This window comes from Squalius cephalus, assembly GCF_949319135.1.
Source record: "Squalius cephalus genome assembly, chromosome: 1".
NCBI lineage: Eukaryota > Metazoa > Chordata > Actinopteri > Cypriniformes > Leuciscidae > Squalius > Squalius cephalus.
The window spans coordinates 11,992,455-12,136,633 of record NC_137122.1 but is presented as its reverse complement, the minus strand read 5'-3'; the positions used below and the strand labels follow the sequence as shown (position 1 = coordinate 12,136,633).

General features: G+C 38.7%; 3 protein-coding genes across 4 annotated transcripts; 2 read left to right on the top strand and 1 right to left on the bottom strand.

The window, feature by feature from the left end:
* Window positions 1-47,700: 47,700 nt before the first annotated feature.
* On the top strand, window positions 47,701-93,426 carry LOC307165936 (uncharacterized protein; the record flags this gene model as incomplete). The annotated part of the gene is made up of 9 exons (XM_079884023.1): window positions 47,701-48,055; window positions 53,825-53,887; window positions 55,858-55,920; window positions 80,904-80,963; window positions 81,745-81,801; window positions 82,237-82,323; window positions 82,555-82,583; window positions 91,673-91,741; window positions 91,916-93,426. The coding sequence occupies 9 exons, from the start codon at window positions 47,701-47,703 to the stop codon at window positions 92,027-92,029; spliced, it is 897 nt and encodes a 298-aa protein (XP_079740149.1). The 3' UTR covers window positions 92,030-93,426.
* Window positions 93,427-103,956: 10,530 nt separating this feature from the next.
* LOC307163524 (uncharacterized protein) lies at window positions 103,957-106,141 on the top strand. The gene is made up of 2 exons (XM_079879579.1): window positions 103,957-104,092; window positions 104,133-106,141. The coding sequence occupies exon 2, from the start codon at window positions 104,213-104,215 to the stop codon at window positions 105,290-105,292; it is 1,080 nt and encodes a 359-aa protein (XP_079735705.1). The 5' UTR covers window positions 103,957-104,092; window positions 104,133-104,212; the 3' UTR covers window positions 105,293-106,141.
* A 3,513-nt stretch (window positions 106,142-109,654) lies between these two features.
* Window positions 109,655-136,530, bottom strand: LOC307162145 (uncharacterized protein). 2 transcript variants are annotated; one of them, XM_079877248.1, is made up of 5 exons: window positions 136,260-136,530; window positions 117,586-118,657; window positions 112,515-113,618; window positions 111,212-111,306; window positions 109,655-110,830 (listed from the first exon to the last, which is right to left on the bottom strand). In XM_079877248.1, the coding sequence occupies exons 2-4, from the start codon at window positions 118,650-118,652 to the stop codon at window positions 111,258-111,260; spliced, it is 2,220 nt and encodes a 739-aa protein (XP_079733374.1). In that variant the 5' UTR covers window positions 118,653-118,657; window positions 136,260-136,530; the 3' UTR covers window positions 109,655-110,830; window positions 111,212-111,257. The 2 variants fall into 2 exon arrangements, with proteins under 2 accessions (XP_079733374.1, XP_079733373.1); XM_079877247.1 differs by having other exon boundaries at window positions 111,212-111,309; window positions 136,260-136,498.
* Window positions 136,531-144,179: the final 7,649 nt, after the last annotated feature.

The window sequence follows — 144,179 nt, the reverse complement described above, 5'->3', positions numbered from 1 at the left end:
AACTGCAGTAAAATGCATTTTATCATAATTTGGTATCCATATCTTTCCTACGGGTATATGGAGGTTTAATTCAAGACCAAATTTGGTATGTTTAAAAGCTACGGCCTAGAAGTACCTTCTTACTCTGTAAGATAAGTATTAAAAGTTCGATTAACAAACTGGGAATAAGACTAACCTAAAATGTGATGTGCATTTACAAGTGGGAATGAAAATTAGACTTTTTAAAAAGATCCACATGGCATATCTATGATTGCAACGGTGCACATCTGAAACATTATTCCTTTAAGGTTTACAAGAATACAACAACCCATCACAGAGAAGAACAATCGTGGAAAAGAGAAATTACATTCAGGTTTACATATTTCTTCAATGGTTATACATATAGAAAATGTAGGATTTAAGTAGGGTTAAAGATTAACACTGCTCTACTCCTAAAATCTTTGTTGCTGGACATTCCTTTAGGCAATAAAACAGCAAAGTGGGGGGGGAAGGCAATTGCCAGAGAATATTGTTGAACATTCTCTAACTAAAACACTTCAAGATTAAAGAATACATTTCAAAACCACACCTCTATTATAAAGCCAAACTAAATCACACATGCCTAATGTAATTGTACATAAATTAAAGTATATTCTATCCTAATTTAAACACAAAGGGATGTTTGTGTGTGTGTGTGTGTGTGTGTGTGTGTGTGTGTAGAAAGTTTCAAGTTTCGTTATCTCTCTGTGGTCCAGAGAGGGGAAAGGGGGGGTTTGGAATGTAGAACTTTGCAAAGTGAAGAGAATGTATGGACTTTTATTATTCTCCAAGGTGCAATTTAGATCGTAAAAGTCAAGTTGTTCCAGTCTTTATGGAGCCTGGCGTATGATTTGTAATTTCGAAGTCAGGAGGTTACAAGCTCTGATAAGCTTAGCAAAGAACGTTTTGGGCAGGAATGTGCTTAGAAAACACAGAGAGTCCGAATTTGTTAATTCAAACCAACGACGAATGATTCGATAGCCAATGTTGTTACAGGTTTATGCTTCTCAGTTTTTCAAACAACTTCCTCAGTCTGTAGTCATGTGAGTTTTTGTCTTCTCCCCACACCAGAATGTCATCCATTACGTTAACTACTCCTTCCATTCCTTCCAGATGCTGAGACAAACACCTTTGGAACACCTCTGGAGCGGATGAAATCCCAAAAGGAAGTCTTGTAAAACTGTACCTCCCCAAGGGTGTGTTAAATGTACAGAGTTTAGAACTGTCGTCATCCAGACGGATCTGCCAAAATCCCTGATTTGCATCAACCACAGAGAATACTTTGGCTCTGGGCATTTCTGCGACGACTTCCTCAATTGTTTTAAGAGGATAATGTTCCCTTCGTATTGCTCTGTTTAGGTCTTGGGGGTCAATACAGATCCTAATCTTGTTTGGTTTTACTATTGTCACCATACTATTTACCCATTCTGTGGGCTCAGTCTGTTTTTTGATGACACCCATCTCTTCCATGCGTTTCAGTTCTCTTTCAATGTCCTTTTTCAATGCCACTGGAACTTTCCTGGGTGCATGAATCACTGGCCGGACCTCAGGGTTTGTCTGAATCTGGTAGACCCCTGGAACACAACCCAGCCCCGTAAACAAATCTTCATATTCACTCAGAATATCTTTTGATGTGTCTTTTGTTATTTCGTACATCCTTTTTATCACTCCTAAAGCACTGCATGATTCTCTTCCCAGAATTGCACAGGCATTTTGCTCTATGACTTGAAATTCAAGAGTGTACAGCTTGTCTTTGTACTGACATTCAAGGCATTGCTGACCCAAGGGCGACATCTTGTGGCCTGAATATGTCACTAGACTACATCCTGATTTTCTTATGTCATTTCTGTCAATCTTTAATGCATCCAGGTCTCGCACTGATATGACATTACAGTCTGCACCTGTATCTAACTTTACAATCAGCTTCTGGTTGTTTACCTTGAGTGTTTCAGTCCACTGTTGTACTCCAGTTTGCAGCTCTTTCTTTTTCACTTCATCACTGATTTGATACAGTTCAGTCTCCATCTCAATGGTTCCAAGAAACATTTCCTCGTCTTGATTGATTCCATGAACTCTTCTTTGTTTCTCTGTTTGTACACGAGTCATGCACTTCTTTGCATAATGATTCTTTTTGTTGCAGGCTTTGCATGTCTGTCCATATGCAGGGCATTTTTTTGGTTCGTGTTTGTATCCACATCTTGTGCATTCTCCTGATGACTTCTTGGGCTGAATAAACTCTTTTTCCTTTTTCACATTTTTCTGCTTGTGAATTTTGTGCACTGGGATTTCTATTTCTTCTTGCAGTGACTTTAATTGGTTTTGACTCACTTCACTGGCACGGCAAATATCCACTGACCTACGTAGGGTTAAATCGGGTTCCCGTAGCAACCTGCCTCTGATCTGGTCATTTGTAATACCGCAAACAATTCTGTCCCTTATCAGTGACTCAGTAAGTTCTCCAAATTCACAATCCTTCGCTTTATTCTTTAAATCTGTCACATAAGCATCAATCGACTCCGTTTGGCCTTGTGCTCTAATAAAGAACAAATGTCTCAGGTATGTCAGGTTTTTTCGTGGTTCGCAGTATTTGGCAAACAGCTCTTTTAATACCTCGAAGTCGTCAACATCATCATCAAATGTAAACGTGTTGAATACCTTGATTGCATCGTCTCCTGCGACGTGCAGAAAAGTGGCACACTTTATCTTTTCCGACTTCTCTGAGATTCCACTCGCGATTAGATACAGTTCAAATCGCTGGATCCAACCTCTCCAGTTTTCGGCTAGGTTTCCTTCCAAGCACAAAGCTCCCGGGGGCTTCAGCTGATCCATAATTTATAACTTTTAACCACTTCTGACACCATGTAATGTATTGAAGACAGGAGACCGCATGTGGTTGAACTGAACTCGCTTTACTCGTGTGTTGTTGTTCTAGACAGCTGGTGAAGCAATGGCACCTCACAGTGTTCACACAATTACACTACAACATGTACACATACATGACAAACTATATAATTTTTTAATTCCCCTCCAAAGTGTATTTTAAATGTGTACTTTAATTGTACACATTAAAGTTCTTTTGTAAAGTTGTTACATGGTATTTTAACATGCTCTCTAAATTCATGACTTTTATCAAACACAAAAAGAAATCTTAAATTTCTCTAAACTGTAGAATTATTGAAAATGAATTTTTCAGTAATTCAATGACCCATTACCAATGATTCCTCTAGTATACTATGCAGTGGCATTCAGCTACACTGTACTATTTATTTTCCCATGCAGGAAAGTTGAGATGTGCATTCCCTGATGTGGACTCGCAACAAACTCTCAAATGACCGAAAACCTAGCAGTCTTGACATGTACACATTTGTTACTAATTTAAACTAATAAAGTATTGTCTGCTTATATATAAATATAGTTGCCATTTCATTCTTTGTGTTATTGTGCTTTTACCATAGTTTGTAGGGTACAGAGATGTTTGTGAACAGTCATGGTATGTGTTGTGAATAAATGTTAAAATGTAATACAATAAGTGTATTTGATGTCACATAACATGACTGACTGTAGCAATTTATCTTGTATATCAACATGTCACCACTAAAGCCTTGTCTTGCATGTGTACTATATCTTCAGATTATGACTAGTATGCAAGTAATATCACAGGTTTATCATGGACAAACTAATTTTCTAGCAGGAATACTATTGAATGTTGGGGTTTCAGCCAGAACTGCAGGGGGCGCAATGCAGCAGACCCAGCAGAAGGACTGTTGATGTCGAGGCCATGAGGCCTAGCATCCTTTGAAGGTTCTGATAGGGAAACGGGCCCCTACTCTGAACCAAGTCAAAAGCAGTTGGATGGTCTGAGCGCGCTTGGGTGTCAGCCAAACCTTCATTCGGCTGAGTCTATTACTGCATCCAGGAAGAGATTCTCTGACTGGGGATCAGTGAGATCTTGGTTACGTTGATTCTGAGTCCTAGGCATTCCAAATGGCTGAGGAGCACAGATCTGAGAGAGTTTAATTCCGCCTCTGACTGGGCCAGAATGAGCCAGTCATCAAGGTAGTTGAGGATGTGCATTCCTTTCTGTCTCAGGAGAAAAACACCGCACCCATGCACTTCTTAAACATGTGTGGTGCCAGAGACAGTCCAATGGTAGGACTGTATACTGGTATGCAACCCCTTCGATTGCAAACCTCAAGAATGGTTAAGGGGAGCAATCTGGATATGAAAGTATGCATCTTTCAGATCCACTGAGAAAAAGCAAGCCTCTGGGCATACTAGCATGAGGATTCGTTTCAAAGTTAGTATCTTGAACAGCCATTTCATGAGGGCGTAGTTTAGATGTCTGAGGCCTGTGATGGCCCTGATGCCGCCATCCTTCTTGGGAACGAGGAAGTAACAGCCATAGAAGCCTGACAGCATTTTTGCCAGTAAGCTCAGTACTTCAGTGCGGAGGACGTGAGCCACGTGCTTCATGCCTGAAGCATTGACTATGTCCGTGAAGCGCGGTGGTCTCTGAGGGAATTGGAGCGAGTAACCTCATGTCATCATGTCCAGAACCCATTTTGACACACCGGGGATAGCTTTCCAAGCCTCAGCCTGGGTGGCTAAGGGCTGAATTCGTTCAGACGGCAGCTCGCCACGCTGGGTCGGGGACTGGTGTTCATAGAAGTAGCGTTTGGCCTGGCGGAGGTGCGGCTTACGGCGTTGCTTCGGGGCTGAGCTGCAGTAACAGCACGAGCGCAGAGAGGCGAGACTTTCGCTTTGCCATGAGTGTTCATCCTTGATGAATGGGCTTGCGTGGGCACAGCCCTGGCAAGTGACTTGGCACGGGGCTGTATAACAACCACTGGCTAAAGATGCTCTTTAGAGAGTAATATGCTCAATAATTGTCCCTGATAGCCACAGGGGAGAGACATCTTTTTCAGTTGCAGACCCTTAAGCACTGTGCTTGCTCCAGCAGGAGAGTGAGACATGCAGATGTGGCTTGCGTGGGCATAGCCCTAACAAGTGACACACTCAGGGGTGCTACAGAGATAGAGACTATAAATTAGTTCAGTCATTCAGGTCAAATAATGATTATGTCGAAACATAACCAACACCACCTGATCACATTTTATCTTGTCTGGTTGTTACAACCCAGTTATGCTTAAACGGGGAAGTCTTTTCTTTGAGTTTCCCGGGTACAGACGACACCGTTGTCAAAACGACCCCCATTCACCCGGATCCGCGAAAACGGCTAAAAACACTGTATTCTGCTGCCAGGCCATCAGATGGCGATGAAACACTATAGACTGAACACATAATACGCATGTGCATGACCTCATCGTCTACAGAGATTTATATTTTGATTGTTTACAAGGAGACTGTTTTCCAAAACTTGCACTTTGAAACCCGTTTTCAAACATTTGCGTTATTAGGTAACAGTGAAGCAGTGTTAAAGTTATATTTAAGATATAGTTATATTGAAGAGACCAATTATTGAAGACACCTGATGTTAACAAGTAGAATCACTGAAGGATAAAATAACACCGTTATGGTGATCAGTGTTTGCTTTAGTTGGGCCCTTGACTTTTCAATGTACCCTTATTTTAACACTTTTGAGTGTGATCTGAAATAAATTCCCAGGAGAGTTAATTTAACACTGGAGTTTTTGCTGTGTATAAATAGATGAAGTATGATCTTGACGCATCTGTCAGTGCAACACTTCTGGAGGTTGTGAATTTGTGGTTTCACAAGCACAAACTTAGTAGCCTAATAAAAGCTTCATGGTACACACCCATATAGCAACACAGTGATGTGATAAAAAAAGTGTAAATGAAAAAAAATGAACAATTATTAAAAAACATAAAAATCTAAGGACACTGTATTGGGTCACTTAAAAATAACTATATTTCATTATGTTGAAATAGTTTTCTCTGACAAATAATCAGTAGCTACAATAGCTGGGTTTCCATCCAAACGTAAAATTTATACATTTAGCGTTTCCATCACTCGTTTCTGATGCAATCCTTCAAAATATGCATAAAAACAGGGTGATGGAAACATAGCTAATGAGAGAATAAATATATGTTTGTATTGATTTGTGTGGAACTGTTCATTCAAAGCACTTTGTTCAGTGTCAAACATAACACTTCTTTATGGACTTGGTTGGTTTCTGGACGCCACTGTACAGTTCAGCTCACTTTCTGATCCAGAGCTTTTCAAAGTCAACACAGTTTTACACCAGAGATCTTTCTGATCGCTTCTTCAGCTGTGTCATAGAGTCAGGACTAAACACTCAGATGAAGAGATCAGAGGAAGTTACCAACCAGAGGAGGAGCTGATGATGTTTAAAGGAAGAGCTGTAACTATATATAATGAAGAGAAAGACTGACAGAAACACAAAATGGCTGATAAGTGTGATCTGTGTCTGCTGGGACTGATCATTCTCTCTTCACTTCTCACAGGTAAAGAAATCTGTATTTTCTCTAAAGACATTTAGTGGAATTAGTCTGGAAAGAGTTCATTTGAACATGCTCAGTTTATTCTTGCACACATTCACGTTGTGATCTCAGAGTTGTGTATTGATACACACAGATCATACTGTATTATTCCTGATACTGGACATAGTGTCACTCAAACATCTGATGATGAAGAATTATCTTCATATTAAGAGTGTGTCAGTGATTTGAACAGCTCTCTGATAAAGACTAATAGTTTGATACTAATGATAACTGAAAGCATGAACTAATCATGAACCACTGAAGAGTTATCCTGAACTACGAATGGAGTCATTATGGATTCACGCATGAATAGCGGCAGCCTTAGCTACATGTTAGTACATGTTTGATAGTTAATGCATTCATTAACATTTATGGATAAACCAAATCAAAGTGCCTCTAAGAAGGAATAAGAAGTACCCTGACTGCACCTCCGTTCTCTGACTTCTGGAAAAGTCACACAACAACTGAACTGGGCTGAATACTTGTTGCATCTCAAACATATTGAGATTAACAGAGGTTTAGATGATGATGATTTATTGAAATTAATAGTTTGGTTTGATGTCACCATTATTATGATCAGTGTTTGCTTTAGTTGGTCAGTTTGAGTCTTGATGTTTTAATGTTAGTTTTTCTCTGGCTGCTGGAACTGTGTGTTATGGCAAGAACAGTAAGAGGAAATGTGATCAGATGATGTCATCTACTTGATGATGACGATAATGATATAATCATCATGTTGGGTTCTGATCAGCTGATCTCTTCTAAACTGTCATGTGTGTAATTAATTTCATATAATTGATTATAGTAATGTTTCTATAGGATGACATCCAAAAAAATGTAATAAAAAATGTGTATAAAAACACTAAATATTTTGAAATACTGATTCACTTAGACACACTCAAACCTGAAGAATCAGCGAATGTGTGAATCTCAATAACGGTGACGTGCTTCATGCAGCAATGCATTCTGGGAGCCACTGATTAGTTTGTATGATGCACCCAGAATGCATTGCTGCACGAAGCACGTCACCGTTATTGAGATTCACACATTGATTCTTGAGGTTTGTGTTTGTCTCGTTGAAGACGTTTTTAATCTTATTGTGCACAGTTTTTGTTTTTATAATAAATACTCCATATTTTCTGATTAAAACACTGGTGGTAGTGATGGGCAAATGAAGCTTTGGTGAAGCACTGAACCACAGTAACAGCGACCTCGCCTGGTGAAGTGCCAAGGCTGCATCTAAATGATCCCGGCTAGATAGTGGACAGGAGGCTTTAAGACAGCCTTTAAGATTTAGTCCCTGGGTGAAATCAGACCGTCACATTATGATCAACAAGTAGCCAGCATACTTGATCACATTTTCTCTTGCTATAATAAACAATTATAGCAGCCAGAGAAAAACTAACATCAAATAGTCAAGGCCAAAGAGCCCAACCAAAGCAAACACTGATCACCATAATGGTGACCAAACAAACTATTACTTTCAAACAATCTTCAACATCTAAACCTCTTTTAAGAGGTTCAGTCCTGTGTCTGCTGGGAAACTTCCCGCTAAAACTTTTTAGGAATGTTAGGGGATAATGTTCTATCAATGTTAGGACTAAACATGTTTAAAATGTTTTAGAGAGTGTTATCCTTCCTTTAGGAGAACATTCTGGTAACAAAAATAAAATGATCTACAGAAACCATTACAAGAACATAACAGCACTGATAGAACAACAACATTTCTATCTGGGATGAGCTCATATTGTGGCCACAGAGAGTGCACTGTGAGTTACACTTTTAGGGGCCGTTTACACCTGGCCACTTCATGCGTTTTCTCAGATGGGATAGCTATCCGATCGTGAAAAGTCCAGGTGTAAATGCCCTCATAAACGCATTCGAGACGGATTTGAATCAGATCGCACTCAAACCACTTCAGGAGGAGCTCTGCGCCGCATTCCAGATGAAACTGGACAAGTGTAAATGCATCTGGTTGTTGAAACCACATATGTAAATTGTACTCCTCCCAAAAATGCTAAAAAATAAACGTGTGAGAGCGTGTTATAGGCTATATGTAATGTTATAGCCAGATATGACGCCACTAATGGGACACGCATCGCCGCAGATGAGAAGCTCAGCATCTCTTCATTAAGCCAAACGCGCAAACAATCGCAAATCAAAGTGAAAGTAAGTCGCAGACGCTTAACACACAATCATCATCATTAAAAGTAGAGAAACCAATGATCTTACCAGGGCTGTTGCCGCTCTCTCTTATTGCGGTCTTTGATTTTGAAATTTTAGCTGATGATCTATAAAATGCAGCTCATATCGGTTGCTTTCGGTGACGTGCACTCCATTAAATCTGCATATAGCGCGGGAATTGAAGATCGGATTCAAATCCGTTTCGCAAAAACACATTTATGTGACCAGGTGTAAATGGATTCGTTTTGATAAATCAGATCAGCTATCCGATCTGAGAAAACGCATGAAGTGGCCTGGTGTAAACAGCCCATTAGAGTTACACTTTTAGCTCACTGTGACTCACATTGATGACGTTGTGACCACATGTTGAGATCACTGTGAGATTAAAGTGTTGACTGGGCAAGTAAAGGCATGACGAAATAATGCATTAACAAATAATTTAATAAAATATGATTAAACATGTACTAGGAGAATATTTGTATTCCTTTACACCACCAGTAAAAAAAAAAAAAAAAACTTATTTATTTACATCATTAAACATATAGGGCCCTATTTTGCACCCGTGCAAAGCGTGCTTTTCCCTCCACAGAAGCACGTCGCTAAACTGAATGAACTTGCGCTCCCTGGGCGGTTCAGCGCAAAAAAGGAGGCGTGTTCCAGCGCAAACGTTCCTTCATGCTATTTTGCAGGTTTAGAAAACAATTGCGCAACTAACCAGGAAAAAATAGTTTAAAGTCAGTGGCGCGTTGCGCATGTTATTCATATGCTATTTTAAGGGCGCATGCTTGGCCATAATCAATGTAGCGTGTGCACAACGCGCATACACTTTGATTCTCTCATCTACACAGAAGCAGCAGTTTTCATTTTTGCAAATCATACATTATTATGATAGATAGATAGATGGCAAATCCGCCGTTATAATAGGAATCCGCTTTAGAACAAACGCGCCTGCTCTTAAAGGGAATGTGAGATGACGCTCTGATTGGTTTATTTCACGTTACGCCCAAACCACACCTATGAGTAATGAAGCAACTTCAGACCAACCCATTTTAGATTTGCGCCTGGCGCAAGAGTCATTTATCCCGCCGGGAAAATAGCAACAGCGCCAAGACCCGCCCACAAAGTTACTTTCACTTTGCGCTTTGACACTTGCGTTTCAGATCGTTAAAATAGGGCCCGAGGACTCAAACTAAAGCCCAAACATACCTGTAAAGACACACACGAGGCACATTTACAATCAAATATGCCACGTACACAAGTTAATTGAAGCATATACAATTATTAAAAAGCATATATAATTAAAAAACTAAACAATACAGTTAATTACTGTACATAACTTCCTGGAAAATTCCCAATTTAAAACTCATGCAAACATGACTATAATTATCAATTCGGTTCTCTCGTATTTGCGTAAGCTAGCTTACGCTACGGGAAAAGTCATCTTTTTCTCGAGATACTGAAGCCAAAAATTATCCTTAATTTTCATTTTTTGTCAACGCAGTGCAGCAGGCAGCTTAGCAGAGCTAGAGGGGATATACTGCGCTGCGCGCTCATTGGCTGCCGCGCGGCAACTGCTTAAACCTACAAGTGAGCCCGGCGTGACGTCACGCCCAATGAGGGCGCGCGCGCCCTGACGCGTCACAGCTCGCCAGAGTGGGCGGCGTCAGAGCGTATATATAGAGGGCTCGGAGGCTAAAACTCTGATTTCTGTCTCTTCAGTGAAGCTCTCCGCATCGCTGTTCTCCGAGAGAAGCCGCCGCCGTCGAGAAAGCATCAAGCCAGCGTAGGACAGCGCCTGAGGACGAATTCTCGCCGCCTTCAGCCTGCCGTGCCAGCTCAGCTATCCGGCGACATATATCCTTTTCTCTGCTTGTGTTTGCGTGCGTGTGTTCGCTCACGCGACACTACTAAAAGAGCAGAGGCGTTTGTTTCAAAATGCCTCGTAATTCCTGCGGCTCGTGCCGCTCTCACCTCAGCGACAGAGACCGCCATGTGATCTGCGCTCTCTGCCTGGGACGTGACCACGCAGCCGTTGCCATGTCTACGGGCGGCTGCGAACACTGCGAAGAACTGCCGATGTCGACCCTGCGGGCTCGACTCGCCTTGTTCAACACAGAACCCGCTCCAGTCTCTGGGCCGCGCAAGAAGAAGCGCCGCTCACAGAGACCACCGGAGCCCGAGACACGAGTCAGGCCTTCGCCGGAGCCCCTCCCGCGAGCCTCGCTCTCTCCCTCTCCTCCCCCGCTTCCCGACGCGCAGCCGCCAGCTCTCGCCCGCGATGCCGTCGTCTCAGGGGATGAAGCAGAGGACGACGCTTTACTGGACAGCTGCTCTCTACTGGCGTCAGACAGAGAAGGGTGGTCCGGCTCTCACCGCTCCGCCTCTTCCTCTACACGCGAGTCTGGTAGGACCCATGCCAGTGTGGACGCCGAGCTTCTCCGCCTCCTCACTATGGCCGTCGACAACCTGGGCCTCGAATGGTCCCCGCCTGTGGTGCCCGCACCGAACAGGCTCGACGGGTTCTTCCTCCCCAGCCGCCGCCACTCGCCAGCGTCCAGACCAGCGCCTTTCCTGCCCGAGCTCCACGCCGAGCTTTCTAAGTCGTGGGACGCTCCGGTTTCAGCCAGACTCCGCTCTCCAGCCTCGTCGACCCTCTCGCACGTGGACGGAGCCGCGGAGAAGGGATATAACCACATCCCTCCGGTTGAACAGGCGGTCGCAGCGCACCTTTGCCCCCCATCCGCGAGATGGCGCTCAAAGTCTGCCCTCCCGTCTAAAGCCTGCAGGGCCACTTCAGCCTTTGTCAGCCGCGCTTTCTCCGCCACTGGTCAAGCCGCTTCAGCCCTGCACACGATGGCGGTTCTTCAGATCCTCCAAGCCGATCTCCTCCGTCAGCTGGACGAGAAGGGCCCGGATCAGACCGCCCTGACGGACCTGCGCAGCGCGACGGACCTCTCCCTTCACGCTACAAAGGTTGCAGCACAGGCTATCGGGCGTTCCATGGCCTTGCTCACCGTCACAGAGCGCCACCTCTGGCTAACGCTCGCCGACATGGGAGAAGCTGAGCGGTCCGTTTTCCTCAACGCCCCGCTCTCCCCCACCGGCCTCTTCGGCCCTGCAGTGAGCAGCCTTGTGGATCGTTTTTCGGAGGTGCAGAAAGCTTCGCAGGCCATGAATCTCTTCCTGCCTCGCCGCTCGAGTTCCGCTGCAGGCCGCTCTCAAACACAGCCTCCTGCACGCAGCTCTACTCAGCGCTCGTCTCACCCTCCGCCTTCGCAGCAGCATCAGCGTGGCCGCCCCAGGTCGCGTTCAACCAGCCAGCACAAGCCGCATCCCCCGCGGGGTCCCCAGCCTAGGATTTCGCTGAAACCTGAGCCTGCGAAGTCCTCCTAGCACACGCTGGGAGGAAAAGACGGCTGAGTCCCGCCGCGGCCGGACCACCGTCCAAGCTCATTTGCCTTCCTCTGCCAGTCCCCTTAGTAAATGCTACTGCAGTAGTGTTTTCCGCAGCCAACGAGCCAGTTCCACAACTCGCTCGCCTGCACCCAAACGCCGTTTTTACGGCGACCCAGATAAATCGCAAAAAGAGCATAATGTCTGGTCATTCGGCTCACGCTGACAGTGTTATGAGTGTAGTAAATATGCCCACGCCCCAGTGTTCATGTCTACACACAAGCACGCTCTAGCTCTGCTAAGCTGCCTGCTGCACTGCGTTGACAATAAATGAAAATTAAGGATAATTTTTGGCTTCAGTATCTCGAGAAAAAGATGACTTTTCCCGTAGCGTAAGCTAGCTTGCGCAAAATACTCGTTCCCTCTTCTAGAGAGAACCGAGGTTACGTGAGTAACCAAGGATCGTTTTCTGGTGAGACACTTATAGCTAAAAAGAAAAAAAAACTATTTTCAGTGTTTACAGAACACTAGACGCACACTATATATACCAAATAAATTAATAATTTGACACAAAATATTGATTTAAAAAGGAGTTTATTGATTTAAAAACGATTGTATTGCTTCCGCTAAAGAAAATAGTCCGTTCTGACTCTACGGTTATAATCCTGCGTCCATAGCAACGCTCTGTTTTTCATGGCAACGGTGTGTTATACTTCGCAGCGGTCTGAAATAACAGACATTCTACTTTGGAATTCAACCAAGCCATGTAATTATATATATATATATATATATATATTATTTATTTATTTATTTAGTTAGTTAGTTGGTTAGTTAGTTTTACCAGAGCTTGTTCAGTGATTTGTTTAGTCAATCTGTTACTAATAATTTTCAATAATATATATTTTGCGCCTCCTGCTGGAAAACATTATCATCACACATCAGGACTGAGAAACTTCACATGACAGTGCCAGAAACTGACAAACAGATCAAATGCAGCTACGGTTATTGTTTTAATTTAATTTAATTTAATTTAATTAGTTGTTATATGCCATTTTTTAGTTTTACTTGTAGATTTTCTGATATTCATTGTGTAGCATAAAATTACAAATATAACAAATTATATATAGCTAAATATAATTAGAAAGAATTGTAATTAAATATAACTAAAGGTTTTGAGGATAAAAGTCAAATAATATAAGATAAGTACAATATAAGAACAAGTGAGCAAAAAAAAAGCATTTGTAAAATTCACAAATATATTGCATAGACAATTCTCATTATTACATTTCTGTACTAAGTGTTAATGTTTATAACATAAGTAAAGAACAAAAGTAAAACAGCATTTATTTACAGTATATCCTTAACATCTTGTATAAGATATTGGTAAACATGAGATAGTTTAAATCTGCTTAAATGCTACAAGAACAACATACACATATCAGAGGATCACAGTGTGTTCAACTGTTATCTATTACATTCATTAGAGCATCAAAGGAAACTAAAGAAAAAAACGATACAGTGGAAAATTAATACAAAATTCTAAAAAGGATTCAAAAATTATATACATCCGTTCACTTTTGTGTGTGTGTGTGTGTGTGTGTGTGTGTGTGTGTGTGTTTTATATTAAAATAAAGTTTACCTGACCTATTTTGTTGTCAGTGCCTCCCTTAAGTTTTCATAACTATCGTTTTACAGGTCTTTCAGCCTCTAGCGTTCTGAAGTACGAGCTCTTCTCTGTAATACTGTGTGTGAGACGATCTGACACACACCACTGTTGGCTCTTCGAGTCTGAGCTATTGTTTATTATTGGTCCATTTCTGTTTGTGGTATTTTACATAATTATTAAGTTAATCTCCACATTTTGCTCAAAACTCTTATTTTTATTCAACAAAATTATATCTTTACCAGACAGTCGAATATTTGATTTTGTGAATTGAAATATTAGATATTCAATATCAATCCAAAACAATATACATTCATAAAATAAATGTTTTATGGATTCTTCTTCTAAATTATAAAAGATGCATGTAGTCTCCATGTCTCTAAAAATATTGAGCTCTTCTCACTGGATAAATCAAATGAATGGCCTTATATGTAACTTCTTTAACTTTATTTGAAATTGATTTTTTTCTATATACAGTAGGATAATGTTGAGATGTGCTGTGGATTAAATGTAGCCTTTATTCCCAAACGAACACATTTAAAACCAGTAAGCTTTCGTGTAGGCCTGATTGAGCTCATGGTTAATGAGAGATCATTAAAAGGAAGAATATTATTATCCAAAACTGAAAGGTTGTGACGCTTAATGTATACAGCTCTTGCATTCGATGTCCCACAATCTGTCAAAAATAAAAGAGGTGGATACTATTTAGTTCAACTTAAAATATCTTCACTATAGGTGCTCTCGGCGTGTTAGTTGTGTTGCTACGGTAATGCTGGCATTTTACTCTAATATACTGTATGTTGACTGATGAGTCTGTGTTTAATGATGTCAATAGATATTAAAAGAACTACAAATAACCTTTATCTTTTGTTTGTTTGTTTTGTTGTACTGGTGGTGTAAAGGAATACAAATATAAACACCGGAAAAAGTCTGTATGATTTGAATCTTCTGCTTTTTATGCTGGTGTGGTTTATTATTTTCATTTATTAATATCATAATGATCACTGAGATATACTGTGTTTCAGGTATCAGTGGAGTGGAGGATCATGTGTTCATCAGTTCTGGTGAAAATGCTCGTCTGTCCTGTAATAATGCTCTTTCTGACTGCAAATCTAAAACTACATGGTTATATAGCAGATTCAGACATTCAGCAGCAGTTGGATTGATTGAATTAGGGATAAAGAAAAAAGACACAGAGAGACATGAGAGATTGAGTCTGAAGTCTGACTGCTCTCTGAACATCAAGAACGTCACAGAAGAAGATTATGGATTATACATCTGCCAACAATATGTGAACGGACAGAAACCAGAATCTGAAGCACGTGTTTTTCTGCATGTTATTCATGGTAAGTTTATGATTATGTGGTCAATTTTAAAAGGTCAGATTCTCCCTTTAAACTCAGATGATGATTGAAGAGTCTGTGATTTGTGTCTTGTGTTCAGTTTCAGTGTCATCATCATCATCATCATCATCATCATCATCTTCATCATCATCTTCATCCTCACAGACTGAGATCAGTCCAGGCCGCTCTGTGACTCTCTCCTGTCAGTTGTATTCAAATGCTGGATTCTCCTGTGATCAATGGGTCAGTTCTGAGGGAGTTGAGCTGTTGTGGGTGAATCAGGCTGGTGTTGATCTGAAGACAGACTCCAGATATCAGATATTATCATCATCATCATCATCATCAGATCAATATCGCTGTATCATCATCACTCTGACTACAACACTCCTGAATGAAGATAACAACAGAGAGTGGAGATGTCGGGTTACTCACAGAAATCAACTCCAGACCTCAGTCAGATACACTGTCAAGTATTCAGGTGAGAAAACACTCTTTTCTGACAGATTTGTGGAAACTTTCACACACTGGCTCTACTCTTTCTGATGGCTTCATACGTTTGGCAATTGTAAAATATTAGTGGTCAAAGTCATAAACTGCATAATAATCCTTATAATCCCCAATATTAACCTCCTATGGGTCATACTAGGCTAAAATAGACTCTTCTGATTTATGCAATATTTCATGTATGACCCATGAGGGAGGTCAATATTGGGAATTATAAGGATTTGTTTGCAGTTTTAGGAATTCTAAGGCTTAATAATGTCACTGATTCAGGAAAGCTGAAGGTTTATGGGAAGCAGCTCACTGTGTTTCACTCTCATATAAACCAGGAATAAATGATACAGTAACATCTCTCTTCTCAACTACTGCCACTGTAAGCTGTGATGATTGAACACAAACTGCATGTCATGATCAATATGAAAATATGATGTTAATGTCCTGATGCGTCTGAACATTCATCTTCTGCAGCTCCAGTCGCTTCAACAACACTGACTCCAGTCAGAAGCTCAAACTCTGAGAAGACATCAAGCCGAACTACAGCAGCAGCTTCTACACAAGGTTCATGATCACATGATCACTGTCACACATCATCAGTCTCTCGCTTCAGTGGTTTGCACTGGCTCTCACAGACTGCTTTATCATCACACATATTAGCATCAAAAAAAGCGCTTTAGTCAGATTTGTCAGTGAGTTTTGATACATATGACCGGTCTTGTACAGTCTGTTGTCTGATGCAAAATAATCATAATATACAGCTAGTGTAACTCACGCCACTTACATGATAAATTAATTAAATCATAGTGAGGATTTATTAAACACAACTCATAACATGTTAGTATGTCATCCCAGCACCAGAACTGAGCGTCACACTGATACAGAGCTGCTCTAGACTACAGCAGTGTGTAAAAGAAATGCCATGATATTATGTTCATGCATTAAAATATGAAAAATATTTATATTTCCATTTTGTTTTTAATAGTTGTAACGTCAACTACAGCAACAACACTGACTCCACATACCACAGCAAACTCTCCGAATCCAGGTGTGTATGAACATCATCTTCATTTGACTGACTCATGGAGTTTTCTAGAATCAGTATCTGAACACACACACACACACACACACACACACACACACACACACACACACACACACCAATAAGGTCAAGCATGAACACACAGCACTCCGTGACAGAATCCCACCACCGCACACGAGGGCCTATGAGCGGCCGGCCCTGAAGCCTCGGCTCCTTTAACGAGAAACAAAATTAACAAAATGGTCTCCAAATAAACAAAACAAATAACAACAACAACTGAAACTTAAATAAAGTTACAGAAGAAAAACATTTAATTAATAAAGCAGAGAATCATGCATCAAATCACGCTGAGGTTAAGAATTGGCCACCAAAACTGGGTGGATATTCACTCCACTTTCATACTTCACCAGCAACCCAGCGATCACATAAACAATATATGCTGGAAAGCAGGAGTCACAAACACATGAACCGAGCGAGTTCTTCACAGGAGAAACCAGGATCGACGAAGCAGCAGCATCAATAGTGTTGCCCCGCAGGACTCACTGAACACACGGTCTCCGAGAACAGATTATTCCTGTCAGAATTTAAACAGAAAATTACTCCCAACATAACTATGAATGAACGTTGCGCAGTAGCGGTAGTTACACGTACCTTCATTTCATAGCGGGTCGCAAGTCCAAGTCACGCACACAGAAGACTATCGTCATGCCAACAGAAGCACGGGAATGCAGGAGAGGTCAGATGAACAGCCGCCGCCAACAACCCCCAGCAACAAACCATCCGCCATAACGCTATAAACCAAATGACTGTTACATAAAGTCACAAATCTATGTGCTAACTATGTAATGTGGTTAAGTTTTGAGGTTTGGAGAGTGTCACGTAAGTCTGATGTGCATTAATACTGTACGTGATGACCCTTAACTCATGGAGTTAGAAGAGTTGTTTAGGTACAGAATGGGGTAGAATTGGGAATTAAAGTGATTGATTTTTACAAGCGTAAACACTTTCATGTCGTACAACACCACCAGTAGTTTGAATTAAGAACGTACTTTTGAAGTTACTTGAAAGCTTTCTGAGCATTCCTGACGGTTTGCTAGATGGGAATGGAGAAATATGATATGCAAAACTAAACTGAAAGGGATAGTTCACCTAGTAGCGCAATAAAGTCACAAATCTGTGTGCTAACTAGTTAGCCAAACACATTCCTCAAGCGGAAGGGATTAAACAAACCAGAATGGGCGGCAATGACGCACAGGCGTTGACCACACACACACACACAAACGGTGCATTCGAATCCCTTTTATATGCTCCCTCATGGAATATAATTGGACACTACATTACCCACGAGCATTAAATTAATTAAAAACTAAACTCGGTACGTCCCACCTCATGTGGTTAAAGGGACAATCTACGGGACAAGCCGGATTCACCATATCTTTATGTACACAATAATAATCTTTTACATTGTAGTCTTTTTTTTTTTTACATTTTTGGCATTGACTGCTGCACGTCCCTGTGCGTGTAATAAGCAGAGTGTGTGTAATAAGTGTACACGCGTGTTGTGGACCCTCTTTAGATAAAAAAAATAAATATTGCACCATTGACTTTAGAGCAGGGTTCAGTTGGTCAATGGCTCAGTCTAATTCAGTTCCTCAAAATAGCAACACACCGATAATGCGCCTGAACACACACCTCGTGCTCGTTCTGTTAGACCAGCAGCCCATGGGCGCACCGATGGGTACAAATGCATTTGCTATTTAAACAACGTGTCGCAGGACGTGAAAATATAAAAATGTCAGGCTGAAACTAGCAAAACACACTTGCGTCTCGCCTGGCGCTGTATTGCGTGGGGTGTATAATAGGGCCCATTGTGAGGATTTATTAAACATACAGCAGTTTGTAAAAAAAAATGCCTTGACATTGTGTTCATGGATTAAAATATGACCTATTTCTGTTTCCATTTTGTTTTTAATAGTTGTAACATCAACTATAGAAACAACTCCAGATATCACAGCAAACTCTTCGAATCCAGGTGTGTATGAACATCATCCTCATTTGACCGACTCATGGAGTTTTCTAGAATCATGAATCTTCTCTGGAGTTTTCTAGAATCAGTATCTGAACACACACACACACACACACACACACACACACACACACACACACACACACACACACACACACACACACACACACACACACACCAATAAGGTCTCGTGGAGTTTTCTAGAATCATGAACCTTCTCTGGAGTTGTTCGATTAGCTGATCACAGATTTTGACTCAAGTCATGTTTAATTTGTAATCTACATCACTTTCTAATTCCTTTCTCTTGTACATCACCAACAATCATAAACATGAAAACTAATACCGTAATGTAAAAAGTAACTGTCATTAAATGTCAGACACATCATTCTCATCCAGACAATCCTAAACAATCATGTCACATTCATTTAGTGAACATATGAGGTACAGTCTGTTAGTGTACAGATGGCTTTAATACATATCAATTTCTATAAAATCATCATCACAAGCATCAATTTACATGATAAATAAGGATAATTATGCTATTAAATGTGCCGTTTTTATGTATTTGGTTAAACACAGTAATATAGTCCTGCTGAATGTGTCTCTCTCTAGGCCTACTCTCTCTCTCTGTGATTGTGATTGTTGTTGTTGCCGCTTCATTCGCTCTTCTCCTTCTGGCTCTTATTCTCTGGGTGATTCGTAAAACAAGAGCGGGTGAGTTTTTCATATTTTGTAACAACAGACAAAAACATCTAAATAAAATAAATATGTAATTTAGACAAATTTCTTTCTCTAAAAGTGAAGAGAAATCGATGAGTTAATATAAATAATGTTCATATTCTACAGCACTAGATTCTTCTAGACTCTTTTAAAAACTGATTGTCATCTGCATTAGAGACTGTGTGTGTGTTTGATCATAAACTTTCCCGTGACATTATGTTTCAGGCAACAGAAGAGAGACTGGTGACTCTGTGGTAAGTATTGCAGGTTGATCCATGTAAGGGTTAATGCCCGACGAGGTGTCCATTATCAGGTATTAATGGACGACGGCGAGGCGTGAACCGTCCGACGCGCAGCGGAGGCCTCCGCCGAAGTCCATTAATACCTGACAATGGACACCTCGAAGGGCATTAACCCGCTTATACCATGGTCACTTACGAAAGAAAGAAATATTTAATCAATTAATAATACTTTAATGTGTTTTAGAGTAAAAATCGTGAGGGTTTTTATTTAGTAAGTCGAGCGCACTATTTAATATCTCCCGTACAAAACAGTTCAAAAGATATTTTGAGGAAAAAATTAATATTTTTATTAAATAACATTTGAAAAACCTGTATAAACTGAACACCAAATAACAATATTAACTATGAAAATTATTAACAATATACCTAAGTAAAATAAATTATATAGCCAAAGCTATAACACTTCTGTTTCCTTTGTAATAAAATACTGTTGAAAAACAAACAGAACTAAAGTCCATAGTGGAGATGATTCGAGCATGTTGAAAATTCTTCTTCTTACATTTACAAAGAAAATTAAATGGTTACTGTTTTTTCACACTGAGGTAACTGAGGCTTACTGTCTGTGCTGTAAACCACAAATCAAGTAAGTAAACATTAAACAAATAAACAACTTCTTTCTCTTAAGAAAACCAAACTCGTTGTGGATTTGATTTAAGGGAGTTGAAAATTCTTCTTCAGAAACACCATCATGTCCACATTATCTGGTGAGAGGCTTGCTCTCTGTGCTGTGACAATGTCCCCTGCAGTGGAAAACACTCTCTCACTGGGGACAGATGTGGCTGGGATTCCAAGGTACATTTTAGCCAACTTGGCTAAATGGGGGAACTGGTTCTGGTTGTCCTTCCACCACATAAGTGGATTTGACTCCAATGAGAGGCTCTGCACTGCTCTGTAATGCTGCACCTCCTCATCCACCACTGCAGACAAAGGCTTGGATGAGGACGATGCCTGTTCCATTGAAAAGAAGTCTCCAAACAGTTCAGCCATCATTGGTGCTTTTTTGGCTGGAGGAGGACAGTTACTGCAGCTTGAGGCTATCTCTGATTGTTCTTCCATTGAAGTCTGGGCCTAACAGACAAAATCCATTACACAATTGCATTTGCAACATAATGTTAGATACAATGGAGGATATGAAATCCAGGACAATTACACGAATAAAGTTAGTTTAATAAAGTTAAGTATTTTTATCTGACTATATTTAAATACTGACTTTAATTAAATAAGCCTAACTGATTTACACAGCACTTTATTTAATATATTAATATTAAAACAATCAAATACCTGAACAATCTGTGAACAATCTTCCAGAATTCTCTCAGTCAGACTCTTGAAGATTGTGTCATGGGTGGTCTCATCAAGGAAAGGTAGAGATTTGAAACGGGGGTCAAGTGCAGTGCTCATATGAAGAAACTGAATTAGTGCCCTATCCGAATCAGGGTATCTGTCCTCGAAGTCATGTGCAATAGCAGCTTTGATGTCTTTCACTACTGTTGAGTCAGAGACACTGTGCTTCATGGAGGCCAGGATTCTGTGTTTCAATGGCACGATCATTGAAATATTTGGCATCTGCTCAGTGCTCATGAGGGTAGTCACGGTTTTCAAAGGTTTAAGAACCTGGACCACGTCCTCAGCTAGTTTCACATCATCATCAGACAGAGTGACGATGTCTTTAATGTTCTTCTTGACACTCTTGTCTGTTAATGCAGAGAAAACAGCAGCCTGCTGCTCAAGGTAGCGTTCGAGCATGTCGTGTCTCGAGTTCCACCTAGTAGCCACATCCTGGACCAGCTTGTGTAAGGGCAGCTGTAGCATCACCTGTTTCTCCTTCAACACAGCTGCAGCTGTTGTGCTGCGGTGGAAAAACGTGACCACTTTCCTCACTCTGCCGAGGAGTCGGGACATGTGGTGAACGCCCATCCCTCTCTGCGCAGCCAGATTAACAGTGTGAGCAAAGCATCGTATATGCGGTGAAAATCTGGCCGCTTTGACAGCATTGGAAATATTTCTGCCGTTGTCTGTTGTCACGGGAACGGGGACGTTTGTTCTGCTGATTTTCCAATCTATCACAGCCTCTTTAAGTATTTCCGATAAATGGTCGCTTGTATGGCTCTCATACACAGCGCGTGTTTGGAGGACGGGGTTTGCTATTTTCCAATCGGCCGTAAAATAGTGTGCGGTTAGGGTCATATAGTTGTCTGTGGCACGGGACGTCCATCCATCGGTGGTGATTGCGATGGATTCAGCAGTACTCAACCCTTCCTCCACCTTAGCCTTTGTTTTCTCCAGAAGTTTTGGTAGCACATTTTGAGAGAAATGCGCCCGGCTTGGTAATGCATAACGGGGCTCGAGCACACTAAGTAAATACTTGAATCCCTCGTTTTCAACAACCGAAAAGGGGCGCATATCCAGTGACATAAAAATTCCAATTGCATCAGTAATTTTTTGTGCTCGATCTGAATTGGCTGGAAACTTTGCTTGGAATAAACTAGGCAGTGTAGGCTGCTGCTGTTGGGTTGTTTTCTGTGCACGAGCTAAACTGATGTCGGGATGGTGCCTTAAGATATGCATCTGCATGTTGGTTGTGTTGCCGGCCGGTTGGGGAAGCTTCTTGAAACACTTACGGCAAATTGTGTGGGTCTTGTCAACTACACGGTTACCATCCTTGTTCTCCACCGGGTAGCCGAAATGTTGCCATACTGCTGACTTAAAAGTATTAGGAGGGTCCGCGATCTCTGGATTGTTTGCCATGTTTCCTCACGTTCTTCAACTAGCTCGCGTGACGCGTCACATGATTGGAAACCTTAAGGTAGCACACGTAAATTGGAGGACGCTTACAGATAAAATTAAAGAATTTATCCTCAACTAGTTTTGTGGTGTAGGTCTACGAATTTTATAATGTTAACTTCAAATAATACTAATAGTAATTTAAAGATGTGGTAGCATTGGATCTGGACAGGAAGGATAACTATGGGAGCTGGAAGGGGTGTGTCACGATTCTGTCTTCTCACATCGCGATACAGGTTCGTGGACCTTCGTATCGCGATTTCGATTTCATATCGCATATCGTTACAGCCTTAGTAAATGTACATTTTTTTTATCAATGTTTTTCACTTATGATGCCATTTCTATTGAGAAATTACTATTGGTGTCATTAAATATTCACTTTTCACCAGATTTCACCAAAGCTTGCTCTATTTTTCTGTAGATCATTAAACCGTAACACTGCCTCAGAAGTAAAAGCCTGCAAAGTCATTGTCTGATAGGACAGCGAGACAACAAGTCACTGCCTACTTTTTCTTTCCCTCATGTTTTGCCAGTTTGTTGTAATTGAGGGGCTGTTCACGCGACACCATTTTCAACCAAAAATGTAAAACTTTTTGCGTTTTGGCATTTATATCATTGATGGATGGCATTTAATAGCTTGATTTTTCCATATTTCCATTGATGTTTAGGAGCAGACAGATGATGTGACTTATACTGAAGTCGTTGCGTTCAGTAAAAAACGAAGCAAAAAGAACAAGGTGAGCGAACACTTCCTCGATGTTGTCCAGCTTCTCTCAACATGATAGTTTGTATTTTCCTCTTATATGCAGTTCTTCTTGATTTGTGTGATGATATGCAGTTCTTCTTGATTTGTGTGATTATATGCAGTTCTTCATGAATTGAGCTCAAACAACATGCTGTAATAATCGTGGGTTGAAACAACTGTGATGTTCATTCAGGTTCGCTGTGATGATAAAGTGACTTATGCTTCCATCAGAGGAGCAAAAGCTGGAGCTCAGGAGAACTGCAGTCAACTTTATGCCTCTGTGAACAAGAACAAATCAGGCAAATAATTATACAAAACCCACATGAGCAGAGGAATATCAATCTAATATAACTCAATCCTAATGGGTTCATTCATTGTTGATACTTTCAATGTCTTTTACATGTTATCGAACAAACTGTAACAGATTGTTGTCTTTTGTCCTCTTTGTGTTCTGGCTTTGAGTTCTAGCGCTTCCAGAACTGTTTTAATAACCTTTGGTCTAGTTTTAATTTAGTAATGTGGAACTAGTGTGACTACGTATTTTCAGTAGTATTTTCAGAGCGGTGAACTCACTGTTGAGGTTTGGAAACATGTTTCTGCTGAGTGTGAGAACTCAGTTAGTTTAACCACATATGTTATTAGAGAAACATGTATGGTTAAAGGACAAGTTCGGTATTTTACACTTAAAGCCCTGTTTACAGATCGTTTCTGATGAAATAGAACGGCTAAGATTAAATTTTGGACAAATGCTGCTGTCCCGAGAATTTTAGGTTTCTTTCGCTTTCCCCAAAACCTCTAGAATGGGTGTATAGGTGCACTGGAACAATCCTTCCTAAAACGCATTAAACTTTCGTTTACAAAGACGTGAAACTCACCGAGTGGTCAGGGGTGTTCACTGATATGCTCACACAAAAATCGCTGCAAAAGATGCTTTCCAACAGGTTTTATCGTAGTTTTTGTCTCCTCCATTGACTTGTATTGGATGTGATGTGAGGTACGGTATTACTCCGCCGCGGAAACTGAAATGGGGTTGTTTTCTTCTTCTTCTTCTTCTTGTTTTTTTTTTTTACGGCGGATCGCAAACAAATGCCAGTGGTTTGCTTGCAAAGGTGCATTATCGCCACCAACTGGGCTGGAGTGTCTATTATTCAAGCTCTCAACAGAAGAATCTTCGGGTGTGAGACGTTTGGAAAAATAGGTCCACAGTTTTACAACGAATGGTAAAACACCTGTTGGAAAACATCTTTTGCAGCGATTTTTGTGTGAGCATATCGGTGAACACCCCTGACCACTCGGTGAGTTTCACGTCTTTGTAAACGAAAGTTTAATGCGTTTTAGGAAGGATTGTCCCAGTGCACCTATACACCCATTCTAGAGGTTTTGGGGAAAGTGAAAGAAACCTAAAATTCTCGGGACAGCAGCATTTGTCCAAAATTTAATCTTAACCGTTCTATTTCATCAGAAACGATCTGTAAACAGGGCTTTAAGTGTAAAATACCGAACTTGTCGTTTAATGAAGAAAGAAAGAAGACGAACTGACATCTTAACCCACACAGAACTGATCATCTCTGAACCCAGTTTGGACTGAACCTGCTAAAACAAAAATAACTTATTTAATGGATAAATACAAGTATTTGTCTGGTACATTTTATTGGATGCTGAATAAGACAAAGTAGGCTCCACCGACCATGATGGAGCTGGAGACTGGCAGACCTGTGGCGACCCCACATCAATGATGGTGGAATAATCATCTTTGCCGAGGGCTCGACAGGCATGACGAGAAGAAGCTCTAGAAGGGCGGTCTCGACGGATCGAGACTGGAAGGGCATTAAAAACATGTTAAGTAATACATAAAGCAGGGTTTCTCAAACTTGGTCCTGGAGGGCCACTGTCCTGCACAGTTTAGCTCCAACCCTGATCAAACACACCTAGCTGTGAGTTTCTAGTGATCCTGAAGACACTGATTAGCTTGCTCAGGTGTGTTTGATCAGGGTTGGAGCTAAACTCTACAGGACAATGGCCCTCCAGGACCGACTTTGAGAAACCCTGACATAAAGGATCTGCAATATATGGAAGTAAATTTTCACTTGTTTTGTCTTATTCAGCATCCAATAAAAGGTACCAGACAAATACTTGTACTGGTAAAACAAAAATAACTTAATTAATAGATAAGGTTCAGTCCAAACTGGGTTCAGAGATGACCAGTTCTGTGTGGGTTAAGATGTCAGTTCCTCCTCTTTCTTTCTTCATTAAAGGGACACTTCACCCATTTGCATTAAGCTTTGCATTGTTAGAAACCCAGTCATACTATTGAATGGTCATGCAACATTTTTTCATTTTCATTTTCAATGACGAGAGAAATCTGTATTTACCTCTTTACACTTCCTCCTACAATGACGCAAAAATCGTCATTTTGCGTCATTGTAGGAGGAAGTGTAAGAGGGGGGGATTTCTGTTAAGACTACAAGCACTAGATCCACCCTTTCAAACCCGCCCATAGGGGGTTGGACCTAATGCGCTAACAGACCTATCACAGATCAGTGCGAGTGCGTTTGATTTCAACGGCAGAAACGTGCAGAAAACAGGGACGAAGAAAGCTGAGTAGTAGGGGTTACCATACTCTATTTCCCGGACATGTCCGGCCGTCGAGATCGACAAAAATGTCCGGGATTCAGCTTTTGCTTTCTGCGGTCGCCATCCATTGTTTACATGCTCACCTTTTGTTTCAATCTAACTGAATTCACCCCGATTGGTGAATCTGAATGTAATGTTTACATGAATGCTAAACAAGTGATCGGTTGATTTGTGTTTTAACATTGCTAAGAAAATACCCGCACCTCCGTGAAAGATAGCCCATGAGACCGGTGCGTCTCACAGGCGCGCTCATCAGTAATCACAGTAATACAGGGAGCAGGACGAGGCTAGCGCCGCGGGAGAAAGACGCGAGGCCGGTGGCGTGATCGGTTGAAAGACGCGAGGCCGGTGGCGTGATCGGTTGATGTGTGTTTTACCATTGCTAAGAAAATACCTGCTCCTCCGTGCGAGATACGAGAACAGTGCCTCACAGGTGTCGGTCGTCAGTAATCACGCCACCGGCCTCGCGCCGTTCTACCGCGGCCCTCAGCCTCGTCCTGCTCACCACAGTAAACATGATGAATGGCGACTGTAGAACGCAAAAGCCGAATCCCGGACATTTTGGGCAAACTCGTCACGGAGACTCACTCGTAGCCTAGCCTTGCCTTGTTGTTTTAAACTGCGCTCTCTTACCGGTAGGCGTGGCTTGGGAGTGGCCTTGTAGGGCAGCGAAGCAAGTGCATTCTGGGAGTTGTTGTCTTTCATCCACATAAGCCAAAAATACATTTTCTGGCTTTTCTCAGTCTAGAAAGCTCCAAATTCAAAAATAATTTCACATTTCTTCTACATAAATGACCCACTTTCAATACACATTCATGTCTCCACGGGTGAAATGACCCTTTAACCACATGTGTTTCTCTAAAAATGTGTGGTTAAACTAACAGAGTTCTCACACTCAACAGAAACATGTTTCCAAACCTCAATAGTGAGTTCACCGCTCTGAGAATACTCCTGAAAATACGTAATCACACTAGTTCCACATTACTAAATTAAAACTAGACCAAAGGTTATTAAAACAGTTCTGGAAGCGCTAGAACTCAAAGCCAGAACACAAAGAGGACAAAAGACAACAATTAGGCAGAAACGCATGTGTGTTAGTTTGATCATACTGGTTTTAGATAAACTGCACAAAATGTTATGTATGAAAACTTATCAAGCATACAAATGTATATGAATCATCTAAGGTTCACAGAAAATTTTAATAATGGAATTAATAAATTGATGTTTTTCTTTACATTTTTGTCAAAATAATTATTTGTTAAGAAGCCGTTGAATGGCCGTATTCTGTTGTTTATTATGATTAATGGGTGGAAAACACTGAATTGAGGCTGAGATGTACAGTATGTGTAATAAGCAAAGCTTCTGCCTACTCCTTTTGGGTCACTGCGAGTTGTTTTGATCACTTATATTAGATATATTAGATATATAGGCCTACAGTTTGTTTTGAGCTTTTATTTTGTTTTTGTTTTTTCTAACCCTATGGACCAAAATAAACAAAAATATTATAAATAGAAGTCATAAAATATTGTTTTTTACAAAGAGCCCATTTTTCTTGTGCATTTTCCCAGTAAAATTATTAACTCCCTGCTATTATCAACTCCTCTATCTATTGATAGAGTTTTCAAACACACTGTTCACAAAAAGAATTGAAATAGAAACAAAGCGCCTTTAGTCATTTAGGCCAACCGTCTCCTTTGACTTTGTATTGCCTGAAGCTTTTGACTTATAACAAAAAACAATGTCTAAAAGCTGCAATGTGACAAGTGTGGGTTGCTTCACAAATCGAGTCCAGGCAGAGATCAAGTCACTGGTTTCATTATAATAATCAACTCAAAACTCCAACACTTTTTAACCAAAACACTTTCCAGCTTCTCTTTATTCTCTCTAACAAAAAACATCCAGTCTCTCTGTCCTCAGCTCATGAACAGCTTTTCTCCTTCACTCACAACAGCTGTGTCCCTGGTAACTGTAGTCCGGGACCAGGTGGCCATCTTGGTTTGTAGTCCCCACGCTGCAACCACCTAGATGGCACATACCTTGCCTCTATGACACACTCTCACGATGTCACACCACCTTTGTCTCCTTAAACGCTTGTTTTTTTGTGTCGACACCTTATAAAAACTTATTTCTGTGTTCTTTAGCTTGTTTGCTGTAGACCCTTCATTGAAAATTAAGGTTGATTATGTCCCTATCAACACATGACCAACATCACCTGACTGTATTTTCTCTCAGCTTTTCTTGACAAATGTGTGTTAAAAACACACAAGGTCAAAGGTCAAAGAATCCAATAACAGCAAACACTGTTCACCACAATGGTGACTTCAAACGAATCCATAATTTTCCATAAAAGGTCATCATCTAAAATACAGCAAATACTCTATTATGTCGAGTGATTCGTTGCTGCTGTTGCTATTTTCGGGATTCTGATTGGCTAACGTGGGCTTGAGCTTCTCGTTACACTGCCACCTACAGGTTTAGCATGCTCTTGACGGCATATATACACGGGTTCGTGCAAACGAACACTTTTCTGAAAACTGACAGGTGTGCACAATGTTATTTTTGAAAACAGAGAGGGTGAAATGTCCGTTTATGAAAATAGCCGGCCACGTGTAAACATAGCCATAATGTCTTTTATCTTCAGTCAGTTGTAGTTCTTGTGTTTCTCTTTCCTTCAGTGATTCTGCTTGTTAACAGCAGGTGTTCATCAGTGTCTGGATTCACTCTGTCCTGTGGACTATATCAGTAATAGTGTAGGGAATAGTGAATGAGGGTATAGGGTGTGTTTGGGATAGGGTGTTGTTGATTCTGGACACTGATAATTCAGTTATATTGCAGTAGACTACTTTATCAAAAACAACCAATGTTACCCAGAATGCATTATTTTCTATGGTATATTACTGTTTTAATGGAAAATGGTATGTTACTGTTAGAATTTGGCATTTTTTTACATCACAGTTTTACAGTTTAGGTCTGAGAATTAAAGATTGATCATTTACTGAGTGAGTTCAACAGTTCAATCACGAGCGTCACACTTGCACAAACAACAGCTTCTTCTTTGCTGCTTTTTAAGCTAAGTTGAACTGCATTAGACTGTCAGAAATATTCACATTAACTTTTAAATCTTACTCTACAACAGTTCCTAACACAAAGCATCACATCCCGAAGATTTGGATTACAGCACATGAATAAAATATTGTATATTTCATGAAAGCCTATTAATAAAATGATGTCCCATGATAAACAAAATGAATGAATTATTGCATGATTATGGTTAAATCATATAATCAATTCAATATGTTAAACTGTGGTATTTTTTTAAGTAATCTTTGAAATGGCAAGTCATAACAGATGAAACAATTTCAAATGAAGTAAATTGTAAATCATTCAAGTCAACTGCATTATAGTGCACTTAATTTGCCATGATCATGCTGTGCCATCACTGCCACACACGGCTCAGCTCCGGCTGACAGGAGACCAGCAGAGAGTATTAAACTGGACAAGCTCTCGGTCACACCTGACGAGGTAAGAAGCCCAAATATGAGCCTCTTCGAAACACAAGACTCAATGCTGTTTGCTCTGTGACCTCTGCCGTTTTTATTAACGTCGACTGTCATTGAGGTTTGAGTCAGTTGCTCAATTTGACCTCTAGATGCCAGAAGAGCTGCTCTGAAGTCTCGCTGCTCACAGGGACTGAGGACTGACTTTACATTAGCAAGTGAAGTGTTTTCTTACACAACAATTTATTACTTTATTTCTCTACAAACTCCAAATGACAATAATTCACATTTAAACTGACAGAAGCCCATTAGACTCAATTAAACTCCCATTATTCAGAATCAGAAAGAGCTTTTTTGCCAGGTATGTTTGCACATACAAAAAAAATAAAAAATAAATAAATAAAAAAATGGAATAAGTAAATGGGAAATAACAATATACAAAAATGTTTTTTAAAAAATACTCAATATACAGAATTAGACGATAGATGGTATGTATTTACAAATGCAATGAAATGTACAGTAAATAAGTATGGTGTATTAAATAAATAAATGTATAAATAGTGTTTAAGTATTGCACATTTATTGCTAATTGGAGGCATTAACTGTTCATGAGGGGGATTGAGGGAAGAAACTGTTCCTGTGCCTGGCCGTTCTGGTGCTCAGAGCTCTGTAGAGCTGACCAGACGACAACAGTTCAAAGAGGAAGAGGCCTGGGTGTGAGGGGTCCAGTATAGGGGGTTTCCCACGGGGTAGTTCTAGGAACTGACCACCTTTAGAGAAAAAAAATCCTGGTTGTATTCGCACCGCCAGTAAGAACTCTGGAGTGACGTAAGCTGCGCTTGTGACTTTTATTTTGACGGCACGGTGGAACTTTATTTTTACTGCGCTGAGAACGCCAGCGCCAGAGCAAACAAACAGTGCTTGCATTCTCCGTGTTCATTAGTTTACGATCTGTGTAACTGTCCTGTCTAATACGTTATTAGATAGAACTGTTATACATAAAAGAAGACAATTGCAGACAGTATATGAAAAGTTAATAGCGTATGCCTAGTGGTTGATGTCCAGTGTTGCTAGTCAAGTCACCTTTATTTATATAGTGCTTTTTACAATACAGATTGTATCAAAGCAGCTTCACAGTGATAACATGAAAATAATACAACAAAGTTTGTTTCTAGTAAGTAAGGCAGATCAATAATATTGTTGAATATTAAATGTCCCCAACTAAGCAAGCCAAAAGCCAAGGCAACAGTGGCAAGGAACCAAAACTCCATCAGTGACAGAATGGAAGAAACCCAAGCTCAGTCGCTCAGTTCTCCTCTGGCCAACGAGCAAACAGTGTATGATTATGATTCAGGCAGCATTACAGGTCAGAAGCAGTGGCGGATTTAGCAAATCGGGGGCCCAAGGCAAAGGTAGGCTATGGGCCCCTACCCATCCAATCTTTAAAAGAGAACGAAAAAAATATGTAACGACTGAATGGTGGATAGGGAGGTAAAGCTAATCTACGGGGAAGTAAAGGTTAGAGAGGAGAAAACGTCCCCTTTAAACCCTGCATACACTTCTTTACTCCTAAACAGAAACATGTTACAATGTTTACATGGTACAATTTCTGGTAAGCTATGTTTTTTTTTTTGCTTGGCAAATTTCACCATTTCGATTCAATTATTGTGATTTGATTCAATATTGACTCATTTGGATAAATATTAGGTAACGTTTCACAAGTCAGGCGTTACTTTTTCTCAAGAAAAAAAAAAAAAAACTATCAGCTGGTATAATTTAAGGTTAAAATAAGTAATATAGTACACATATTTAACCAAATACTCTCTTTTTTTTCTAGCCAATTAAATGGCTTTCCTGAGGTAAATGTTATGTGACGATTGTTCTCCAGCTGTTTTACCTCTTTCCGCGGTTGAAAAACACTTATTGATCGATATTATGAATAATATACATTTCGGTAAGTTATACGGTATCTTTCAACATTGTTAATTCGTGTTTATTTACTATTAGGTAGAGATGATCAGTTCACGTGCCGCTATAGGAATCTGTCACGTCACATTAAAACGGCAAAACGGTATTGTTTGAATTTCGTAATAGAATTGACAGAGCTGAATCTGAGAGCTGAGATTTTTATTAAATATCATGATTCATAAACTGCTCAGTTTTGTCTGTCGATCTCCGTGTACTCTTTGCTTCACGATTTTTCTGTGCGTTGGACGTTGTTGTTCCTGATCTGTATCCCCAACAGTAGCAATAAAAAAGTTTGTCATCTTTGGCAGCGTTCCCAAATACTTATCAGCGTCTTTTCACTTTTTTTCTTTTATTGGAGCCGCTTGGGTAACTTCGAAACTTTAAATTTTCGCGTTTAGACTCGTCTTGCTCTGGGGATCAATTGCTCTATTTCCCAGTCCCCCTGTTACTGCGTGTTGTTTATCTTTCGCGCCGCGCACTTTTTCGGACTTTTTGCTTTCCTCCCGCTTCCTCCTTTTTTCAGCACCGCATGGATAGCTAGCTTCGCTTCATTTTTACTCTGTCTACTACTCTGTACACTCTGTCTGTCAATCACTTCTTTTTCTCCGTCAGTTTTTTTGGCACAGCCTTGTCACTTTCGCAGATGCGCAGTAAAAGTGAGATAATGGAATAGTCCAATGTAGTGAGGCAGGGGGCCCCCTCCTGTCTGCGACACTAATGATTGATGCCATTTTTCGCAAATGGAGTTTTAGAAATATAATTTAAAAAAATAATAATAATAAAAAAAAAAAACTTAAGCATAAGTTAATAGGGCATTTTGGGGGCCCCTAGGTAGCTCGGGGCCCAAGGCAATTGCCGACCTTTGCCTAAGGGTAAAGTCCGCCCCTGGTCAGAAGTCAGACTGAATTGGAACATTCAGAATATTATCTAGTTCCATCTGGTTGAAGATCGGAGTCACGCCGGTATGGAGACGAGTTTGTTGAGGATCAGTGCCGATGACTGTCGTGTCGATGAGGCCTTCACAGGGCTGATGAGGCTGGCACGGATACGGCCCGGATACGGCTGACTTCAGTAAACCTCGGAATAAACAGAAAGACTAACATTAGCTTAGATGCTTCGTATGATGTAACGAGTACATCAGGTGTTATAGGATGTGTCCCCAGTTCCGGCTGATCTAATCTATGCAGCCTAATAATCATTTAACTTATTTGAATAATAGAAATGTATAATGTTCTATATGAATGGCAGGTAAAAGAGATATAGCAACGTTTTCTTACGTTGAAGTTTGTACTTATCATCACACCCCCTTGTTATCCTGTGTATAAATTGCCCTTGTGGTTTGTCAGTTATCGATTACTGTTAACTCTATTTCGCACAAGTCAAAAACCACCTCAAATGCACGTGGAAACTTTTGTGAATTAAAGGGGTTGTAGTTTAAAATACAACCAGTTTAAAATAATAATATTAGCACTTCTGCCTTATGACTTATGACCAAAGAATTGATTTATAGACATTTAATAGCCCCGTTCATTTCAAGCCAAATACGTTTATTGTATACCACCAGAAAATACACATTGTATTCATATAAATAGTATATTCGTATAAATATATTCAAGTATATTCATATATTCATATAAATTAGTCTATGTGGAAATTCATTTTATTTTTTCACCGTTATTTCTAGGCCTTAACTGGCGTAAATACAGTGTATCACAGATCACATCAGGTCATCTGTAATGTATCTGTTGTTTTACACTCTTTGACCACCAGGTGGTATTGTGAGTAAATGAAGCCTCGAGAAATGAACCCTTTTGTGAACCACTGGGCTGAAAAGCTTCAATGCTTCATGAGGCTTCATCTCACCACCACTAATATCTCACCACCACTAATATCTCACCACCACTAATATCTCACCACCACTAATATCTCACCACCACTAATATCTCACCACCACTAATCGGACAAAGATGGAGAGACTCAAGAAGAAGTGACAACATGTAGAAGCAACAGGACATTTCTGAATGGTTAGTTGATGAATTTATGTAGCTTATGTGTAGTTATCTTCTAGTCATTGATTAGCATATCTGTCATTATAATCTATAAATCACAGAGTTTATGTAAATTCTAGTGTTGGTGATGTCACTAACCCGGGAGGAATGTCGTGTAGTCTCAACCAGCCGTTTGTTGTAGTCCTTAAAAAGCAATTTCTTTAAAAGAAAATATTTCGCTTTGCTTTGAACTTTGAGCGTTGTAACTTTGCAGATGTTGATTATGCTCAAACAGCAACATTACACACTAACTAAAGTTAAAAAAGTGAAATCATAATCAACCACCTCTTCATTTTCATTCGAAATTTGGCGTTTGAAAAAAAGGGGATGGAAACATAGTTAATGAGAGGGAAAATATATTGTTGTATTGATTTGTGTGGATCTGTTCATTCAAAGCACTTTGTTCAGTGTCAAACATAATACTTCTTTATGGACTTGGTTGGTTTCTGGACGCCACTGTACAGTTCAGCTCACTTTCTGATCCAGAGCTTTTCAAAGTCATCACAGTTTTACACCAGAGATCTTTCTGATCGCTTCTTCAGCTGTATCATAGAGTCAGGACTAAACACTCAGATGAAGAGATCAGAGGAAGTTACCAACTAGAGGAGGAGCTGATGATGTTTAAAGGAAGAGCTGTAACTATATATAATGAAGAGAAAGACTGACAGAAACACAAAATGGCTGATAAGTGTGATCTGTGTCTGCTGGGACTGATCATTCTCTCTTCACTTCTCACAGGTAAAGAAATCTGTATTTTCTCTAAAGACATTTAGTGGAATTAGTCTGGAAAGAGTTCATTTGAACATGCTCAGTTTATTCTTGCACACATTCAGGGGCGTCATGCAAGCCAAAATTCTGGGGGGGCACAATCTGAGACGTTGCAATTGTTTTCTGACGGGTGATATGGATCATGGAGGGGTCAGGGGGTTTCTCCGCCTGAAAATTTTCAAATTCTGGCTGCTAAACATACCATTTCAATGCAGTTTGGGAGGGACAGAAATACCTTAACGGAGCTAGCAGCAACCCTCCTCTATCTGAGGACTAAGTTAAAGTATCTATTTTGTAAGTTTATGTAAAAGACAGGTTGATGAAAGAACTGTAAGCTCAAATTCAAAAGCTTTTGAAGTTAAAGCATGTTTACACACACACTTACTGTACACTTAGGCCTACTACACATGATTTTAAAAACAGTACCATTGCAGTTTTTATGTTATGATTTTAAATTGGTATGTGACCTAAGTACGATCTTACATTAAAGGTACGTAAAGGTGCTGAGGTCTGACTTTGTGGTGCTCTGAAATTAAGTTATTTTAATATTAATATGTGATGAAGGACTTTGAAAGAAGTTTGACAGATTTCAGTTTACTACCCCGTTTATTTGAAAATGGTTAATATTTGACAGAAATGTAAAAAAGTAATCAAATGAAATGTAATATGTAACATTACTTTAGTAAAATCATTGAAATACTGTAGTTACACTGCTCATTATTATATTTTAAATAAGGAACAGATGTTTCAAAACCGATCAGATAACATTACTATGGCTTTGTATGGCAGTAACGTTAGCCAACTAGTTTACGGTTAGACTAGGCTAGCTATCGATAACGTTACACTGACACAACTTAAGTTAATGCTCTGAATTCGCAGCTAATATCAAATCCATAACTTTTTGATCAATTTAAAATTTCCAGGTCAACCACAAATAATCCCACTACCTTTTAATATCATCCCTAATTCAATGCTGATTTGTTGCTTTGCCCACTTACCACTTCAAGACCATCTGTAAAACATTGCCAGCTCAACGTGCGAGACGAGTGAGGTACTTGAACATACACAGCAAAGATTCTAGAGCGCTAGGCACGTTGATATCATATACACAGACACCATATTAGGAAAAAGGGGCGGGCTGATGCTGACCGATTTATTACACATCCAGAAGAATACATTTGAGTCGTTATAGGCTCTGGTATATTATGGAGCATAATAGGAATAAAGTTGTGACAAAAAAATTATCAGGGAGGAAAAATCTGAGGGGGCACGTGCCCCCTCACTTTGAATGGGCATGACGCCACTGCACACATTCACGTTGTGATCTCAGAGTTGTGTATTGATACACACAGATCATACTGTATTATTCCTGATACTGGACATAGTGTCACTCAAACATCTGATGATGAAGAATTATCTTCATATTAAGAGTGTAAGGGTGGATTTCCTGCAGAGGTTCAAGCTGCAAGATTGCCGAATGACTAAAGAAAAGTTGTCAGCAAGATGGTAGAAAACTGAACATTTCTTGTCTATTCCACCCACTGCTACTTATACCAACGACGGAAATAAGCGCAGTTACAATAGATTAATATGTGGGAGAGCGTTGCTATAGAGAGTGACGATATTGTATTGCAATATGTAGCACTTCAGAGTCAATACCAAATCAAAACTAGTTACCACATTATTTGTAATTGAAAAGGTTTAATGACAAAATACGGTTATAGTTATACTTAAAATAGTTACAAAATAGATGTATGAGATGATGTTAACTTATACCATTAATCTTCCCCAGCATGTAAATGTTTCCTGAGAGAGAGAGAGAGAGAGAGAGAGAGAGAGAGAGAGAGAGAGAGAGAGAGAGAGAGAGAGAGAGAGAGAGACAGACAAAGAAAAGAGGAAGTAAAGAGAGAGAGAGAGAGAGAGAGAGAGAGAGAGAGAGAGAGAGAGAGAGAGAGAGAGGGACGGAGAGAGGGAGAGAGTAAGAGACAAAGAACAAAGAGCAACAGTTTCAATCTTCTTTTATCCTTTCCTGACCATGTGACTTTAACCCAACTGTGAGACGTTTAAACTGACCAATCAGATAATTCGAACTTCCCCCACCGTACTAAAGGTGTGACAATTAATCGACCCCCAAAATACACACATTTTGGCCTACAGGCCTTGATCACTATCTGTGTCTTTGGGAACTCCAAATGGTCCTTGTGGTGGAAAGAAGAAAAACAGTCAAGATTATTTCAGTTCTACAAGAGTGTGTCAGTGATTTGAACAGCTCTCTGATAAAGACTAACAGTTTATTCTGGAGAGTGTGTTGTTTGCATTAAGTGAGGAAAAAACGGTCATACTTTACAATAAGGGTATATGAATAATCATGTACTAATACCTGGATTAATACTTAATTCTACATGAACTAATGATAATTGAAAGCATGAACTAATCATGAACCACTGAAGAGTTATTCTGAACTACGACTGGAGTCATTATGGATTCACGCATGAATAACGGCAGCCTTAACTACATTAGTACATGTTTGATAGTTAATGCATTCATTAAAATGTATGGATAAACCAAATCAAAGTGCCGCTTTAAACAACTTACCTGGGCTTTGTCCACGACTCTGGAGGACTTGGAGTTAAGTTTTTCTTTGAGAAAAGAGTAAAGAACGGCACTTAAGTCATTCTTAAAAAAAAGGAAGATGTGTTCGTAGTTTTGCCGGCCAGATATGGCAAAAGTTGAATCTATCAACTAGCTCTGCTGTTGGGAAAACGCTCTGGTTGGTTGAAGCGCTGTCCTTTTACGTGCAGAGGGAATTTGAAAGACAGCCGTTTATCCCGCCCCTCGGATTGAGCCGTGTCTATGGTGAGTTGCCAGACCCAACATCTTGATGTAGGTCTGGCTTGCCAGGCTAAGTGATCTCTCCATATGATCACAATGTGAGTCACAGTGAGCTTAAAGTGTAACCTCATAGTGCACTCACTGTGTGCTCATACTATGATCACAATATGAGCTCATCCCAGATAGAAATGTTATTGGACATGGACTCCAACATCACTCAGACGTCATATTTTGGTTGAAAATGAAAACTGGGTTGACGTCTAAATATTTGTTTGATGTCAGACTCCAACGTCATTAAACAACTCCACAAACAGCATTACCAGCTTCACTTGTTACTAACCAGATTCACTTCTGTCATATATACAAATAAATTTACAAATAAAATTTGAATTGAATTGAATTGAATATGTGTACAAAAGTCCTTATTGAGATTAACAGAGGTTTAGATGTTGATGACTTATTAATAATAATAGTTTGGTTTGATGTCATCATAATGGCATTGAATTTATGTTACAATGTAATGATGATGATTCAACATCATGCTTGCACGCTTAGAAAATAAAACACAACAACTATAACAGTATAACAATGGCCCTCCAGGACCGAACCCTAATTTGTCCTTTAGGGTCAATATGACCCAGTCGACTTTTCTTTAGTTAAAAAAATAATGGTTTCCTTCATCTCAGTGCAATAAGATTTTGTGACTTTTTCTAAATTATCTATCTATACACACACAAACTGGGCTTGATTCGGTTGTTCTGAGGGTATTTTAAAAAAAAGTCACACTCAAGACCTTTGAAATTAATATCTTTGAAATGAAAATAGTTTTTTGTTTTTCATTTGTCAAAAAAAAAAACTAAAAAAAACTAAAAAAAATCAATAAATCCAGAATAAACCTGAAAATTTCCATACCTCAATGTACTAGAGCACAAATACAATGTGGAACGAACGTGATCACACACACACACACACACACACACACAGGTGTGACTGCAATAGAGAGTATTTTTATAGAAATTGGCAAGTAAAATCAATAACTCCAGCATAAATCTAAATATTCTCACACATAAATGAAGGCTGGTACTAGAGCAAAAAAGCAATGTGGAATTAAGATTAAAATTAAGATATACTTTATTGTCCTCGAAGGGAAATTTGTTTTGGACTCTGTCCATTCCGCAGTTTTTACAAAGACAACACAAAATACAAGAATAAACGTCTCTCAACACATCCTCTCACAAAACATGTTCTCATATACATTAGACAGGTACGTATATAGTAGGCACATTACATTAACACCTTTTCATTGGCAGTTTTAAAAATTACAACCGTTATTGATTACAGCTCCCATATTGCACGTCCCCAATGGTATACATATTGCACAATGAGATATAATAATGCACAACCCCCCTACCCTACAAAATGCACAACTGACATATTGCACAACCCCAATAATATAATAATAATATTGCACAAATTACCTAATGCACAGCTTCCCAATGGCCTACAGATTGCACAACTGACATATTGCACAACCCCGATAATATACATATTGCACAAATTACCTAATGCACAGCTTCCCAATGGCCAACAGATTGCACAACTGACATATTGCACACCCCAATAGCCAACAGATTGCACAGATGACACATTCCACATAACCTAGACATTACATAATGCCAACAGCCCATGCAATCACCCCTATCATATTACATTACCCCAATAACCTACGTATTGCATGATAACATAGCCTACATATTAGTATTAATAAGCTTAATGGACATAGGCAAAAATGAGTGTTTATATCGGTTTAGCCTGCATTTAGGAACTCTGAATTTTTCTGCCAGAGGGTAAAAGCTTGAATTCTGGGTGAAGTATGTGGGTTGGATCAGAAACTATTTTTTGTGCCTGTCTGATAACCGACTGCTCATACATTTTCTGGGGAGGGGTCTTTACCTGACGGTCGATCTGTGATTTTAACTGTACTGTCAGGTTAACATACCAGGCTGTAATACCATATTTTAAAATACTCTCTAATATTGCATAATAGAACAACAACATACAACATTTTTGTTCCACTCCATTCAATCTAAGTCTTGGTAAAAAATGCATCCTCTGCTGGAGTCTGGAACAGACAGTATTTACGAGGTCCTTCCAGGTCAGTGCATTATCAATATGTACGCCAAGGTATTTGTAAGAGCTAACCTGAGCAGAGCCATAGAGAGAGAAGAGTTGCGGCACTCTTTGATCTCGCCGCCACACGGTTACGAGGTTCATGTCTCTCTACATAGTTCCAAACAAATCCACGTTGCCAATGATTTTAAGCGGGGCAGACAGCAGCAGCTCCTGTATTTGCAGCAATTATCGGTAAACATTGACGCATAATGTACATTGATTATTACGTTGACACTTAAATGACTTACATACAATATCATTTCTTTTCTGGGGAGTAGCAGAAACACAGCATTAATACGTTTTTGTGTTTAATTTTGGAAAGAAATTGGGTGCTCCTATAACGTAGAATGATGGAGTAATGATGGAGACATTAGCGGTGTGGTCAGTTGAAATTAAACTAGAGAAATGGTTAATGAGTGGAATAACTATGTTCATAACATTAACGTTACTGTTAACGGGATTCATTTCAGTATACATTTACATGTAAACATACTGTACTGTACACAGTACATCGCAGGGAACTACACTAACCTTTTCCACTGGTGGCACTTGCGCTACTAACTTTTTCAGTTACTGGCGCAAAACATGATTTGGTCGCACAAATTGTTTATAGTAAGCCGCTCTGGATAATAATGAACAATAATGAAACTGTATTGCATACAGATGTGCTTTTTATTTTACTTGCCATCTTTTAAACCACATGCCTTCTTGTTTTTGTTTTCTTTAACATTGGTTGGGATAGATTTACTGTAATAGAAAATACAGTACACAATAAAGTGCAAAATGGATTTCAACATGCTATGGTTGGCACAGATGGGCAGACTCCTGAACTCTTAAGTAGTGACGCACCGATGTGAAAATTGTGGCCGATACCGATAATAACCGGTATTAATATTGCTGTTATGGCCGATATCGATATCTCTGTATAGAAAACAAATTTACTGATAATCAAATAAAGAGAAATTTTCCAAAACACTTTTTTTTTTTTTTTTTTACTTTAGAAATGACTTATGTTGGGCACCTTTACCTGTGTGCAAAATATGTCACACATAGGACACACATGCATTATATTGCATTGCATTGCATATAATGTGTGCTGGTCAACTTGTCTAAAATTAAGAAACCCTTAGAAAACAGGAAAAAAAAAACAGGAACGTTGTGTACAATTAAGATAGGCTACTTAATTTATTATTCCAATATCCAAATATGATACTAAATACCACAGGAAAAAGGGCTTCTATTTGTGACGTGCTGTCTTTGCATTTGAACATTGCACATTTTAAACAGGACAGGCATTTGCTGCATAAATGTTAGCCAATACAAACATATTTATAGAAAACCGTTGACAATGAATAGACAGGAGTCCAATAATAGCATAACGAATCACTTATTCTAAAAATAATATCAAGTAGGCTAAGTTTGACGAATCCGACATATAACGAGGGCTGTGTTGTAAAACGTCCGTCATTTAACGAATTTTAAAAACACGGATGGATAATACAATATGCTTTCCGACATTTTGACAGAAAAAAAAACAAGCAAGAACAAAATGTAAACTACCGTATAGCCCGTCAATTTTCATTTTACAATTATCTTCTCTCTCTGTGTGCGCGCGTCCGTATTAGTGAGGGAGAGAGCTTGCGAGTCGCGCAGATACAATGGTACGTTTTAATCTAAGTAACGGTCGCGGGGCTGAAGCCAACTTGATGTGTTGAATGCTCAGAGCACGTTATAAAACGTATTCTTAAAATACACATTTCTGTTTTAATAAATGCTCATAGTAAATCATAGCACATTGCCTAAAACATAGGTACAAAAATAATCAGTGATACATTTGCGACCCATTAAAAATTTTGGTCGCAATGGCATTTCAAAAGGTCGCATATGCGACCATTTTGGTCGCAGTGTAGTTCCCTGCATCGTATGCATGTATTTGTGTGTGTTCTGATGAATGTTTTGAAAGGATCTAGGGGTGCATTAGCCATATTAAAATGAGTCCTTTAACAGTAACGTTAATGTTATGTATCGTATTTAGGAACATAGTTATTTCATTCAGTAACCATCTCTCCAGTTACTCACACACACACACACACACACACACACACACACACACACACACACACGTGTATATGTTTGTACTGTATATAATAATAATAAAAAAATAAAAATTATATATATATATTTAATATATATATCCCAATAAGGTATAATACATTTATAGTATTTACTGTATATATTTTTCTCGTGCTTCTATGGTCATAATTACTAACATCCTAATGTTATGTTCTGTTCAAATACATTCACATAAACCTGAACAACAAGTGAATATCAATTAAAGCTGCTCAGTTTAAGTCAAGAAAGAAGTGTGGTCAACAGTAAAAAATATACAAGGCAACCAACTCAACAAAACATTTAATTATATATTATATCTAGGGAGAGGGTAGGTAAGTTTTCCTTGAATGTTCTGTCTTCAAAGAAACTCGTTCGACTTCCTACAGGGAGAGAAAGATGGCAGAAAGCAGGCCAGAAGAGGAATACAAGTGTTCACAATAGCCATTATATTGTGCCACTGAAGCTGTAGGATGATCTGGAGACCTGGTGGTGAATCTAGAATCAGTCAAATGCTTAGCCATACATTGATAACAAAAGCATTCACACTCCACACTATAAGTAATGCTATATTTACTTGGATTTTTGGGTGAGTGCATTCCCCTGCCAGAAGCAGAGCGTGTCATTGGCACATACACATTGAAAGCTTATGTTTCCTAAACATTTCCATGAGGTTGAGATTACAGAAGTGAGAGTCCACACCTACAGTTTGGTCCATATCTATTTGGACATTTGTCATGGTTTCTATAATTATGACTCTGTACTGTTGTACATAATTTGAAATTAAATGAGAACAAAAATGATATATAGTATATATACACAAACCACTATTGTTATTCAAATGGTTATTCTTACACAACAACAGAAGAAGCTGGATGATTATTTTGCTCATCCAACAAATTATATTTTTATTGCATTATGATACCCAAAGCTCAGCCATAAATTCTGCTTTTCTATAATGTTCAGGATTTTGTTATGCTGTCATAGAGGTGTACATTCATTTACACGTTTTAGCATTGAGGTCTTATTTGTGGGGGTGCTGCTGTTCTTTTGCTTTATATCCAGATGCATTTCTAATATTCTGACCACATCATGAAATAAATAGGGTTGACAAAAAACCTCTGAATACAATGTAGTGCAACATCACATTTAACTATGACCTCAGTATATTGAATTTACACATTTCTGACTGGTAGCTAACGTTAGTGAAGTGTTGGTCACGTAAGCTTGCCGCAATTAACTATTCTCTTCCAATAAACATTAACTAAAGTTGGCTACATAAATTACAACTACTGTACTGACTAGATTCATGAGAGGACGACTAATGCGTTCAAATGTCAAAATGTCAAAAATACAGTAATTTCATCAACTTACCAGCGAGCGTACTTCGGAAACACTGAGAGTGAATGGGGTTCAGTGCTGGAACTACCGGCTGCTCCACGACACACGTTACTTCCTCATCCCAAAGTTCCCATGGCAGTCTATGGGAGTGTCGTATCTCTGTTTTTCAACGGCTCTGAACCTGAGTAATGGATACATTTTTGATCACTTCAGGCCTAATATCGCCTATGGCTTTTGGGTCAAACACAATCTCCTCAGTCTTGGTCACGTTTAGCACAAGATAGTTGTCATCGCACCACTGGACAAATTCCTCAATATCAGTATGATACGCTGCTGGACTTCTATCTTTCTGCATAAGGCTGAGGATTGCTGTATCATCAGAGAATTTAATAATATAATTGTCAGTATGTAGTCTAGTGCAGGTGTAAGTATACAATGTAAAAAGTGCTGGAGAGCTGACACAGCCCTGAGGGGCACCAGTGCTGATTGGCCTGGGCTCTGTAAGAGCGTTATTCACTCTAACCTGTTGAGTACGGTTTGTTAAAAAAGAAAGATACCAATTGAGAATAAAAGGGTTAACATTGTTTCAGTTTCTGGATGAGCATGTGAGGCTGCACAGTATTAAAAGCCGAACTAAAATCAACAAACAAAATACGTGCATAGACCTTGGGGTCCTCGAGGTGTTTACTGACCAGATGTGAAATGCTGTTAATAGCATCATCTGTGCTGCGCGTTTGCCTGTAAGCAAACTGAAACAGATCTAAAAACACAATGAACATGATCACACACACACATGCACGCGCGCACACACACACACACACACACACACACACACACACACACACACACACACACTATGTGTATAATATGTGTATTATAAAAAATGTAAAAAAAAAAAAAAAAATCACTCTATAAATTGTTGGGGTCATATTTGGACTATATCAAATGCACTGAGTGTAAACAGGAAACTACACTCTAAAAAATGCTGGGTTGTTTTTTAACCCAGAATGCTGGGTCAAGTCTGTTGGGTAATTTTGTTGGGTTATTTTATCACATTTTAAACACCTTTGGGTAGTTTTAATTTTCCAGTTTTTGGGTTAAACCTGCTGGGTCACAATGCTGGGTTGTTTCACAAGCTTCCCGCCTTGGAGATGTTTAAATTCGCTCCCAAGCTGTCATTTTGAGAGGACAAAGGGGCAAAGCAGCTGGGTGCAACTGTTTTAAGGTAAGTTTATATAATGTTTTATTTTATTTTTTATTAATAATTAGTTTGAATTAGCACAATTATAACTTTTTTCGCAGCAATAATTCTTAAACTTATATAGACTAAAATTGGTGATGCAACTTGTATGACAAACAGTTAGCCTACCTCAGAATCAGATATTGACTCGCATAGTCATTTTAATGTGAGACGACAGATTAATACAGTTAATGATTCTGTATCACACGGAACTATGAAATCTGTGAATATCTGTGAAAACAGAGGAAAGAGTCGTTTCTGTCACTGACAAGCGAATTGAACAAAGTGAGTCGAGTCACTCAAAACAAACAAAACTCGCTGCTTTTAGGTAAAACGCCTGCAATTGTCCTTACCGACATGTAAAAGGCATAAAAAGCCTACGTAAATGTCGTGGGACCGCAGGTATAAAAGAAACTACCATCCGGTTCAAATAAACCGGTTCACACTTGCAAGTTTGAAACAAAATGATTCCCGGAAATGAATCGACTTGCCAGGCCCTGCAGTCAAAGTGCGTGCGTGCATCAGTGCCGTGGGTTGGACCATGTGAGGTGATTTGGTGTGGTACAAAAAGTATTTTTTACATAGGCTACATAAATTCGTTTTTGGTAAGTGATGTAATTTAAAATTTCGTTTTTTTTTTCTTGTTAGAAAACCATATGGATATGAACTCTTCTCTTCGAGTGGCAGTTACCCAGTCTTATCGACAAGTTTAACGGTAAGTTCATGTTTATTATACACTTTTGCTGCTTTTACATCTATAATTGACTATAATTGACTGATCCGTGCTTAAATATAGGTAGCTCACAAGGCTGCCAACTTCTGAATTGAGCAAATACCTGCTTGTGGTTCGATTCCGATCTTGATTCAATGTCGATTCATTTGGATAAATATCAGTAGCTACATGTTAATTTTTTAAAGTAAAAAATTACTTAAAGGGGCCCTACTATTCTTTTTAATTTTTTCAACTTTAGTTAGTGTGTTGTGTTGCTGTTTGAGCATAAAAAAGATCTGTAAGGTTACAAAAATCAGTCACTCCAAAGGGAGATAGCCTATTTTATGTAACAGAATTTTAAGGATTGCAATTAATTTAGAAAAATTGAATCAGTCTTTGGAAAATATTCCACAAGGTGATGTTTGTTGTTTTAAATCTTCAATACAACATAAAAGGCAAGGTATTTAGTATCATTATTGCATATTTATTTTTTATGTCTGTAGCTTATTGCACAAACTTTAGTATATTTGTTGTAGCTGGTCCTGTTTCTGAGATGTTATGTCTCTTTTCTGCAGAGAATAGAGGTGATTTTGCTCTTTTGGTCCTTCCCCTTCTTCTTCCTGCCACAGTGTATTGGTCAGAAGGTAAATCGGCCATCTATTGACGAAGCTAGAAAGGCTTTCATTGATCTTCAACTAGTGAGTATAAAACCGCATAACTGCTATTTAAATTGCATTGTAACCTGTCTGGAACTGCCTGTGCATTACGCAAGGGGTACTGTACATCCAGCCAGTTGATATTGCAGAATAAACTTCAACAGGGTAATCAACACAAAGTGGAGGGATCTCGTATCACCCTGAAGGAGTTTATTTTGTGATGAAAACTGACTGGATGTACATTACCTCAAAACAATTCCTGTTAAGCAACTTTGATCCTAGACAAAAAAACAAGATCAAACAAGACATAATGTACCACTTATTATATGGCTTTTCGCCAAATAAAAATATTGATTGTTGAAATCATGATAAACTCCATTTTATGATAAACTTCACACAGTTATTGAACTGAATTGAATCAACACTGAACTGACTTCAACTGAATAATGAAACCGTTGCCATTTAAACAATCTGTATTTTTGTGTTTATTTTCTTTTATAGGTCGGAACGAACATGGTGGAATTTCTAAACCGGGCAGAGTCTACATAACCGGCGTCTAAGAGTCGTCTTCTTCTTCGGAGTCAAAAAAAAAGTAAATTTCACTGTGTACATATGTAAAATAGGCCTACAATTTTGCACATCTGTGAATTTCACTTTAATTTCCTAAGAATTAAATGGTATAAATTACATTGTTCAAAACTAATTTTCTTTCTTTCTTAACTGTATTTGACTTTATTTAACTATACTTGTGTACATTTTTGCATATTTTAAAAATGATTTTGCATTCGCTGACTTTAAAATGAATTGTCTGTTGATTTCACTGCGTATTTAGACCGTTACACATGTAATAGTTAAACGTATAAATGTCATTGTTCAGAACTAATCTTCTTTCTTTCTTTAATTGTATTTGACTATTTAATACTTGATGTATTTTTAAATGATTTTGCATTTGCTGAATTTAAAATATAATTGTCAATGTCACTGTATTTAAACCGTTAAACATGTAATAGTTTTAGAACTAATCTTTATTTATTAAAACTGACAATATTGAACTACTTTGATGTCAGCACTAAATGATTTTTGCATTTAAATATAATGTGCAGTTTGTTGTCATTGTTGCCAATTTTAACACATTTGTGAATGTCAGTTGACAAGCATTAAAAATTATTGTAACAGTCTAAACATGTTCTTCATTGTTTCTTAATTCAAAGTTTTACAGTAAAGCACAGGTGAAATTATAAGAAAAATAAAAATAACCCAGCAAAAATAACCCAGAATAGCAAATCCATTAATGGTAAAAAAATAACTACATCTTGGGTTTCTAGACAACCCAGCCTGCTGGGTTAAAATGTCACTGGGTGAATTTAACCCAGCATGTGTTCTGTCCAATATTTACCCAGAACTGGGTTGCCAATTGGGTTGTTTTTAACCCAGCCAATTTTAGAGTGTAGAGACATATAAGGAAGAGATGGTTCAGTCCTGTGTCTGCTGGGAAACTTCCCACTAAAACTGTATAAGAATGTTTAGAGAGTGTTATCCTTCCTTTTAGGAGAACATTCTGGTAACAAAAAGAAAATTATCTACAGAAAACATTACAAGAACATAACATAATGCTCTAAAATCATTCATAGAACAACATTTCTATCTGGGATGAGCTCATATTGTCAAGTCAAGTCACCTTCATTTATATAGCGCTTTTAACAATATTGATATCGAGATCATAGTATGAGCACACAGTGAATGCGCTGTGAGTAAAAGAACTACAAATAACCTTTATCTTTTGTTTTGTTTGTTTGTTTTGTTGTACTGGTGGTGTAAAGGAATACAAATATTCTCCTAGTGCATGTTTAATCATATTGTATTGAATGATTTGTTAATGCATTATTTTGTCATGACTTTACTTGAGAGGGCCCTAATCATGATCAAATTCACTGTTAACTACTTCCCAAACTCAGCTCATGATTGATCATAAACTTACTATCAAACACACAACGAGTGTTCAGCTCAGTGAAGTGATGTTGTGTGGTCAGAGAACAGAAGTACAGTATCATCACGACTGTGTCTGGATGGAGAGTGAACTACTGATCCCAGCAAACCTTCCCTGAGTTTTGCTCCTTCCTTTGGGAACTGTTCCACAAATATTCTTTGTGGGTTTTGAATTGTTATTTTGTATTTAGCTGTGCATAAGTCACAGTAGGGTGAGTTTGAAGGAAAGAGAGAAACACAGAACAGATAAAGAGCTTTTAAGGGCAGTTATTAGTGTATTTTCACCGGTTGAAGAGGAGGATCAACTAATCCTGTGCCGTCCAGTAATGTTTATGACAAAGCTGAAATCAAGAGTTCAAGATACGATGATATTACATTATTTACATTTGTTTCAAAGTCAGGGTATTTCTTATTCCTTCTTAAAGAGGCGTTTGATTTGGTTTATCCATAAATGTTAATTAAACACCAGAAAAAGACTGTATGATTTGAATCTTCTGGTTTTTATGCTGGTATGGTTTATTGTTTTCATTTATTAATATCATAATGATCACTGAGATATACTGTGTTTCAGGTTTCAGTGGAGTGGATGATGATCATGTGTTCATCAGTTCTGGTGAAAATGTGCGTCTGTCCTGTAATAAAACTCTTTCTGACTGCAAATCTAAAACTACATGGATCTACTCTAACAGATTCAGAGATTCAGCAGCAGTTGAACTGATTCGTTTAGGGATAAAGAATAAAGACACAGAGAGACATGAGAGACTGAGTCTGGAGTCTGACTGCTCTCTGAACATCAAGAACGTCACAATAGAAGATTATGGATCTTTCAGCTGCCAACAATATGTGAACGGACAGAAACAAGGACCTGATGTAAATGTTTATCTGCATGTTCTTCATGGTAAGTTTATGATTGTCTGGTCAATTTTAAAAGGTTCTCCCTTTAAACTCAGATGATGATTGAAGAGTCTGTGATTTGTGTCTTGTGTTCAGTTTCAGTGTCTCCATCATCATCATCATCATCATCATTTTCATCTTCATCATCCTCACAGACTGAGATCAGTCCAGGCCGCTCTGTGACTCTCTCCTGTCAGTTGTATTCAGATACTGGACTCTCCTGTGATGATTGGGTCAGTTCTGAGGGATTTGAGCTGTTGTGGGTGAATCAGACTGGTGTTGATCTGAAGACAGACTCCAGATATCAGATATTATCATCATCAGATAAATATCACTGTATCATCACTCTGACTACAACACTCCTGAATGAAGATGACAACAGAGAGTGGAGATGTCAGCTTACTCACAGAAATCAACTCCAGACCTCAGTCAGATACACTGTCAAGTATTCAGGTGAGAAAACACTCTTTTCAGACAGATTTGTCAAAACTTTCACACACTGGCTCTACTCTTTCTGATGGCTTCATATGTTTGGCAATTGTAAAATATTAGAGGTCAAAGTCATAAACTGCATAAAAATCCTTATAATCCCCAATATTGACCTCCTATGGGTCATACTAGGCTAAAATAGACTCTTCTGATTCATGCAATATTTCATGTATGATGAGGGAGGTCAATATTGGGAATTATAAGGATTTGTTTGCAGTTTGAGGAATTATAGGCTTAATAATGTCATTGATTCAGGAAAGCTGAAGGTTTATGGGAAGCAGCTCACTGTGTTTCACTCTCATATAAACCAGGAATAAATGATACAGTAACATCTCTCTTCTCAACTACTGCCACTGTAAGCTGTGATGATTGAACACAAACTGCATGTCATGATCAATATGAAAATATGATGTTAATGTCCTGATGCGTCTGAACATTCATCTTCTGCAGCTCCAGTCGCTTCAACAACACTGACTCCAGTCAGAAGCTCAAACTCTGAGAAGACATCAAGCCGAACTACAGCAGCAGCTTCTACACAAGGTTCATGATCACATGATCACTGTCACACATCATCAGTCTCTCGCTTCAGTGGTTTGCACTGGCTCTCACAGACTGCTTTATCATCACACATATTAGCATCAAAAAAAGCTCTTTAGTCAGATTTGTCAGTGAGTTTTGATACATATGACCGGTCTTGTACAGTCTGTTGTCTGATGCAAAATAATCATAATATACAGCTAGTGTAACTCACGCGATAAAATAATAAAATCATAGGGCCCTATTTTGAAGATCTAAGTTAATGGTCTAAAGCGCACGGCACAAGTTCACTTAGGGCGTCTGAATCCACTTTTGCTAGTTTAACGACAGGAAAAATTATCTGTGCGCCCAGTGTATGATCTAAAAGTTTTGTCTCGATTCTTTTGAGTAATGGGTGTGTTTTGGGCGAAACGTGAAATAAACCAATCAGAGTCTCATCTCCCATTCCCTTTAAAAGCCAGTTGCGCTTGTGGTGTGTGTGTGTGTGTGTGTGTGTGTGTGTGTGTGTGTGTGTGTGTGTTGTTAAAGGGACAATCTACGGGACAAGCCGGATTCACCATATCGTATCTTTATGTACACAATAATAATCTTTTACATTGTAATCCTTTTACATTGTAATCCTTTTACATTGTAATCCTTTTACATTGTAAAAGGATTACAATGTAAAAGGATTACAATGTAAAAAGATTACATTGTAATCCAAAAAAATATTGGGCCATTGACTTTAGAAAAGGTTTTTGTTGGTCAATGGCTCAGTCTATTTCAGTTCCTCAAAATAGCAATGCGCTTGAACACTCATGGGTGCACAGATGCACACATACATTTGCTATTTAAACAACGTGTTGCAGGACGTGAAAATGAAAACTGTGTCGGGCTGAAACTAGCAAAACACACTTGCATCTCGCCTGGCGCTGTATTGCGCGGGTGTATAATAGGGCCCATACACTCAAAATATTTAACCCCAAAAGTTAAAATTTTAACTTTTCCAATTTTCCATCCAATTTAATCACATAAATCCAACGTAAAAGTTAACATTGTATTTAAGCTTCACCATCATGTTCAGTTGACATGAATGAATTAAATGGTTATGTGAACTAATGAACTGTGATTCAAGATTGTGTATTAATTAAGCTTTACTCATTTCAAATAAATAGTTATTACTTGCTTTATATAACTATCTTATATTTCATTAATTCTATTGATAATTCTATCGGTCAAATACATGTTAAATTTTCAAACATTTATTGTGTGCAATTTGCTCCCCAAGTCAAAAGCATCCATTCTGACAAAAGAAACAAATAATGACATAATACAGCACTTTACAAATTAATGCAACAGTCAGTGCCGGCCCGAGCCTTTTGGGGGCCCTAAGCAGAATTTGATTTGGGGGCCCTCTCCCACCACACGGAGTCACCTGTGCTTGACGATTATTGACACAATGTCACTCTATAATGTTACATTATAAATGAATACAATGAGGTTATGTATTAATACAAAATAAATATTTAATAAAAAATAGATACTTAAAAATGTTTTAACTTTTTCTTTACTCTTTTACTAACTCTTTGAAACTTCTGAGAACAAATTGTCACAAAACATATTAAAAAACTTATATTGCAAAATATCCTCAAACGTTTTGCAACACTGCAGTTTGAATGATGTCTTGTATGAACATGACGGAGTATGTTTTTATGTTTCCACTGTTCGATCGCGCCCGTGCCACACACACACACACACACACAACATATTCAAGCATTGCAATCTTGACATCGCAGCCCGTTCGTTATAGCCGTAATAAAATATAATAATAAAATAGTCAACCTAACATATAAAAATTACACTGCTCTGTTTAAATAAGCCTACAATTCTTATTCAGCACTGCATAGCCTAAGCAACGCTCAACTGTGATGTTTCCAAGCACATTTTTGCGCATGTGAAGAGAGTGATTTTGTTTTCCCTCGATATTGGATTTCAAGCACATTTTTGCGCATGTGAAGAGAATGATTTTTTTCCCTCGATATTGGAACGTGGGTGAAGTACAAAGAAGCCTATAATAAAGAATAGTTTACCATCCAAATCCATTGCGAATGTTGAAACATTTTGATTCTAATGAGAGAGATACGTGAGCCCAACGCCGCTTTCACTTTCGCTTTAAATTATTTCGTTTTGGCTTGTTTTTAGTTATTTTTTTATTCTTGTTCTGTTCTGAATATCATTAAATTTAAAGGATAAATCATTGATCAAATCAAAATTTTTTCAAATTCGTCTGTCCTGTAATAATGCTCTTTCTGACTGCACATCTAAAACTACATGGATCTACTCTATCAGATTCAGTCAATCAGCAGTTGAACTGATTACTGGAGGGATAAAGAATAAAGACACAGAGAGACATGAGAGACTGAGTCTGGAGTCTGACTGCTCTCTGAACATCAAGAACGTCACTGAAGAAGATTATGGATCTTACACCTGCCAACAATTTGTGAATGGACAACAACACCGACCAGAAACTGATGCACGTGTTTATCTGCATGTTCTTCATGGTAAGTTTAAGATGATCTGGTCAATTTAAAAAGGGCAGATTCTCCCTTTAAACTCAGATGATGATTGAAGAGTCTGTGATTTGTGTCTTGTGTTCAGTTTCAGTGTCTCCATCATCATCATCATCATCATCATCATCTTCATCTTCATCATCCTCACAGACTGAGATCAGTCCAGGCCGCTCTGTGACTCTCTCCTGTCAGTTGTATTCAGATACTGGAGTCTCCTGTGATGATTGGGTCAGTTCTGAGGGATTTGGGCTGTTGTGGGTGAATCAGGCTGGTGTTGATCTGAAGACAGACTCCAGATATCAGATATTATCATCATCAGATCAATATCCCTGTATCATCACTCTGACTACAACACTCCTGAATGAAGATAACAACAGAGAGTGGAGATGTCTTCTTACTCACAGAAATCGAGTCCAGACCTCAGTCAGATACACTGTCAAGTATTCAGGTGAGAAAACACTCTTTTCTGACAGATTTGTGAAAACTTTCACACACTGGCTCTACTCTTTCTGATGGCTTCATATGTTTGGCAATTGTAAAATATTAGTGGTCAAAGTCATAAACTGTGTGTAAAATCCTTATAATTCCCAATATTGACCTCCTATGGGTCATACTAGGCTAAAATAGACTCTTCTGATTTATGCAATATGTCATGTATGACCCATGAGGGAGGTCAATATTGGGAATTATAAGGATTTGTATGCAGTTTTAGGAATTCTAAGGCTTAATAATGTCATTGATTCAGGAAAGCTGAAGGTTTATGGGAAGCAGCTCACTGTGTTTCACTCTCATATAAACCAGGAATAAATGATACAGTAACATCTCTCTTCTCAACTACTGCCACTGTAAGCTGTGATGATTGAACACAAACTGCATGTCATGATCAATATGAAAATATGATGTTAATGTCCTGATGCGTCTGAACATTCATCTTCTGCAGCTCCAGTCGCTTCAACAACACTGACTCCAGTCAGAAGCTCAAACTCTGAGAAGACATCAAGCCGAACTACAGCAGCAGCTTCTACACAAGGTTCATGATCACATGATCACTGTCACACATCATCAGTCTCTCGCTTCAGTGGTTTGCACTGGCTCTCACAGACTGCTTTATCATCACACATATTAGCATCAAAAAAAGCTCTTTAGTCAGATTTGGCAGTGAGTTTTGATACATATGACCGGTCTTGTACAGTCTGTTGTCTGATGCAAAATAATCATAATATACAGCTAGTGTAACTCACGCCACTCACATGATAAATTAATAAAATCATAGTGAGGATTTATTAAACACAACTCTTCCCATGTTAGTGTGTCATCCAGCACCAGAACTGAGCGTCACACTGATACGGAGCTGCTCATCCCAGCAGGTTATTAAGAAATGCCTTGACATTATGTAATCATATTTCTGTTTCCATCTTGTTTTTAATAGTTGTAACATCAAATCATAGGGCCCTATTTTAACGATCTAAGCTCATGGTCTAAAAGTGTCCTTATTCTCTTAATGAGTAATGGGTGTGTTTTGGGCGCAATGTGAAATAAACCAATCAGAGTCTCATCTGCCATTCCCTTTAAAAGCCAGTTGTGCTTGCGGATTCACTACGGAATGTGTGTGTGTGTGTGTGTGGTTAAAGGGACAATCTACGGGACAAGCCGGATTCACCATATCTTTATGTACACAATAATAATCTTTTACATTATAATCCTTTTTTTTATTTTTTTGGCATTGACTGCTGCATGTCCCTGTGCGTTTAATAAGCAGAGTGTGTGTAATAAGTGTACGCACGTTGTGGACCCTCTTTAAATAACAAAAATAAATATTGCACCATTGACTTTAGAGCAGGGTTCAGTTGGTCAATGGCTCAGTCTATTTCAGTTCCTCAAAATAGCAACACACCGATAATGCGCCTGAACACACTCCTCGTGCTCGTTCATATAGACCAGCAGCCCATGGCCGCACCGATGGGCACAAATGCATTTGCTATTCAAACAACGTGTCAGGACGTGAAAATATAAAAATGTGTCAGGCTGAAACTAGCAAAACACACTTGCGTCTCGCCTGGCGCTGTATTGCGCGGGTGTGTGAATGGGCCCATAGTGAGGATTTATTAAACATACAGCAGTTTGTAAAATAAATGCCTTGACATTGTCTTCATGCATTAAAATATGACATATTTCTGTTTCCATTTTGTTTTTAATAGTTGTACCATCAACTACAGCAACAACACTGACTCCAGATACCACAGCAAACTCTCCGAATCCAGGTGTGTGTTCATCATCCTCATTTGACCGACTTGTGGAGTTTTCTAGAATCATGAATCTTCTCTGGAGTTGTTCGAGCAGCTGATCACAGATTTTGACTCAAGCCATGATTAATTTGTAATCTACATCACTTTCTAATTAAATTCTCTTGTACATCACCAACAACCCATAAACATGAAAACTAATATCGTTGTATATGTTAGTGAACATATGAGGTACAGTCTGTTTCAGCACATATAAACAACTCTCTGGACTACTTGTTGGCGGAGGGGGCGGAGTTTAGGGATAGGGACCAATCGGGTTGCAGCCTCAACAAGGGGGTGGGGGGAATATTGTAGTGAAAATGACCTCAGAGGACGTCAGTATTAAAGGTGCTGTATGTAACTTTTTCTCTCTAAAAATACCATAATATGTTTGCAGATATTAAGTTCACACTCTCGTTTCTCTGAAAAACACTTTTACTGCCAGTTATTTACTTAGTAAGCCCTGAACCGCAACATAAAAAAAAAAAAAATCTGTAAAAAAAAAAAAAAATCTGTAAAAAAAAAAAATGCTATCATTTCGAGATTAAAGTCGAAATGTTTCGAGATTAAAGTCGAAATGTAAAGTCGAAATGTTTCGAGATTAAAGTCTTCCGTAGAAGTGTGTGTGTGCTTGCCGTTATTTCACATTGCCGCACAGACATTCATGTGTGTGCGTGCGTGTGCGTGCGTGTGCGTGCGTGCGTGTGTGTGTGTGTGTGTGTAAAGACATGCGCTTGTGAAGTCGAACTGCCGTCTATAATAGACACCGTACGTTCTGGATACATTTTAAGTGCATCATTCTGTATCCAATCATTTGGCCGGATCCCGTGATTTCCTCAAATATAATAACCACTGGTGGTTGAGGAAAGATTCCCTGAAATGATTGTAAAGCGCTTTTAAGTGTAGGCCTACAGTAGACATATGAAAGCGCTATATAGCCTAAATGTCTCATTCATGCATTCATTCATTTATTCATAAAGTTGGATATCTTGATCCAGTCTGCCAGTATATTTTATAACGTCCTATAGCCTAATGTCATCTTGGTAGACCTGTAGAATATCCCTTTGTTGAAAGCCCAGATAAAAGTAAAAAGCTATTATTTTGTGTAGATCCAGTTTACACACACACACACACACACACACACATGAATGCCTGTGCGGCAATGTGAATTAACGGCAAGAACACACACAACTTCTACAGAAGACTTTATTCTCGAAATATTTTGACTTTAATCTCGAAATATTTTGACTTTATTCTCGAAACATTTCGACTTTAATCTCGAAACATTTCGACTTTAATCTCGAAACATTTCGACTTTAATCTCGAAATGATAGCAATTTTTTTTTTTTTACATAATTTTTTTTTTTTTTACGTAATTATTATTTTTTGGGGGGGATTTTTTTTTTTTTTTACGTTGCGGTTCAGGGCTTCCGTAACTTAGAATTTATAATCAGTCTGTTTTTGTTTTGGTCTGTGTGACTCCGCCCACTGCCAGTTCAGCCAATAGTATTCCCACACCCCGGGATGCCAGATAGCAGGAAAACACAGCGTATCGCAGCCATCAAACAAACTGGGTCAGAGATCGCAGATTCCACACAACCTAAAAGCCTCAGTATCCATCTAAACATCTCTATGATCGAGAGTATATTAAAACATGGATAAATCAACTCATCAACTTACAGTGTGTAAGTCTCCTTGGCTTTCATTGTCAATTGCGCTTGTTCTGTTGCGTGTCCTCAAACTGGCGACCCGTGTGAACGTCGAGTCTGAGGAGGCGGGGAAACTACGATCTCTGATATTTTGAACATAACTCATCCCATGTTAGTGTGAGCATCTTTCAGCACTGATACTGTAGCTCTGGACTACAGCAGTTTGTGAAATAAATGCCTTGATATTATGTTCATGCATTAAAATATTATATATTTCTATGTCCATTTTGTTTTTAACAGTTGTAACATCAACTACAGCAACAGCACTGACTCCAGATACCACAGCAAACCCTCTGAATCCAGGTGTGTGTGAACATCATCCTCATTTGACCGACTCGTGGAGTTTTCTAGAATCAGTTTCTGAATCTTCTCTGGATTACAATTTCCATGTTGTCAGTCGGGTTTTGTTTTGGTCTGTGTGACTCCGCCCACTGCCAGTTCAGCCAATAGTATTCCCACACCCCGGGATGCCAGATAGCAGGAAAACACAGCGTATCGCAGTCATCAAACAAACTGGGTCAGAGATTGCAGATTCCACACAACCTATAAAGCCTCTGTATCCATCTAAACATCTCTATGAACAAGAGCTTATTAAAACATGGATAAATCAACTCATCCACTTTCAGTGTGTAAGTCTCCTCGGCTTTCATTGTCAATTGCACTCGTTCTGTTGCATGTCCTCAAACTGGCAACCCACATAAGCGTCGAGTCTGAGGAGGCGGGGAAACAACGATCATACAGGAAACGTGGTATGTTTTAGATGCCGTCAATAAATAGATATTCCACATTTCAATGTTTCTGCAAACTTAGAAATGCAAGTGTGCTAGAAACTCACTTATAAGTTATAACATGAATATCTATGAATGAATAAAGCATCAAATAGATTTATTTTTGGTCAATGGCGATAGTCATTCTCCTCCTGACACCTTGAGATTGAAGTAAGAAGATAATGATGACAGACTCGTGCACATATTCATCATTTCTGTGATATGAAGCTCCAGTATTATGTGATGATGATGTTGTGTATATGTGGCATTATGTGTTGAACTGAACTAACAGACGTGATCCACAGATCCAGGAGAAACTGAAGTCAGTGTGACTGCTGGATCATTATACAGAGGTACGACACGTTCATTTATACTGACAGCTTTATAACATTAAACTATCAGTCAGTCTGTAAAAGCTTCATCAATAACTGTTGATAGTTGAATACCCTTGACTTCAGTCATGTACAGTTTCTCTTCTTCCTCTCATGTTTCCTGCAGTGATTGTGACTATTGTTGAGATGGCAGTGTTTGCTGCTCCTACTGTGATTCTTCTTCAGATCATCTGTGCAAGAAGAGCTGGTGAGTTTTGAGCCGCACACAATCTGATGATTCACACTCATCTGATCTGGAACAATCTGCAATCATGATAAAAACACATACGAGAGGTCAGTCAATGCTTTTATTTTGCAGGGAGGAAGGACTCGAAGCACCCAGAGGAAATAGAGATGCCTGCAATATTACAATAAAATACTGGCGAGTTTTGAGCAAATCTGCAGCAATATTTACAATAGCAAAAACTTACAGAGGATTGTTCATCATTTTATTTTCTTCTTCTCAGAAAACAAAGAAAAAACTCTGATCACCCTGAAGAAAGAGTGACACCAAGTTTAGATTAAAATGTGTTTTTTTTTTTACAAATAAAAGGCCAGATTTTTCTTCATTAACATCCCAGTCAACACGTTGATCTCACAGTGATCTCTCCATATGATCACAATGTGAGTCACAGGAGGCCCGGCTCCAGATATGAGATGAAAGGTGGGCCGGGCGGATTGGGGGGGTTGGGGAGAGGGTGAGAGGGTGTTATTTAATGCTTTAGTGTGACATGTCTATTGATATAGTTTTAATATCATAAATTAAAGGCAATTGTAAGGGTTGTTTGTTTGTTATTGTTGTGTTTGTTTGTGTTTTCTTCATTATAATATTTTTTGTATATAGTTTGCAACTATTTAGTAACTTTATATGAAGACTTCAGATGCAAAAGCCTCTAAGTGCCATCTGAAATTTTCTCCTAAAATGAGCATTTTTATCAAGCTCGTATATTTAGGTATATCTCGTATATTTCACTTTAATGACAATTAATAGGTCATTTTCATTGCCATTAAAGTGAAATAACTGAACATAAACATACAAGCTTGATAAACACGATCATTCTAGAGGAAAACTTAAAGGCTTTTGCCTCTTAGAGGCACTTAGAGGCTTTTGCATCTGAAGTCTTCATATACTGTATAGATAAAAATGTTTAACATGTTTATTTTTACATTCCCTCGTTTTGCATTTGTAATATATATATTTTTTTTTACCCCTTAAAGGCAGGGAAGGCAGGTTTTTTCTGAAAAACTTTTTCCCAAATTTGTTTAAACTGTCTTTATATACCAATACATAATTAAAATGTAAGTACTCTGAAAAAGAGAGTTTAAAAATCGAGTGTCTGTAGTCCTCTCAGGACACAATAAACACAGCTACTTATTTCCATTCACTCCCTTCTGGGCTCCTTCCAAAGCCACGCCCCCAAAACACATGAACGCGCGATGCCGACCGCTCAGCTGGAGGACGCGTTTGCCAGCGCCGAGCAGAGAGGAGCGCAGTGCATGTAGTGACATCATGTCAAAATCAAATGTAATAAAATACCTAACTTTATCATTGTGAATATAAACAACTAACATGGCTGTTAGTACTCACTATCAAGCTAGCATATTGATACTGGTAAAGTTTAAAATATTGAGTTTGATTTGATAACGAGCTAGTAACATAAGGCAAAGCTAAAAACATTGCATTGATACACGTTTTCCCATTACCATCAGTTACACTGTGATGAAGGTGAATTTCGTGTAAGATTCATAACATACGGTGTTTTGTATGTAATAAATATCATTGGGCAGGATGTGAACATTTTTTTAAATAAATACAGATTTTCTTTATCCAAATAGAAAAACGTAGAAAGTACAGAGATATATATCATATATCGCCATTTAACCAAAAAATATAGAGATATGATTTTTTTGCCCATATCATCCAGCCCTAGATAACGATATAATCCTCATTTAGTGTTCTGATCAGCTGATCTCTTCTAAACTGTCATGTGTGTTATTAATGTCATGCATTTGATTAAAGTAATGTTTCTACAATAGGACATCCAAAACTGTTTTAATAAAATAAACTGTATAATTTTTTAATTCCCCTCCAAAGTGTATTTTAAATGTGTACTTTAATGGTCCAGTGATAGAAATTTTGCACATTAAAGTTATTTTGTAAAGTTACATTGTATTTTAGCATGCACTCTAAATTCATGACTTTTATCAAACACAAAAAGAAATCACTTGCTGATTTCACTTCTCACATCTCAGCCTAGATTTCAGCCCAAAATTGCAGATTGCATTAAAAAATTGTTTTAACTAATTGTATATCAGTGAGGGTTAGGAATTGTCGGGAACCAGTATTGTACAATATTAGAACATCATTTTAGGGACAAAAACACATAAACCTGAAAAATGTTTATGGAGTAAAGAAATTTCTCTAAACTGTAGAATTATTGAAAATGAATTTTTCAGTAATTCAATGACCCATTACCAGTGATTCCTCTAGTATACTATGCAGTGGCATTCAGCTACACTGTACTATTTATTTTCCCATGCAGGAAAGTTGAGATGTGCATTCCCTGATGTGGACTCGTAACAAACTCTCAAATGACCGAAAACCTAGCAGTCTTGACATGTACACATATGTTACTAATTTAAAATAATAAAAGTATTGTCTACATATATAGTTGCCATTTCATTCTTTGTGTTATTGTGCTTTTACCCTAGTTTGTACTAAAGCCTTTTCTTGCATGTGTACTACAGTATATATTCAGATTATGACTAGTATGCGAGTAATATCACAGGTTTATCATGGACAAACAACTTTTCTAGCAGGAATACTATAGAATGTTGGGGTTTCAGCCAGAACTGCAGGGGGCGCAATGCAGCAGACCCAGCAGAAGGACTGTCGATGTCGAGGCCATGAGGCCTAGCATCCTTTGAAGGTTCTGAGAGGGCAACGGGCCCCTACTCTGAACCAAGTCAAAAGTCGTTGAATGTTCTGAGCGTGCTCGGGTGTCAGCCAAACCTTCATTCGGCTGAGTCTATTACTGCACCCAGGAAGAGATTCTCTGACTGGGGATCAGTGAGATCTTGGTTACGTTGATTCTGAGTCCTAGGCATCCCAAATGGCTGGAGCACATATCTGAGAGAGTTTAATTCCGCCTCTGACTGGGCTAAAATGAGCCAGTCATCGAGGTAGTTGAGGATATGCATTCCCTTGTGTCTCAGGGGAAATACATTTGCACCCATACACTTCTTGAATGTGCGTGGTGCCAGAGACAGTCCAATGGTAGGACTGTATACTGGTATGCAGCCCCTTCGAATGCAAACCACAAGAACGATTCAAAGTTAGCATCTTGAACAGCCATTTCGTGAGTGCGTAGTTCAGATGTCCGAGGTCTGGGATGGGCCTGATGCCACCATCCTTCTTGGGAACGAGGAAGTAACGTCCATAGAAGCCTGACAGCATTTTCGCCAGTAAGCTCACACTGAGGATAGCTTTCCGGGGATAGGTTTTCTCGGCCCGGGTGGCTAAGGGCTGAATTAGTACAGACGGCAGCTCGCCATGTTGGGTCGGGGACTGGCGTTCATAAAATTAGCAGTTTGGCCGGGCAGAGGCGCAGCTTACGGCTTTGCGTCGGGGCCTGGGTCGCTGCTGAGCTGCAGAACGCGAGCGCAGAGAGGCGAGACTTGCACTTTGCCATGAGTGTTCATCCTTGATGAATGCAGCTTGCGTGGGCACAGCCCTGGCAAGTGACACACATTGGCACGGGGCTGTAAAACAACCACTGGCTAAAGATGCTCTTTAGAGAGTGATATGCTCAATAATTGTCCCTGATAGCCACAGGGGAGAGACATCTTTTTCAGTTTCAGACCCTTAAGCACTGTGCTTGCTCCAGCAGGAGAGTGAGACACGCGGATGTGGCTTGCGTGGGCATAGACACACTCAGAGGAGCGCCACTTTAAGAATAAACGGCGACGAAAGACGTTCTAATGAGTGTCAACTGATAATCACAGCGGAGAACATCACACTTAGCACTGTCCTCAGCTGAGCGTAGTCAGCGTTGTGCTCGCTCTCACTGTTTTTGGAGTTTTCCTGCTACAGAGATAGTGAGACGCGCGGGAAATAGACCGGCATGAGCTCACTTAGTCCCGTTTATTCAGCCCTGTTTCAGTGCTGAAGAATGAGGGGAAGAGTTGCTGAATCATTTCATAATTGATGAACCTTACACAGTCATTGAAGCAAATCACCACTGAACTGAATTAATATGAATAATGACTAAAAACCCTCTATTCTGCTGCCAGTCCATCAGATGGCGATGAAACACTATAGACTGAACACGTAATACGCATGTGCATGACCTCATCAACTTCAGAGATTCACATTTTGATTGTTTACGAGGAGACCGTTTTCAAAAACTTGCACTTTGAAACCCGTTTTCAAACATTTGCGTTATCAGGCCCCAAAACACCATTGTCGTGTAAATGAACGTAAAAAGTGTAACGTTGAAAACGGTGTCATGTAAACAGCCCCTAAGAGAGTTAAAATAACAGTGAATCAGTGTTAAAGTTATAATTAAGATATAATTAAGTTATAATTAATTATTCAGTGATTAATTGAGTGATGATTGACAATTATTGAAGTCACCTGATGTTAATAAGCAGAATCACTGAAGGAGAAAATCACACCGTTATGGTGATCAGTGTTTGCTTTAGTTGGGCCCTTGACTTTTTAATGTACCCTTATTTTAACACTTTTGAGTGTGGTCTGAAATAAATTCCCAGGAGAGTTAATTTAACACTGGAGTTTTTGCTGTGTATATATAGATGAAGTGTGATCTTGACGCATCAACACTTCTGGTGGTTGTGAATTTGTGGTTTCACAAGCACAAACTTAGTAGCCTAATAAAAGCTTCATTGTACACACACATATCGCAACACAATGTGTACGTGATGTGATGGGGAAAAAAAGTGTAAATGAAAAAAAAAAAATAGACACATAAAAATTACTCTGAGGAAGTTACCAACCAGAGGAGGAGCTGATGATGTTTAAAGGAAGAGCTGTAACTATATATAATGAAGAGAAAGACTGACAGAAACACAAAATGGCTGATAAGTGTGATCTGTGTCTGCTGGGACTGATCATTCTCTCTTCACTTCTCACAGGTAAAGAAATCTGTATTTTCTCTAAAGACATTTAGTGGAATTAGTCTGGAAAGAGTTCATTTGAACATGCTCAGTTTATTCTTGCACACATTCACGTTGTGATCTCAGAGTTGTGTATTGATACACACAGATCATACTGTATTATTCCTGATACTGGACATAGTGTCACTCAAACATCTGATGATGAAGAATTATCTTCATATTAAGAGTGTGTCAGTGATTTGAACAGCTCTCTGATAAAGACTAATAGTTTATTCTGGAGAGTGTGTTGTTTGCTTTAAGTGAGGAAAAAAGGGTAACACATTACAATAAGGGTATATTATTATTATTATTCTTTATTTCAGACACGTGAATAATGGTCCATATTACACACAAGAAAAAAGAAGAGAAAAAGAAAAAAAAAATTATACAACATAAAAACAATACATTCATCTCCTGTATAGGCTCATAAGCCAGTGAGTCCAAATGGCAGAAGAATATCGCACCGAGCTTAGTTCAGGGTTGGTCAGTGCAGTGATGATACTGTTCACCGAGCTCGAGAGCCTGCACATGCACCTGTACATAAGATTTCGCAGTACAGCAGGGCAGTTTGGCAAACCCACATTTACAAACAATTGGCTTGCACTACTCCAACGTGGGACCCTCAGTAGCATCCGCATGGCATCATTATACGCTACAATTAGCTTTTGCATACTACTCTTTTTGTAGCGCCTCCACAGGTGGGCAGTATACATAGTAGTGCAATACGCCCTAAAGAGTCTGATTTTAACAGGTGTTGAGCACATTCCAAACCTGCGGATCAGCATGTTAGCCTGTCCATAAATCATGCCACACTGTCTGTAAATGTCTCTGTCATCAGACAGGTCCGCAGTCAAATAATGCCCCAAATATTTACATTCATTAGTGACCTTAAGTCTATTGCCTGACAAAAAGAAATCTGGGAAAACCAGTTTGGAGTCCTCTCTGCTCCGGGCTATCATAATAATGCTTTTCTTTGAGTTATATTTTATATCAAAGTCTGTTCCATACTGAGTGCACACATGCAACAGCTCTTGTAACCCAGCGCTATATGGACAGAAAATAACAAGGTCATCAGCATACATTAAGTGGTTAATGGTACTGTCGCCAACCCTACAGCCCGTTCCACAATCATTTAAAAACCTTGACAAGTCGTCCATATACACATTAAATAAAAACGGAGACAAAATGCTGCCCTGTCTTACTCCATTTGACACACAGAAAGATGCAGATAAACAATTTCCCCATTTTACAGACATCAACTGATGGCCATACCAAAAAACCAGAATTCTCACAAGACATTTTGGAGCACCTTTCTTGTACAATTTAGAAAATAATTTTTCATGGTTTACATAGTCAAAGGCCTTTGAGGCATCAATAAAACACATAAAAATTGTTGTATTTTGTCTATTGTACAGATCCAAGATTTCTTTCAAAGCAAAAATGCACATATCTGTTCCATGCTTGGGTTTAAAACCAAACTGGTTATCAGAGGTCAGCAAAAACTTTCCCAACTTATTCAAAATGGACTTTTCCAGTACCTTAGACAAAGTGCTGGCCAGAGCTATAGGTCTATAATTGTCTTTACTGTTAATTTTGCCAGTTTTATCTTTTACAATTGGAACCAAAATGACAGACAATAATCGGTCAGGTAAGACTCCATGAATAAGAAAGCCTGTAAAACAAATGGCCAACAAGGCCAAAATGTCACTCTCCTCAATTTTGTTAACAATAAAAGAATTACTCTTGACAGCATTGAAAATGTCAAAGTAATGTTTCTGCCACATCTGTGTAATCTGTTCTGCTCCATTTACACCATCAACATGAGTTGGTAGGAACAGTTTATTGTAGTTCATTCTTTTTATCTCTCTCCAGAAGTCTGTAGGGCTATTGCTTTGCAGCTTCCTTGCCAGTAAGTCAGCCTTGAGAGTGTTCTCATTACTCTTAATGAACCGTAGGGCATATTTAAAGTTTGCCTTTGCTTTCTTCATATACTCAAACACATGGCCACACTATATGAATAAGCATGTACTAATACCTGGATTAATACTTAATTCTACATGAAATAATGATAATTGAAAGCATGAACTAATCACGAACCACTGAAGAGTTATCCTGAACTACGATGGAGTCATTATGGATTCACGCATGAATAACAGCAGCCTTAACTACATGTTAGTACATGTTTGATAGTTAATGCTTTCATTAACAATCTGCCGCTTTAAGAAGGAATAAGAAGTACCCTGACTGCACCTCTGTTCTCTGACTTCTGGAAAAGTCACACAACAACTGAACTGGGCTGAATACTTGTTGTGTTAGAATATGATCACAATATGAGCTCATCCCAGATAGAAATGTTATTGGACATTGACTCCCAACATCGCTCAGACGTCAAATATTGTAAACTTCATTAAACAACTCCACAAACAGCATTACCAGCTTCACTTATTACAAACCAGATTTACTTCTGTCATATGTGTACAAAAGTCCTTATTGAGATTAACAGCTTTAGATGTTGATGATTTATTAATAATAATAGTTTGGTTTGATCATCATTATGGTGATCAGTGTTTGCTTTAGTTGGTCAGTTTATCACTTATTTGAACTACTGCCATCCGGAAAACGCTACAGGTCTATCAAATCACGCACAACGAGACTCATGAACAGCTTCTATCCCAAAGCTATCACAATAATGAACCATGAACTGAAAATACATCCCAAACCATCACAACAACACATTCTTGACACACAAGATAACTTATGTGAAGCACTACGAGCACTTTATTTATTTATGAGCAATACGGCCTTCATTGCAATATGTATTCAACTACTCTTACCTGTATACGTTGGAGAGTCTACAAATTTTGTTGTATGTGAAATTGTACAATGACAAATAAAGAAATCTAATCTAATCTAAACTAATATAATCATGATGTTGTGTTCTGATCAGATGATCTCTTCTAGACTTTCAAATGTATTAATTTCATATAATTGATTATAGTAATGTTTATTATAGGATGACATCCAACATTTTTGTAATAAAAAAAATGTGTATAAAAACACTAAATATTTTTGAACTACTGATTCACTTAGACACACTCAAACCTCAAGAATCGGCGCGTGAATCTCAATAACGGTGACGTGCTTCATGCCGCAATGCATTCTGGGAGCCACTGATTAGTTTTGTATGATGCACCCAGAATGCATTGCTGCATGAAGCATGTCACCATTATTGAGATTCACACGTTGATTCTCGAGGTTTGTGTTTGTCTTGTTAAAGGCATTTAAATCTTATTGTGCACAGTTTTTTTTGTTTTTATAATAAATACTCCATATTTTCTGATTAAAACACTGGTGGTAGTGATGGGCAAATGAAGCTTTGGTGAAGCACTGAACCACAGTAACAGCGCCCCCGCCTGGTGAAGTGCCAAGGCTGCATCTAAATGATCCCGGCTAGATAGTGGACAGGAGGCTTTAAGACAGCCTTTAAGATTTAGTCCCTGGGTGAAATCAGACCGTCACATTATGATCAACAAGTAGCCAGCATACTTGATCACATGTTCTCTTGCTATAATAAACACTTAGCAGCCAGAGAAAAACTAACATCAAATAGTCAAGGCCAAAGAGCCCAACTAAAGCAAACACTCATCACCATAACGGTGACCAAACCAAACTATTACTTTCAAACAATCTTCAACATCTAATCCTCTTTTAAGAGGTTCAGTCCTGTGTCTGCTGGGAAGCTTCCCGCTAAAACTTTATAAGAATGTTAAGGGATAATGTTCTATCAATGTTAGGACTAATCATGTTTAAAATGTTTTAGAGAGTGTTATCCTTCCTTTAGGAGAACATTCTGGTAACAACATTACCAACATTCTGGTAAAATGATCTACAGAAACCATTACAAGAACATAACAACATTGATAGAACAACAACATTTCTATCTGGGATGAGCTCATATTGTGGCCACAGAGAGTGCGCTGTGAGTTACACTTTTAGAGTTACACTTTTAGCTCACTGTGACTCACATTGATGATGTTGTGACCACATGGTGAGATCACTGTGAGATTAAAGTGTTGACTGGGCAAGTAAAGGCATGACAAAAAAATGCATTAACAAATAATTTAATAAAATATGATTAAACATGCTCTAGGATAATATTTGTATTCCTTTACACCACCAGTACAAAAAAAGAAAAAAAAGAAAAAGGTTATTTGTAGTTCTTTTATTATTTATTTACATCATTAAACATATAGACTCAAAATAAAGCCCAAACATACCTGTAAAGACACACACGAGGCACGTTTACAATCAAATACGGCACGTACACAAGTTAAATGAAGCATATACAATTAAAAAACAAAACAATACAGTTAATTACTGTACATAACTTCTTGGAAAATTCCCAATTTAAAACTCATGCAAACATGACTATAATTATCAATTCGGTTTACCAAAGCAGTAAACATATATTAGATTAAAATTCCAGCATTACCGTAAAACAACACAACTAACATGGCGAGAGCACCTATTCATGACAAATAATTAGAATGGTGTAAGATTATTTTGCCATTCATTTAATAGATCTATACTCTAATTAAATGTGGAAAATAGACTAATAACTACCACTAATAAATTTAATTTGATCTAAACCGTTTTCTTATTTTAATTATTCATAAATATTTAGTCATAACTACTTTTCTTCCTGGAACTACAGTATGTAGGGTTTGTTTCTGGTGAGACACTTATTAGTGGCGCACTATAGGGGCTCTCGGCGTGTTAGGCCGGCGACACACTGGCTGTGTGGCGTGAGCGTGGCGTCTCTGTTGCGTGTCAGCTGCGTGAAAATGCAATCAACATATTTTCCTAGGCTGCGTTCCAGTCCAAAATTGTCATTCCCTTCACTCGCTAACTTCCCTCCGTCTCGTTCACTCGGATGTACGTCATTGCTTACGTTGCACGAGTGCCCACTACTGGCGGAAACTGCGGTGGGCTGAACTGGAACATCCTAAGCCCTTGATCACTTGGAATCAGCTATGGAGTTTTATTATTTAAATTTTTTTTTTCCTTTTAAGAATTTGTTTAATGCAGCATCCAAATGTATATAGGTGTGTTTGGGTTGTTGTAAATAAAAAAATATATAATTATGTAGCAACAATGGGTTGTACATTAATATTAATATTAGCTCAAATGATCTATAGGGAATTTTAATAATTACTCATGAATATGATTAATATTTTGTATGTTACAGTTACATTAATTTATCGCAGCTGAACTAGATTGATATATGAACGATTACCATAACGGGTTATGGTTCGTCATTAATACATCAATTGTTCTTATTTCAGCTCGAAGTTATGGGATAACTTTAATGGAATTAATTTAGTTATCAAACAATCTGTTTGTCCAGCAAACATACATAAGATTAACTTAACTCTCAAGGAAAATTATCCTTCTTACAAACACGAGAAAGAGTATCTTTTCCAGGCCTTGAAAAGACACTCTCGGTGTTTGTAGACTAAAATTAGGTTACTTAAATCATAGCCTACCAAGATAAAGCATATAGCTAAGATCGAACATTTCAGGGACTAAGTAACATGGGCAATTAAATCAGAGTCAGTCAAGGGCATATGGAATTTAATAATTGGACTAATACTACATCGAACTAAGGAATACAAGTTCTACAATTTACACGAGTAAATATGTATGTACAGGACACGTAAACAAAATACAAGACTAAACGGATAACAGATGAGAGAGGGAGAGGAAGGGAGAAAGTGAAACTAAAGTTTCAGGACGAGAGAGATCACCGAGATGATCTCAGCATGGCAAAATCACAGACAGTAACCCGTAAGAGACAACAAAGAAATCACATTGTAAGTTCAATTCAATAATCGATACTTGCATGGCACATGGTTCTCTTTGTATTTGCTGAAGAAGAGCTCCTTTAAGAGCGGGGCGTGTTTCCTCGTGTCTTCGGGGCGAGCAGACTCGCGCGCAGTTTAAAGGTTCACTGAAACGTGAAGTGGCCAGAAACATGATTCAGAGTTCAGTTCCCTTTGTGGAGGGAGTAACGAATATGAAAATAAAACTTAGTAAAGAAAATAAAACGGAGATGAGGACTCCCTAGGTCCCATGGAGCCAGGAATTTCCTCAGACGCAGTGCTCGTGCACGTCCTCAATGAAGAGGAGCGCGCGCCGCGGGATTTTCAACAGAGTCTTTTCCTTTGAGTTGAAGTTGTCGGCCGAAGTTCGAAGACGAAACAAAACTAAAAGACTTAAAGAAAATAAAATATAAAGCCCCCTAAACGGGAGCCATTGATGGTCTCCCTGATGAGGAGGGTTCGAACAAGCAGGAACAAACAAGACGAAAGAAAATACCGAACTCAACTGAACGGAACGCGGAGTGTTCCGCTTTTCTAGGGTAGCGAAAAATTCCTCCTCCCTGGCGCTTGGGCCAATTGGAACGCGAAATTCCAGGCGGGAGAAATTTCCTTTGTCTCACTTAGGAGTTCGATTTGCATGTTTTATGACAGTCTTAGGATCATGCCATTTCTACTTTAAACAATTATAACTGCAGTAAAATGCATTTTATCATAATTTGGTACCCATATCTTTCCTACGGGTATATGGAGGTTCAATTCAAGACCGCATTTGGTATGTTTAAACGCTACGGCATAGAAATGACTTCTTATTCTGTAAAATAAGCATTAAGAGTTCTACTAACAATCTAGGAATAAGATTAACCCAAAATGTGATGTACATTTACAAATGGAAATGAAAATTGGACTTTTAAAAAGATCCACATGGCATATATGATTGCAACAGGGTGCACATCTGAAACATTATTCCTTTAAGGTTTACAAGAATACAAAAACCCATCACAGAGAAGAACAATCGTGGAAAAGAGAAATTACATTCAGGTTTACATATTTCTTCAATGGTTATACATATAGAAAATGTGGGATTTAAGTAGGGTTAAAGATTAACACTAACTCTGCTCCTAAAATCTGTCGCTGGACATTCCATTAGGCAATAAAACACAGTTCAACACAGGGGGGAAGGGATTGCCAGAGAATGTTAGTGAACCTTCTCTAACTAAAACACTATTGATTAAAGAATACATTTCAAAACCACACCTCTAGAAAATCATAATTATATGATCAAACAAATTAATAAAACATGCATACAGGAAGGTCAAACCCAAATCTGAGTTACATACATTAAAACTATATTTCTATAGGAGGATGTTTGTGTGTGTGTGTGTGTCTGTGTGTAGAAAGTTTCAAGTTTCGTTATCTCTCTGTGGTCCAGAGAGGGGAAAAGGGGGGGTTTGGAATGCAGAACTTATCCTCCAAGGTGCAATAAGGTGTCGCGAAGGACCATTTATTGCCGACTAACTGGAGCCAACACAACTGATTTACCTTCGGGGGTTCAGAGTGGGACAGCAAGAAGGAATGTGCGTTTGTGTTCTGATTCAATGAGCCATGATTCATAGCCAATGTGGCTACAATTAATACATCATAGAGTTGTTTGTTGCGGTGGTGATTAGACGAGATATGTGGTGACGTCACAGTCGTACTGCATTGTGGGACATATAGGTGCTTGAAGTGTATATATGAAGTAGACTCGCTCCCTTGGTCAAAATCGAGGGAATGAGGGTCTGTCCATATAAACTTTCCTCATCCACTTCACGAAGTGGAACACACTTCAAAATGGCGGCAGGGATTCCCCTGAGGGGAAGTGCTTTGGGAAGTTCGCAAGTGCGTGTCTAAAAGTGGACTGGAACGCAGCTATTACGATCCATCTAGTTTAAATCGTAACAAAAATACTTAGACATGACTCCCGCGCCCAGTCGTCAGACCAAAAGATACAAAAGAGTACAAAATTCAAGTAAACGTTTTATTAAGATAAGGAAAATAAACGTATATAAGTGTTACGAAGCATAGGAGTCATTCAGATCCAAGTGCAGCTTGTCTTTATTAAACAGTAGTCACCAGGCAAGGGTCATACACCAGCAAACACAGCAGAGAAGATCAGGCAAAATCGTGGTCAATAAACAGGCAGGATATCAGGGCAGGCAGCAAACAAACAGGATACAGGAAACCGGCAGGAGATCAGGAACAGACAAGGTCACAACAGGCAGGTAAACGCATGGAAAAATGGTGGGAAATGGTGTCCGTAATCACCCAGGGAGTGCGGCTAATCGTGACAATCAGTGGTGGAAAGAGCACTGAAAAAACATACTCAAGTAAAAGTACCATTACATTCCAAAAAATGTAGTGTGAGTAGAGTAAAAAGTACTTGTCCAAAAAACTACTTGAGTAAGAGTAAAAAAGTAGCTTATTTAAAAGTACTCATGAGTAGTGAGTACTGAGCTGCGGATTCTACCCCCAAAAAAAGCATTTAAAATTAGACGAAAGGCCACTGAGCCCGAGCATGCTATCGTTGCACATAAAATATCAATATTCATAACTGTGCAAAGAATTCAAAAACCTTTAGAAACTCATATGATAGATCAGCATCACACACCATGAGATGGGTTAAATAGAGAGATTAAAAAAATACCCAATTTCTCTCCAAAACGGTACCAATTTTAGTTGTAGCGACAATGCCTGACATGCGGTCACATGCTGTTCCAATTAGTAATTCCTTGTCTCCAAACACGTCCTTCGTTGTCTTTTTAGACAACGGGTCTGTCCACGGCGTCGCCAAGTCTACTTGGACATGTCAAAATTGCAATCTGGTTAATAATTTCCCCAGAGGGACATTTGAGCCATAAAGAGGACGCTGTTTTTAAGAACCCCTTTGTAAAACCCCCCCTAGTTCAGCATGGACTTCCTGTGACTTTACAGCCTCAGGACATTCCAGAAGACACACACACACACACACACACACACACACACACTCGTGGACTTTCAACCAGAAACCCACCACGAGATGCAACTGAAGCACATTTCCATATATGGACTTCCACATAGTAAAATGTCATTTTACCATTCATTACAAATTTATAATAGAGGTGTGACTTGCTAGAGTAAAATCTTTAATTCTGAAGGTTCATTGAAAGAAAATCACTCAATAGTGTCTTGTAATACGACCTCGACCTGGTCATAAACCTTTATGGTCCCAAAGCTGCAGCTCATCCAGTTCCTTGGCAAACCAACATTCCAACACATTTACTTTTCATGGAACTCTTCAGAGAAAACTCTTCAAATGTTTGATACATATTCCTTTGTTTCCCAGGTGCCTTCACTTGCCATAACGGAAACGCTGACAATTTTATTGTGTGTTTAATCAAACTTTATGTGTGTGTAATTATGCATATAGATGTAACATCATGTTTCCCCGACCTTTATCTGTCATAATTAGTATCTGTCTGACCGTCCTGTTTTAATTCAACCCGTCACACATAGTAAATTACAGTAAGATGTATTGTTCCAGGTGTACAATCTTAAGAAGAAATATGAATTCTTTCTCTCATAAGACATATGGTGAAAGTAGGCGTTTTCTTCTTCACACAAAGAGAATTTTCCCGCTTCAGAAAAGACAATCTGATTCGCTGTCGTTCCAAGAGAAGGCGTAAACAGATGTTTGTTAAAAGGCAGAAACCCCCTCATCACACTCTCTTCCTTCTTCGCTCACCGCTCTTCTCTCATCGACCCCGCTGACCTCCCCCTCCTTCTCCACGTGCAGCGCTGCTCCAGATGAACGGGCCTTGCCTTGGCCTCTGGGACACATGGCCCGCACCATGAAAAAGCCTGCCGTCTCTGCAACCAAGATCTGAAACCTCTCCCATCCCGGGAGACGAACCTAACTTTCGCGGTAACTTAAATTCAAGTAAGCCTTTACATCGTCTTGCGAAACGACCCAGAAGACGAAGCCAGACGCAAACCAGCCGGACACGCGCGCCTCTTTTACAGCCTCACCAGAAAGAGCACAGAATTCTGCAAGTATATTGAGTTTGATAAAAGCTGTTTTCCGGGTGTCTATCTCTTAGGTCTGTGAATTAAGTTACCCTTCTTCCTCTTCTCTTCTCTTTCTTTCTTTCTTTCATTTCATTCTGATCACTTATGTTATTGTTTGGTTATCTGTTTGTTTGTTTATTGTTTGCATTTTTACGTACGTTTATATTCGTAGCTCATATAATCTATAGTTTTGCATTTATTAAAATTCATAAATACTTTTCACTGTCTCCGTGTTTGAAAACCCACCATTCTAAAGTCAATGAAACAAAAGATCTTAAGCTACAAGCTCGATATTAGACTACATTCAGTAGTTTCAATTAATAAACTCAATAAAGTTTAATGTTCGTGGCCAGGACATAAACTTCCTTGAAGTTTGTGAATACCTCTGACTGTAATGATTTTACATTTGTTTCGCTGGACGAATTAAATGTTGGTCAGACCAGTTACAGAACAAGGTAATCTCGATAATTGATAAAATAAATGTACATGCGACTTATGAATTATGACCATGAGTCATAAATATTAATACTCCCAGAATTCCCCATATTCTTGAGCTAATTCACATTTACCCAGAGTCGTATTCGTTACATAGTGTTTTGATAAATGAGAATGACTAATATTATCAAATTACCTAACATTAATTACACTGTAATTCCATGTTATTAAATATGTTACAATCTAAACGTAAATGCACATTGTTCTAGAAGGGGGGCATCATCCCTTACATTTGCTCGGCTACATTTACTCACATTGTAATGCTGATAATATAATTTGTAAGGAAAATTGTGCATTAAATAGGTAAGTTATATCTGGGAAACTTTTACAAAAGAAACACACACACACACACACACATGCATGTCTCTTTGTAGTCTCGGCGAAGCTGTTTTATCAGCAGCATCCACGCACAAAAAAACAAAAGTTGAACATGAAAAATGTTTTTGCGCAAGTGCACTTGCCAAATGAAGACGGATTGTATGAAATGTATGAAATGCAAACATGGGAGCGGGAATTCACCGCATTATGAACTCGTCACGCAATACCCCCAACCTCACACCAAATGTTAGGCCCTGGCCTGTAGATAGCCCAGCCTATATCATATTAAGCAGAAATGTGAAATGTACCTTAGCATATTAGAGGAAGACGCTGATATCTGGATTGAATTGTTGAAGAATGCACTTCCACAGCAGTCACGAGTAACAGCAGGAATAGGCGGTCAAAGTTTTCTGTGCTTAATTTGATTTGATGACAGTCACGAGACTGATTACTCGATCCAATCATGTTGATGGATAAAAATAAAATTAAAACAAGCATGTAATGAGTAACGACCACAAACAGAAGGAAAGTAGCGGAGTAAAAGTACCGATACATCACTTAAAATGTACTCAAGTAAAAATAAAATTACACAATTTTTAAGCTACTCAAAAAGTACAAATTCTGAAATAAAAACTACTTAATTACAGTAACGTGAGTATTTGTAATTCGTTACTTCACACCCCTGATGTTGACTGCTGAGTCTATGTTTAATGATGTCAATAAATAATAAACAAACTACAAATAACTTTTAGCTTTTGTTTGTTTGTTTGTTTTGTTGTACTGGTGGTGTAAAAGATTACAAATATTCTCCTAGTGCATGTTTAATCATATTGTATTAAATGATTTATTAATGCATTATTTTGTCATGACTTTTACTTGAGAGGGCCCTAATCATGATACAATTGACTGGGAACTACTTCCCAAACTCAGCTCATGATTGATCATAAACTTCCTATCAAACACACAACGAGTGTTCAGCTCAGTGAAGTGATGTTGTGTGGTCAGAGAACAGAAGTACAGTATCATCACGACTGTGTCTGGATGGAGAGTGAACTACTGATCCCAGCAAACCTTCCCTGAGTTTTGCTCCTTCCTTTGGGAACTGTTCCACAAATATTCTTTGTGGGTTTTGAATTGTTATTTTGTATTTAGCTGTGCATAAGTCACAGTAGGGTGAGTTTGAAGGAAAGAGAGAAACACAGAACAGATAAAGAGCTTTTAAGGTCAGTTATTAGTGTATTTTCTACGGTTGAAGAGGAGGATCAACTAATCCTGTGCCGTCCAGTAATGTTTATGACAAAGCTGAAATCAAGAGTTCAAGATATGATGATATTATAGTATTTCTTCTTCCTATTATTATAAAAGACTGTATGATTTGAATCTTCTGGTTTTTATGCTGGTGTGGTTTATTGTTTTCATTTATTAATATCATAATGATCACTGAGATATACTGTGTTTCAGGTATCAGTGGAGTGGATGATCATGTGTTCATCAGTTCTGGTGAAAATGTGCGTCTGTCCTGTAATAAAACTCTTTCTGACTGCAAATCAACTACATGGATCTACTCTATCAGATACAGAGATTCAGCAGCACCAGTTGAACTGATTGAATTAGGGATAAAGAAGAAAGACACAGAGAAACATGAGAGACTGAGTCTGGAGTCTGACTGCTCTCTGAACATCAAGAACGTCACAGAAGAAGATTATGGATTATACAGATGCCAACAATTTGTGAACGGACAACACCGACCAGGAACTGATGCACTTGTTCATCTGCATGTTCTTCATGGTAAGTTTATGATTATCTGGTCAATTTAAAAAGGGCAGATTCTCCCTTTAAACTCAGATGATGATTGAAGAGTCTGTGATTTGTGTCTTGTGTTCAGTTTCAGTGTCTCCATCATCATCATCATCATCATCATCATCATCTTCATCTTCATCATCATCATCACAGACTGAGATCAGTCCAGGCCGCTCTGTGACTCTCTCCTGTCAGTTGTATTCATATAATGGATCTCCCTGTGATGATCGGGTCAGTTCTGAGGGATTTGAGCTGTTGTGGGTGAATCAGGCTGGTGTTGATCTGAAGACAGACTCCAGATATCAGATATCATCATCATCATCAGATCAATATCGCTGTATCATCACTCTGACTACAACACTCCTGAATGAAGATAACAACAGAGAGTGGAGATGTCAGCTTACTCTCAGAAATCAACTCCAGACCTCAGTCAGATACACTGTCAAGTATTCAGGTGAGAAAACACTCTTTTCTGACAGATTTGTCAAAACTTTCACACACTGGCTCTACTCTTTCTGATGGCTTCATACGTTTGGCAATTGTAAAATATTAGAGATCAAAGTCATAAACTGCATAAAAATCCTTATAATTCCCAATATTGACCTCCTATGGGTCATACTAGGCTAAATTATAAGGATTTGTATGCAGTTTGAGGAATTCTAAGGCTTAATAATGTCATTGATTCAGGAAAGCTGAAGGTTTATGGGAAGCAGCTCACTGTGTTTCACTCTCATATAAAGCAGGAATAAATGATACAGTAACATCTCTCTTCTCAACTACTGCCACTGTAAGCTGTGATGATTGAACACAAACTGCATGTCATGATCAATATGAAAATATGATGTTAATGTCCTGATGCGTCTGAACATTCATCTTCTGCAGCTCCAGTCGCTTCAACAACACTGACTCCAGTCAGAAGCTCAAACTCTGAGAAGACATCAAGCCGAACTACAGCAGCAGCTTCTACACAAGGTTCATGATCACATGATCACTGTCACACATCATCAGTCTCTCGCTTCAGTGGTTTGCACTGGCTCTCACAGACTGCTTTATCATCACACATATTAGCATCAAAAAAAGCTCTTTAGTCAGATTTGACAGTGAGTTTTGATACATATGACCGGTCTTGTACAGTCTGTTGTCTGATGCAAAATAATCATAATATACAGCTAGTGTAACTCATGCCACTCGCATGATAAATTAATAAAATCATAGGGCCCTATTTTAATGATCTAAGCTCGCAGTCTATAGCGTTCGGCACAAGTTCACTTAGGGCGTCTGAATCCACTTTTGCTAGTTTAACGACAGGAAAAATTATCTGTGTGCCCAGCGCATGATCTAAAAGTGTTGTCCTTATTCTCTTAATGAGTAATGAGTGTGTTTTGGGCGAAACGTGAAATAAACCAATCAGAGTCTCATCTCCCATTCCCTTTAAAAGCCAGTTGCGCTTGCGGTGTGTGTGTGTGTGTGTGTGTGGTTAAAGGGACAATCTACGGGACAAGCCGGATTCACCATATCTTTATGTACACAATAATAATCTTTTACATTGTAATCCAAAAAAACTATTGGGCCATTGACTTTAGAAAAGGTTTTTGTTGGTCAAAAGCTCAGTCTATTTCAGTTCCTCAAAATAGCAACGCACCGACAATGCGCCTGAACACCTATGGGTGCACAGATGCTCACATACATTTGCCATTTAAACAATGTGTTGCAGGACGTGAAAATGAAAACTGTGTCAGGTTAAAACTAGCAAAACACACTTGCATCTCGCCTGGCGCTGTATTGCGCGGGTGTATAATAGGGCCCATACACAAAATATTTAACCCCAAAAGTTAAAACTTATTTCAATTACATGTCAATTTTCCATCCACTTTAATCACATAAATCCAACGTAAAAGTTAACATTTTATTTAAGCTTCACCATCATGTTCAGTTGACATGAATGAATTAAATAATGGTTATGTGAACTAATGAACTGTGATTCAAGAGTGTGTATTAATTAAGCTTTACTCATTTCAAATAAATAGTTATTACTTGCTTTATATAACTATCTTACATTTCATTAATTCTACTGATAATTCTATCGGTCAAATACATGTTACATTTTCAAACATTTATTGTGTGCAACTTGCTCCAAGTCAAAAGAAGCATCCATTCTGACAAAAGAAACAAATGACATAATACAGCACTTTACAAATTAATGCAACAGTTTTATGCATCCTCCCAAACTGTACTTTCTGTGGTTATTACTCATGTTACACTTTTTAGTTTTAAACCTGTGTGCCAAGTAACAGGAATCCAAATTTCAACATCAAACATTCTTTTCACATTTTTAAGGTAAACATTTTGATATCACTGCATAGTACAGTAATCAGTTTGTGCCTTCTTCTGATCTGAAATTTCAAACACGAGTGTAATTGGTACCCATCTTCATAAATATTTGAAGAACAAATAAACAATCAGGACATTGGATAAAAAAATAATACAAAATTAACACGAATGTAATTGATACCCATCTTTTCACATTTCAACATTTAGGCAAGAACGAAGTGTCCTACTCACTGCCTCAGCTGCCTGATCAAGCCATCCATGGAGTATGCGGCATACCTAAAGAAGATCTCCACCAAGAATGTCCAATCTTAGTTTTGGTGGTGGATTAAGTAGCATTTCACTGTTGATGAACTCTGTGTCAGCTCTATGAAGCTGAAATTCAGCAGAACACAGAAAAAAAAAAATCTGCAGTAGATATGAAAGATATGAATAAAAATTATGTTTATTCAGCTAGCGCACATACCTGTATTTACATCCTGTTTTCGGTCGAAGTCCATAGTAATCGATTGTCGAGTTCACGCGCATTGGTTTAGTACCTATGATCACGCGCGTGAACTCGACAAACACACCTTATATCACTACTCCAACATCCTCTGGCTCATCCTCAGCACCAACACCTTCTTTACGGATCACAAAAAGCCCCAGAGTGGTCTCAGAAATTCCTCTCTCAGCTTCTTCAGGATTGCAGTCCTAAGCCAAAACAAAAGACAAACAATCAAATAATAATTAACACATTGTTTAGTTTCACTGAAATATTGGTAACATACAGGCTGGCAATAGGTTTAGGTAATTACAAAAAGTACATAATACAAACCTCAATTTCTTATATATATATATATATATATATATATATAAGAGAGAAAGATATAAAGATAAGATATAAAAGAGAGAAATAAAGATGGCCATGAAATATGCCTACTGTGGAGGAATTCATTGTAATTTGCTATTTATTCTTGTGTAAATATCCATAATACTTACTTCATTTACTACGAACAGTGTAAATCAGACACCAATTGTCCTAAAAGTGCAAGGACAATTACTATACAATTACTATACATTACTATACACAAGGATGCCTGAACCTCGCCCCAAAATGTCCATGTTTAAGCTTAGAATGTTTCAATAACTCAAACCTACTGGATAATTCTGTGCCACACACTTTACATTGCCACATTTCCAAAACTCACATATCTGAAATTCAAAAAGAGAGAGAAAACAACAGACATCACACTTTTGCAAAGCAATTAAACGTCAAGTTTAAATTATTACAAAGAAAAAAAATACACATACCGTATTTGGGTGATTGTGCCAAACCAGAGCCAGCAATGTTGGAATGGTCACATCGATGAGGACTCTGAAATAGCAAAGACATAGTTTCATTTTTTTTGTAATGAAATTACAACTCAGCATGGAAAAAAGCAGCATGTTCCACTTAATTGAATCCTATAAACCTTTGCATGTAGATAACTTTCATATACAGTCGATTAAGTACGTTTGTGCAACGGTTTGGCATGTTCAAAGGATTTTTCAAGCAAAGTCAAATTTAGGCCTAACTTGCGTCGAGATGAATACACGTTATTAAAAATGACGCACATATAGTCATTCGACCGTAGGCCTATAAATGAACAAAGTTACAAATATTTTTTAAGATATTTGTTTTAACGAGAAATCCTATACAATTTTACCTGACAACCTTCATTTGGGCCTAAAGTTACATTCGATTGACTGTGTTTGTGCCACGCAATCATACGCGTAATCTGCCTAAATGCAAAAAATGCTGCACATACAGGTAACAGTTAGTCAGTCGACAAAATCTTTAAAAAGATCATTTAACGTTACTCTTTATATAACGTTAACTGGAAAGGCCGAAAACGTTCATTCGTCTGAAGTGCAGTCACGGCAAAACTAAGATATTAATTAAATCAGGTCGATCACATTTTTTTAAAAAAAATTGTTGATGAAGTCTAAATCATTTATAAATATAGAAAATATCTTACCTTGTTGAATATTCCACATCTGTTAACGAAAATCGCTGACGCCGAGTCGCACCTCCAAGCTCCAACGACTGTTGCCGCCTGCGCCTTCAGAGTTTTTTTTTGTTTGTTTGTTTGTTTGTTTTTTACTCTAGTGCGCATGCGCCACATCTGAATCTGCTCCTTACGGCAACAAATCAAGTATAGTGTATGTAATTTGATCAGTTTGGACTTGGATCAATTACATTCATGTTGTGTAAGAGTAATTCGCAACAATAATGATTATTTTATACATTTTTAAATATATTTTAGTTAAATTGTTTGCTTAAATTCAATTAGTGCCAAGAATCATTTTTTTTGAGTGAGGATTTATGAAACATAAAGCAGTTTGTAAAATGAATGCCTTGACATTGTGTTCATGCATTAAAATATGACATATTTCTATTTCCATTTTGTTTTTAACAGTTACATCAACTTCAGCAACAACACTTACTCCAGATACCACAGCAAACCCTCCGAATCCAGGTGTGTATGATCATCATCCTCATTTGACCGACTCATGGAGTTTTCTAGAATCAGTATCTGAACACACACACAAATAAGGTCAAGCATGAACACGCAGCACTCTGTGACAGAATCCCACCACCGCACACGAGGGCCTATGAGCGGCCGGCCCTGAAGCCTCGGCTCCTATAACGAGATACAAAATTAACACAATGGGCTCCAAATAAACAAAACAAATAACAACAACTAAAACTAAAACTTAAATAAAAGTTACAGAAGAAAAACATCTAATTAATAAACCAGAGAATCGTGCATCAAACCACGCTGAGGTTAAGAATGGGGCACCAAAACTGGGTGGATATTCACTCCACTTTCATACTTCACCAGCAACCCAGCGATCACATAAACAATATATGCTGGAAAGCAGGAGTCACAAACACATGAACCGAGCGCACACGCGCTGACGTGCGAGTTCGTCACAGGAGAAACCAGGATGGACAAAGCAGCAGCATCAATAGTGTTTCCCCGCAGGCCTCACTGAACACACGGTACCCGAGAACAGATTATTCCTGTTAGAATTTAAACAAAATTACTCCCAACATAACTATGAATGAACGTTGTGCAGTAGCGGTAGTTACACGTACCTTCATATTATTGCGGGTCGCAAGTTCAAGTCACGCACACAGAAGACTATCGCCATGCCAACAGAAGCACGGGAATGCAGGAGGGGCATATGAACAGCCGCCGCCAACAACCCCCAGCAACAAACCATCCGCCATAACGCTATAAACCAAATGACTGTTACATAAAGTCACTAATCTGTGTGCTAACTAGTTAGCCAAACACATGGGCGGTCGCGGCAATGACGCACAGGCGTTGACCACACACACACAAACGGTGCATTCGAATCCCTTTTATACGCTCACTCACGGAATATAATTCGACACTACATTACCCACAAGCATTAAATTAATTAAAAACGGTACGTCCCACCTCATGTGGATAAAGGGACAATCTACGGGACAAGCCGGATTCACCATATCTTTATGTACACAATAATAATCTTTTACATTATAATCCTTTTTTTTTTTTTTACATTTTTGGCATTGACTGCTGCACGTCCCTGTGCATTTAATAAGCAGAGTGTGTGTAATAAGTGTACACGCGTTGTGGACCCTCTTTAAATAACAAAAAAAAAAAAATATTGCACCATTGACTTTAGAGCAGGTTTCAGTTGGTCAATGGCTCTGTCTATTTCAGTTCCTCAAAATAGCAACACACCGACAATGCGCCTGAACACACTCCTCGTGCTCGTTCGTATAGACCAGCAGCCCATGGGCGCACCGATGGGCACAAATGCATTTGCTATTTATACAACGTGTCGCAGGACGTGAAAATATAAAAATGTGTCAGGCTGAAACTAGCAAAACACACTTGCGTCTCGCCTGGCGCTGTATTGCGCGGGTGTATGAATGGGCCCATTGTGAGGATTTATTAAACATACAGCAGTTTGTAAAATTAATGCCTTGATATTGTGTTTATGCGTTAAAATATGACATATTTCTGTTTCCATTTTGTTTTTAACAGTTACATCAACTACAGCAACAACACTTACTCCAGATACCACAGCAAACTCTCCGAATCCAGGTGTGTATGAACATCATCCTCATTTGACCGACTCATGGAGTTTTCTAGAATCAGTATCTGAACACATGGTCGTGGACTTCCTGACGGAGGGCGGAGTTCGGAGGGGGCGGAGTTTAGGGATAGGGACCAATCGGGTTGCAGCCTCAGCAAGGGGGTGGGGGGAATATTGTAGTGAAAATTATGTCAGAGGACGTCAGTATTAAAGGTGCTGTAACTTTTTTCACTCTACTCGTTTCTCTGAAAACACTTCTACAGCCAGTTATTTACTTATTATTTATAGTCAGTCTGTTTTTGTTTTTGTCTGTGTGACTCCGCCCACTGCCAGTTCAGCCAATAGTATTCCCACACCCCGGGATGCCAGATAGCAGGAAAACAGCGTATCGCAGCCATCAAACAAACTGGGTCAGAGATCGCAGATTCTACACAACCTAAAAAGCCTCAGTATCCATCTAAACATCTCTATGAACAAGAGCTTATTAAAACACGGATAAATCAACTCATCAACTTACAGTGTCTTGTAAGTCTCCTCGGCTTTCATTGTCAATTATGCTCGTTCTGTTGCGTGTCCTCAAACTGGCAACCCATGTGAGTGTCGAGTCTGAGGAGGCGGGGAAACTACGATCTCTGATATTTTGAACATAACTCATCCCATGTTAGTGTGAGCAGCTTTCAGCACTGATACTGTAGCTCTGGACTACAGCAGCTTGTAAAGTAAATGCCTTGATATTGTGTTCATGCATTAAAATATTATATATTTCTATTTCCATTTTGTTTTTAACAGTTGTAACATCAACTACAGCAACAACTCCAGATACCACAGCAAACTCTCTGAATCCAGGTGTGTGTGAACATCATCCTCATTTGACCGACTCGTTGTTCGAGCAGCTGATCACAGATTTTGACTCAAGCCATGTTTAATTTGTAATCTACATCACTTTCTAATTCCACTCTCTTGTACATCACCAACAATCATAAACATGAAAACTAATACCGTAATGTAAAAAGTAACTGTCATTAAATGTCAAACACATCATTCTCATCCAGACAATCCTAAACAATCATGTCACATTCATTTAGTGAACATATGAGGTACAGTCTGTTAGTGTACAGATGGCTTTTATTATATATCAATTTCTATAAAATCATCATCACAAGCATCAATTTACATGATAAATAAGGATAATTATGCTATTAAATGTGCCATTTTTATGTGTTTGGTTAAACACAGTAATATAGTCCTGCTGAATCTGTCTCTCTATATACTCTCTCTCAGTGACTGTGATTGTGATTGTTGTTGCCGCTTCATTCGCTCTTCTCCTTCTGGCTCTTATTCTCTGGGTGATTCGTAAAAAAAGAGCGGGTGAGTTTTTCATATTTTGTAACAACAGACAAAAACATCTGATAAAATAAATATGTAATTTAGACAAATTTCTTTCTTTAAAAGTGAAGAGAAAATCAATGAGTTAACAAAAATAATGTTTCTATTCTACAGCACTAGATTCTTCTAGACTCTTTTAAACACTGATTGTCATCTGCATTAGAGACTGTGTGTGTGTTTGATCATAAACTTTCCCGTGACATTATGTTTCAGGCAACAGAAGAGGGACTGGTGACTCTGTGGTAAGTATTGCAGGTTGATCCATGAGTTATTAATGTTCATAAGGACTGACCCTAAAATATGACACTCTTATTACTCAGATTATAAAATGTCAGGGTTCTCAGCAGACAGTTCTGTCAGTCTTGTCTTAGTTTAATCTGTCTTTGTCTGTGTTGTGTTTGAGCACATGGTGTTGTGTTTATTTGTGTTGGTCATGTGTTCCTCTTGTCCCGCCTCCTAGTTTCCAGTGACCACGGCCTCTCGTTTAGTCGTTGATGAGCCCTCGCCAGTCTGAGTGTGTGCTCACCTGTTCTTTGTCTGAGGGGCTGTTCACATGACACCGTTTTCAACTAAAAACGTAAAACTGTTTATGCGTTTTGCCCGTTCATTTACACGACAACAACGGTTTGGGTCCCTGAAAACGCAAAGTTTTGAAAACGGGTTTCAAAGTACAAGTTTTTGAAAACGCTCTCTGTGTAAACAACAAAAATGTGAATCTCTGAAGACGATGAGGTCATGCACATGTGTATTACGTGTTCAGTCTATAGTGTTTCATCGCCATCTAGTGGCCTGGTAGCCTGACTACGTCAGACTTCGTACTTCCGCTCAATTTCAGTTTGCTTCTGTACTCAGTCTGAGATAGCGACCGTTTTCCCCGTTTTCCTCCGGCCTGAAAACAGCCGGCCAATCAACGAATAGAGGGCGGGCTTAGAGCCGTGACGTAGACGCTGATTGTACCGTGGATGCGTAGATTTACTTCACATAATCTGCAAAAGTCGTTCACAGCCATGTTCACTCCGGTATTTCGCTCTATGGTTTTGTTTTCGCATCATACATGTGTTTACAGTGGAAGTTCGATGCGGCTGAGCCGGCGCATAACACACGTCATAACCAAACGTTATGTGATTGGCTTACGGGTAACCAATGATTTTAAACTTCAGACAAGCCCCCCCCCCCGCGAGAAAGAAAACGCTTTTCAATTATGCCATGCCAGACTCTGTCTACGAAGCAAAGCGAAGTAGCAGAGTTTGGTATTACCAGGCTAGTGGCCTGGCAGCAGAATACAGCGTTTTCAGTTGTTTTTGTGGATCTGTGTGAATGTGGATCGTTTTGACAATGGTGTCGTCTGTACGCAGAAAACTCAAAGGAAACTTTTTTAAGCATATCGTTTTCGTGTAAACGTACCCTAAATGTGTGTTGTGCTACCTGTGACTAATTGCCCATTGTTCTAGTTGTGGATTTCATCATGTGTTGTTCCTGTTGTGTGGGTCAAGTCAAGTCAATCATCCTGTCACAGGGCTTAAAGTATTCCGGCGGGGGGCCGGATTTCCGGCTTGAGGGCAGGTCCGGCCTCCGGCGCAGGAAAAATGTATTTATCAGGCTGCAAATTACAGTCGGAGGCACTTTAATCTGACTTTAATAACACACCGGTCCCCTTCAACCTACCTGTCACCACTATTGCCACCCGCTGGAGAACTCGACTGTTATATATTTGTCCCGATTTTATGCACATTTGTGAAAAAATCCTCGCCTTTCCCGCACTTCTTACGGTCCCTGAATGCATCTCACATGCAGCCTCGCTCTAACGCGCTTCTCTCGGAAACCAAAACAATGACTATGCGGATGCTGTAGCTAGTGTTAATGGCTTATTTACAACTTTAAACATCTAAAAGAAGCGGCGATGGGCACAGGGCAGGTGGAAGACAGGCCTGTTGTTGTGGATTATGCAAAATAAGTTTTGCAAAATGGACGCTAATGATCGACCAGACGAGTCATCGGATAAAGAGGCGAAGAGCAGCAAGTTCTACGACTGATCCACAGTGAGTGTAGAGTTTATATGCTTATTCTGTGGAGTAAAGTAAGCGAACGGGGTCGCTGCGTTGCCGCGCTTATCACCGGCGCTAAAATAAGCACTGAAAGGCTCTGTCGCTCTCATGAATTTATTCGCTGCATCGGTTCTGTCCATCCCCGGTACCCCGCACAAGAGTACGGTGTCGGACCATGCCCGCTCCGCTCCGCGCCTCCCTTCTGCAGCCGTGCGCGGTGAGACAGGTGTGCACGGGAAAGACACGCGGTGTAATCCACCCCAACCCACCCCACCCCCCAGCTGCTGCCGCTAACCCGCTGTAAAAAGCAAAATGTAACGCCTTCATATTGAACAGAGCCTTGCACTGTTCTTTATTCACAAATACCCAAACTTAAGAGTTTCGGGTGGACTTTTTCCGCAAACGGCGCACACAGTAGCGTGAATGCGCACACGTGTGCACGCTCCCACGTGCACGTCAGTGCGAGCCGGTGTTGACCCACTGGACATGTCAAGTCAAGTCAAGTTTATTTATATAGCGCTTTTCACAACATAGGTTGTATCAAAGCAGCTTCACAGTAATAAATTAAAACAATACATCAATGTTTGTTTCTAGTGGAACGTCCACGTTTGGTAATGCTGATCAATAGTATCGTTGATTGATTAATTAAATTAAATATTCCCAAATATCCCCAACTGAGCAAGCCAAAGACAACGGTGGCAAGGAACCGAAAAACTCCATCAGGTGACCTAATGGAGAAAAAAAAACCTTGGGAGAACCCGGGCTCAGTCGGGGGCCAGTTCTCCTCTGGCGTTTATGAACTAGAGGTCGGATTTAACTGTAAGATTAAAAGTATTATATGAATGCCTGGCTGAAGAGATGCGTCTTTAATCTAGTTTTAAACTGGGAGAGCGAGTCTGAGCAACGAACAGTATCAGGAAGGCTATTCCAGAGTTTTGGTGCTAAATGTGAAAATGCTCTCCCTCCTTTGGTGGATCTGGATATCCTAGGTATGACCAAAAGCCTCGAATTTACTGACCTTAAAGAGCGCGATGGATTATAGGGCGATAGAAGATCGGTTAAATAGACTGGAGCTAAGCCGTTTAGGGCTTTATAAGTCAGTAGCAATACCTTGTAATTAATACGGAACTTTAAAGGTAGCCAATGTAGTGATGATAAAATTGGTGTTATATGATCATATTTTCTTGATCTAGTAAGAACTCTAGCGGCGGCATTTTGGACTAACTGTAGCTTGTTTATTGAGGATGCAGGACAACCAGCTAATAAAGCATTACAGTAATCTAGTCTCGAGGTCATGAATGCATGAACTAACTTTTCTGCATCAGAAACAGATAGCATGTTACGTAGCTTAGCAATGTTTCTAATGTGGAAAAAGGCTGTTCTTGTAACATATGAAATATGATTTTCAAAAGACAGGTTGCAGTCTAATATAACACCAAGGTCTTTTACTGTAGAGGATGAAGTAACAGGACATCCAACTATGTTAAAGTTGTATTGTGAGAGGTTTTGTGGGTGGTTTTTTGAACCGATGATTAGTACCTCTGTCTTGTCTGGATTTAATAAAAGAAAATTGCGCGTCATCCAATCTTTTATATCTTTAACACACTCTGTCAATTTGGATAATTTAGCGTTTTCATCTGGCCGTGATGAAATATAGATTTGAGTGTCATCAGCATAACAATGGAAACTAATTCCATGTTTCCTTATAATATTTCCAAGTGGCAGCATATATATTGAGAATAATAGAGGGCCTAACACAGATCCCTGCGGCACTCCATAGTTTACTGGAGTTATGATCGATTTTTCTCCATTTAAATAAACAAAATGGTAGCGGTCAGATAAATACAATCTAAACCAGCTTAATGCTTGTCCTTGAACACCAGTATAATTTTGTAGTCGATCTAAGAGTATTGTATGATCTATAGTATCGAACGCAGCACTAAGATCAAGTAAAACTAATATTGAGATACAGCCTTGGTCAGAAGCTAAAAGTAAATCATTTGTGATTTTAACAAGCGCAGTTTCAGTGCTATGATGCGGCCTGAACCCAGACTGAAACTTTTCATAGATGTCATTTTCTTGCAAGAAAGAGCCCAGTTGAGCGGACACAGCTTTTTCTAGTATTTTAGACATAAAAGGTAGATTTGAAATGGGTCTATAATTTGCTAGATTATGTGGATCTAATTGTGGTTTCTTAATGAGAGGTTTTATAACTGCCAGTTTAAATGTTCTTGGAACATAACCTAAAGATAAAGACGAGTTAATAATATTGAGGAGAGGCTCTTCCACTATAGGTAACACTTCTTTCAATAGTTTAGTTGGTATAGGATCTAGTAAACATGTTGTTGTTTTAGATGAAGTGATAAGTTTATTTAACTCTTTTTGTTCTATAGTTGTAAAGCATTGTAATTGTTCTTGCGGGGTGATAGTTGAGGATGAATTATAAGGCGCAATTGAGGATTGAACGTTTACAATTGTGGTTCTGATGTTTTCTATTTTCTCAGTGAAGAACTTCATGAAATCATTACTACTAAACTGTAACGGAATATTTTGTTCAGGAGACATCTGTTTATTTGTTAGTCTAGCCACGGTGTTAAATAAGAACCTAAGATTGTTTTGGTTGTTTTCTATTAGTTTGCGGAGATGCTCAGCCCTGGCCTCTTTTAGGGCCTTTTTATAATGTGACATACTGTCTTTCCATGCGATTCTAAAGACCTCTAAGTTAGTTTTTTTCCATTTACGCTCTAAATTACGGGTTTCTCTCTTTAGAACATGCGTAGTATTGTTGTACCATGGTGCTTTACTTTTCTCTCTGACCTTTCTTAATCTAATGGGTGCAACAATATCCAATGTTCCAGAGAGAATGGTGCTCATAGTGCTAGTTAATTCCTCAAGTTCATCTGTTTGCTTGGGTTCACTGAGCAGCTGAGACAGATCAGATAAGCTATTTGAAAAATTATCTATGGTGGATGGAAGGATTGTTCTGCCTAATCGATAACGCGGCGCAGCATGACATATTACAGGAGTACGTAATATGCAAGTTACCAGGTAATGGTCAGTGACATCGTCACTTTGTGGAATGATATCTATATCGGTTGGATCGGTTCCATGTGATATAATTAAATCGAGTGTATGATTAAAACGATGAGTTGGTCCGGTAACGTTTTGCTTGACCCCAAAGGAGTTTAATAAATCTGTAAACGCAGCCCCTAGCGCATCATTTGAATTATCTACGTGGATATTAAAGTCTCCAACAATTAATGCTTTATCGAAATTAACTAATAGGTCTGAGAGAAAATCTGCAAACTCTTTTAGGAAATCAGCGTAAGGCCTAGGCGGTCTATATACGGTAGCCAAGGCTAGAGATAATAGGGATGTTTTTCTAGCATCTAAGAGCGTAACATTTAGTACAAGTACTTCAAACGAAATAAACTTATAGCCCGTTTTCTGAGTAACATTGAGAATATCTCTATAGATTGTTGCAACACCGCCGCCACGACCAATCAGACGGGGCTCGTGCTTATAGGAGTATCCTGATGGAGTAGACTCATTTAGACCGAAATAATCATTTGGTTTAAGCCAGGTTTCAGTAAGGCAAAGTACATCGAAGCTATTATCTGTGACTATTTCATTTACAATAACTGCCTTAGGTGTGAGTGATCTAATGTTTAGAAGACCTAGCTTTAGAAATTGTTTTTGATTACTAATAGCAACATTTTCTGGTTTAATAACAATTAGATTTTTTCTAGATCCTGCAGTAGATATATTATTTAAACTCACTAAACAAGGAATAGACACAGTTTCTATGCAATGTTCTACACTATTTATATCAGTTAAATTGGTGCAGCAGAGACTATGATTTGGACTTTTGGTTACTAGTCAAAAGGTATTTAACATTTTGAAGATGTTATCTGACAGAAGATCCGATCCGAATCTGCTTGGGTGTAAGCCATCAGCACGGTAAAGCCTAGGACGCTCCCAAAACAGATTCCAATTATTTACAAAGAGCAGTTTCTGCTCATTGCACCATGACATTAACCATTCATTTAGCGCGAATAATCTACTAAACTTTTCATGACCTAGACGGTACGTGGGAAGCGGTCCTGACACAATGATCGTTATATCAGGCGATGTGCTGCGTACCGTATCGATCAGATTCCTGAAGTCTTTCTTCAGAACCTCCGTCTGGCGCAGCCTGATGTCGTTCACTCCCGCGTGCAGGACCACAGTTCCGACGCGCTCGTTATCGTTCAGAATCTCGGGAACGCGAGCAGCGATTTCAGAAACACAAGCACCAGGAAAGCAGTGACTATGCACCTTACTTTTATTTAACGTAGCGTGTACGTGTCGAACGATGGAATCGCCAATGATCACAGCATCGCGTTCTGTTTCGCGAAGAGGGGAGAAGCGGTTTTGTGTGGATATCTCGAAAACCGGGAGGGTCGGAGAGAGTTTTCTTGGTCTAGACCTGACTCGCGTCTTCCGCTGCGGAAATTTCCAGGCTTCGTGGTGGCATGTTGGAGCCGGAGTGAACGAGACCATGACATAAGGTGAAAGTGGCAGAAAACAGACTGTGGCTGTCTAGTTCATTATTTTACAGCTCTAAATTTTCATTTGGGCTCAGTCCCACAGCTACAGCCAAATCTAACCAACAGCCTGATTAACAAAACATGTATGAGACTTAATCCTTTATTTCCGGGCTATCCAATTGGCGGCCCGCGGGCCAAATGCGGCCCGCCAATCATCTCCATCCGGCCCGACGGCACCAACCTCCCTCCTCCTCTTTTCCTGGCGGTGCGGCTAATTTAGTTTGAATTTGATACTCGCTCGATTGACCTGAGAAACGTTTTACGTGCAAATATTTCAGCAGTTATTATGTGTCAGTAACAACAAATAGTTGCGTTTACTCCCGGTCCCGGACACTATATTAAACAGCGTTGCGACAACCAGTGGAAAGCGTTACAGTTCGACAGAAACCTTTCTGTTACAAACCACAAATCACTCGATGATTTAATTAGTATTAAATCGGATGAAACAGCCTCAACATTCCCAACTAGACTGGTGAGGAAAGCAGGAGAAACGTTGTGGCATGAACGAAATTAGAAATCCCCTAATCACCCTTACAAACATTTACCATGAATGTACTGTAGTAATTTACCATGGTTGGGCAGAATGTGCAATATTTATATTGAATACTATGTAGTAATAAATAAATATAGTAAATATATATATATTTACTATAATATTATACAGTATAATAGTAAATATAGTGATTTATATTGCATTAGATTTATTAGGTGGGTAGAGGAATATATATAATTAATGTTTGTTATGAAATTATGGCAGTTTCTTTGTAAAGGTGCGTACTGCGTATAGTTTTAACTTGTGTTTAGCCATTTTTTATACAGTGGGAGTGAGTAGCATGTGGTTATCAAGTCTCACTGTCAGAATATTTTCATTTAAACATAACAATTATAAATAAAATAAGTATTATTTCTCACCAACAGCTACAAGTTTGTATAATTAATTTATTTGTTCCAAGGAAAATAGTTGTACACAGCTGTAAATTATCAAGTTTTTATTTATTATGGTTTTATATATCTGCATACTGTTGGGTACCACATTTCCAAGTAAATACCATACTTTTTTAGGGTTACTTTAACTTATTTATTGAAACTGTTATGTTTAAAAAAATAAGATAAACCCCCAAACCAACCCACCGGCCCACCTCAACTTTTCGATTTGATAATCCGGCCCCGAATGAAGCTAATTGAATAGCCCTGCTTTATTTACTAGATAATTTTGAAAAAACTTCACATTTTGGTCTATACTTGTATTTTACCTCCCATATATTAAGTGTTTGCACAAATTGGAAATAAATTAGGTCCAAATGTAGAGTAAATGTGTAATAAAAAGTGTAATAAAAATAAATATAGGCCTAGGCTACATTGCCTATATACAGTAGTCTCAATCTAACTTTTTTTATTTATTTTTTTAAGTACCGTTAAAGTACCGGATCGATAAGGAGTATCGATAAGAGGAGTAGTATTGATAAATACTTAAAGATACCCATCCCTAACAGTGACAGTATCATATTACTTAGTTTGGGGTTGAACTGGAGTGACAGTCCTATAGACTGTGAAAAACTTGCTCTTCTACAGTATATGGGCTCTTCGACTTGCTCTTTGTGTAACCCGGTTTGGCAAACCTCGTCAATAGAGGATGATGTAGATGCAATTTGTTGCTGTCCAGTACAGCTACAATATGCTAATGAGACTACATGAGAAGTAGGACATATTATTTATTATTGTATCAATATGAACAGTTTAGATGCCCTTCAGACTTGCAGTGTAGAGATGTAGGCCAGGACTATATAAGATTTTATAGAGCTGTGCTTCCAAAACAGAGGACCAAGCCCAAAACATGTAGTTGACAGTTATTTAAAAATTTGGTTTGGCTTATTAAAAGTGGTCAAGAACCAACCTCACCCCCTGCCGCCTCAAGTTGCCACCCCACTCTGGGTAGTGCCACCCCTTTAAAAAAATTCTGGCTCCGCCACTGTGCTGGAGACCACTGTATTGTGTGTTTTAGGTTATCTTTGCCAATAAAATGTATTCAAATCTGAATTACATAATATTGTATTGGCTGTCAATCACGATGGGAGAGTAGACGAGTTACAGCATGTCCACCATATCTTGTGGGGGTTTTGCATTAAGCCATTTGTGGTGCTCTTACCACATTGTGCCTCATATACTGTAAATGTTAGACCCAGTGACAGGCTGGCATGAAATGGCTTGCATAATACCAAGTAAGGAGGCCATAATATTTTTGACTCATGGCTGAAGTTAAGTTTCTCCAGCTCTCCCAAGGTTGACAAAAAAAAAAATGCATCTCAAATTGCATCAGACTGATGCTTTAAAATTTGGAATTTTCAAAATGTTCTTCCCGGGGGATCATGCCCCCGGACCCCCCTAAAGGGGTAATATCCTTCTCACCTTTTTCACACTTGACCCGTTTTCATGCCTGAAACGGGCTTGGTAAAAGTCCTGGTTGAGCCACAGAAAGTTCAGGCTCAGGATTTTTTTTCACTTTAAGCCCTGCTGTCATGTTACAATAGGATCTGTCATCATAACGTCATGTCTGTATAATAGATTTTCACAAAACATTTATGTGAAATTGCCAGGACACACGTTTTACACATATATTACCTGAACATTTGCAGAACCTGAGGATAATATTATTGATGGATGGCATTTAATAGCTTGATTTTTTCCATTGATGTTTAGGAGCAGACAGATGATGTGACTTATACTGAAGTCGCTGTGTTCAGTAAAAAACGAAGCAAAAAGAACAAGGTGAGCGAACACTTCCTCGATGTTGTCCAGCTTCTCTCAGCATGATAGTTTGTATATTTTCCTCTTATATGCAGTTCTTCTTGATTTGTGTGATTATATGCAGTTCTTCATGAATTGAGCTCAAACAACATGCTGTAATAATTGTGTGTTGAAACAACTGTGATGTTCATTCAGGTTCGCTGTGATGATAAAGTGACTTATGCTTCCATCAGAGGAGCAAAAGCTGGAGCTCAGGAGAACTGCAGTCAACTTTATGCCTCTGTGAACAAGAACAAATCAGTCAAATAATTATACAAAACCCACATGAGCAGAGGAATATCAATCTAATATAACTCAATCCTAATGGGTTCATTCATTGTTAATGCTTTCAATGTCTTTTACATTTTAACAAACACATTTTAGTGAATTTTTGTCTTTTGTCCTCTTTGTGTTCTGGCTTTGAGTTCTAGCGCTTCCAGAACTATTTTAATAACCTTTGGTCTAGTTTTAATTTAGCAATGTGGAACTAGTGTGATTACGTATTTTCAGTAGTATTTTCAGAGCGGTGAACTCACTGTTGAGGTTTAGTGTTTCTGCTGAGTGTGAGAACTCTGTTAGTTTAACCACATGTTTTTAGAGAAACACATGTGGTTAATGAAGAAAGAAAGAAGAGGAACTGACATCTTAACCCACACAGAACTGGTCATCTCTGAACCCAGTTTGGACTGAACCTGCTAAAACAAAAATAACTTATTTAATTGATAAATAGTTGGGTTTGAATTGGAATGATAATTACAAGTATTTGTCTGGTACCTTTTATTTGATGCTGAATAAGACAAAACATTTTACAATGTAATTATTATTCAGACCCATAAGTACATAAAAACAGTTATTTGTACATAATCGCATTAATAACCGTATTAATATTACAAGATTAAATTAACTTCCATATATTGCAGATCCTTTACAGTTTCATGTTTGCAGATGAGAAGTTTATTTATGTATAATCTTTTAATTATTTCTATAACTGTATCCACTGTATGTCCGACTGATTGCACTGTATTCCTCCTTTTGATTCTAAACTGAACTCAAATGGCACTGAGAATTGGGTAAGAGACAAACATAAACCACTTAATTGGGGAACTTGAGAGATGAAACCCTGCTGATGGCCTGGGTCTGTGGTTTAGTAGTTAGTTTGAGTATGATGTGTCAGTTAAACTCGAGGTTCTGTGGGGTGCGGACTGGATCGACTCCATTCCTAGAGCTTCCCAACAAATGTTTTTTTTGGGGTTTGGACTGATGGGTTAGTGAACCCGAGGTTACCCCATGAGTCAGACCTAGAGCTCCTCCTGTCCGAGTTTAGGGAAAGGTCCATCGGAGACGTCCAATAGATTTCTTAGGCGAAAGAACACCTCAGACACAGTGAAATCACCATGGGAAAATCTCACAGTAAAACTGGGAGTTGTGAAAAATAAGACAGACCGGTGTTTTGCCAGATGAGAAGTTTATATATGCATCATCTTTTTACTCTTTTAATTCTATTTATAACTGTATCATATATCTCTTTTAATTTCTTTTATAACTGTTTTAATTTTCCTTGCTTTTATTTTGTGATTATTTTAATTCCTTTCTGTGTAAAGCACTTTGAATTTCCATAGTGTATGAAATGTGCTAAATAAATAAACTTGCCTTGCCTATTTAATATGATTTAAGGGTGGAAAAAAATTAAGACTGAATTGAGGCTTGATTGAACGTACATTTTGAAATTGTGAGAAATGTACAGTATGTGTAATAAGCAATCACTTCTGCCTTCTTTTTGGGTCACTGCCAGTTGTTTTGATCACATATATTAGATGATTATATACTAGGATATATACTGATAGAATTTTCAAACACACTGATTTGAAATAATGTGAAATAATACGTCTTTATTATTAATTCATGGCCTGCAGGCTAGAAAATGAGGACAGTTTTACCGTCTTAGATCATTCTCATTAAATCATCTATGTTCTAAAGCAGTTCATTAACTGTCATCTTGCATTTATTATGAGAACAGGCAAAGCTTGATGATGTAAGCGTTTATCACAATATGACAGGAATGATAATTTGGTGTTTGGACCCCACATAGCAAACAGACTTGGCCCAAATGTGGCCTCATCATGGCACTGCTGGTGTGTTGCCGGCACTGGCATGCATCATGTCAGCCAACTGTGGGCCATGTGTGGCAATGATGGCACTGCATGCATAACGGCAGACAACATTTGGGCCGATTGTGCATGGGAGGTGTGTGGCCCAGATCAGTGTAGCGATTATGGGCCATACTTTGTGTACTGGACAATTATAAGCCTGCACTATATTTTCAAGGCAAGATTATTCTCCCCTTCCCGTTCTGAAAAAGATGTAAAGATTTTAATAATTAATAATAATAATATTAATTGACTTATAAATGAGTCAGTGTAAAAATATATGTCCAATTGTTTAAAAAATGATTAATAATGAATAAATATAGTATTTAGTTTTCAGCAATGTTCACAAAATGTTCACAATGTTTTTTTAATTATTATTATTATTTATGTATTATGTTACAAATTCATTTCAAAAGAAACTTGTAATACAAAAAAAGTTACTTTTCATGTATACTTTTACTATGTAAAGTTTTATTGTGGTAGGAGTAAAGGAAAACATTAAGCCTATTTGGGTGTATTTTGGGCATAATCGATTAGTGTATAGCTCATTTGCATATTAAAATTCATTTTCAAAGAAACTTGTAATACAAAAAATGTTACTTTTCATGGGTACTTTCATTGTGTGAAGTTTCATTTTGATAGGAGTAAAGGGAAAAAAATAGCCCCATTGGAGTGTATTGTTGCCTGGCCTTATTGGCACACATCTCGGATTGATGAGAATTTAACATATTTCCTCAACAAGGATATCTTAGGACTTTTAGTATGTTGTTCTGGACATCACATAGAAATTATCTAAGCTGAAAAAAATTCTTTTACAATTAGTCTGTCGTAAAACACTACTTTGCCTGGACTATGAAGGTTGAAGAAGACGTCTCAGACAACCGCTGTTCAGGTAAGTGAAGTTCACTCTCTTTTTTTGGCGCTTTTTTTAATACCTGATTTCAAACTCAGATGCCACTTTTTTCTTTATTGAAGTGAACTTTTGCCCATATGGTAGCTGATTCACTGCCCCTGAACTTGAGAATGCCAATACAGATGCGAACGGGGTGCGATAGAACAATGTAATGCTGTTAAAATGATAGGAAAATCACAGCAAATTCAGCAACCGCAATTGACTTGTAAAGCTGAAAGTGATTCAATGGTTGTATAATCAGATATATGATAACTAAATCTAATCTTTGACTTAACTATATGTCTGATACTTTTGTTTTAGCCAAACATTCTTAAAACAATAAGAAAGCAATTTGTTATTTTTTTAGCATTTTGCATCAGTCATGTTGAATCAAATCTGGATTAATCATTGTTTCACATGAAAAGGACATGCTCCATGTTTTTTTATTTGTGATCACAGAGGCCTGCTTAGTTCTTTTTGCTTGTCATCTTTTTGCTAGTCATGTATTGCTAGTCATCTCATTCCCATGTGTGCCATATTTGTAGGCGATTGAGAGAAAAATAATTATACTGTACTATTAAAATATCTACATTGAAAGAATGAAATTGATCACATGATTTTTTTGTTGTCTAAAACAACAGTTCTCAACCTGGGTAATGTTTAGAGGTCACATCTAGGAATGCAATGAACAATTGGCCACTTATGGCAAAACTGAACCAGGAGAACAACCATACAAGTGGCTAGTATTATCCTATGAAATTAAAGGGAATGTAATAATTCTGGTTAAAATAATTAAATATAAAATATTTAGATGCGGATATAAATTGATTGATAAAAACAATGAAATTAAAGTTACTTACAACCCCATTCAAAACAATTTGAGTGCCACTTCTTGTGTTATTCTACCGTCTTTGGTAAAGCATTAGCTAGTGAAGCATTATCAAGTAAAGCGATGTCATCTGTTGCATCTGGACCAATCAGACACACAAATTACTCATTATATTTAACTCAATCTCCCAACAAAGGTCTATGAAACTTGTTGTGGCAAAAATTATATTAAATTCTCAATTCTCACTGCGTAAGACGACACTGATTTGAATTGTCTTTTAAAAGTATTTATTCTTGCAAGAATAGGACCTAGTCATCGCACAGTCGGGCTGCGAGATGAGTGAGACGAAGAGGAAGAGTTGGCTGGCAGTTTTATAGTGTATCACCCACTTGTTTAGACAAGAGGAGCACAAGGAACTTTATGGCTACCCTCCCGAGCCCAGGGGTCTTCTCACCTCTGTAGCCAGAGGTCGCTGCCCTATCATCTTCTGAGTGTCTCTTCCAGCTGTATAAACAGAAAACAAGGTTCCCGTACAGATAAGGAACCCATATGGCATTCATTTGCTAAATCTAAAAATTTTCCACCACAAACTGCACCCCAAAACTGCATCCCAAATGAAGCTTACACAGTGGCAGGACCAGGTGTTCTGTTAATACTCGTTGAGGAGGAGAAATAAACCCCTTTTAATTCTATACATAACCACTTGGAAAATGTATAAATGTATTAATTCTCTCTTTTAAACTCTTTTGGTTTTTGGTTTCAGACTTCAGACTTCAAAATCACACGTGGCATGTTTGGTCTCTATAAAGGGTAATGTACGACAAGGTTTCTCAATCTTCATCTTGTTCTATGCAATTTGTGTATTTCTTTTACTCATCTGTCATATTGATCTGGATTATTCTCTCTGTGGGGATCTAGAGGTTAGATAGAGTTCTGTCAGCAGAGTTATATCGAGCCCAAGTTCTATCAATTCTACCAAGAATATTGAATTTTCCAGTACTTGTGCTCTTTCCAAGTCTTTCTCTTAGAACACAAATACTACCTTCTATTTATTTACTAACCCAACCGTAACTTTCCATCACAATGCAGTGGTTTAGAAACCTCCTAACAGCAGATGCAGAGAACTAATGACTTATAGTTACATACAAGATCAGGGAAAGATACAATGGTTGTCTCTTTAACAATAAACAATCATAATGACAAAAATATATAGATCTTTAAATAATTCATCATATTGCATCTTTTTTTTTTTTTTTTTAATAAGCCCGAACGATGAAACGAGTAAAAAAAAAAAAAGAAAAAAAAAAGAAAAAAAAAGGAAAACATAAAGGAGATTTAAGCCACTTTTGCCTGTGGGTGAAAAACTTTGCATATAAAAAAAGAAATGAATAAACATATGCAAGAGATGGCGGTTTTGGGTTTTCAGTGAAAATCAGAAAAATCAGTGAGGAAGCTTTAAATTGATCAAAAGTGTTGGTAAAGTCTTTTATAATGTTACCGCGTGTCGATCCATTGCAGTGTCACATACATTCAATTCCAGTTTCAGGATTGATTTAAAAAGATGTACTTCAGCTGGTGATGAAATAGAAATGTTCTCCACCTGACTTTGGGAAATACAGGGATTTAGATGGGAAGAGGGGAGTTGTTCTTGGTCCAGAATTTATATGGCCACATATGCATTTCTCTCCGTTTTCCTCTTTGTCTTACATTTCTATATGATGTAATGAATGTTCTTATTGGTCAATCATTAAACCTTCCACCTATCAGGTGATGTAGTTTGTGAACAGAGATTGGCTCCATGTTTATGACTATTGTTCCCATGGGCCATGCGTTCTCGGGTGAAAAATGGGGAGTGAGAATATTGTGGTGGCAGAGAGAAATAGAGCTATCTAACATTTACTTTGATTGAAGTTAGATTGTTTGGATTTGCAGTTTATGTAACTTAACATGGGTTCAGTTAGCCATTTAGCGGCAATGGCTCAGGTTAGATGAATTAATACAAGTGAACACAATATGCACACTTTAAGTGCACTTCATAGTACACACATGAACTTTATGCAAGCTAGTTCAGCATTATCTTCATTAGTGTATGCTCTTATGATATCAATAAGAGAGCTTTTCAAGAATAGTACATTTTTAAAAGATAGGGAATAAATGACAAAAATAACAATACAACTGCTCTTACTGAGAATTACTGTTCATTCAATCTTTAGGAATCAAGATAGATGGAGAAGGTGAAAGGAATGATGGAGAATGTGAGAGAAAGGGAAACTAAGAGGAGGTTGAGTATGCTTCCGAAGTTGGAGTTGGATGTTGGCTTTTTAGCGTTGAATTCAACAAATCCAGGTGGGTTGCTGCCCATGCAAGACTTGATCCAAGTCTGGTACTGAGAAACTCTGGCAAACACACTGGGATAATTAGGGTTATCACATTTTCGTTCAGTAAAACTGGAAATGCCGGACTGAATCCACAAGGAGCTGTTCCTACTGAGCACTGGACCTCCGGAGTCTCCCTGTATTGACAAACATTCAGCATGTTAATCTCTGACAATATAGAGTGACCAGTTGTTACAAACAAAATGTTAAAAAAGAATGCCAACCATGTGTCCACCAAAGCGTTGTTTGACAGCGGGCATTTCTGGAACATTTTGGCTTTATTTTTCTACAGTGAAAGGAAGTGGTTATGATAAAAAAATATTTTTTTACAGTCTATGGGTAAACGCAGCACTCATCACTGACACTTTTTACCCAACTGTCCAAATACAGGGGAAGGAAGACAAATACCACACTGGCCAACCGTCACATCCTACTTGTAAACTATAAATAACATATATTACATAATATTTCTGGTCAGTAATTGTTGTTGAAACAAACTAATTAGATACTAGTAACACATTACTTCTGTGGATTGTGCCTCCAAAGCACTCACAAGGCCTTAATACTGTAGGTTGGCAGTGTAAAGTTTACAAGTGACCAAAAACTGGTGAGTAGTGTTTAATAAATTGCTTTGGATTAAACAGGGTAAAATGAATGATTGATATCTTACCGGACATATACTTTTCCCTCCCACATTTAAAAATCCAGCACAAATCATATTGCTTGTGATGCTTGCGTTGATCCCTTTATAAGCATTATCACAGACACTGTTGCTCACAATTGGTATCATCAACTCCTGCAGTTCATCAGAACCCTGGGTGTCTGTGACACAGATCAGAGGACAGATTTTTTGGCTTTTAAAAAAACATTTCTACACTGTAATACATTGACCTGTAAATTAATGGTAAATACTGGCAATATAATGCACTAAATTAAACCTCAAGTGAAATTATTTAATTTGCAGAAACCTGCAGGCTGCCTTAATTTGGCCAACTGCTATTAAATGTTTAAACTAATATTTATAACATGCTAATAATGTGAGCATATTATTACTGTGAACATATTTCTTTTCAGTCTACTAAATAGTCTACTCAGTCTACTTATATGCATTCCCCATACAACGACACAGCTCACTGCTTAACTACCATTGTACGATGCATCGTTAAAGAAATCAACTAGCTAGTCACGACTGACATTATCGCAAAGTGGTCGTTCAACTACATTGGTTAATGATTTCATGAGTAATAACTACTTTTAATGAATCCGTTTGAGATCGAATTAATGCTAGATGTTTTGCTATAAATTACGGACATGGCATCTGAGGACTATTTCTAGTCTGACACGTGTCTTGGAAAATAAGGCTAAGATGTTTTGATCGCCCCCTGGTGGCTGGCTGCAGTACAGGTCTCTATTCTCTATTTTCTTTTAAGTGGACTACATAAGTGAACTAATGTAGGAAATATTGAATTAGGGTATAGGGTGTGATTTGAAACACAGCCTCTGAGTGTAAACGCTGTATATTTGCTTCATATATTTGCCGTACATAAATACGAGTATATTCCTGCTATTTTCTTGAAAATTAAATATTACCCAGATTGCATTGTTTTCTATGGTGTATCACGGTTTTAATGGAAAATGGTACGTTACTGTCAGAATTTGGCTTTTTTATATAGCAAGGATTTACAGAGTGTAGGTAAATTGTTGAGGTTCACAGTATAACTGGCAAGCAAATGTTCACTCACCTTCAGACTGTAGCTTGTCTGACTTTTGGGGGCTTAAAGGTAGAGCCCTGCACGGGCCTCAAATCTAGGCCCGAGCCCGGCCCTGGCCCGAGACGCTCAGGCCCTAGCCCGACCCGTGTCCGACAGCTCATCAGAATTATCAGCCCGAGTCCGACCTGAGCCGGATTTTTTTTTTTTTTTTTTTTAACAGCGGCAGACTGCCATTAAAATATGTCCGTTTTGTTAGTTATGTTTCTTTTATTTTCATTTCTTTATTAAGTTAATTTAGACAAATGTTTGGAGCATAAAAATAAATAAAAATAAAGACGACCAAGCAAGCCGAGCCAACAGCGAGTAAAACATGTTTGATCAATTTAGACTCTCAAATCAACGCTAATACTTTACTTAGCTACAATAAAATCCATAGATATAAAACACTTCACACATATTACACAGACAGTTTAATGTTTATTTATTAAACCACAGTGAGTATTATTTTTTTTTTGAAATACTGAGGCAGGCTCAGGCTGCGCTCGCAAACGAAATGAGCAATAGTCAATCTATACAAATTAAATTAAATAAATCAAAAACAAACTTGCAGGTTATCTAACCTCAAAAATGCACCACAGAACATGGCCATTATTTTTTCCAGTAGTTTCCAACAGCTAAACGAAAATAAAGTCCAATCAAACGAAAAACATCAGTAGGCTAGTTTCCAACAGTTAAACGAAAATAAAGTCCAATCAAACGAAAAACATCAGTAGGCTAGTTTCCAACAGTTAAATGAAAATAAAGTCCAATCAAACGAAAAACATCAGTAGGCTAGTTTCCAACAGCTAAACGAAAATAAAGTCCAATCAAACGAAAAACATCAGTAGGCTAGTTTCCAACAGTTAAACGAAAATAAAGTCCAATCAAACGAAAAACATCAGTAGGCTAGTTTCCAACAGCTAAACGAAAATAAAGTCCAATCAAACGAAAAACATCAGTAGGCTAGTTTCCAACAGCTAAACGAAAATAAAGTCCAATCAAACGAAAAACATCAGTAGGCTAGTTTCCAACAGTTAAACGAAAATAAAGTCCAATCAAACGAAAAACATCAGTAGGCTAGTTTCCAACAGTTAAACGAAAATAAAGTCCAATCAAACGAAAAGTTAGAACAGTCTCTTACAGAGCATCGTGGAGAACAAGAATAGCATCCACAGTGGAAGATTTTAACCCAGTCCTTTCTTCTATCACTCGCGATTTCTCTCTTATTCTCCATTATTTGCACATGAGGTGAATCGTTGGTTCCACTGACAGGAAACCTTCTGTGTGCGTGCGTGCGTGCGACTGTCATGTCAATCATATGTCAGTGTAATTGTAATTATGAAAGTTATGAGGTTACTAAATGTCTTTCTTTCTATGTTTGTTTTCCTATCGTCTACGTCAACTTCTCATATATTTTATAATTAATGTCTAAAAATATAAAAAGAAGGATAACCCAAAAAAGGCCCGAGGCCCGGCCCGCATGTGAACTATGACGTGAAAATTGGCCCGAAGCCCGGCCCTAGGGGCTTAAAAAAGTCGGGGCCCGTCGGGCTCGGGCTGAAATGCAGGGCTTTACTTAAAGGAAGGCTGATGCAACAGAGAATGCTATTTCAATAAAGTCACATGGTACAAACTATTTCTCAAATTAATCTATAGAATGCATTACCATATTGGGGTGGTGTGGCGCAATGGATAAGACACATGCCTTTGGTGTGAGAGACCCGGGTTCGAATCCACTGTGAGACACCAATGTGTCCCTGAGCAAGACACTTAACCCCTAGTTGCTCCAGAGGCGTGCGACCTCTGACATATATAGCAATTGTAAGTCGCTTTGGATAAAAGCGTCAGCTAAATGAATAAATGTAAATGTAAATGTAAATATTTGATACAAGGAAGTGTGTATATATGAAGAGTTCAGATGCAAAAGCCTCTAAGTGCCATCTGAAATTTTCTTCTAGAATGATCATTTTTATAAAACTTGTATATTTAAAGGTCCCATGACATGAAATTTTCACTTTCTGAGGTTTTTTAACATTAATATGAGTTCCCCTAGCCTGTATATGGTCCCCAAGTTTCTAGAAATTTCAATCGGTGTAAATCGAGCTTTTGCTATCTTTCTCTGCCTTTGAGAAAATGGAAGCTCAATCGCGCTGATCTTGAATCTCCTCCTTGTGACGTTACAAGGAGGAATGTTACCTCCCCTGTCTCTGCTTTGCCCGCCCAGAGAATATTTTCCGCCCATGAGAAAATGAGCTAGGAAGTAGGAACGCGCGCGCGCGATTTTAGTTTGTCCGAGATATCATGGCTTTTAAGCGAGTGAAGCATAACAATTGCTCAATAATTGGATGTACAAATGAACACCGAAGGGTTAATACAGAGCTGGGCTTGCTGAACGTCTGAAACTAAAGTCTGGATCACTCTCTTTGGCTCAGCTACACACCTCGGAACAGTAAGTCAACTAATGATATATAAGTGTGTTGCTTTACTGTTTATGGTTGCCTAGACTGTTACACGTAGAATGTGGCTGTAACATTAGCTATGCAGCTATGCAGTTTATGTGTGTGAATACACACACTGTAACGCGAGTGTTGTACACTTTTGTTATTTGGATAACCGTTTTCCTGTTGGTTATACGGCGCGCGCGATATCCGCATTTCAAGATCGAAGAGCTTGATGATGTAATTGTAATAAGATAAATGACAGATGTTACAGATCTCTCATGAAAAGGCAACAGTAGGTTAGCGTTAGCTACATGATAATAACTGTAAACCATCCGAATAAAGTACCGTATCCAGACATCATCTTTTAAACTAACCATTCGGAAACGTCCTGCTGGAACCGCTGAGTTGTTGCTTCTCCATCCGGATCAGATTCTGGGTCAAACTGAAATGCTTGAACGACTGCGTGTCTTCGTGCCATTGCTATATCCAACGTAAACATGCACGGACCGGTACCGTTGCGCAAGATGGTCAAGGCCACACCCACCCTCCAAATTGCGCCGCCTTTCTCCTCCTCATTAGCATTTAAAGCTACAGACACCGAAACGGCCTGTCTGAAGGAAGCTCATTCTGGGACTGGCTTGTAGTGGCTATAATTCTGCACCGAGGCTGAATTTTTGAAAAGAGATTTCAGATACAGTACTAGGGACCACTATGGCCTATGTTAAAGCCTACAAAAAGTAGCATGTCATGGGACCTTTAAGTTAAGTAATTTCACTTAAATGACAATTAATAGGTAATTTGCATTGGCATTTAAGTGAAATTACTGAACTTATACGAGCTTGATCAAAATTATCATTCTAGAAGAAAATTTCAGATGGCACTTAGAGGCTTTTGCATCTGAACTCTTCATATGTTAGCTGGACACTTTTTCTGGAGGGGTCTTTCTGCAGAGGGGCACTCGGCTTTCTTTAGGGTAATCTGTGAAGGTTGAGATGGTGGTCTTGACTGCCATCCTCTGCTCTTTGAGCTCAATCTGATTTGGCCACCAGCTTTTTTTGATTGTGGACTCTTGGAGAGAATTTTACTCTGATTCATTGTAGTAAACCACTTATTACATAACATGTCATTGGTATTTGACTTCCATGAAGTTCTGGAGATACTAGGCCATTCTCAACATATCTGAACATCTCTGAGATGTTCTTATCTGCTTATTGGTTCCTGATTCTGGTTCTTTTTCCAATTTTCAAGCACTTTTGAAGTTAGGTCATGCTCTTCATGTTTACTGTGCGTTTCAGTGCTCTTAAAGTAATCTTTCAATGTACCTTTCTCATTATGATTCTTTCCAGTATGTGAACAGTTTTTGATGACTATTCCTGCTCTTTGAATTAAACTTTCTTATTTTTTAAAATCTTTTTCAGATAATGGCTAACCTTGGACAACAAGACTACACTGATGAAGAACTGGACTTCCTGTATGGGTACCTCTTCAGCGACTCCTCTGAGGAGAACACCAAAAACCTACTGGATGCTATATATGCACACAATTTTGTGAATGACTTCTTACAGAATGAAGACCTCACCATTCCCATTTTCCCAACAGCAGTGCAACAAGCCAACCATGCCGTAAAATGTGAGTATGACTTTGATGGCATTGTTATCCAGATCAAGAACATGTCTGCTTTGAAAATCCGGCTACACTATCTCTTTGTGGGAACATTTTTGATGCCCAGTCTGCAAAACCACTGGCACACTTTGAAAAAACATCTCCAACTCCACACATACAGCGGTGCTGGATTCTCTGTACTACATAAGACCTATGGCACTGTGTTGGCTTTTGTGGATGGAGGACATTTTCTAAATTTGAGCATCTTGTCCGCTCAACACACTCACCCTGGCGTAGTTTTTCAGTCAGAAAATGCCGCCCGTGCCAATGCTCTAGGTACAATCAACACGGTCTTTCATGTGTTTGCTGAAAAAGTTAAGAATCTGCCACCAGAACAGAAACAACGTGAAACAATAATGAAGAACAACAGCTACAATCTGGGACGGATGCACATCTTGAAACAGGATCAAGCATTTGTCCTACAACTACTGATGGAGGCAATAGGGGAAGTCGATTCAAATACAGACCAATCCCTTGTTGTTACACTGACCAAATTTGGACAAAAGGACCCCGAGCCCATCGAGCTTGCGGAAATGATCGACATAACAAGCATTCAATCCATCTCTGTCCACGCAGCCTGCACCATCCGTCCGAAAGACTACTGCATGGAGATGATGTGGTCACGGCATGGACTGCAACAGGTGGTTGGACACAGGGGGTCCTTATTCACTGCATACGGGATCCCTGAGGCAAGCAACTTTCAGTCGAACCTGGACCAGTATCCCCTTACAATCGAGCCCAATCTAAAGATGGTTTTCAGTGGAATGGAGCCAAATGCTGACTTAAACTTTGTACAACTATACGCAACGACACCTCACTGTCATGTGGGAAACACGACAAAGCACCCTGTCAGTCGAATAATCGCAACATGTGGTCTGCATAATCCACAGCACAGCCAATCGCTGTTGAAGCATGCAAAGGATTATGTGGATTACATGCGGGACCTTGCTGACAAAACCAAATGCTGTGTCTATACCAGAATGGAGGCAGTCTTTCTGCTAAAGGATAACATCCCAGAAAGAATTGAAGCATGTGATTTTTATGACGAAGCAGACATCTACGCCCTTCTGCAAGATTTTCCAATGATACTTGTCTTTAAAGACAACCAACAAAAATTGGGACTGCGGCATGTTATCCACCCTGTTGCAGAATGCCTCACTCAAAGCCTGTTTAATCTACTGACCGAATGCAAAGGACAGGGAGGGTATATGAACAGTTGGACTGCCTTCCAAGTTGAGCTGGCTCTCGAAGAGCTTTTCTTTGGAAAGCCAAACAACAGAGCTTCAGTGCCATTCTCTGTGAGCTTGGGCACGAATGGAACTAACCCAAACAGCTTAACCAAAAGGAGAGGCTTTCTTGGATTGTCTCCAGCAGAAAGTGCAAGCGTGGGAGAATGTCCACCACCGCTGAGCACCTGGTTCAATGACCCAGTTTAACAGATGATAGTGATGAGTATATTCCCGCTGACCGATTCACTGAAGGCACCACCACTCATCATTGGTGAATCCCTGGTGCAAGTCCTTTTAAGTGACTTGCACGAATGTAATAATCGTATCCCAATCCATTCACTTAAAGAGCAGACCCCCCCTTTGTTTGGAAAGTTAGTCGGATGCAGGACCGTCAGCGATTTCAGCAAGGACCTGGTGGAGCGGGATGCTTTCAAGTACCCACACACCTTCAAAAGGGCGCTACAACTTGTTGAGGCGGCTGGTCAGGACGTCCAGCAGTGCCTGCAGCTGGCCCTTTCCAAATTGAAGTACTTTCCATCAATTGTCTTTTGGGATGAGAATCGCCACCCGAAGGCAAAATGGAATAAAAAAAGACTATATCGAGCTATATAGTCAAACTGAGATGCCATCCACTGAAGCTCAGGCAGCGGCACTAATGGGGGACATCTGTGCCAACATGGAAAGAAGCAATCTGACATATGCCAAACACATCCAAAAGTACAAAGAGGGGGGCATGCCATGGTTGGATACATGCCTACAACGTCTTCCAAAAACCATGTCAAAAGAAGTGAAGATCTCCGTCCTCACTTTTGTGAGTTGTATTGCACTCATTCAGAACGGGGGTTTTGTTTTCATCCCTTGGGTCCCTCATGGCCAAGCTCCCAATGAGCCAACAACAGCTCCAGCAGGCACACCTGCTATCTCCACTGATCTTGATACACTCTCCACGTGTCAACCGGCTCCATGACACGGTGCCATACAAGGTAGCCACAATCAAAGTCAGTAGAAATAAACGTCCCCCATCAGTACAAAACCCCACCTAACAAGAAGAACCAGAAGATCCCACAATTAAACAACACTGTAAAATGTAATATGCTGACTTTACTTAGAAAAAGTTAGGAAACCGATTGCCTTAAAATTTCCAAGTAAAGTAGTGTATTAATTTTTAGTTGGCACAACTTAATAACATTTGTATAAAAAACTTGTTAATCAAGTATACTCAAGCACTCTTGAATCAAAATCATTAGTTGTGTTAACTTCTCATTAGAGTTCACATTACTAGGAAAATATCACACTGTAAAATGTAATACGTTGACTTTACTTAGAAAAAGTGAGGAAACCGATTACCTTAAAATTTCCAAGTAAAGTAGTGTATTAATTTTTAGTTGTCACAACTTAATAACAATTGTATAAAAAAACTTGTTAATCAAGTATACTCAAGCACTCTTGAATCAAAATCATTAGTTGTGTTAACTTCTCATTAGTTCACATTACTAGGAAAATATCAGGAAACCGATTGCCTTAAAAAAAGCAAGTAAAGTGAAATAGGAATAGTATGTGGTACTGATAAATGCTTTAGTATAGTTCACTTACACAAGAGTTCTAGTAACTAAAAAATAACTGTAGAGAGTACTTGATAATTTACTTTAAATGAAATGTTACCATGGTTGTGTTTTGCAGGCTGAAGGATGAAGTCTGTGTGAGTCAAGCATGATCAATTACAAGATTGTCACACATATAGAGGATTATATAAACCCAATTAACTGTTGGGTTAATATATAGATAGATAGATAGATAGATAGATAGATAGATAGATAGATATTAGGGCTGGGTGATTTAAATCGCGATATTGTTATGTGCATCTTGTCAGTAAAGCCGGTTCCTTGATTAGTAGTAAATCGCCATCACCTGCTTTCAGATGGAGCAGCATTTAGGGCTGATGAGATAATTAAGTGATTAATTTAGTGATGATTGAGCATTATTGAAGACACCTGATGTTAACAAGCAGAATCACTGAAGGAGAAAATCACAAATTGTAAGTTACCATTAAGGTGATGGGTGTTTGCTTTAGTTGGGCTCTAGACCATTATATGTTTACTTTAATATTTACTGTTGTTTGTCTGCTGTTATTGATTTATAACAGTTAAATGAACAAAGTAAAATGTTATTTGTTAGTGTTGGTTATGTTTTGACATAATCATGCTGTGATCTGAAAAAGGAAACTTATTGAGATAGTTTGGTTTATCTTGTTAGCAGCAGATTAGTGATTCTTCAGCCTATGATTATCAGCACTTATAATTCAAAATATTTAATAAACATTGTTCTGATCAAATGACATTCAGATAAATTCATTTAAAACACAGAAATCAATAATCAGCCTGTGAATCTCAACACTGGTGACAATAATAAAGCATGTTGCAGTGGCTGCCACCAATCACAACTCATTAATTGCTCCCATCATGCATTGCGGTATGAATAAATTATGATCTGAATTGCCTATGTAATTTACTTTTCCTAATTGAATATTCTGCTCCTCACCATTGTTGAGATGCATAGACTGAATCTTCACATCTGTGTGTGCCTAAAAGAATGATTTTTTTTTTTAAACAACTTTTAAGAAATCCTTTATATTATATAAAAAATTCTGGGCATTTATGCAGATTAACTAACCAACAACATAAATCAAAGTCAGAAAGAAGGATTTTAATGAGTTCAGTGATCAAGTTCAAATGATGATTGTCATAATATAACCAACACCATCAGATCACTCTTTTCTTTGTTCAACTGGCAATTATAATTCAGATATAACAGCCAAACAAAATCTTAAGTAAACATATAAGGGTCTAGAGTCCAACTAAAGCAACCATTGATCGTCATAACGGTGGCTTACAATTTGAGATTTTCTCCTTCAGTGATTCTGCTTGTTATCATCAGGTGTCTTCAATAATGTTCAATCATCACTAAATTAATCACTTAATTATCTCATTAACTTCAACACTCTTAAGTGTGGACTCTCATACACTCCCAGGAGTGTTAATTTAACACAGGAGTTTTTGCTGTGTACAAAGACTGACAAGCTGAGCCATTTCGCAGTAAAATCGCGGACGTATCGCCAGCGATATTTAATGCGATTTGGCTCATCTTGTCAGTTAACTACGGCTCTCTGTAGTAAATGCCGCTCCATCTGAAAGCAGGTGATGGTGATTTACTACTAATCAAGGAACCAGCTTTACTGACGAGATGCGCATAACAATATCGCAATTTAAATTGCCCAGCCCTAATATATACATATATACATATATATATAGAGAGAGAGAGAGTAGTAATTATCTTTCTTTGATTCTAAATGACTGTTGCATCACTGCATCAATAAAAAGAGAATCATAACAAAGAAAAGAAAGTTCCAATTGACCAACCAAAGGGATCACTAATCGCCATGATGGTGACTAAAAATATTCAGTTGTATTGAGAATTCAACATTCAAGATTACTTTGGGAAATGAGTGAATACAAACAAAGACAAATAACTGCAGAAGTGGAGGAAATGAGTGAAAGGTCCATTAAGAATTTCCCCGCCTCAAAAACCACACTCAAACCAATTAATTAATCTTAACTTGGGTTTTCTTTGTAAACAAAGCATAGTATGTGAATAGTACAGATTACTAGATTTTTACAATTAAGTTAAGACATTAAGTAAAGTTAATTAAAAAATGTTAGTAAGAACCACTGTTGGATTTTACAGTGAAGCTGAAGAAGAAGAGGATCAACTTATTTAAAGGGTGGAGACAACAACAATACCTGCAAACATCCAGGGGAGGTGGACAAATGAAGAGGTGGAACTAGTGATGGCTCACCCCAATTTGACCCATGCAGAGGCTTACAGTAGATACCTCACCACCTGTAAGCAAATGGGTTTAGTTAACTAAGCTTTAGGGTTAACTGAGGCTGGATTTGGTATAGTGAGGGCTATAATTTTCAACAACTATAGGGTAGAATTAGAGAATGATAGAATTATTCTCTGGCAAAGAAAAAAATAGACAGAAACAGAAGGAAAAATAACTCCAAATAGTCCAAAATTAGGAAATCAAAAATGATGTCAAAACTTATATAATGAGATGGAAATGTTATTGGCCATGGATCCAAGATTAGGTAGAGATCTCACAAAACAAAAAGAATATGAAAAAGTAGACCAAACAAATGACAAAATGCATTTGAGAAATTACAGTTGGCTGCCTTACTCTCAACTGCACCATGCTTAGGCCTATTACCGTATTTTCCGGACTATAAGTCGCACTTTTTTTCATAGTTTGGCTGGTCCTGCGACTTATAATCAGGTGCGACTTATATAACAAAATTAATTCAGACTGAGATGAACCAAGAGAAAACATTACCGTCTGCAGCCGCGAGAGGGCACTCTAGTTGGCGGAGTTGTTCAGAAGCGACACCAAGGGAAGAAGAAAATGATTTGGAATGAGATCGCGGGAGCTTGGTGAACTTGTTTACTGGTAAATTTCTTGTTGGACTCGCTGGCTTATGTTAATTTAGCCTATTCAGCCTCCCAGGTATATGCTCTTTTTTGCTATTGTGTAGCTGAATAACTGTTAATGTGCTGCGTTAACACACCGGACACCTATTCAGCCTGTTGTTCTGTGTGCTACTGTGTAGTTGCATAACTTGCCTATATTGATTAAATGTCTGTTCTTGGTCTTGGATTTTGTGAAATAAATTTCTAAATAAATGCGACTTATAGTCCAGTGCGACTTATATATGTTTTTTTCCTCTTCATGACGCATTTTTTGACTGATGCCACTTATACTCCGGAGCAACTTACAGTCCGAAAAATACGGTATTCTGAAATACTTAATCTATTAGAGTTTGAAATAAGAAAAAGAAAGAAGGGTTTATAACAACGGTGTTAAACTGAACATTAAGATCACTGACACACTTCTGAATAGTGTTTGCGTAGCTGTGTTGTGATGTTGTTTGTCTGGTTTCGTTTCATCCTCTTGTTTTATGTCTGTCATCCTGCTGATCCTAAAATGTGTTCCCTTGTCTTATGTGTCATATTCTGATTGGTTTATTGCCTTGATTGTGGTGTCCCTTGTCTAGTAATTAGTCTTGTGTGCATTTAAGCCCTCGTGTTAGCCTTGTTACTTTGTCAAGTATAGTTTCACTGTAACTGCTGTTGGTAAGCCATCTCCATGTTCTTGTTTTAAGTGTCATGCCACGCCATGCCTTCGTTTTATGTTATGAATAAATACTGCACTTGGGTTCTTCAACCTTGCCTCCAGTGGACTCTGTTACAGGAAGCCCCTGAAGCAAACACAATACTTGGCTATCAGAACCAAAATTTATAGAATTATTACTAGTGCAAGAAGAATCAGCAGAAAATAAAAATTGGACAATAACAATAAGTTTTCGATAAAATGATAATGAGTTGAATCAATTACTACTAGAAGTCTACGAACTAAGTAAAAATGAAAATGAACTAGGCAGCTCTCAAACAATGAAGAACTCTTCTTCAGCTCCCTGAACATGAAAGCTTAATTTTCTGGTGCTCTTCTTCTGAATGAGAAGGCAGAAGTGATTTCAGAACGAAGGCCCGAGTGAAACTCATCCCGCATTGATCACATGTGTAAAGTTTCTCTCCGCTGTGGATCCTTATGTGATTCTTCAGCCTTTTTTTACATTGAGGGCAGGTGACAGTTTTTTGCCTTTTTTACTTTCTCGTCCACGTCCATCAGATCTAAAAGAAACATTAAATCATGTGAGATTTCAAATGAGAAACAAATCTGAAATGAAAAGTGAAGCTCAAAGTCAAGATCACTGATGAGTTCAATTGTCATTTTAATCTCATCAAATCTGGTCGACAACTGCTGTGCACGAGTTTAATGTCATGAAGATGATTTGTGTTATAAAACACCAGTTTGGTCATGAAACTCTAGATGGCGCTTGACATTTAATCTGTAAGAAATCACATCGTTTCCGACACGGCACAAGCTGATTGGCTGCTGCTGCTTCCGCAACCAATTTGCTTGTTCAATATTTAAATAGTTTGGTTCAGTGTTTGCTTCAAGCTGGTCAAACAAAAATGTTGAAACTTTCTCTTGAGAATTAAAGCACCAACCTCTTTGTTCTTCAGTGTCATGATGTTTCATTCTGCAGGTTCTGGATCACTGGCATTCTCTCTGTCCTCTCCTTCCAAGATGCTTTCTGGCAGTTCTGCTAAAAACAAACAAGTTTCATTTCCAACAGATATGATGTGAGTAATAAATGTTTCAGACTAATCACATGTAAAAAACAAAAACATATTGAATCATCAGGTTTTGTCGAAGCCACAGCAACAAAACTTTTCTTTGATTGTTTTGATCTAAACCATATTTTCAAAACTGCAGATTTGCGGTTTGGCCGTTCATCCACACACAAACGCAGCATCTGAAACCAAACTTCTTTGAAAACTCCTGCCAGAGTGAAGATTTTAATAAAACCTGATTGCAGTGTTTGACATGTAGATGGTGAAAACGTAGATTTTAACTTGGTGACGTCGGAGAGCGTGCTATTATCTCTTTTGTTTGACGTCAGATTGTGCGCCACTATCTCCTTTGTTTACACGAGGCGAATCGCTCAAAAGCAACTATTCTAGAGATGAAAATTGTGTCATGCACACTGTGCGTGGACCCTTGCGTATGCGTAAAAACCTAAGCAGAAATAATCTGGAAACATCCCTCTTGCTCTTTATTTTTGATAAGCACCATAGCAAATAAAAAAATATGGATGACTGTTTGAAGAAATGAAAATACTGTTTGATGTTCTCCTTAATGCCCGGTACACACTGTAGGATTTTGGACTGTATCAGACAAAAGAGGACCAATCCTGGTTTCTGTGGCCGTGGCTCCCAAACCGTGGTGCTACGTCATACAGTGAGAGCCAAATAGTGGCTGTGATAAATTTCTAAAAGCAGCAGAAATTTAACATGATCAGCAGTGTTTGTTGCTACAGCCTTTCTACTGACTGGCCAAAAAATGCTAAATCAAATGGAGTAAGGATCAACACGACAGAGTGCTAAAACCTAAAACTATTTTCCTCAAGCTCTATTTGCAAAATTGACATACCAAGATGGCCTCTTCCCAAGCCATGACCTCTTTCGCTTCCTCTTTAATTCAACGCACATAAAAGCCACAATTACTGTGCAATTCACCTTGCCCTATTTACCATTAGCAAATGCTGATGACGTTTAATTCTTCTATACTAACTTGCGTCATAGCCTATGATTTTTTTTTTTTTGCATTGGTCTGAACAGACGAATCTCATGAGAATTTTGCGCCGAACATTCGTGTTAGTGTGAAAATGTCCTGTCACTCATCGTGGCTGTTAGGAAACTAACTTAGAAGAGACATTTGCTTCTCAGCACATAAAGATGAACTACTTACCGTGATCTCAGACTGCGTTTATGTGGTTTCTCTGCTGTATGGATCTTCATGTGTAGTTTAAGGTGACTTTTAAAATAGAAACTCGCTTCGCACTGATCACATGTATGTGGCTTCTCTCTGCTGTGGATCCTCTCATGTGCTTTCAGATTTGATGGTTGACTGAATCTCTTGTCACAGTGTGAACACTTGTAAGGTTTTTCTCCAGTGTGAATACTCTGGTGCCGTTTTAAATTCTCCGCTGCAGTAAAAGTCTTCTCACATTTAAAGCACATGTACTCTCTCACACCAGTGTGAATTTTCTCATGTACTTTTAAATTTCGCCGCAGTGAAAAACTCTTTCCACACACAGAACATGAGTGTGGCTTCTCCTTCGTATGAACTGTCAGGTGTGCCTTCAGGGCTGATGCCTGAAGAAATGTTTTGCCACATTGATCACATGTGAAAGGCTTCTCTCCGGTGTGAACTCTATTGTGAAGTACAAGACTATGTTTGAGTGGGAAACTCTTTCCACACTTTTCACACATAAACGGCTTCTCTCCAGTGTGGACCCTCATGTGTCCTTTAAGGTATGCTGATTGACTGAAACTAATCCCACACTGATCACACGTGAACGGCTTCACTCCAGTGTGGACATTCATGTGCCCCATAAGATATGTTTTATTTGTGAACCTCTTCCCGCACTGATCACATGTGAAAGGCTTCTCTCCAGTGTGGATCATCATGTGCCTCTTAAGGTTTGATTTGCTTGGGAAACTATTTTCACACTGGTCACATGCATACGGCTTTTCTCCTGTATGAACTCTCATGTGAAGCTCAAGACTTTCTTTGTATGCGAAGCTTTTCCCGCACTGATCACATTTGAAGGGCTTCTCTCCAGCGTGGATCCTCATGTGACGCCCAAGACTTGCTTTAGCTGTGAAACTCTTTCCACACTGAGTGCAGGTGAATGATTTCACGTCTATTTTCTTTAAAAATGTCTGTTTAGTCTTTGAGCGACTCAAAGGTTTTTCTCCAGGTTTGACATGATGTTCCTCCTCCACTTCACTCAGTTCTTCACTCTCCTCGCTCACTCTGTCCTTTTTATCCAGATGCTGTCTGGTAGTTCTGCCAAAAACAAACAAGTGTCATTTCCCACAGACACGGTGTAAGATGAATAACAAATATTTCAGACTAATCATATAAAACATTTTTTTTTTTAAATCCTGAATCCTCAGATTCAATGAAGCCATTGAAAAACACAATTCTATGGATAAAACACATCTGAAAATAATGGAGGTCACACGGTGAGCAGCTGCAGGAAATGTACACAAGCCAAGTTTTCCTCAACATGAAAATGCTTCACATCAAATGCTTTGAATAACACAGTTTGCCTTGGACGCTGAACAGATGCCTATGTTGTTTACTCTGATGTGGTATTATTACAATTAATAGGCTACTCACTCAGATGAGTATTATTAGAATGGTATTCAGTATACAACGTGCACTGTCAATTGTTTAATGGAAGTAGAACATCAACTAAACAAATGCCAAATTATGAAAAAGGCATTTAAATATGTAAAGGAAAATCCTTAAAAAACGCATTAAACTGGCAGTAAGAACAAATATAGCTGCAAGCACCAATTATTGGGGTCAAGCATAACAGATGCAAACAATGGAGCTAGCAGCAGACCAACTGCAAAAATTAGTAAATAAATCTAATAATTTTAAGCAAAAAAGTTCACAACTCATAAATACATTGAGTAGTAATGAGTTCCCTTTCGAAAGGGAACTGACACTGTGTCGATGACGCTATTGGGGAAGGACCTCCACATGAACCGGAAAAACTGAAAAACTATCCAATCACGGCAATCGAATTTGACCGGAGACAGCCTATGACGTCACTACTAGTGCGACCCGGAAGTGTAAAAGGGGCACCTAGAGAACATGTCATCCTCTTTTCGTCTTCAGGGACTGTTTTGTCTGATTTACAATTACCTGACACAACATCAGGAAGATCAGGCTTTTCCTAACTGAGCATGCAACACAACTTATCGAGCAGGCTCTGGTCATTTCTAGGCTTGACTACTGCAATGCTCTTCTGACTGGACTTCCATCATGTGCAACTAAACCTCTACAAATGATTCAACACGCTGCAGCTCGTCTTGTCTTCAACGAGCCCAAGAGGGCCCACGTCACTCCTCTGTTCATCTCTCTGCACTGGCTACCTCTCGCTGCTCGCATCAAGTTCAAGGCATTGACGCTTGTTTACAGATCTACAACAGGCTCAGCTCCCTCCTACTTTCTCTTGCTCCTACGAGTCTACATCCCTACCTTAAGCCTACGATCGGTCAACGAGCGACGTCTCGTGGATCCATCACAAAGAGCCAGAATGTTCTCATTCACGGTTCCATGCTGGTGTAAAGATCTATCCACCCTCATCCGAAATGCAGAATTCCTGACAACATTCAAAAGGCAGCTGAAAACCCATCTACTGTATGTGTGCACGCAGAGAAAACCATCTCTCAGAGAGAGTGCGAGTACTAGATAGTTTAAAATTGCTGAGTGTAGTATCGCCACCTGCAGCGCACTTGATGCTTGCCTTGTGCAACACATTTTGAGAGATAAGAGAGAAGACGTGAGTTTGAGAGAGGCGTTTCTCTTTTACACCCGTCAGAAGCTTGCGAGGGTGAGCTGCTGGATGAGGATGTGTTATCTCTTACATCCTCTGATCCGGCAGCAAGTGCTCTGCTGGCACCTAGCCCAATAGAGCAGGAGATGACTGATGAGGGTGAAGAAGAGGTACAACCTGAACCCTCACACACCCTCCCTGTCCCGCGAACTGTTGGGTGTTATGGAGCGCGCTTCAGCTGCCGTGGGAGTGCGTGAAGGAAGGACCTGTTCGCGGCAGGTTGGATGAGCGGTTCCTTTCTGACCATGGAATAACCCATATTCTGCACGCATCTATCGTCAGCAGCGGGCAAACTAGGCTGATGTTAAGGGGATGCGTGAACGTGTATATCTCGCTGCTGGAGAAGCATTGACACTTAAAGCTCTGGCCCTGCCGGCAGGGCATACACGGCAGCAGGTCAAGCCAACCTGCTAAAGGATTTGGACAAGGGTCAGGGTCTTTAACCTGATGCAGTGGATGAGCTGCACCGCACCACAGATCTGCCTCAATTGGAAGGTTAATGGCAGTGATGGTGGCCACGGAGAGACATCTGTGGCTGAACCTCGCTGACATCGGGGAGAAAGAAAAGGGTCTTCTCTTTGATGCCCCTATTCGCCATCTGAACTTTTCAGCACCTCCATTGAGACGGTGGTGAAAAAGTTCAGAGAGGCGAAGGCACAATCCGAATACACACCCAGAAAGCCAGGGGGGCCTGGGCTATCCCAGTTTGAGGATCGGAGACAGGGCCAGAGGTTCAGGATCGCCTCTTGCGCTCCTCCTCCTACAAAGTAGGTCGCAGAGAAGGCGCAACTCAAGGAAGAAGAGGAATCTGAGGGAGGTGATCCAACACAGGCACACCCAGTGTCAGTGAGGGATCCCCTTCCTCTTAGGGTGAATAACATCCAGCCTCACCTCTATTCTTCCTCTCCCCCAGGCGCTTCTTACATCAAGCCTGAAGCCTGGACAGATGATGATATTTTCCGATTAAACGGAATGCTTCTGAAGGTCCGGAGTCGGGTTTGGTAGTGAGTGCACCCTTTCTAGCTTTTGGGTGGTAGGCCTTCATTCGAAGAATAGAATTTAGGCCACCGCTCTATGAACAGCAGGATAATCTTGGTAGGTCTTTATATAAGGTTAAACTTTAGACCTCGGCTCCCTGTTTAGAAAGTTTTAAGGGGTATGTTTGATAGGAAAATATTAGAATTAGGATATTAGGGCCTTCAGTTAGTAGCTTTTTTATAGGTAGGCTTGCATACCTTATCATAGACTTCCTTGTGTTAGAGTCATCAGGTTTACTGTATGTAGTAGGTGGTGCCAATCTTGGTCACCCAGTGATGTACAGGTTGGCTTCATCTCAGAGAAATCTCTAGTGAGGTGTTAGATTTTGGTGTATTTGGCCGAGCAGTGGTGTGGGTGGCTCGCCAATGTATTAGATTTCTCCAATACATAAAATAAGTAAGCTTGACCAGAGTTCTTGTGGGGAGAATAATTTATTGAAGGTTTGTAGTGTAGCAGTCCTTCAGCAGCGATGTTAGCATGTCGCCCTTCAACAATCTTAACCCCAAAGTTCTGTGTCTTGAGACAGAACTTTGTACATGAAGACATAGCCTATGGGCTACAAACAATAGAAACCTGTTAGGACCTCCCACAGGAGATCGATCTAACTTGCTAATCCACTCTGAGCAATGCTGATTCTTTTTATTTATTCACACCAATCAGTTTCTATGGGCCATACATCTGAATGGGTCATTCATCTGTATGGGCCATTTGGCACACACCTTTGCAGACACAGACAGAGTGCATTACATCTGATACACAGTCACAATGTAAATGAATCTGATGACTGAAAATCTTTCAGAGGCCACCATGCATGAGAGCCTCAAACATATTCTGTTTCGCGTGAGAAGGCTACCTCCCATTTGGGGGTTTTCTCCCTAGGCCACCGTTTTGTATAAAGCTCCAGTTAGACCAACCAAGCATTGGCCCGCATCGGGCCACCTTGATAGCCACCTTGTATTTGTATAGCAGGTCTCCTCTCACTTCTGAGAGTTGGTTTGAGACTTTAGCTTGGAACTCAAATGTAAGATATTCAAGTGCCATCCCCACAAGCGATGCCGGGACATCCCTAGTAATGATCTTAGAGGATTGCCGAAATTGCAGTCTGTAGCAGGCATGACAAGCGGGTGTCAAAAACAAAGTTGCATAGCGCTATTTTTTCCGCTTTACCAAGAGCGCCACCTACTGTCAGAGATTGAATGTGCATTTACTGCCATTATTTTGCATTGGTCTGAACAGACAAATCTCATGTGAATTTTGTGCCGAACATTCGTGTTAATGTGAAAATGTCCTGTCGCTCCTGGTGGCTTTTAGGAAACTAACTTAGAAGAGACTTGGTTGATCAGCATATAAAGATGAACTACTTACCGTGATTTCTGTGGTTTCTCCACTGTATGGATGTTCATGTGTAGCTCCAGGTGACTTTTAAAAGCGAAACACTTCTTGTACTGATCACACGTATGTGGCTTCCCTCTACTGTGGATCATCTCATGTGTTTTCAGATTTGCAGACTGACTGAATCTCTTGTCACAGTGTGAACACTTGTAAGGTTTTTCTCCAGTGTGAATTCTCTGGTGCTGTTTTAAACTGTACGCTGTAGTAAAAGTCTTCTCACACTCAAAGCACATGTACTCTCTCACACCAGTATGAATTTTCTGATGTAGTTTTAAATTGTGTCGCAGTGAAAAACTCTTTCCACATTCAGAACATGAATGCGGCTTCTCCTTCGTATGAACTGTCAGGTGTTCCTTCAGGTTTGATGCACCAAAAAAAGATTTGCCGCATTGATCACATGTGAACGGCTTTTCTCCGGTATGAACTCTATTGTGAATTCCAAGACTATGTTTGTGTGTGAAACTCTTTCCACACTGATCACACGTGAACGGCTTCTCTCCAGTGTGGATCTTCATGTGCCCCATAAGACTATTTTTTTGTCTGAAGCTTTTCCCGCACTGATCACATGTGAAAGGCTTCTCTCCAGTGTGGATTCTCATGTGCCCCATAAGATTATTTTTTTGTGTGAAGCTTTTCCTGCACTGATCACATGTGAAAGGCTTCTCTCCAGTGTGGATTCTCATGTGTGTCTTAAGGTTTGGTTCACTTGAGAAACTCTTTTCACACTGATCACATGTGTACGGCTTCTCTCCAGTGTGGATCCTCGTGTGCCCTTTAAGGGATGCTGAATGACTGAATCTCTCCCCACACTGATCACATGTGAAAGGCTTCTCTCCAGTGTGGATTCTCATGTGCCTCTTAAGGTTTGGTTTGCTTGTGAAACTCTTTCCACACTGAGTGCAGGTGAAAGATTTCTTGGCTCTTCTTTTCTTTAAAAATGTCTTTTTAGTCTTTGAGCGACTCAAAGGTTTTTCTCCAGGTTTGACATGATGTTCCTCCTCCACTTCACTCAGTTCTTCACTCTCCTTGTTCACTTCCATCAGGTCTGAAATGAAAGAAAAAAAAATATTTTTAAAAAATTGAATTTCAGTACATCAAAATAATTATGAAGAGAAATATGAAGTGAAATGACATAAGACAGCACTGATGTAAAAATTATGTAAAATATTATTAACTTTTTGACTATTTTCATAAATTAATTCATCCCTGAAACTTTCCATGAATGAGATGCATTGATCTTACAATTTTTTTTTTTTTTTAATATCATAGGCTAGGGCTGTGCAATTAATTGAATTTTGATTTTGGTTCCCAACGATCACCAAAATAGTACAATCGAGTAAAAACAATTATTTTGCCATGTTCTGTTTTGCAAGAACACTCTTATTTTGTCTTGTTTTCTGAACGACACGCGCACTTCCGCCCCTCCCGAAGCCATAAACTCTCTCAGCTTGAATGTTTAAACTGATAAGACTTAAAGAAGTGAAAATGATCAACTTTAGTTGCGATGCAATACTGGCCGATTGTGCAAGTGACAATTCCGTCATGTCCCGACTCCTAAACGCGAGAGTGTAGACGCTTTTGACGAGACAGAGAGAGAAAAGACGCAGCACCGCTGAACACTCACGCGGTTTGTGAAATTGCGTCTTTGCAAAAGTTTTAAAATGATAGATTTGTTTTTATAATCTGTGTGGATTAATTTAGGCTACTCATACAATCTACTTGCTAAAGTGAATCAATGTTTGTGGGGGAATTTCCTGCATTATAAGTGGTAGACCTGCAGGAAAATTAAAATACTTGAAGTATTATCTGTTATATTATTTATTTCAATAGTTCAAAAAGTACAAAAAATGTTCAAATTTCACATTTTTTAAGAATTGTTGAAAGGTGTCCTTTTAATAAATGCAACACATTCCCAAAGTCATGTGAAATAATCATGTTACATAATCGTGATTTCAATACTGACCAAAATAATTGTGATTATTCCATAATTCCATAATTAAGCAGCCCTATCATAGGCACAAATATGCATAATTGCCTACGTCCTATTTAAAATAAATGACTTATAGGCAATTATGCTATGAGGCTAACTGGCATTAAAAATATACAATAGTTCCATAATTTTTATACCAACATTTAGATTGATAAAAAATGCATTTTTCTAAAAACATTTTACATTTTTAAGGGCTGGACTTTTCGTTGCATTGACTTACATTCATTAGGGCTGGGACGATACATCTATCTACCAATTCAATACTATCACGATACTTGGGTGTTGATAAAATATGTATTGTGATTTTTAAGAATCGCGATTCTAGAAGTATTGGTCAAGTATCTTATTGGTCAAGCCAACCTGAGAGGTGGGACTTTTCTCAGGCTTTATAGAGCATCTACACGAGAGGACTCTCTCAACCAGAGTCAAGGACAACATCGAGAGATTGTCACAATTTCTTCACTCAATGCAGAAGCCAATCACAACTTCAACTATCGATTCACAGAACCAATGAGAACATCTTCAAAGATGTCATACCCTGCTTCCACTGCAAATGAGAAGATGCAAGTAACTCGCATTTTAAAGAGAGGTTTAATAATAAGCGGTAGATGTCTCTTATGAGGTGCTTTGAAAGATGAAAGCTGATGGTTCTTTTCATAGTTAATTAACTTTTCCATAGTTTAATTTCCTGCTTCTGGTTTCATTCTGTCATTTTCATTTTACCCATGTATGTGTGATTGTGTCTATGTGTGTTTAGAATAGTTGTGTTTTACAATTTCTGATCGTGTGAGACACTCAACAGTGTGCATACTATGAAATAGGGGTCAACCGATATGTGTTTTTCAGGGCCGATGCCAATACTGATTATTACAGATCAAGTAGATTTTGAACCGATAAATAGGCCTATGTCTTGTGTAAAAATGTAAATTAATGTCAAAATTAAGAATAACCAAGGGTTTTGACATACTTTCTTTAAATGCTTTTAAACATATCTTTAAATCTGATATTATTATTAATACTACTACTACTACTACTAATAATAATAATAATAATAATATGAAGATGTTTTTAGTACCGTTGCAGCCTGTGCAGCCTAGTGTTGTTGTTGTTGTGGAACACGTGTTCGACGCACGCTGCCCCTAGAGTCATTTTCCAGCTTTACGATCAAAAAGTGGAGACATAAAAACATACTCCGTCATTTTGTTTATACAGGACATCATTCAAACGGCAAAGTGTTTAAGTTACTGTTAATTAAAATTTTAAGGAAAACAAATATATTAATCTGAAATGTAGGAAATTAATTTTCAATTCATTCAGGTACAATTACCAAACATATCTCAAGGTCTTTTTGTCTTTTTATTAATTTAATTAATAAATTAACTATATAAACTATTGTCAGTGCACTACAAATAAACGGGTCATATGCCTTTACTTTATTAATAAAACTTATTTAAAAATACAAGGCTTAAGTAATTTATTTTCCTTTGGTGGTACAGCCTGAGATATGCACAAGCCTTCTGCATTTTTGTTTTGCTTTTCCCTCCATTGTACCAAACTCGTACCGAAACCGTGATGTCTGAACCGAGGTATGAACCGAACCGTGACTTCTGTGTACCGTTCCACCCCTACTGTAGACTTTTAATTTAAAGGGATACTTCACCTCTGGAAAGATGAATGTGTATTTAAAATAGGTCATTTATGTAGAAGAAATGTGAAGAATTGTTTTAATTTGGAGCTTTCTAGACTGAGAAAAGCCAGAAAATGTATTTTTGGCTCATGTGGATGAAAGACACCAACTCCCAGAATGCACTTGCTTCGCTGCCCTAGGAGGCCACGCCTACTGGTAAGAGAGCGCAGTTTAAAACAAGGTTAGGCTACAAGTGAGTCTCCGTGAAGAGTCTGCCTGGGATTTCGGGATCGCCCAAAATGTCCAGGATTCGGCTTTTGCGTTCTACAGTCGCCATTCATCATGTTTACTGTGGCGAGCAGGACGAGGCTGACGGCCGCGGGAGAACGGCGCGAGGCTGGTGGCGCCGGTCTCGCAACGGAGGTGCGGGAATTTTCTTAGCAATGTTAAAACGCACTTCAACCGATCACTTGTTTAGCGTTCATGTAAACACTACATTCAGATTCACCGATCGGAATGAATTCAGTTAGATTGAAACAAGAGGTGTGCATGTAAACTGCGGCGACCGCAGAACGCAAAAGCTGAATCCCGGACATTTTGAACTATCTCGCCCGCCGGACAAGTCAGGGAAAAGGAGGATGGTAACCCCTACTTACTCAGCTTTCTCCTACTTACTCAGCTTTCTCCTACTATTCAGCTTTCTCCACAGAACAAGAGCATGCTAGCTTAGCTTCCAAAGAAAGACGGCTGACTGTGTGTACATTCTGTGAGTGAGATCCCACCCTGTATGGGTGGGTTGAAAACATGCGGAACAACGCCTTCTACTGGCTGTAGTCTTTAGCCTCTGGACAGAAAATCCTCCGATGACGCAAAATGACGATTTTTGCGTCATCGGAGGATTTTTTCCAGACAAAAAATACATAAATCTCTCCTCTCAGGGGGATATGAGGGTGGAAAGCATGGTCATTCGAAAATACTACAGGTTTTCTACTAATACAAAGCTTAATGCTAAATCCTGAAGTATCCCTTTAACTGTACAAGTGCAGATTGGTCAAGTGTGAAATTTTGTCTATCTTAAGTAATTATTTGTGTTACATTCTTTCAAATAGAGGTTAAAAACAAGCACATATCAGCCAAATATTGGCCAAAATAAATTGGCAGCATTTATCAGCCATCTGCCGACCCGGATTGCAAAAGATCAGCATCGGCCTGAAAAAAACACATATCGGTCGACCTCTAACACGGACTGTCCGTCACGCATAATAACACTGTCATTGTTTTGTTATAAGCAAGAAAATGTAAATAAACATTAAGTTTAAAGTTACAGAAGATAAACCTGCTTTACTTTTAGTCAGCATTTCAGAATTCTAATGTGTTCCAGGATTATGCATTTCTTATGTGTTTCTATTTAGGTCATGTTCACTTTAAGATCGCATGGTTCTAAATGTCCTATTACGCGATCCGTAGTTGGAAAGTAAACACTCAATTTTGAACCATGGTGAACAGACCGTTTCAGCGGCCTGTTCAAGTCTGTTATATTCATGGCATATCTGTCGACTTTTCGTGTCTGACGTAGCGTCGTCGGTACGTATAGGCCTACTTTGTTTAGTGAGATTGTCTCATATATTAGTGTTAAAATGAGTACAAACGAAAATGTAACAGTAATAGTGCAAATTAGCCTTTATTCATGTGTAATTTGTCCTTGCTCTTTGTGTGTTGCAGTTTCACCTTTTCTCTGTAACTCCAATAAACCTGTAGAACTAAGAATTAATCTGCAGAGTCTTGGTGTGGGGAAAAAGTTTAGCTGGCTGTCAGGATATTAAGTAGGACATATTGAGGATGGCAGAGTCATGAAGGCTACAAATGCACACTTCAGAATATCTGACAGCTGGATCTGATTAAATCTGCAAGGTTTGTGAAATTAAATGTTTATTAAAGATTTGTTTAAATTATATATCCGAATATGGAATTGATAAACAGCGCCATCTTGTGGGTGTTTTGAGAATCCTGCCATTGCACCAGAGACAACAACAACTTCGTCCACAGGTAAAGTATATGTAGCCTACTACTTGCTTTGCTTTAATTATTCAACTTTTATTTAACATAACAGACACTCAATATACACTCAACTATCTTTGAAGAGGAGAAGAAAAAAAGAGATGCTGAAGAGGCAAAGACATCAAGCCACATTCAAGCTTCTCTTCCTATGATGATTGGAAAAGCAGACAAAGTGGAAGACGTCCGATGTCCGCTCAGAAACACTGGACGGGATGATTACAGAAATGATAGCTACAGACAATCAGCCTTTCATCATGGTTCAAAATAAAGGCTTCCAGAGACTCAAGCCAACTGCAGAACCAAGAAATACTCTAAAGAGTGAGTTCTACCGCACAGAGATGTTCCCCAGTGTTCACAACAGTATTGTTGAGAAGGTTAACCCTCTGAGGTCTGAGGTGTTTTCTGGGCCCTGGAGGTGTTCTGACATGCTCTGACATTTCTGGTTATTTCTGTTACTTGTGACATTTTCATGGCTAAAGTCTAATTACACTGTATTCAGCACAAACTCTGCTACAATAATATATCAGCAGCATGTATGTAAAAGTTTGTAGTTTTGAGATAATGACATTTATGCGTGGTTTGTGAAAATACAAAAATAAATTCTCACTGAAATAAGGTCATGAAACCCATACTGATTATTTATTCACAAGACTTTTGAAAATTGTATGACGTAGCCTAGAATATTTGCTCTAAAACTATGTGAGAATCACCCTGACTGCTCATTCAGAGAAGACAATATATTGATTTAAAAATTTTACGACGTGTTTTGTGTGATAAAGCAATATGCGAAGGGGCGGATCATCTCATTAATATGAAAGCTTTCCACACCTGAGAAAGACAAAGAACCTCCCTAATGGCCCTATTAGGAGCTTATCAGGGCCCATCATTCTGACCAACCTTGCACAAAGAATGAGGAGATTTAAAAAAGAATGGCTTTTAAAATTGTTTGGATTTATTTACAACACAACATAATCCAAAGATACACAACAAAAAAGTACCATGTTCATGTACAGAGACATGTACTGTGAACGTTGAAGTCAGCAGGACTCAGTGGCATCTAGGCCCTGAAAAAAAAAAAAAAAAAAAAAAAAATGAACATACTGATATCAAGAGAAAGGCCTGCACGATTTTGGGAATACATTTTAGATTTTTCTTGTTAAAATTGTTTTTTAAAATTCACAGAATACACACACACACTCACACAAATGTTTCCAACAATATATTATACAGTATAATGAACACCAGGTTTGTTGTGCCTTGTAGGTATAGGCTATGCACAGTGCTGCATAAAATAATAACAATATAGCAGCCTATATATATTTTCAAAAAGATTTCAGTAACAACCAAGCTAGAGAAAAATATATTGATTATCATGTTACTTCAAATGTTTCCATCCATTATGATGATATGAAATGAGATAATAATAAAAACATGAAGCCGTTTGGTGCGTTTTGCTTTCATCCAAAATATGATGTGTACATTCAAACGCGATCGCGCAGGAAAATATGATACATTCAAACGCGATCGCGCTCAAATATAAAACATTATGGTTACCATATACATATCTACGTTTGAGCAGATATCCACAAACACAGTAACAGTAAACACGGGTCTAAATATTATAATATTCCCCATATATCTAGCAACAGTTCAACTGCAACGTGACATTTATGCAACAATAACAAACTAATATGTAAGAATTTCTTACCTTACACCTTTCTTGTCTTCAAATATCGTTCTTTTTCTTCTGAGGTAATTCCAATGTAAGCTCACCGCGCGTCTTTCAAACTCGACGAAAAGTGAAGTGAAGTGTTTTGTTGTTGAGGTAATGAGCGAGACGCGGTCCATGTGGAGATTTGCATGTGAATATCTTTTGCGCGAGTGGGCGTGGCCAAATTAACTGTAATGAGGAAGCGTTTGAGAAGCTGGACATCTTGTTGGTTTTATACAAATTACTTAAACAGAGAATATTTGTTTTCGTTTTGAATCCGATCATTTAAAAGTACACACTTAAATGTTTATAAAGGTATATGGCTCATAAATGTGTGACAAGTATTCGCTGAGTTTTGTTTCAGTTTATAGACGTGCTCAAGAAAAAAAAGTTCACCGCGACGGAGAGGCAGAACGCACACCCTGTTTATTTTCTTTATTTTACAAAAGCACAATGTTTTGGTTTGATTGTAAGTGGACACATACAAAAGGAGAAATATCACAGATTCTTTTTTTATATTTCTTTTTTCTGTATGACTATAAATGACTGAGTAATTTAAGTTTATAGTGCTACAATGTGGAGAAAATCCAGCAAAACGCGCCGGCGCGTTTGTCGACCTCAGAGGGTTAAAGCACTGCTAAAGCCCGATAAAGCAGGTTATAAGTTGGCTTTAACCACAGACTGTTGGTCCGGTACAACTGAACCCCTAATGAGTCTAACATGCCATTTCACTGATGATCAGTGGATTCACAAACAAGTCATTCGAAACACAAAAGCAATGATTGGATCACACACGGGAGTACATTAGTGAGATGTTTTTGGGCATGCTGGAAGAATGGGAAATTTGACATAGACAGAGTGGTTCTTGTTCTCAGGTACAGTGGTGCTAACATTGTTAAAGCAATTCTGTCAGTAATTAAAAATTCTGTCAGTAATTACTCGCCCTCATGTTGTTCCAACCCCGTAAGACTTAAATACAATCATAAAGACCTACACGAACAATTCAAAACTAGCCAAACAACAAAACCAAAAACAGAGTAGCAAATCTAAAACTTTGCCATCACTACAACAACAGTCAATTGCTCAGAGTTTTGCGAGTGTGACTCCTTATGAACATCCAAACGCCACAGAGAAATCACAGCGGCCATAACTCGTTATTTGGCGAAGGACATGATGCCTATAAACACAGTGACTAAAGAAGGTTTTGTGAGCCTGATAACCAATTTGGACCGAAGATACCAGATTCCATCACGGACTTATTTTTCGCAAGTCGCCATTCCAAAAATGTATGACGCATGCAGGGAGACCGTGGAATCAGAACTGAGTCAAGTTGAACACTACGCGTGTACCACAGATCTTTGGTCCAGTCGAACGACAGAGCCCTACATCAGCCTCACTGTGCACTTTCTGGATCAAGACTTTGAACTTAAAACGCGATGTCTACAGACAGCCTACTTCCCTGGACAGCACACCGCAGAAAACATTGCCTGTGGACTAAGTGATGCTTTGGCCAGCTGGCATTTGCGGGAAGAGCAGCTGGTTTGCATCACCACCGACAACAGGGCAAACGTTGTGAAAGCCACAGAACTCACCCACTGTGTCAGACTTCAGTGCTTTGGCCATAGGCTGCATCTTGCCATTGGTAAGTGTAAATTATATATTCTTTACATAAGGGATAATAGAGCGAGGCCGTAACTGCTTATTACATGTCTACCTTCCAAATAAATAGTTTGACACAAAATATTGATTTATAAACAATTGTATTGCTTCCGCTAAAGAAAATAGTACGTTCCATCTCTACGGCTAGAATCCTGTGTCCATGGCAACGCTCAATATGGCGTCAATATGATGTCGGTTTCTGATGTCTATAAGATGTCAGGTTCTGAAGTCAATATGATGTCGGTTTCTACAACCAAGCCACGTAATAAATGGTACTATTGTAGGCTATTGCAAGTATTATTTTATTACCTGAACAACAGACCATATTAGTCATATCATAAGATGATTATATCTGCCCTGGTTTATTACGTAATAAAATTTTTGTCAGTTGCACTGTGTTGACAAAGATCGAGTTACGGGCGGGGAAAAGCATGTGATGTCATGTAGGCAACTGTCTGAATATTATTAAGTTGAAATAAACAATAGCAAACACTGAGCACTTGTAAAATTAAGCATATTAATTTAAGTTGTATTTCCCCACTGCATGGTCAGCATTTATCTAACAGGGCTAGTGCCTTTAGTACTGGATTATCACTGTGTAAGAATTGTAGTTAATTATGCAGCCTTTGAAATATTACTTTATTACAATAATTAAATAATTATATTATTATAAAATTTTATTTTATTTAGTTAAATTATTATTAATTATAAATAATTCAATAATAATTCAATAATTGGCTACAATGATTACTGGTAGATGGAATAGTTTGTAACAATTTATTTCTTATCTTCTTTCCAGGAAATGCTGTTAAGGATGACAGCCGCATTGACCGTGCTGCTGGGCTGTGCAAAAAATTGGTGGGACATTTTTCCCACAGCTGGAAGCAGAAGACGGCACTGAAAAAAGCACAACAGGAGCACAACCTCCCTGAGCACTCACATTACAGAATGTCCAACTAGGTGAGGCTCAAGGCAAAAGATGATTGAGAGGGTCTTGGAGCAGTGGTGGGCCATTTCTGATGTCCTATCAGCAGACCGGAAAACACGGCATCTGGTTCTGACCTGGATGTGCTAGAGTCTGTAAACCTGGCATTAGGCCCTTTGCAGGAATTTACTGTTGCTCTTTCCGGGGAAATCTATGTCAGTGTTTCATATGTGAAACCCGTCCTTCATCTTTTAAAGACATCGGCTCTTGTAGAAAAGGAAGATGACACAGATTTAACCAAGTCCATTAAAGTGAAAATCCTGGATTACATGAATACAAAGTATGATGACCCAGGAACACAAGAACTTCTGGACATCACATCCTTCATGGACCCCAGGTTCAAGGTCACCTACATCAGCAGTGAAAAAGTTGAGGACATCAAGAACAGGATCATGTCAGAAATGAAAGACTCAGCACAGAAGGAGGGGACACCTTCTTAGAACACAGAGGCCCAGACCATGGAGCCACCCAGTGAAAAAAAGACAAAGCGATCATTGTGCAGTTTGCTCAAAACAAATCCAAGCCCCACTCCAACCGCATCTTTCATGCATCTGGAGCAAGCTGTTGAAGCTGAACTTAACAGCTACTTGTTCTCCCCCATCATTCACAGTGAAGCAGACCCTTTAGCCTGGTGGGAACTCCACCAGGTCACCTACCCTAAGCTGACCAAACTTGCTCCAGGGCTCCAGACTGCGACCAAATGGTCGCATTTTGCGACCAAAATTTGAGAGTGTGCGACTGAATTTTACATCCAGTCGCACATGTGCGACCAGTAAATTTGCCTCCCCCACCCTCCGTATTTTTTTTATACATTAAACGTGGAAGGGGCACGTCAATGATCAATTAAATGAGCAATGAAATAATCAATGAGACGCGAGCGCACACGCACGCAAACACACACACACACACACACACACACACACACACACACACACAAACTCGCACACATACTCATGAGACGCGAGCACACACTCGCATCTCATTGAGTGATGCCTGTCTGTGAGGCGGCCAATGCGTGTGAGAAGAATAAGGAATGGCCACTGTAAGTGGCTAAAATGTGTGGAGGGGGAGGGGCCTAGAGATAAATGAGCGCGCGTAAACATCTGTGGGAAGGAGCGGAGACAAATATGATATGATATGATATGTGCGTGCGTCTGAGCTATGAGCAAGCGAACTATTGATTCGTTCTTCCGACCTGCGGCTAGTGTGCCAGTGCCAGAGTCTACAGTGTCACCGTCGGATGATGATGCAGAGTCAGAGGTTGGTGTGGCGAAAAAAGCCCGCACTCACCATTTTCGAGAAGAGTGGCTGAAAGAATTCGGCTGGCTGAGATACTATAAGCAGTCTAACTTTATGAACTGCGAATACTGCAGCAGCTACCCCAGAACTGCGGGGAACACAAAGTTTGCTGATAGTACAGGCACTTCGCAGTTCAAACGCAATACACTGATTAAACACAATCTCAGCCTAAAGCATCGCGTGTGCCGGGACATGTTTATAAGTCAAAAAGCAACGCCACTGCCGGTTGCTTTTAGAAGACAAATGACTGTAAATCAGAGCGCAGATGAGGCAGAGATGATGTTGAAATTTAATACGGCCTACTTCGTTGCTAAGGAGGAACTACCCTTCACCAAATACAAAAGCCAGCTCGACCTTCAAAGGAAGAATGGCTTAAAACTTAACGAAACATACAACAACGATACAGCATGCGCACAATTCGTTGGAGTAATTGCGGATACTCTGAAGGGGAAGACTTACACGAAAATCAAGGATGCTCCGTATTTATCAATTATGATCGATGGGGACACCGACGTTTCAACAAAGGAATGCGAAATCATATACGCAAGGATCCTAAACGAAGGGAAACCAATGAATATTTTGATTGGCCACATCGAAGTGAAACATGCACATGCTCAAGGTAAGTTATGTTTTAATTCAAATTATGTTTAGACCTATATCACTAACTTATTTAGCTGTCTTTACTTTGAATATTTAAAAGAGGAAATAATCACTTAAGGTGCCGTAATGGCTGTGCCTCAAGGTATGTTTTAATTCACATTTTGTTTAGACCTATTACTAACTTCTTTAGCTGTCTTTACTGTGAATATTTATTAGTTTAAATAATCACTTAAGGTTCCATAATACTTCAGCTGTGAGGTATGATGATGACAGAGGGAAAAAACTGTTCAGGCAACTGGTGTTTTCGTCCAGTGTAAGACATAATTTTACACCATTGTCATGTGCTTGCATTTTAAGGTGTATATGATGCCACCAAAGAGGCCTTTCAGCATCTAGGGACAGAAACAGGGTGGTTAGAGAAGACAGTTGCCATGGGAGCTGATGGTGCAGCTGTCAACCTCGGGCATAAAGGAGGGGTAATAGCCCTCCTCCAAGCTGAGGCAGGGGCTTTTATTGTCCCTTTTCATTGCATGCCACATAGGTAGGTTAAATGTGAACCTTCAGAATAAAGATAGGGTAGTAACCAAAACAATGCATTTTTAATTTTAAGTTTAATTCATTGTAATTGTAGACTGGAGCTGGCAATGCTATCTGTACAAAGGAAAATTCCGATGGTGGATCATGTCTACGATCTTCTCAACATGGTTTGGAAGACATATCACTTTAGCAGCAAGTCTATGAGAGAACTACGAGCACTTGGAGAGGAGTTGGGTGTTCGTGTAAATGTACCAGGTAGTGTCAGTGGGACACGCTGGCTACCACATGTGAACCGGGCCCTCCAAACCTTGCTAAAACCTGGAGGAAAGGATAAACATCTGCAGAACCCTGGCCAGTTCACAGCAGTGTATTACCACATGGAACATTTGACTGCATCATCCACCAATGCTGATATTGCTGGGAGATCAAGGAAGGTCTGCATTTAATTTCAAAATGATTTCATATTTGGGAGGCATACAAAATAACTGATGTTAGTGGTTAGTAATTGGTTATGTCTTGCAGGTCAAGAAGATGATGGAAGATGGAAGCTTTGTGGGTTTCTGTCACTTCTTGGCTGACTTGTTTGAGGCCATAAGTAAATTCAGCTTTCTTCTCCAAAGAAATGATGTTATTTTGCCTCAGGTAATGTTGACATGTTAAGAAGAATATAGTTAAACAAATAATTTTAATCAAGGAATATGTAGCTTTTACCCTTGTTTTTCACAAGGATTTTTTTTTACAGGCTGTGAATGGGATTGAGAATCTCCTTGCAACTATTGAGGCCATGTCAGTGAGATGCAAGCCAGGTGGTAGGCTGGCAGAATTACTGGCAGACCTTCAGGCCCAGAGAAGACAACAAGAGGGTGAGGGGGAGACTCACCTTTTGTACAAGTTTCAGGTGAGCAGTTTTTTTTTAAAGTGAATTTTAGATTTGGAGTTGATTTATTTATTATTATTTTTCTTGTCTAAATGCTGAATGTTTTGTGAACCCAGGGGATCACCATCAAAGGTGAAGCTGCTGGGCTGGGAAAGGAAGGGCTCTCCATGGCAAGCACACCTAAGCTACAACAAGCAGTGAGAGCAACCATCGACTGCACTTTGCTTCATTTAAAGCAAAGATTCAGCAGTCTGCTTTGTAAGTGAAAGCACATAATTATATATTTTAAAAAAATCTGTGAAAATAAGATAAGCTATCATAATTTTTCTTTTTCTCTCAACTCTGTACTTCTATTCCTTGATAGATGAAGAGTCTACATCAGCATCAGCAATGGCAGTGAAGTCATTCAAGATATTCAGTCATGATTCCTGGCCAGCAGAGCAACAAGAGCTGACAGACTATGGTGCAGAGGAGCTGGACTTCCTGCTAGACCACTTTTCCTCTGTCTTAACAAGGTTAGTGACTCTTTTTAAATTATCATAAAGATATAAAAAGTATAACACAGAGCAACATTTCAAACATCTACTTTGATCCTTAACCTAGATGGTTTGGTCAGTTTTTCATTTCACTCTTTCAGAAATGGCTGTGATTTCAATCTGGCAAGAGAGGAGTATCAATCCATGAAGATATTCATTTTTAGGAACTACATGGACAAGTCTTACCATGCCTTATGGGGGATGATGGTAACTAAGTTGCCATTCTGCTCTGATTACAAGGTACCCCATTATGATCATATCCTTGTTAATTTAGTTAGTAATTATTACTTTTTGATTAAATAAAAAAACCTACAATAATGATCCATTCTTTGTAGAACATCCTACATCTTGTTCACATCATGCTGGTCCTCCCGGTCTCCTCTGCTATATGTGAAAGGGGATTTTCTACTCAGAAGAGGATTAAATCTGATGTCAGGGGGTCCCTGCATGTAGACACTGTGGAGGACTTGATTCGAATTAGCATGGAGGGACCTAGTTTACAAGAGTTTGATGCCAAGGAAGCTGTACAAACATGGTTCAGTCAGGGTAAAAGGTCTAGGAGGCCAAATTACAAGGGCTGGCCTTCTGAGCCTCCTAGTGGAACACAGGAGGATCTGCTCTAAGGGGGAGTGAGTAAAGGCTCAAGTTGGTTAGGTCTACATGTTCTAGTGGAATGTTATTGGCCAGTGCCCTTAATGTTTACATACATTTAAGTATTGTTTGTAACTGTGAAATGACTGAAAGGTTACTAAGCACTTTGTTACTAAGCATTTTTTTTTTCTGAATGTATGGTATTTTGTTTACTATTTGTACTGTCATGACAGCGATGGTGCTGTCAGTTTACCTTGTTGTTGCATCTTCAAAAGTGCAGAATAAAATGTGACACTGAATTTGAAACAGCACATTGTAATTTCTGCATCTATTATCAAAGTATTTATTAGTAATACAGTGGAAATTAGTAGATTTGGTTAGCATGTTGATTTACGGTGTGCGCCCCTAAATTTTCTGGTTGTGCCCCTAAAATTTTCAGTTGGGGGCCACTGTGCTCCTAGTGAAAAAAGTTAGTCTGGAGCCCTGTGCTCGGAAGTATCTTTGTATACCTGCAACCAGTTCTCCCTCCGAGAGGCTCTTCAGCACTTCTGGGAATGTGGTAACATGTCAACATACATGTTTGAAACCTAGCAAAGTTAACATGCTGGTTTTCTTGGCCAAGAACTTGCCCTAAAGAGATAACCAAGACAGTAACTTGTCCTAAGGGGCATAATATTTGTTTGATGGTTTTATGAGCCATTACAGTTATTTTAAATGGCCATTTTTATTTATATTTATTTATTTGAGTATAAAAGTTTACAAGAAAATATTTTAAAAGGAGCAGGGGAAATTGAACTTTAATTTTTTATAGTTATAATGCCTCATTTATGTGCATTTGAATATCTATCGTGAGTCATATCATCATCGCAATATTAAACAATGTTATCGCACATCGCAGCTTTTCCTCATATCGTGCAGCCCTACCTTACACAGTACCTGCATTAATGACACATCTTCTCTATTGAAGCCAAAATATTGCAATATTTCAGATGTAGTTCTTTTTAGGCACAGGTTCTTTGCTGTTGTCATTTTCCTCGCTTCTCTACTCCTGCCATTAGTTTTAATTTTCCACTCTCTGCTCTGAACCACTAGGTTCCCTTTTCGGCCCAATCTAGCCAATAGCATAATAGCACCTACTGGGGAGGCGGGTATAAAGATAGTAAGGCTCCATCTGATTGGTTGAATTTGGATAAACAACCAATGCATGCAACACACAAATGCTTGGCACATAAAATAAATGTAATTTATCGCACCTCTCTGCAATACATATATTGCATACTATTCAGTGTTTCCCACACAGATTATTTCGTGGCGGTGTGCCACAGAATCAACACTGGCCGCCACATATTGCGTTTCGTTTCGTTCTTTATTTAATTTTTTACGCTATTTAAAACACGCAGCGTATTCGTTCAGCTGCATTTCCTTTCCCTGCTCTCCCTCCGTCTCTCTGTCACTCACACGTCTCTCTCACATTTTCACACACATATATACACACACACACACAGACAGCTCCTCCCCTCCGTGCACACCGCGTCTGTCTCCATGAAAACGAGATCATCAGAGATCAAAAAATATTTTATATTCTGAATCAAATGTTATTCAGACACGACCCTTAGCAAACAAGCGATTGCGCCTTCTTTAGTAAGTTAACTAACGTTAGTCGCAAGTTTACAATAAAATGCAGTTGGGTTGTCGAGTTCAAAACACTATATAAGCTGTTATGTCATTTTTAGGGTGTTAAATGTGTGGATTTTGGGTTGGGTGTGTGGATTCTGTTAAAGGTGTGAAGCATTTTTTATTCATATTTAATATAATAAAGTTCTATGTAACAAATTATTAACGAAGGAATTATTTTGAAGTTGATGGGTCTTGGATAGATTCAGCAGTACCTTCTATAGAAGGATGGGCAAGCCACTTGAATGGTGGAAACAAAATGAGAAAAGGTTCCCCATTCTGGCTCCTTTGCCCCTCACCATCTTCAGTGCCCAGTGAGCGAGTCTTCAGTGAAGTGGTGGGAGCCATTTATGAAAACAAACGAAGCAGGCTTACAGGGCAGAATGCTTAAAGACTCTGTTTTCTACACTACAACCTAGTTCTGCTCAACTGGGAATATTAAGCTACACTAAAATAGCTATGCAATTTTTTTTTTTTTTCAGGTCATTTAGATTTAAAAAAATTTTCCCAATTGGTTAGAATATTTTTTGTGCTTTATTTTTGACCTGTTTGTTTACTTCTTCAAAGCTTTTATTTTTAAACAAAGACACTTTAGTAACAGTGCACTTTATTTTTTTATGTTTGGCAGACCCTTCTATTTATTGGTGTATAAATATGTTTTTTTTTTTTTTTTTATGTATGTATGCATGTATGTATGGAGGGAGTGATTGTTATAAATAAAATGGTTTGTTCAGTTCAGTTGTGTTGTAATAATTGTGTCGTAATAATTGTGTCAAAAACAGAAAAAAATGTTGTCCCGACAAAGCCTTATTTGATTGGTTATTGTGATTTATGAGTGATGTAGATGTGACAGGGCACATGTTACCTGAGGGAGAGAAAGAGAAAAGAGCTCCTCCCTCGCGCGCTTACTCTCTCTGTCTTCAAACTAACAGCAGTGTTTTCTCTCTCTCTCTCCCTCCCTCTCACACATATTACGGTAATCAAAATCAACTTAACCAACACAATGTTAAAAGGCCGGACAACCGAATCAATGTTACACGTGACGCATTCTGAGATTTTTTTGCCTAAATTACCGCTGGGTGTGAATTGCGCTCAAAAAACATTGCCTCTTCTCTGACAAGCGTTACGCACATGATGCAGCTGACATTAACCACACGTTCAATAAACAAAAGAGTATTTATATATTTATCCAGTAATGAAGTCTTTCTGTGTTGACAAGAATCTTTTGCGATGTCTTAACAGCCGGGATTTGCACACAGTGCATCCACTAAAGTCCGATTTGCCACCATCCCCTAATAATTCCTTTGAACTGATTCATTTTAATGACTGGTCAAAACAACTGATCTGTCCAAAACTGAACTATGGAAATATGGTGTATAATCATTTACTCAGAACACCTCTGAAATGAGAATGCTAGTGTGCTTACCCCATTTAGCAAGAGTTGTTAGTTAGAAATTTAAGCCTTAATAATTCACAGTATTTTCAGGGTATTGATATTGTCTGAGTAGTAAATTGCTTGAATCAATTAGTTCAGACTGAAGTGAGGTGAAACTAGAAAAAAGCAAATTGTTGTTAGCTAGCTGCTACTTTTATTCAATTGTATATGGTAGAAAATTAGACTATTTGTTAAAATAAACATTTTAATACTACTTTTATTATTGATATGATTATATACCAAAATCATTGTTATATGGTGTTTAGCATGCTCTCTAAATGCATGACTTTTATAAAAAAAATAAAATAAAAAATAAAAAACCTTTCTGATTTCACTTCTCCCAACAAAATTGCAGATTGCATTTATTCAGATAATTGTTTTAACTAATTGTATATCAGCGAGGGGTAGGAATTGTTGGGAACCTGTATTGTACAAAGTGGGACTCGCAACAAACTTGCCCTTTCATTCTTTGTGTTATTGTGCTTTTACCCTAGTTTGTAGGGTATAGATGTCTGTGAGCATTCGTGTTGTGAATAAATGTTAAAATGTAATACAACAAGTGTATTTGATGTCACATAACATAACTGACTGTAGCAATTTACTCTGTATATCATCAACATGTCACCACTAAAGCCTTGTCTTGCATGTGTACTAATACTATATTTTCAGATTATGACTAGTATGCAGGCAAGTACAGGTTTATCATGGACAAACAACTTTTCTAGCAGGAATGCTATAGAAAGTTACCATAAAATAAAACAAAAAAGTTGCAATAAAACAGAAACAGTGCAAAACAATTTGGACCACAGGTTCATTACAGGAAATTTCAAGTATTACTGCAGGAATATGACAGTAGCACAAGAATATCACAGCAATATTACCTGCTACATACAATACAACAAAATACTGTGGTAAAGCGTCCCAAAAAACAAACACAACACTACACACTTACACAGATTCATGTGGTACTTTATATCACATGGAATAACGTTACCACAGGAAATGTTTGCAAGGGGTGTCTAAAGCTTTGTTGGTCATTAAAGATGAATATAAAATATATACACCAACCTGCTTGTTCCTCGTGTTTTATTCTCCAGGGTTCTGGTTCTCCTCAATCTCCTCTTTTAACAAACACGATCTTCTCAGTTCAGTTGCAGCAACTCCACATTCTTGCTCGATTCAAAACTTCTGGTAACGTCTATGAGAATGGGAATATTACAGGCATGTATTCACTCGACTCAAAATCTTTCTGGACTAAAAGTACAGCTTGTATGAAGCCAGTAGCACGATGTATAACACCAGAGATCAAGCTGTAAACTCATCTTGAAAACAAACGCATGACTCACCGCCCCCCGCTGGACTGGAGAGAGTGAAGCGTCGAGAGTCTGAGGGAAAATACTAGGAGAAAAGATGTTTACACAGTCATTCTGTAAATACTGGGATTCGATAATATTTCAACTTGGATTTTCGTTTTTCTTAAACTACATATAAATTATTTGCTAAATAGCCCACATCATTAGACACATTAAACCTCCAAAAAATCATATTTTCCCACTTCAGGCATTTAAGACCTTACTGTATATTAATTTCAGTGTTTTTCAGATTTAAACACATTTAATTCTAAACCTTGTAATGGACAAAATGGACTTGGTTTAAAGATGATTTTACACAAAACTTGCTATAAAACAAACATCTACCTACTGCTCATGTGTCCCTCATAACAATTTAATAAATGTAACATTTATGACACTTTTCACATTTTTTGGGGACTAAAGTTAAAAATAGACAAATTGTGCATCTGGGGTCTCTTTATTTTTTGTGAGAAATATTGTAAATGTAGATGTTTAACTAAAACCACAATCGTATTGTGTTAGTCCTGTAATCAAAATGTAAGTTTTTTAGTTTTTAATATGTTACGCTTAAGGTTATGAATAAGCTGGTGTGTTCCAAACCAATGACAAAATTCGCGTTCAGGAGATATAAGCATTCAAAAGTCCCTCACTTCCGCTAAAATGGATCACATATTTTTATTACATCATCGCACACTTTAGCTTCTCCTCACATCTTCTGTCCAATCAAATGCTCTCTAGAATCTAAAGCTCCGCCCCCTCTGCTATAAATACCACCTGACCAAAGTGAGTCACGTCACGGAACAATATGAGTTTTTGTTTGGGTGATGAATATGTACCTAATACTACAAATAAATAAAACATCTCCAGTTAACTAGCAGGGCATTCATTCAGTTTGTTTGTAAAGAGTCGTTCTAGATGAAGTGTGATCACGATGCATCTGTCAATGCAACACTTCTGGGGGTTGTGAATTTCATGCCATTCATGCCAGGATTCATGCCATTGCACAGGAGGCCAGCAGTGCCAACGTGAGGTCACATCCGGGCCAAGAACGCTGTGTGTGTGTGTGTGTGTGTGTGTGTGTGTGTGTGTGTGTGTGTGCACCATGAAGCTTTTAGGCTACGAAATTTGTGCTTGTGAAACCACAAATTCACATCCTCCAGAAGTGTTGCACTGACAGATGCGTCAAGATCACACTTCATCTCTATATATACACAGCAAAAACTCCAGTGTTAAATTAACTCTCCTGGGAGTTTATTTTTGACCACACTCAAAAGTGTTAAAATAATAATTACATTAAAATCTCAATCTCATGAGCCCCCCAAAAAATGTTTTGATCACCATAATGGTTATGATATATATATAGCGGGATATAAGCGGGACTTAACCGGGTAGGCTGGGTGTCGCATTATGTCAAAAATGCACCTGGTGCACGTTAGATGGGATTTTAATAAGCATGTTCGCTCTCAGACAGTGTTCAGTGTTTGCCCTCATAATACAGGGCAACACACCTAAAAGTTTCCTATATTTGACCATTTATTGAAAGTAGCCTGCATTTACCCGTTGATGCTTTCAGAATAACCCATAAAAGCAGCTCAAAAGTAGTTCAGTCATGCGCAACGCGCGAAAGGGGAGTTTGCAAAATATGCTGTATTTTTGTTCTTCCACTAGGTGGCACTAATGTCGCAGAAACGACATGCTTCCGTTTTTAACAGTACTGCGCATCGGCACGCATCTAAATCAGAGACGACAAATAATAAACACCATGGCAGAAGTGTTTTTTTTTTTAAGAATTAAAAATAAGTATAATATAATTATATTATAATATAATAAAATTTCAATCGGATCCACCTGGAGAGAATGAAAGACATTGCTGACACACATCTTCGAGAATAACAAGCAGACTTCCGGCAGAATAGATCATGCACGGACCAGATCGTAACACTCCGCATAGTCGAACAGTCTCTCGAGTGCAATTCCCCCGTTTATCAACTTTGTGGGCTATGAGAAGGCATGTGACAGCTTGGATCGAGAGACCCTTTGGAAGCTCCTTCGACTCTTCGGCATCCCAGTTAGGTTGGTCAACCTGATAAGAAAATCTTATGATGGAATGTATTTTAGAGTCATCCATGGAGGGCAGCTCACTAACATCTTACAGGTGAAAACTGGTGTGAGACAAGGATGCCTGCTGGCACCCTTCCTGTTCATGTTTGCCATTGACTGGGTAATGAAGGAAGCCAAAAGAGAGTGAAAACACGTAATCCAGTGGACCTCGCGCCCGCGGTAGCAGAGGCGCGGCTGTCTGCTTTGTGAGTGGGCGCGCTGCCTGAGGGATCAGGGACAGGTCATTTTATTTAACGTTAAACAGAAACATTACTAAAGTGTAGGTAGTGTAGGTAAGTGTAGAGCGTGACGCCTCATTCGCGCCGCAAGATCTCCAGACGCGCGTAAACGCGTCTTTACATTGACTTAACATTGAAATCACTCGTGTCAGATGCTCTATTCGCGTTTGGTGTGAACGCAGCATGGGTGAGGGCAAAAGAGAGAAAAAGGTCTGCGGGTCTTGGCCATTAGTTGATTTACTTGTTTTTGTGTAGGTAATACATCGTCAAATATGTTTAAACTTAAATAAACTATCTATACAAGTAGTTATGTCTCTTTGTATTAATTTGTCCTGTTATTGACATAATGCGCGTCATTGACAAAATGCGCAACCAGATGTTCGAATAGGTCGAATATGTGTTTTTTTAGAGGGAATATTTTTGAGCATGTTTAACAGTGGAAACACATCAAGCATTGGTCCATGTTTAAAGAAATGTTGCACTTTAAGTTGTTTTTCATTAATTATGTTAAAAAGAAGATAGTATGCCTTGTGCACTTTAAGTTGATTTTATATATTTTACACAACACCCATAGTCATTGATCTTAAAGTAATAATCCTCATTGTTTGTGTGTGTGTGTGTGTGTGTGTGTGTTAGCAGATCCGATTATCTCACACAGACACGCACTGAAAATGTAAAAAACTTTTAGACTTTGATGTTCAAACTGGAGTCAGACAATGACAACATGTAGAAGCAACAGGACACTTCTGAATGGTTAGTTGATGGATTTATGTAGCTTATGTGTAGTTATCTTCTAGTCATTGAATAGCATATCCTGTCATGATAATCAATATATAATGATCCCGGGGGTGGAGTTTATGTAAATTTTAGTGTTGGTGATGTCACTAACCCGGGAGGAATGTGGTGTAGTCTCAACCAGCCGTTTGTTGTAGTCCTTAAAAAGTAATTTGTTTAAAAGAAAATATCTCCCTTTGCTTTGAACTTTGAGCGTTGTAACTTTGCAGATGTTGTATATGCTCAAACAGCAACATTACACACTAACTAAAGTTAAAAAAGTGAAATCATAATCAACCACCCCTTTAAAGCAACACTAAGGAACTTTTCCTCTGCGGTCCCCCTACAGGTTGGAAGCGAAATTGTCCATTACCGCTGTCTTAAATAATTTAGCCTACCGCAGTATACTGTCACACACACGCTCACTGTTTATCCAGCACCGGCTTTGGAATGAACAATGTCCACAGACAAGATAGAGTCTGTTGCATGATTTCATGAAAGTATGATATATTGTGACATCAGAAATGAAGAAAAACCACTGATACGATTTTGGAAACATTATTTTAAGGTAACATTTTTTCCTTAGTGTTGCTTTAAGGGATTTTTATTCCAAATTTGGCGTTTCCGTCACTCGTTTCTAATGCAATACGTCAAAGTGCGCATAAAACCAAGGTGATGGAAACAGCTAATGATAGGGAAAATATATTTTTGTATTGATTTGTGTTGAACGGTTAATTTTAAAGCACTTTGTTCAGTGTCAAACATAATACTTCTTTATGGACTCGGTTGGTTTCTGGACGCCACTGTACAGTTCAGCTCACTTTCTGATCCAGAGCTTTTCAAAGTCAACACAGTTTTACACCAGAGATCTTTCTGATCGCTTCTTCAGCTGTATCATAGAGTCAGGACTAAACACTCAGTTGAAGAGATCAGAGGAAGTTACCAACCAGAGGAGGAGCTGATGATGTTTAAAGGAAGAGCTGTAACTATATATAATGAAGAGAAAGACTGACAGAAACACAAAATGGCTGATAAGTGTGATCTGTGTCTGCTGGGACTGATCATTCTCTCTTCACTTCTCACAGGTAAAGAAATCTGTATTTTCTCTAAAGACATTTAGTGGAATTAGTCTGGAAAGAGTTCATTTGAACATGCTCAGTTTATTCTTACACACATTCACGTTGTGATCTCAGAGTTGTGTATTGATACACACAGATCATACTGTATTATTCCTGATACTGGACATAGTGTCACTCAAACATCTGATGATGAAGAATTATCTTCATATTAAGAGTGTGTCAGTGATTTGAACAGCTCTCTGATAAAGACTAATAGTTTGATACTAATGATAACTGAAAGCATGAACGATGGAGTCATTATGGATTCACGCATGAATAGCGGCAGCCTTAACTACATGTTAGTACATGTATGATAGTTAATGCATTCATTAACATTTATGGATAAACCAAATCAAACTGCCTCTTTAAGAAGGAATAAGAAGTACCCTGACTGCACCTCCGTTCTCTGACTTCTGGAAAAGTCACACAACAACTTAACTGGGCTGAATACTTGTTGCATCTCAAACATATTGAGATTAACAGAGGTTTAGGTGATGATGATTTATTGAAATTAATAGTTTGGTTTGATGTCACCATTATGGTGATCAGTGTTTGCTTTAGTTGGTCAGTTTGACTCGTGATGTTTTAATGTTAGTTTTTCTCTGGCTGCTGGAACTGTGTGTTATGGCAAGAACAATAAGAGGAAATGGGATCAGATGATGTCATCTACTTGATGATAACGATATAATCATCATGTAGTGCTCTGATCAGCTGATCTCTTCTAAACTGTCATGTGTGTAATTAATTTCATATAACTGATTATAGTAATGTTTCTATAGGATGACATTCAAAATATTTGTAATAAAAAAATTTGTATAAAAACACTAAATATTTTTGAACTACTGTTTCACTTAGACACACTCAAACCTCAAGAATTGGCACGTGACTCTCTATAACGCTGACGTGCTTCATGCCGCAATGCATTCTGGGAGCCACTGATTAGTTTTCTATGATGCAATGAATGCATTGCTTCACGAAACATGTCACCGTTATTGAGATTCACACATTGATTCTTGAGGTTTGTGTTTGTCTCGTTGAAGACGTTCAAATCTTATTGTGCACAGTTTTTGTTTTTATAATAAATACTTCATATTTTCTGATTAAAACACTGGTGGTAGTGATGGGCAAATGAAGCTTTGGTGAAGCACTGAACCACAGTAACAGCGCCCTCGCCTAGTGAAGTGCCAAGGCTGCATCTAAATGATCCCGGCTAGATAGTGGACATGAGGCTTTAAGACAGCGTTTAAGATTTAGTCCCTGGCTGAAATCAGACCGTCACATTATGATCAACAAGTAGCCAGCATACTTGATCACATTTTCTCTTGCTATAATAAACACTTATAGCAGCCAGAGAAAAACTAACATCAAATAGCTAAGGCCAAAGAGCCCAACTAAAGCAAACACTGATCACCATAACGGTGACAAAACCAAACTATTACTTTCAAACAAACTTCGACATCTAAACCTCTTTTAAGAGGTTCAGTCCTGTGTCTGCAGGGAAACTTCCCACTAAAGCTTTATAAGAATGTTAGGGGATAATGTTCTATCAATGTTAGGACTAAACATGTTTAAAATGTTTTAGAGAGTGTTATCCTTCCTTTAGGAGAACATTCTGGTAACAAAAATAAAATGATCTACAGAAACCATTACAAGAACATAACAACAATGATAGAACAACAACATTTCTATCTGGGATGAGCTCATATTGTGGCCACAGAGAGTGCGCTGTGAGTTACACTTTTAGAGTTACACTTTTAGCTCACTGTGACTTACATTGATGACGTTGTGACCACATGGTGAGATCACTGTGAGATTAAAGTGTTGACTGGGCAAGTAAAGGCATGACAAAATAATGCATTAACAAATAATTTGATAAAAACATGATTAAACATGCACTAGGAGAATATTTGTATTCCTTTACACCACCAGTACAAAAAACAGATTTTATTTATTTACATCATTAAACATATAGACTAGCCTGGCAAGCCAGACCTACATCCAGATGTTAGGTATGGCAACTCTCCATAGACACGGCTCAATCCGAGGGGCGGGATAAACGGCTGTCTTTCAAATTCACTCTGCACGCAATAGGACAGCGCTTCAACCAACCAGAGCGTTTTCCCAACAGCGGAGCTAACGTTAGTTGATAGATTCAACTTTTGAATCTGACCGGCAAAACTATGAACACATCTTCCATTTTTAAGAATGACTTAAGTGCCGTTCTTTGCTCTTTTCTCAAAGAAAAACTTAACTCCAAGTCCTCCAGAGTCGCGGCCAAAGCCGATTCGAAAGACTGTTCTCCAGCAGCAGCTCTTCTTTGTTTTCAAGTAGCAGGGAACCGTCACAACTCTGTCGTCATTATGTTAAGCCCGCCCCACCTACTCTATACACGATGTGATTGGTCTGACCCAATTTAGGTTTTTACAGCTCCGAAAGTCAACGGAGAGTTGCTAGACTACCCTGGCTATGTTGTGGCGAATTCAAAGTTCTTTTTGGTTCAGGTCTCAAAAAAGCTTTCTCGGAGTCGAGGTTCCAAGTCAGAAGAAATTACTTTATTGTACAAACAACAAAGGAGAAGCCAGCTGGACATCTGACGTTATAATATTCAGCATTCATTTTTATACCTTTTTCATATCATCAAGTCTCCAATGGGTACCCTAAGACCTATCTCTTACGCCTGGTGACCTTGGCACAGCCAAACATGTCTTCTCTATTGGTCAAACCTCACACAATGGTGCTCTGTTGGTTCAATATTTTGACACTTTACATTGCTGATGCAAGCTGGTTATTTTCCATTCTCTCATCTTTCTCAGACCTATTTTGTCATGCTTGTCATTTTTCATTACATCATACTTAGACATGAATCAAGGAAATTCTCCAACAGCTGCAAAATAAATTTTGCTGCCGCTAGGGTGCATCTAGATTTCTAGGCTACATATAGACTCAAAATAAAGCCCAAACATACCTGTAAAGACACACAAGGCACATTTACAAACAAATATGCCACATACACAAGTTAATTGAAGCATATACAATTAAAAAACAAAACAATACAGTTAATTACTACATAACTTCCTGGAAAATTCCCAATTTAAAACTCATGCAAACATGACCATAATTATCAATTCGGTTTACCAAAGCAGTCAACATCTATTAAATTAAAATGGCAGCATTACCGTATAACAACACAACTAACATGCCGAGAGCACCTATTCATGACAAATAATTAGAACGGTGTGAGATTATTTTGACATTAATTTAATAGATCTATACTGGCTGCGTGGCGTGAGCGTGGCGTTTCTGTTGCGTGTCAACTGCATGAAAATGACATCAACATATTTTCCTAGGCTGCGTTCCAGTCCAAAATTGTCATGCCCTTCACTCGCTAACTTCCCTCCGTCTCGT

Coding starts and splice junctions, on each gene's coding strand:
- LOC307163524 (XM_079879579.1), top strand. CDS start 104,213: ATGAAGAACAACAGCTACAATCTGGGACGGATGCACATCTTGAAACAG.
- LOC307162145 (XM_079877247.1), bottom strand. CDS start 118,652: ATGGAAGTGAACAAGGAGAGTGAAGAACTGAGTGAAGTGGAGGAGGAA. Junction 113,619..117,585: donor GAGAAACCACAGAAATCACG/GTAAGTAGTTCA, acceptor TGTTTTTGGCAG/AACTACCAGACAGCATCTGG. Junction 111,310..112,514: donor AAACGCAGTCTGAGATCACG/GTAAGTAGTTCA, acceptor GTTTGTTTTTAG/CAGAACTGCCAGAAAGCATC.